The sequence below is a fragment of the Pinus tabuliformis genome, chromosome 9 (assembly GCF_031772625.1).
Source record: "Pinus tabuliformis cultivar Carrire ecotype Pingquan chromosome 9, CPIR1, whole genome shotgun sequence".
NCBI lineage: Eukaryota > Viridiplantae > Streptophyta > Pinopsida > Pinales > Pinaceae > Pinus > Pinus tabuliformis.
In genome coordinates this window covers 446,082,430-446,226,608 of record NC_142307.1, presented here as the reverse complement: position 1 = coordinate 446,226,608, position 144,179 = coordinate 446,082,430, and positions in this window count along the sequence as shown.

The window sequence follows — 144,179 nt, the reverse complement described above, 5'->3', positions numbered from 1 at the left end:
TGGAGGGTCAGCATGTTCCAAATTTTCACCTTCAAGATGCCCTGTTATGCCACTTGGGTAACCTGTGTATTCCTTCAAGCGAGCATGCCAAGATGATTTGCAAATCAGACTACAGTCAGGCTGTTGGGCATTTTGGGCTCGAGAAAATGGTGGCAATACTGCAGAAGTATTTCTATTGGTTGAATCTTTGATAAGATGTCAAGAAGTACAACAAATCATGCACTTCCTGCGTCATTTCCAAATCGACCATCAAGAAGTAAGGCCTCTATACCTCGCTGCCTACCCCTAGTCAACCTTGGGAATCCATTTCCATGGATTACATGTTAGGCATTCCTTCCACTGAGCATGAAAACGACTGTGCTTTCGTGGTCGTTGAAAGGTTCTTAAAGATGGCCATTATGGCACCCTCTAAGAAGAATACCACAACAGAAGCCACTACTAAACTGTTCTTTGAACGAGTGTGGGTAAGCTTTGGGATCCCACACTCTATCATCTCAGATCAGGATAGCAGGTTCCTCAACACATTTTGGTCTAGTCTCTGGTCGATGCTGGACACCAAACTCACTAAATCCATATCCTTCCATCGTCAAACTGATGGCCACACAGAGGTTGTCAATAGGATGATTGTACCCATTTTGCGCATGTACAACTTGACAAAGCATCCATGAACATGGGACAAGAGCCTCCCCTGTGTTCAATATAGCTACAACCGAGCTCTCCATAGCTCAACTAGCCACAGGCCTTTTCAGGTGGGCTTGGGATTCCAACCACTATGTCCCATTTATGTGGCCATGCCATTTGCAGCTACTCACGCAGATTCGGCTGATGTCCAATCTGAAACAGATAAGGCAAACAACTTCATCTTAATAACATCCAACATATTCTCCAGTAGGTCCATGACGTTCTAGAGAAATCAAATGCCATGTATAAGCAGCGACATGATCAACATCGGGTTCCACACAAGTTTCAGGTGGGTGAGAAAGTCTAGTTGCATTTACAAAAGGAGTGCCTTACTAGAGCCTATCGAAAACTCAGAGCACTCTGATATTCTCCTTACAACTTTACTAAGGCTATGGAAGACAATTAATTTGAGTTCAGCATTCCCCCATTCCTTCGCCTGCACCCAGTGTTCAATGTGGACTGCCTTCGGCCATACTTTCCACCATTACTAGACACATCTGACATTGCAGAATAACTCACACCCACAGAGTTGAATCCAGATTGCATGGAACAAGCTGCAACTGATCAGATCATGGACAAATAGATCAGGAACACTTGCCAGTAGAATATCCAACTGTATCGTGTTGTCAAAGTAAGCCAACTCCTTCACCAGCGAAAGTGGCTCACCATGGACCAAGTTCAGAGGAAGTTTCCCCATCTCATGGAGGATCTCAATGCAATGGGGACCATTGCTTCCTAAGGGGGGAGGAATGACCCATGTGGATATTGGTGGCCACCCACCAAGTCCACTTGGAGCCCCACCATTGTTTCTTTCATATTTTATGTTTCCTTAATTGTAGCACAATTTACTATTTTTAACAGTTTTTCGGATCCTAAACTTCTAGAGTCATTTTGAGGCCCTAAAGGATATTTTTTGGGAAAACTGGGAGCAACATTGGTCCATGGACCAATGTTGCTCTTCCCAAAGTTGTAGTTCTCTGATAGATCTTTCTAGCAAGATATTTTGCATGTCAAATGGAGATTGTATGCCAAAATTACGACCCCGAGAAGTTGATATACCAATTTACCCAAACGGGGCCCAGAGTTTGGTGTTTCATCTTCTAGGGTTAGGTTTTTGGATGTTTACGGTTTTCCATTGTTTCTCAACAATAAATAGGCCTTCAAGGCTCATTGTAACATAGTTTAGAGGCATGTAGCTACCACATATCTTCTCAGAGATAAGCTATCATCACCCTAGCTGGTTTCTTTCCATTTCTGCTTGTAAGCATATTTCAGTATTTTACAGTAATTAAATGAAGTATTATTTCCGCTGCATATCTGTATTGATGATTATCTTTGTAATTTCTTGCATTCTTGTTTAAAGCTATATCACCATTGATCTTGAAATTCTAAGAGGTAGATGAACACCTATAGATCTGGAGACATGCAGACATGCATGGCAAGAAATGTTTCAGCTCAAGCCAAAGAAAACTTGAGGAATGGCATGCAACATACTTGGGGATTCACTGGAAAGGATTGCATAATTTGTTTATGCATTATGGGAGACTAGCTACTGGAACTGTGAAAAAGGAAGTCCAGACTACTGGGAGGATGGATGGCTGGTGGAATTACACAAAACGCAATCTAGACTGGCCTACTAGCTCCTGGGATTGTGCAATGTGCAATTGCAGTTAGCAAGGGTTGCAGGCCTAATGACTGAATTGTGAAATTTTGTGGCCTAGCAGTCACTGCCTCTCAGAATTGTTAAATACAAGACTGGAGTATATTCAATGGGAATAAATGTGCATTTCCTAGGAGGAAGGTAGAGCATTCCCTCTCAGGATTACATAATGCTCTCTTGGTGAGGCAGAGTCTGGGCCAAGGTTGCCCAGACCCGCCGATGGATAATTAAAAGAAAATTTGAGTTTGAATGCATGGTGATATTGAGTGTACGCAGGAGTGAATAATCATGCATGCAATCAATGAATGCAAGATTCAGAAAATGAAATATCATGCATGTATGTGAAGTGATTTGCCGAATCAGTGACTGTTTGTGAAAAACAGTGTCATGCACGCGACAGTAGCGAGATGCTAACGAAAACTCAATGGTGCTAGTATAATATAATATGCATGCACACGACAAGAAGCATTCGTAGAAATCAAGAAGACAACACTCACACAAGCTAAAACACAAAAAGTGACATAAATGCTGCAACAGACAAGTTAAGTGGACTTACCCAGAAATAGTTGAGTTGGATGTGTCGAAGACTCCTCGATGTACTATGGGATGTCAGAGCTCCAAGTTCAATGTGAAGAAGTGAGCTTTGAAGTGTTGAATAAATAATTTTGAGGCTCATGATATGCACCACACAAATCTAGGAAAAAGCGACACTTGGAGGAAATATTCTAAAAGGATATTTGCATGTAACCTCCAGTTGATAAAAATAGATCCCTAAAATATAGGGATGCTTTTTGCATGTTTATTTTTTATATTTGGGGAAAAATTAGCCCATGCATGCAAGTAAAGTTTTCGCAGTCCTAGGTGGAACTGGTCAACCCGACCCGATGGCACAAGCAACATCTTACCTAACTAAGGATAAATTTTGCAAAATTTCTGGGAGGAAGCTCAGCTGGATGCTAAGAGGGATTGTGCAATTTATGGGCTGACTAGCTGACTGATACTGAGAATTATGCAATTTCTTGGTTGAGCAGTCATTATGGGCTAGGTTGCTTAGTTTTCACTGGGAAGGTTGACAGGCAGGATAGTGCAGTTTCTGAGCCCAGTAGGCTGCCACACAAGATTCCGCAGTTTCTAAGCCCAGCTGGATGCTAGACAAGATCGCACAATTTATGGAGGGAAGGTTGGTTCCCCTCTAGAATTGTGTAATTTCTTGAGGGAGCTGCTCAGACTACAACTGGACCAAGTCCAGGGAAGCTACCAGTGAAGGGAATGCAATAAGCTATCATGCACAAGCTTTCATGCTTCTAGAAAACCACTGAAGTTCATGTAGTTGACAGTGCAAGACATGTTGCTCAGGATGGTTGGTAGGGAGGCTCCAAAAGGAAGCTAAGGAGAAATTTTGGAGGGTGTTAGTGGCCGCTACAACAATAACCAAACATATTCATGAAACTATTTCATAAATATTCTACATAATTGTATCTATCTAATGAGTCATTCCGGGCCTCATTTGGACAAGTAAAAATAAACTTATGAGCTTCCAAACTTGAGGAGTCAAAACTATCATATTTCGGGAAAAAATTATCCCTTGTTCGAAAATAGAAAATTTTAATTAAATTCTAATCCTAAATAAAATTATAAATTATTTCTTAATGAATATTATTTTTTATTGTTAAGCTTGGAAAGTCCTCCTTTATCTATTAATTTATAAGCAAATTTACACCACATAGATTGGCTATGTGGCCTCGACTTGCCTATTGGGAAACCAAGTCTATTGGCCACCTATCCACATTGTATGCCATCCAAAAATAGAAAATTTCCAGTCTTGATATCCAAGCTCTATATTTCTTTGTTTCATGAACAGAAACGAAATTTCTATCTTTACATATACTTGCATAATGAGAAGTAAAATCTATCTACATACAAAACAAAACTAAGTAAGGAGGATTAACTAGCCATTTTGTTCCTTTGAGGTCGATTCCATAAGGGTAGGGTCTTTGGCATTTGATCAAGGCATCTTAAACAATTCAAGGATACATTTAATATGCCTCGCTGTTATGTCCAACTGAATATCTTTCTTGTGGAGATGAAATTGAATTCTCTGGAATTCTTGTTTGTAGCTGAGCCTACCTTGACGTGAAACAACCATACCCACTGAGATTTGCTTCATAGATTTTCCCAGAAGGACTTTCATCAAGCAATAGAGGTATAAGGTTTGTTTGAATTATGTTATCCTGCCTCTGATGTTTTCCGGGTCTGGGACAATGGAATTTGAATCTTCCATGTCGTCCTCATTCTTGTTGCCCTGCCTAATTTTCTCTTTCCATTCCTCTAAAAATTTCCGAATGGCTTCATTAGTACCTTCACAGTATGCCTCAACAACTTCATTGATAAGTTTCTCGACCAATTTTCTCCCCTTATGATGCTTGGACATGCTCATGTCCTTTTCATTTCTGGGCGCCTGGGCTTCTCTACCATTGCCATGACATTTTGCATTTTGATCGATGGTGGAGATGCTCAAAACCTATTCAGAGCAGAAATTCGTTAACCACAAATAATTCAACATAGTATGGCAACGTTCTAGTCCCTAAGTTGAGTTACCAGTTCACTGCTACCCTTTCCATTTTATTTCAATACCAAGAGCTTCGTGGTCAGAGGTCCTATCCCCATGAGGGGCTGACCTCCAGCCACCAACACTAAGCCTACGTCTCCAAACCCATCTCCTCAAGACCGTGGGTGGGTTATCTTCCCCTTGCCATGACCAAGCTAGTGAGTTCTACCACTTACCAGCACTAGGCCAACCATGGTTATGAAACCCTTCGTCCTATGCCCAAGAAAAGTGTGCATAACCTCTCGCATTTTTTTTCCGGAGTTCCCACTCGAGAGTCCTAGAAGTTCCTTCTCCACAGGAATTTCTAACTATATCCCAGTAATCTCATTACCTTTGGTAGCAAGGAACCCCTCCTAGATAGCAGCTTAAATGATCGCCACTTCCCTCAATGACTGGCTCATAGCTTCTACCCAAATGACCCTTAAATACATCCCCACTCAGCCCTTGTCCCATAGTTCCCAGGGACCCCATGTGAGACAACAAAAGTTAAAAATAGTGGAAGCATCAAGTGATACTTGACAAGAGCAAAGCAATGAAATGGAACCCAGTCATTACAACCAGGTGCCACCGCTAATTCCACCACCAATTCTCGCCTTCCCAATTAACATTCTTAATTTTTACCCTCTCCCACCAATAGAAACCTAGCCAGGTCAACATCGCAATGGAATAAATGAGATGGAAAGAATACCCATTAAGATTTGTAGACCATCTACGAGCTTGAGGCTCAGGATGGCTTCGCCTGACCCTTCGAGAGCACTAGATCCCTCGTCTACGAACAAACACACCAAAAATACCCATATGTCTATCCTCTGCTCTATTAAGACCTGCCCCTTTACAACATTCGCTCCCACCTTTCCGACCACCCTTGTATGTAATCATGCCATGGGCCAATGCACCCATTGCCTCAAGTGTGTGGGGGGCGGTGGTATAGTCCTCCTGGTTACTCTTCATTACTCCCCACCTGTTGTCTCAACCACCGGCTCGTACCCATATCGGGGTTTAATTAATATTAATTTAATTATAGTTACAAAATTAAGTTAAATTAATAATAAACTAAGTATCTAGAAAAAATGATTAAATTCAAAATTTAATTGAATTAGAAATTAATTAAGATTATCATTAAATTCTACTAAAATTATAATTAAAATATATTATTTAATTAAAAACGCATATTGAAAAATGTCACGTGGGGCTTTTAGATCCATGAATTGATAAAAAATAATGGATGATGGGCCTTTTAAAGAAGTCAAGGACCACGTAATGTGAAAGAGGTGCATAGGAGGTCTAAGGAGAACTTTGATAAAAATAAAATAACATCACACATATGTTAGATATCAAATATCAGGAGCTTTGAAATGAGACGTTTCGACACTATATAAAAATGTCGATGTCCAATATTCTGATATCAAAACTATTAAATATCAAAATTTCTTGTATCGAGACTTTTAAAGTATTGGAACGTTAAAATATTTTTATATCTGGAAACTTTTATCGGGATTTTTATTGGGATTCGATTTTTATCGGCATTTTTTCATCAGGATCTTTTATATCATGATGATTTTTATATCGATATTTGTTTTATCGAGACATTTTATATTGAGATTTCTATTGAAGAGAGTAAGTGAGGTGAAGTGGGGCCCACTTAGAGTGGAACTCATCCATTATAACTACAGTCACTTGGTAATTAAAAATACGACAAAATAAACTACAACCACTCTGCAATTTTGAGATTTTGGGTCTCGTAATTTCTTTCAAAATTGGGAATTTGAATAAATTACCCAGAACTCGAAAAAACATAGTTCTAATTGTTCTATAATTTGGTTGTGGTGATTTTGTAGTACTATTAGTGAAAAATGAAATAATTACTAAAAATCAACTAGGAATTAATATTTACAATCAATTACTAATTTATTTACAAAAGTAAAATAATATATATTTTGTACATCTTTTAGCCCAGATGATGAAAATTATCGAAGTTCATATGAACACCATTTGCAAATCGTGTAACCAAATGAGATGAAACAAGTACTGATGGATAGTTAGCAAAAATTAAAACTCAATGAAGAAATCAAAATACAAATCCTATGAAAATGAAAAATTGGCAAAATTGTAAGGCACTTAACCAAAAGAAAATATTAAAAAGGAGATTTATTCAAATATTTATGGAAAGGGTCCCCATTATTTGAATAAATAAGTCAAAAGTTGGGGTGTTGAGTTTTCCTTATAACAAGAGCTTATACTTCATAATATTCTCCCTACCTTAAAACAAATGTTATATGAATAATAAATTGAAAAATGTTTATATGCTAGATGATCATCCCATTCATAGCATATTTAGAGTCAATGAAGACAATTTGGTGCTACATGTCAGCTAGAAAACGAAAAAAAAAATTATATAGTAAACAACTTGTAATATGCTCACTATATGATAATTTTTCTTTGTTGTTCATAGTCCCTAGGGATGAGTGACTGCTAGATCAAGGGGATATTTGAATTAGTAGGATCTCGCTAAAATGATTCCTTCATGTCGACTCAAGCATGGATCCTAACCCCGGGTGTTGAGAGAATTGAAGCAATGACCTCTCAATAGTAGAGGTTCTTTAAATATGGGGACTCGACCAAACGAGCTAAACCTTGGGGCTAATATGTTGACTATATGATATTAAAAATGGTTCTATATTAAATTTTTTTTTATAAGCTGTCTTATTGTCCACTTAATAGGAACAAAAAAATATCTCAATTCATAGAATTTTCTTGGATTATGAAGAACAAACAAACTATTATATTCCTTAGAACAATCCTTTCCATGTTGTTTTCTACAAATTATCAATAGAACTTTCCTTACTTGTGTATGTTAATAGAAGTTAAAAATTGGTTTCAACACCATGTATTTGTACTTTGTACATGGAACAACTTTTGACATAATATTAAACAATTTTTTCATTGAAAATCATATGAATAGTAATTGGAATGTATATGATTGCACATCTAATTTAGATGTATATGCACATAACTTAACTATGATTTGGAAAGGAGATACGATTTTATTACTTTACAATTAAATTAAATTCATATATATATATATATATGCTAAAAATGAAGTGTGGGCCATAAATCACCATGGATATTCCACTAGATAGTTCATCACAACATATATAATAAAAGTATTTTGGAATATGGAATCCATACTAACAAAATGTTTGTTTAAAATAACATAGACCTATTCTTTCTCATAACCATAAAGTGGAATAAACAATAGACACAATTATATTCGATAATGGAAACCAAAATAAACTCAAATACAAATTATCTGTAGTATGTTTCAATATCCATAGCACACCACACCCATCTCCTTACCACCTTGATTAGGTATAGCAAGATGGACATTGTAAGTACTTAATAAAAACTTTGTAGTAACAATAATGAGAGGAAATTTTTAATTCATTATCAAATTATGTATATGTTATCATTTCTTCCCTCTTTATAACAATAAACACTAGTATAAAATAGTGAAATTACTGACTAGGTGACTAAAAAATCTAGACATCACAACTTTTCCAAGTGAAATTCTATGAAAAATTAGCAATATTAAGACACCCAAATAAAAATGACTAACATAAATGACTAATTTAGTTCCAAGTTAAAATATACGACTAGATAATAAGTAATACTACTAAAAATGACTAACATCAATGACGAATTTACTATAGGAACAAAAATATGACTACCTAACAAAAACTATAATAATATGAATTACTCATTTATGTCTGTCATTTTAATTGCGTCACTTCAACGATCTAAACTTACAGGTCATAGGGGATTCAAAGGTTGTTTTAGATTGGATGAAAGGTTATACTTCCTTGTACAACTCGTTATTGGATCAAAGGATGATTATAATTATGGAGCTTATTAGAGTCTATATGGTGATACCATTTGATCACATTCACAGGGAATTAAATTCAAAGGTTGACAAATTATTGAAAAGGGGATTGGGCCAACACCTCCTTTTGCAACACGACATGACCACTTATATATGTTGCAACAACCTTGAAAACTTACTGAGTTGGTTGCACATATATTTCATATTTCTTCTTCCTCTTGTAAAGTGCTAGTGCTAAGGAGAGGGTCTGAACTTTGATCAAAGAATGCTCACTTAGTACCACTACCAAATTTCCTTCATGCACCTCTTCAAATTTCTTAAGTTTGATTCACAACTTCTCATGGTGCTTAAATTACTTTTCTAAACCTCTAATTGAGACTACAACCCTCCAACACATCTAACTATTCAAACTCTTCAACCTCTGTTAGAGTCTTCATAGGCATGCACTCATACCTGAAGTAGAACCTAATGTTAGTAGCATCTCGAATGTGCATGCTCATTCCCTATTTTCAATAATTAAAATCAAATGTTCATGTATTAAGGAAAAACACCTACTTTTCTTATAACAACCTAAACTATGCGACTGGCCTAGAGAGAACTCCATTATCTCAAGATGCATAGGGTCTTACAACCCCATTAGCACAACATGTTGAATATATTTAACCTACAGAAATATGTGTGTTCTACTCCTTCCAAATTTGACATATGAGTTTTAATAATCTAACACTTTTTTTTAACTATTAAATCCATTTATAATATACTCTATTTTATTTTTACCTACTTAATATGCAAGAACACCTAAATGTTTTCAATATTGTACTAGGTTAAAAGACCTTGTTTCCTTCCAACATCTCACATTTTCCCTACATAAACTTTAATAAATAAATTATTACATAAAATCATAACCTTAAAATTAAATAATTTTTATTTTTATTATTATAATAAATACCACCTAATATCTCAACCAAAAACATGTAAAATCCTATTAGTTTCTCAAATATAACTAAAATATGTAGAAGTCCAAATAAAATATTTGATCTATTTTTTGAACATTTTTAAATTTAACGCTTTTTAACAATTTAAACTTTATTTTTTCTTTACAATACCCCTGCCAACCACAAACTTTTCACTGTTTGGGAAAATGGCATCCAACAAACTTTTCATAATGCAGGAAAATGACATCTGAGAGAGTTGTTAATTATGGTTTTAATACTAGTGGACCCAATATAGAATCTTCGGTCCATTGATGACAGCAGAACCAATATCAAATGCTACAATCTAATCTTCGATCCATTGATCACGTAGATGTAATATCAAATAAATCGAATCTTCATTGACATGAAGTGATTCTGGTGGAGGATACTGAGGACCATATTTTCTCATACTTTACTTTAGCATCTAGACATAGCTATAGAGGTATCTCTATCTGCTAGTATCACATATCTCTCTTCTCCATCTAATGGTTGCAGGTAAACATTGTTGACCTTTTTTCTAAACTACCATCTGAGTGAAACTACCATCAGAGCAAGAAATTACAACGGAACTTGTGTAGAGGAGCGCTATTTTTGGCCTTGAAAACTGGTGATGGAGTTCGGTCCAAGAACGATACGAGCATGTTTATTGTATGTAGTTTGATCCAAAGTTCAGGTGACATGATCGACTCTCAGAGACTCTCAATTCTATCTTCCAACTTACAAAGAATTTGTTTAGTGCCAAATAAATAAACTTCCATAGCTCTATAAGGAAATAAGGCAACTCTGCAGGGTTTTATAGAGCTATGAACCATTATAATTCAAAAACTCGGAGACATGTATTCTTGTTGTCATTGGCCATATCTATCTTCCTGAAGGAGGTTTCCTCTTCTCGATATATTCAAAACATGGTGAGTCATTCCTATATTTAAGTTCATCTTTAAAATCATGAGACTACCAGTCTGGTACAAATTAGAGTTTGATTTATACTGTAAAAAGTATCCCATTCTCACTTCGAGACATGAAGCTACAGATAAATACCAAATATCACTTTTGTACATTCCATTGCAAGCCCAATATGACACTCCAAACTATTTTTCTATGGAAACCAAATCCAAAAAACATAAATTGCCATCAAGTTGTGATCCCATATGGGTTGAGGCATCCTCTCTCCAACAAAACCCTCAATCTTGTTGAATCCATTTCCAACATCTTCCTAAAAGATTTAAGGTATATTGTCCCCTGCCTTCGTAATAAGTTGAGGGTGCTTTAAATTGAGATGTTGTCAATGGAGGTTGCTAAAGTGATGCCTTAGGTGAGTCGAGCCTTTGGTGCAACGAAAGTTAAGGAAACACATGTGAGGATTTCCCTTTTGGTTGGGCTCCATTACTCTTCATTTGGAAGGGCCTTCATACCATTCCCAATATTTCCAAAGATGATATGGAATATTTTATATCGATGCTAAGTGTATGCTGATTAGATTTAAACAATCTTATTCAACATTTACCATTGCATGATGCTCATTTTTGGTTACTTGAATATAACTCCCTTCTTGATTTCAAGTCTAAGAGGTATCTAGTAATGGCTATGCTCTAGAACCATAAGAAGAACATGATGAACAACATAAAATTGTAGTTCATAAATCTCAACTTCATGTGCATTCATTTGAGCCACTTGCTTATGAAGAAGTCGATATTTTATAGGGAGGAATTCTTGTAGAGTTTGGAACTGGTCTAGGAGTTTTTCACGAGGGGTTTTCATTTATATGCAGAGAATTTTTTCATCCTACAAATGCTCTATTTCTATGTTGCCCCAAATGATCATTGAATATTGTTTCCCAACCCTTATGAGTGGGAAATTTATTATTCTGTTTTTATTTAACCCACTCAATTTTGTTATGTATTGTTATACAAGCCGTTTGAAAGATGATGTAGAATCTCCGTTTCAATTCTGTGGACTCTGTAAAAGTGTTAGGTAGATATTGAGGTTAGTAAATTTTAGTGCAATATGTAGACATGAAGGCATTCACATCGAATATGTGGCTTTGGAAGCATTGTTGTCCTTGAACAAGTTGTCCTCAATTATTAGGTGAATATCGACCTTTGGAAAATTTTAGTCCATGGCATAGTTTGGAAAGCATTCATATCCTTTAACAAGATATACTCTAATATCATTTAATGTTTCTTTTTCTTCTTGTTTCTGATAAAATTGTTTGATAGATATGTTCCACTCTCTGATATAGGCTTATTAATGAAGAAGTTTGCAATTTTCAGGTCATTTGACAATGTATTCTTTGTGATCGAAAATTCATGTTTCAAGATGCGTGTCAAATACAAATAAGTTATTCATAAATGTGCTCTTCTCTAGAGGTTGACCTATACTCTCAACACATCCTAAATTTGAAACTAATCTCTAGTCCACTTGATTACATTAGAAAATTACTAATAGTAGATGATTACAGTATTGCATTGAAATTTGCATTCACATGAACTTCAAACACAAACACAATTTAATTGTTATAACATAAAAACAAATGGATTAATGGATAAACCCTCATACTTCTCTTCATTGTGGGTCATGAGGAAGCACAAAATAATTTCCAAGACATTTGTGTGATTCTCTACTTTCTTATAAAATTACGGCATTATTGCCACCAATCTTCTTTCATTTCAGATTTAAGCGAATGACCAAGAAATCCTCTATTGGGATGCTAATTTTGGTTCGATTTATACCCAATTAGGCTCCTCTCTGGATTGGATTTTCAATTTACGAATCTTGTATTTGTGTCACAAACTCTGGTCTTGTTTCTATGAAATTGATCTTGTTTCTATAATGAGTTTGTAAGATAGAGGATTCCTCAAAATGGGGTGTCAAGGATGTTGATCATTCATGGTGTTTTGGATGAATTTTTTAAATTTCATTCAAGATTTCATTGGAGCATTGATGATTTCGTATGCAGTATGGATTCTAACGACTAGAATTCTCATGTTCATCCTCTGAGTATAACTGCACCAAAAAAGGTTTGTTGGTATAATTTACCAGAAAAATTAATGTCCTTTCATTCTTTTGTGGGGCAAAAACTTGATGTTCCATTTTCAAATCCTAAAACAATCTCGAGAGAAGATCAAATTTAGTTTCAAAAATTTATACAACACTTTTTATATAGTGGCTATAGTGGATCTAAATGCTTTAAGCCTTCTAAATCCTTGGTAAGTCGTTTGTTTGTTTATTTGTTGTTTCATTTTAAATTTTGTTTCAAAAATACCTTGGTAAGATAGGTGTCCATGTTTTTGAAAAAATACTAAGTGAAGGTTTCAAATTAGTGGTGCTATTATGTGTTCATTCCTACATGTTTCATTTTCCCTTACATTGAATGCAAGCCATTAAGAGTGTTACTCATTAGGTATGGAGACCTCAGTTCAATATTGTTACAATTTTCTAGTGTCTGAGGTGTCATATATTTGTTATTTTTTTTAATTTCTCTGACAAAGCTTAGGTCTTAAGAATAAATCCGTGCTTATCTTAGTCATCTATATTCCAATTTTCGCTTGGAATGTCCTCACTAGCACCTTAAAAATTTATAATCATCACATAATATCTATTTATTATGTCACTGATATCAGTTCTGGTGAACTAGGGAACCTTGAATTTTCTTTTCTTAGAAGGAACTAATTGTGGTGCTTGAATGAGGGGGAGGGGATGGTTTGGACTATAAAAATGATACCAGTCTTGGAGAATTGGGGCACTCTCCAAGTTACTTTCTTAGGAGGCTCTAGCTATGCTTCTTCAAAGAGTGGGAGGGGGATTGTTTGAATTCAAAAAAAGAAATAGTAGTCCTAGTGAACTTGGGTACTATCCAAGCTAATTTTATTGAAAGGATCCAACTATGTTTCTTGAAAGACTGACCAAGGGGGGATGGTTTGATTCATCTTGGTTTGAATCAAAAGGAAAATTGATTCTGATTCAACAAGTCTCCTGATTCACAAACAACTTCCAACTTAATATTGATTTCCTATAAGTAACCTTCAAGGTGAGACTTCATTTTTATAGATTTAGTATTTATATCAAGATTGCTATGAGTCTCAGATGGCAGTGTTTGCACAAGTTTATGCCGAGCTCCACCAGCTGAAGCTACTAGCTATTAGAATGCATGTTGTCTAGCCATAAATTCATCCACGTGAATAGATGGTGGCCTACCACCAATAGACCCTCCACATTGAACATTAACAACATTTTAGGAACTCGATTCATGCACAATAAGGAACTTGTTTTGGCTCCTATGATTAAGGCACAAATCAAGGAACCCTTTTCTTGCTAATATTTCCAACACTCCCTCTTAGTGAGGAAGGTGTTCCTGGAAGAACCTCATCCACCTGGATTTGTCTTCAACTATACCAAGTTCTCTGTTGTTGTAGTTATTCCCTGTGAAATAGGAAAATCCCCTTCTTTCTTATGTGGTACCTTCTTTCAAGACTTACTCTTTCCCACCATCATTTGTGAGTCCACCGCTATAGTCATAGATTCCATTCACCCTGTGTATCCCTGCGGCTTCTTCTTCATTTTCAGAGGCTCAAATCTCTTCATTACTTCCTCAACCAAATCCTCTACCCACTTGGCTCAAACTCTCCCAATATTGGAAGTCTCTGACTAAGTGATTTCCTCCACTCACCCTGGGATATGGTCCTCATCATCATCATCCTACTGGTCATCCCAATTTCCAACTAGCTTAGACTGAAATTGAGATATTGGTCAAGGCTCCATCTTGAGGGCTCTATCCTGCTCTTGCTCAACCATCACTTCTCTGCTCTATGCACTAACAACCTTGTTGCTCAAGGATTAACTTGTCTCTACTTAAACCTTGTAGAAATTCTTCACCCCCAAACCTATCTGCTTCTTACATTCAAAAGCTAAGTGGTGGAGGTATGCCTCACCTTTGTTGAAGATGACATCATACACCTTATTCTCAAGGGTGGCTACCAAAACAAAACTTTTCCTCAATCCTGGAACATAAGGAACATCTTTGAGGTGAACGGAGTTACCTGACTCCCTCTGAAAGCTGATAGTACCAACTCCTCTAGTTGCATATTGACCATCATCACCTAGCTCAATCTAAACTTGTATGTCCTTCTCCTTTAGGTGGATGAAACTCTTCCTATTCCCAATCATGTGGAAGGAAGCCCCTGAATCAATATACCTCATATTCCAATATGTTGATCTTTCCATGCAATCCATCAATGAGATATCCTTATTGAACTCGACATAAAAGTCATGTGCCTTTGTTGATGCAACAACATGATCCTTCTCGACCCCCTTATTATTACCAGCGCACTTAGTAGCATAATGCACAAACTCATGGCAATAGAAGTACTTGATATTATAAAGATCCTTCTTCTTTTCCTTCTGATTGGACCCAAACTCTCCTTGGCGTTTCACTCTCTTAGCCTTGCTACCTTTGCCTGCTAGAGCACAGTTCTCCTCATCCTCTATCATAACTGATATCCCTTCTATGTTTCCTCTTCGGATCTCTTCCTGTATGCATCCAGTCAGAAACCTTTCACACTTTAGGAAGTTTTCCATCCCACTAACAACATCCTAGAACCCTTTCGATGACTTGTGAAGTCCAAGAAAGGTAAAACCAAAAATACCATGATCAAATACAATCTCAACCCACCCACCTAGTTCATCTCATACCTGAGTGAACCTTTTCAAATATGGGATGCTAGGATCATCCTTTCTCATATGGATACTTCTAAACTTCTCCTTAAGAGTAATATCCTTGGTATCACTGGTACTCTGATACAACCTCAGGATTGTATTGTCCATCTCATATGATGTATTCTTCTCATGGATATGACACACTATTTGATCATTGACCCCTTATAGAATGATCCTCTTTGATTTGATATCATTCTTATTATGTCAGGCCAATTGTTGGGGCTCTTTAGGTGCTACTATATCATGCTTGATGTACTCTCCCACCTCGTTATCTTCTAGTACTATCATGGTACTCTCTTTCCAATCTATGAATTTTGATTCTCCCTCTATATAGTGATGTTACTCCAACCCTTGGTAAGATATATTTCTTCCCCTAAGAGATCTCTAAAAAAGTGTCCCACTAATAATCTTGTAGTCCTTCACAACAAGTTGTACTTAGTGCTCAAATAATTTAGCCTCTCCAATTAGTCTTGTAGTCCTTCACAAGGATTGAACTTAGGGATTCTTCTGGCAGCCCTCTAATAGTCTTCCAACCTGTACATGAGCTACCCACTTCTATCCAAACACGACCTCTACCAACCTAACATCAACGCAATACTTGAAAGGAGGAATATCATACTTGAAGGATCAACTTATTTCTCGATTCTGCCAGACCTATACTTGTACATGTGTCAACAACCTTTGGCCCTAGTTAGGGCTATTGTAGCGGCTGCTACAACCCTCCTCTTACGCTGCTATTTCTTTCAAAACCTATGTCAATCCTTCTTATATCACCCTTTCCACTTGAGTTGTTCTTGTGTTCTACTCGACCCCTGTAGCAACTTGTTTTGAGGCATTATGACCCTCCCAAATATTTGTTACCTGATATCGGTCTATTTCCAAGAGATAGAGCTATTCCAGCCTATTCTGAAGAGAATATGACCACTAATATTGCACAAAAAAACTTCTAGACTTAAACCCTGTCACACAACCACCACCTACCCAATCTTGATTGTCTTGAAACACAAGAATAAATACTATCTCAGCATCCTTTTACTTCATGCCAATACCTAAGGGACTCAGCTACTACAAACCTCCTTTTCCTTCTGTCATGCACTTGTGATGATTTTAAATTTGTTCCAATAGCTTTGATACCATGTATAATTTCCATGAAATTCTATTTTGCTGATGAAAATAATTTGAAAAACATTTTATTTTCTTACGAACACAAAATTTCTCTACTCAATTTGTAGTAGAATTAGGAACAAAAATAAAACATGGTCACACAATTCAAGACACAATTTTTTTTGCTAGGGAACCCAATTGGGAAAAAACATCTACTTGATGATAATTTTATTGATAACATGAACTGAGTAATTGATCTCTTACAAAATAGAGTTTTTTCAATCTAAAAGACACATGTATTTGTTGCTTGATCTAAACTTGAAACCCTTGCAAGATTGTTGATCTCTACCGCCCTCTACCAACTTGTTTACAAGCTTATCTTGCACACTCTTCCTCTCACGAGCTCCACACACAAACCTATGCTTCCTATTTCTTAGTCTCATGAACTCATGCTCACCAAAACAATGATTAAACTTGTGCCTTCATTCCTTCTATTAAAGGCAATTCAAATGGTTAAAATTAGTGAGTTTTCTATTTAAGGAATGCTTTTGTGATTGATTGTGTTGACACCTAATCTTTGGGATTAGGGAATTTGTGTAAAATAGTGTAAATAGAAAATAAGGAGAATAGGAAATGAAGAGACACTGGGAGATGAAGCCCAAGAGTCTCTCCCTCCATGTATATATTCATGATCAGTCTTAATGCAATACACAATAATCCATTTGAGGAGTTACCTCCTGGCCTGACATGGTATCAGAGCTAACTCCATTTTAGCTTTTCTTCCCTTGTAACTCCCTCCTGTTCTGCCTATTTTTTAGAACTGACACCTCTTCCATTGCTCCATTCTTTACATCTTGTATGCATTTGAATGTGTTTGTATGCATTTGGTTGCTCCTATACACCTACGCTGCCCCGATTATTTCTCATACAACCCAATTATTTTCTGTGTTTTAGAATTCATATGCAAATAATTTTTATACAGGGTTAAAACCTACAATTGGTATCGGAGTTGTTTTGGCTTCAAGTCGACGCCTTTTCTGTTGAGGGGTTTCGCTCGGGCCCATGGTTGACTCTGTTCAGTGGGAGATCTATGGGATTCATTCTAGTGGTGAAAGAAGATGGTGAGCAGTGGAAAGATAGAGATCGAGAAATTTAATGGTCAGAGTTTTGAGTTGTGGAAACTCAACATGCAGGATCTGTTGGTGGATAAAGATCAATGAATCGTGGTAGATCTGGGTACTAAACTAACGGGAGTGTCCAATGAAGAATGGAAGAAGTTGGATCAGAAGGCAAAGAGAACAATATGATTGTGTGTCACGGATTTAGTATTGTTGATTGTATCAGGGGAAGCTATGGCGAAGGCTTTTTGGGACAAGTTAGGGGCTTTGTACAAATTTATGTCTCTCATGAATAAACTGTTCACGTGGAAAATTTTTTATAACTTGAGGATGAAAGATGGAGACTTGATGAACGAGCATCTAAATTCATTTAATATTGTGGTAATTGAGTTATCATCTGTTGATATTAAAATTTTAGATTAAGATAACTGCATGTGTTTGTTGTGTTCTCTACCAGATTTGTGGGATAGTATAGTTATTGGAATAGGTAGCAATGCAACTGTCGTGCAGTTTGATGAAATAGTCTCATCCTTGCTAACAAAGGAGATGAGAAGGAGAAATATGGAGAGTCAGAAGGGTGATGCCTTTTCTATATGAGGATGGTCCCAGAACGGAAACAAAAATAAGTCATCAAGTGGGAGATCTAAATCTCTAGGAAAACCTATAAAGGTGGTTTGCTGGAAATGTGGAAAGGAGGGGCACTACAAAAGGGACTGTAATTCTAAAGCTCCTGGCAAAGGAAAGGGATCTAATGATGCTCCTTCTGCATCAGTGAAAACCACCTTAGATGAAGGTGGCGATGTGTACATGGCTTCTTCAAGTACAGATGTAGATCATGATGCATGGTTAATTGACTCAGGTGCATCCTTTCACTTCACTCCCCATAGAGAGTGGTTCTGCGAGTATGAGAAATATGATGGTGGTGATGTATTCTTGGGGGATGACAGGAAGGCTAGAATTGTTGGTCGCGGAAATGTAAAGTTTAAGTTGCAAGGTGGAATTGTTAGAACACTTCTGGGTGTTCTGCATATTCCTACATTAGCCAGAAACCTGATTTCCATAAGAAAGATGGATGATGCAGGTTTAAAAACAGTGTTCAAGAAGGATACCTGTAGGATGGGTCGAGGAGCACTGGTATTGATGGGGGGAGTTCAGACTGGAACTCTGTATAAGATGCAAGGTAGCATTGTTGTTGATGGGTGCAACAATTTTGTGGTTCCTGAAAGTGGAGCAGAAAATCTAGTGGTCTCTGGAGAGAAGACCATGTTGTGGCATCAAAGGGTTGGGCATATTGGAGAGAAGGGCCTTCGAATACTTCATGGTAAAGGTATGGGAGAAGGTATGTGTAATAGCTCTCTGGATTTTGATTTTTGTGAAAATTGTGTATATGAGAAGCATAATCGGGTGAGTTCCCCTCTGGTGGTAAGAGGGCAAAACAAATCTTATAGATTGTGCATAGTGATGTATTTCGATCTGTGAAGGTTCCATCATTGGGTAAGTCTGTGTACTATGTATCATTTATATATGAATTCTCAAGGAATACGTGGATATATTTACTTAATAAGAAATATGAAGTCTTTGACAAGCTTAAAGAATTTAAGGCTCTCGTGGAAAACCAGAGAGAGAAGAAGATAAAGGTGTTGAGGACAGATTATGGTGGAGAGTTTTGCAACAAGGAATTTGAAGAATTTTGTAAGAAGTGTGGTATAGCATGGAATAATAATACTCCATACACATCTGAGCAAAATGGAGTTGCAGAAAGAATGAAAAAGACATTGATGGAAAGGGCAATAAGCACGCTCAGTGGTGTCGGGTTAGGACATGAATTCTGGGGAGAGGCGGTGGAGATAACATGTTACGTACTCAACAGATCACCTTCATCAGTGATTGAGGATAAGACTCCACAAGAGGTATGGATTGGTAGGAAACCCTCTCTTTCACATCTGAGGGTATTTGAATGTGATGCATATGTACATTTTCCAAAGGAGAAAAGAACAAAGTTGGATAGTAAATCTGAAAAGTACATCTTTATGGGTATAAGGATGGTTTAAATGGTTATAAGCTTTGGAACCCAGTAACAAGGAAGGTTGTGTACAGCTGAGATGTGGTGTTTAGAGAGGTGAAGTATGTTATTAAATATGAAGTCCAACCAAAGGAACTTGAGAAGATAGAGTTTGAGCTTAAGGAAGGAGAATTCGACTCTACAGTAGAAGAGGAATCAAAAGATGAAGAGCCACAAAGTCCGAGTGTGAGAAGATTAGTTCAAGAAAGAAGGAAGCTAGAAAGGTATAGTCCATCTGCTTTCTGTTCAAATTTTACTTTATATATCACTGATGATGATCCCAGAACTGTGAAGGAAGTAATAGATTGAGAGGACGACAAAGTCTGGAAAGAGGCCATGGTTGATGAAGTGGAACCTTTGTAGAAAATGAGGCTTGGGATATGGTGGAGTTGCCAGTTGGAAGTAAATCCATTGACAACAAATGTGTTATCAAGAAGAAGATAAATGCAGAAGGGAAGGTGGAGAAATATAAAGCTCGGTTGGTAGCGAAAGGTTATTCCCAGGTGCCGGGAATTGATTTTGGTGATATTGTTTCTCCTGTTGCCAGGGTAGCTTCTATTAGATTACATTTATCTATTGCTTCTGCTTTTGATTTTGAGGTAGAATACGTGGATGTGAAGACAACATTTCTTCATGAGGATCTAGAAGAGGAGATCTACATGAAGCAATCTAAAGGCTTTGTGGTGAAGCGTAAGAAAGAACTGGTATACAAGTTAAAGAAGTCTTTGGATGGGTTAAAACAGTCACCAAGGATGTGGTATCATAAATTTGATATATTTGTACGGGGACTTCACTTCAACACAAGAAAATCATATCACTATGTGTATTTTAAATTAATTGGTGATTGTGTTATTTATCTGGTCTTGTATGTGGATGATATGTTTCTGGTTGGAAATGACAATGAAATTATCCATGATTTGAAGACTCAATTGTCCTCCAAATTCGACATGAAAGATCTTGGTGCTGCAAACAATATTTTGGGCATGGAAATTAAAAGAGATCGGGAAAAGAGGAAGCTATGGTTAAACCAAAGGAAGTATGACGAGACAATATGTTAGGCCCCTATACTACTAGTGTAACCCCCTATTGTTATTAGTACAACCCCTGTATTATATTGTTGTACCTATGTAGTCCCCATATTGTTATTATTGTGCCCCATAGAAGCCCACTATTGTTATTATTGTGCCCTTACATTATTATTTTTATGTCAGCTTTGATTATATTATGACCCCTTAGACTCCTATATATAGAAAGGAGTTCTTGTCATTTGTATTATCCAAGAATTGTTCTTTTGTGTAATGTAAAGGAGGTTTTCCCTTCAATGAGACTGAATTCTAAGGTGTTCAACTATCTCTTCTATTTATTTGTGAGCTAGTTTCATAACATTTGGTAGCAGAGTTTTGGATTCTACGGTTTTGCTACTCCAAATAGGTCATCATGGCATTTTCACTATAACTTTTTTCTGCGATGTTTCAGAAGCGAACAATAAAACCCATTTGAGACAAAATCACGCTGAACCTCGGGTCCGTATTTCAAAGCTTTTTGCGCTGTATTTGTGGACATATGATCTGAGGAATTTGGTCTTTTCGCAGACTCCTGAATTACATTCCAAACAGGTGACCTGGGGAAAATCATCATAACTTTCTCTCTGAGCATCGGATTGAAATTTTGTAAGAAGATGCAGAAAGAGGATAGATTGTAGTTTCTTGTATATATTTTTTCAGAGCCAAAGGTTGAAACAGTGACACGTGGCACATCATACAAGTTCGCTCTACTAAACTAGTCTATAATCAGGTCACTGTGGGAGATTTTGCATAACTCTTCCTTGGAGAATCCAATTTGGATCAGACTGGTGGCTTTCGAAAGAGGACGTAGAGGGCTACTATATGTCACAATTTCAGTACTTAAAGATCTGAAAGTACATAGTTACAGTCGTTTCAAGATCCAGCTCCTAAAATCAATAAAAAGAAAGATGAGGAAGTTTGATGGCAAGGATCTGGTAAATTGGATACTTCAGATGGAGCAATATTTTGATCTACATGGTGTACCACTATTTCAAAAGGTATGTATTGCATCTTCATATTTAGAACCAGATCAATTTTTATGGTATAAAGGGCTTTGTTCTCGTAAACAACTTGTTACATGGTCACGGAGGAAATGATAGCACATTATGAGGATACAAAGAGCAACACCTTCTTTAGTCTACCCCTCACAACTATAAATATGGAAGTGTTGTTTCTCCTAGCCTTCCACAACCTATAAGGGTTACACCACAACAATTTGAAGAAAAAAGAGAAAAGGGCTTTGTTGCAATTGTGATAGCAAATGCACTAAAGGTCATAAGTGTGCTGAGAAGAAATTATTTTACATAGAGTATGAAGAGGAGGAAGAAAATGATCAAGAAACATCAAAACAAGAGGATATATGCTAGCACCCAACCCCAGAGAAAGAAGAAATGAATCAGACCATATCTTGTAAAGCACTGGCAATAATTACCACTCCTCAAACTCTCAAGATAGAAGGACGTATGAAGAAGAAAAAGGTGCAAGAAGTGAAATATCACATCGAGAAAGAAGAAATGAATCCAGCTATATCTTGTAATTCATTGGTTAGAATTACCACTCCTCAAATTATCAAGATAGAAGGGAATATCAAAAAGAAAAATGTTCAAGAAGTGAAAGATCACATCGAGCATCAAGAAATGAATCCAACCATATCTTGTAAAGGATTGGAAGAAATTACCACTCCTCAAACTCTAAAGATAGAAGGACATATCAAGAAGAAAAAGGTTCAAGTAGTGAAACATCACATCGAGAATCAACAACAAGTTCTCCAACTTTTAAAGAATAATGCCACTTTGGTTAAAAATCGAATGAAACAATAGGTAGATTAACATCATAGTGAAAAATGTTTTGATGTAGGTGATTGGGTATTTTTACTGCTACATCTCAAGCAGACTATTTATGAGAAGGAAATGTTTGCAATACTATATGCACTTAAGAGATGGCGACCTTACCAAATGGGAAGACACTTCAAGGTAAGAATAGATCATGATAGTCTTAAATACTTTTTAGAACAACTATTATCTTTAGAAGAACAAAAAAGGTGGGTCACAAATATGTTGTGTTATGACTTTGACATCATCTATAGAAAAGGGAAGCAAAATTTTGTTGCAGATGCACTCTCAAGAAAGGATGAGGATGTGGAAGCATTATTTTGTGTTATTTCTATTATCCAACCAGATTGGATAAATGAAGCAAGGGATGAATGGAAGAAGGACAAAGAAGTATGGCCACTCATTCAAAAGTTGCAGAATATTTCAATTCAAACAATGTTGCCAGAACATGAAGAGGAAGGAAACATCAAATGGAACCTGGAGTAGTCAGAGAAACAAGAACCTGATAGCTATGAAATTGATCAATTTCAGAGTATCTCATCAAGTGGAAGAACTTACTTGCCGAATATTTCACATGGGAGGACAAGAATTTTATAAAGAAGCATCAAGAACTACTCAAGCATTGAGGACAACACTTTTTGAAGGAGAGGGGCATGTTAGACCTCTATACTACTAGTGTAACCCCTTATTGTTATTATTACAACCCCCTTATTATATTGTTGTACCCATGTAGTCCCCATATTGTTATTATTGTGCCCCATATAAGCCCACTATTGTTATTATTATGTCCTTACATGTTATTTTTATGTTGGATCTAGTTATATTATGACCCCTTAGACTCCTATATATAGAAAGGAGGTCTTGTCATTTGTATCATCCAAGAATTGTTATTTTGTGTAATGTAAAGGAGGTTTCCCCCTTGAAGACGCTAAATTCTAAGGCGTTTAACTATATTTTCTATTTTTTGTGAGCTGGTTTCATAACAAAATATTGCAAAGGTTTGATATGTAGGATAGTAAACCGGTGAAGGTTCCTATTCTTGTACGTGCAAATTTATCTGTTGAATAGTGTCCCAATACATAAGAAGAGGAAGAGGACATGTCCCGTGTTCCATATGAAAGTGTAGTCTGTAGCCTTATGTATGTGATGGTCTGTAATAGACCAGAAGTTGCACATGCAGTGGGAGTATTGAGCAGGTTTATGTCAAAACCTATTAGGAAACTAGCTCACAAAAAGATAAAAAGATAGATAAATGCCTTAGAATTCATCCTCTTCAAGGGGGCAACCTCCTTTACATTACACAAATGAACAGTTCTTGGATGATACAAATGAAAAAACCTCCTTTCTATATATAGGAGTCTAATGGGTCACAATATAACAAAGCCAACCTAACAATAATAATATAAAGGCACAAAAATAACAATAGTGGGATTCTATGGGGCACAATAATAACAATATGGGAACAATAGGGGAATCACTAGTATTATAGGGACCTAACATGCCCCTCTCAAAAAGGTGTTGTCCTCAATGCTTGAGTAGTTCTGGGTGCGTCTATAGAAAATTCACATCCTCCCATCTAGAATCTTCAACTAGTAAGTTCTTCCACTTGATGAGATACTATGAAATTGATCAATTTCAGAGCTGTCGAGTTCTTGTTTCTTTGACTGCTTCAGGTTCCAATATGATTTTTCCTTCCTCATCAAGTTCTGGAAATATTGTTTGAACTAGAATCTTGTCACCTATAACCTTCTTTAAGCATGAAACATGGAAAACTAGGTGCACTCAGGAAGCTGCAGGAAGTTCCAATTTGTATGCCATAGTACCTATCTTTTGCAACACCTTGTATGAACCATAATACTTTGGTGATAATTTATTATTCTTCTGATATTGTTTGAGGAACATTTGTTTATATGGTTGTAGTTGTAGTAATACCCAATCACCTACATCAAAACTTCTTTCGATGTGATGTTGATCTGCCTATTGTTTCATTCTATTCTGCACCAAGGTAAGGTTGTCCTTTAAGAGTTGGAGAACTTGTTGTTGATGCTCGATGTGATCTTCCACTGCTAGAACCTTAGAATTTTCTCTTAAATATCATGTGATGGATGGTGGATGATATCCATAAAGTTCCATAAATGGGGTCATTTTTGTTGCATTATGGAAGGAAGTGTTATACCATCATTCAGCCAAAGGCAACCAATTGACCCATTGTGTCGGTTTATCATATACAAAGAAACAAAGATATCCTTCCAAACATTTGTTTACTATCTCAGTTTTCCCATCAGATTGAGGATTATAAGATGAGCTATGGGCTAACTTTTTTCCCAAGACAAGAAAATAATTTTGTCCAAAAATTTCCAGTGAAAATGGGATCCTAGTCACTTACAATAATCTTTGGATTTCCATGTAGCTTTTGAATTATTTCCATAAATGAAGTAGAAACTATACTCACTTTAAATGGATGAGATAATTCACAAAAGTGTGCATACTTAGTAAGTCTATCAATTACCACCATGATAACACTTTTTCCTTTGGACTTGGGTAAACCTATGATAAAATCCATTGAAACCTCCTCCCAACATTGCCTTGAAATGGATAAGGGTTTTAATAGTCCTAGCATCTTAATTGTTTCAAATTTATTTTGTTGGCAAACCAAACATTCAGCCTCAAACTTTTTAATATCCGATTGAAGGCGATCCCAAAAAAATCCTTCTTAACCCTGTGATAGGTTTTTAGAAATCGTGAGTGCCCTCCTAAGGGAGAGGTGTGCAATTCCGTCAGAATCGTTTGTTTGAGTTGGAAATTATTACATAGGTATAACCAATCCTTGTACCAAACGATTCATTTTTCCTGCTAAATGTATCAGATGTATTGGGATCTTGTCGTATCATTTGAATGAGTGCCCACACTTCCTCGCCATTCTTCCATTCATCCCTTGCTTCGTTTATCCAATTTGGTTGGATAATAGAAATAACGCAAAGAAAGGCTTCCACATCCTCATCTTTTCTTAAGAGTGCATCTACCACAACATTTTTCTTCCCTCTTTTGTAGATGATTTCAAAGTCATAGCCCAACATCTTTGTGACCTAGTTTTGCTGCTCTTCTGAAGATAATATTTGTTCCAAAAAGTATTTAAGACTATCATGATCTGTTTTTACCTTGAAGTGTCTTCCCATTAGGTAGGGTCGTCATTTCTTAAGTGCATGTAGTATTGCCAACATTTCCTTGTCATAAATAGCTTTGTGTGAATACTTTCCTCTGATTGTATGACTTTCGAAAGCAATGGGTCTTTCTTCTTGTATTAAAATAGCACCAATTCCATTTCCTGAGGCATCACATTCCACAATAAAGGTTTTTGTAAAGTCCAGTGTATCTAAGACTGGTGCTTGGCACATTGCCTCTTTAATATGTTCAAAGGCCATTGTTGCTTCTAGAGTCAATGAGAATGCATCTTTCTTTAATAATGTTGTTAGAGGTGCCGCTATTCTCCCATATTTCTTAACAAACTTGTGATAATACCCTATCAACCAGAGAAATCCTCGTAGATGCTTTATGGATGTGGGGATTTTATATTCCTTAATGGTTTTAATTTTGCTAGGGTCTACCTTAACACCTTCATGAGGTACAATATGACCCATATATTCCACCTCTTGTACTCCAAAGAAACATTTGGAAATTTTTGCATATAATTGTTTCTCCAATAGTTTGAGCACCATGTCAACATGTTTGACATGGTCCTTCCAAGACTTGTTATAGATTAGTATATCATCAAAAAATACTTACACAAATTTTCTAAGGAATGGTTTGAAAATGGAATTCATCAAACCCTGAAATGTAGAAGGTGCATTAGTAAGGCCAAAAGGCATGACCAAAAATTCATAATGACCCTCATGAGTTATAAATGCTATTTTTGGAATTTATTCGGTCTTCATTCTGATTTGATGATATCCTGAATGAAGATCCAACTTGGTGAAATAGATTGATCCATGCAATTCATCCAATCATTCATCATTGACAGGAATGGGAAATTTATCTTTAATAGTGAGCTTGTTGAGCTCCCTATAATCTGGACACATACACCATGATCCATCCTTCTTATGAACCAATACTACTGGAGTAGAGAATGAACTTTGACTAGGTTGAATTATACTAGCCTCTAGCATTTCTGTAACCATACGTTCAATTTCACTCTTTTGGAAATAGGGATATTTGTAAGGCTTGATGTTTGGAGGAGCACTTCTTGGAATCAAATTGATAGCATGATCATGATCATGAATATGTGGGAGGCCTTTGGGAAGTTCAAATACCTTGGAATGATTGTCCAAGACTTTTTGGAGATCTGGAGAAATGGATGATTTCGATGTGGGAAACTCTAGTGAACATAATTGTGCAAATATGCATCGTTGTTCTTTCTTTAGAAGCTTTGTAATTCCATTAGAGCTGATTATCTTTCCGGGTTTCCTTGTGATACCCCTTAATTAAATTTCCTTTCCTTCTCAAGACAATTTCATGAAAATTTCTTGAAAATTAAAAGTTGTTGTACCCAAGGATTGTAGCCATTGGACTCCTAGTACAACATCAGCACCACCCATCAGAATGTAAAGCATTGGGCTATTCAATACATATCCTCCCATGGATAGCTTGATATCATGGAACTTTCCTAAGGAATTTATGGTTCCTCCACTTGCAAACATTAGTTGACACTCTGGTGCCAGATATAGGAAGAAATTAAATTATTTAGCTATCTTATAATGAATAAAATTATGGGTACTTTCCAAATCAGTCATCACTATTACCTTTTTCTTCTTGATATGTCGTTCTATCTTGATAGTTTGAGGAGTGGTAATTCTAGCCAATGCATTACAAGATATGGTTGGATTCATTTCTTATTTTTCTAGGGTTTTTTCCTGGTGTATATCCTCTTCTTTTGACGTTTTTTGTTCCTTTTCTTCCTCCTTTTAACAATCTATGTAAAATAATTTCTTCTCGGCACACTTATAACCTTTAGTGTATTTGTTATCACAACAGTAACAAAGCCCTTTTGCTATTTTCGCTTCCAATTGTTGTGGTGTCAACCTTGTAGATTGTGGATGGCTAGGGGCAACAACACTTCCATCTTTATGATTGTGAGTGCTAGGCTTCCTTGTTGCCATAATTTTGATTTCAATTTTTATTTCCAACCTGAATGCCTTCTCCAATGAATCTGGTTCCCAAAGGCAAACCTCATGTTGGATGTCATCTCTTAAAGTCCCTATGAACATATCAATCCTTTGCTCCTCTAGAATATCTTTAACCCTTATATTCAATTTTTGGAAGTCCTCAATGTGCTCCATCATTGAACCCTTTTGTTCGAGATTCATAAATTGGCTAAAAAAAGTGTTTCTTTTTGTATCCTCATAATGTGCTATAATTTCATACATAAAAGTAGCCCAAGTGACAATTTGTTTATGAGAGAAAATTCCTCGATACCATACAAACTGATTTGGTTCCAAATATAAAGTTTCAATGCATACCTTTTGTGTGTTTTGCACATTATGGATATCGAAAAATTGCTCTATCTGTAGTATCCATGTTCCGGGATCCTTGCCATCAAACTATATCATATCGATCTTTGGAACATGGTGGTTCTTCAATCCAACGTTAGAGTCTATGAAATCGTGATTAACATTTATTTTGTTCTCATCATGAGTTTACTTTACTACCCTTTCACCATTAGTAAGAATTTCTTGTAGAAACTTTGTCAAATCTGTCTTCAAATCTTGCATGCCTGTCTTCAAATCTGTCTTGAAATCGTCCATCCTAGTTTCCACGCTATCCATCTTAGCTTCCACATCGTCCATCTTAGCTTCCATGCCATTCATCTTAGCTTTCATGCCATTCATATTAGCTTCTACGCATTTCTTTAAACCATCCATTTTAGCTTCAACGTCATTCTGGAAACCATACAACGTATTTTCTATTACCTTTTGTGTTAGTGAAATTTGTTGCACTTGGTTTCATAATATTGATACATCATGTTGCATTTGTTCCTATTCTTCATGATTCATGCTAGAGCTTTCAGGTTGCTTACTAGTTGTTTCCATTTTATTTCTTTAGAGCATCAATTACTGATAATAATGATTCACTATGCCCTTTGAATTCCTCCATACTAATTTTTCAAACCAAGCTTATGAAAAAATTTAAAAAATACATATATTTTTTCACTTGTAGGAGCTCGATATTGAATTTGATGTACCTCTGTAATTTTGGATCTCCCAATTCAAAAATTATGATTTGCAGTAGCCTTCTGCATCCTCTTTCTAATGCCACCAGACTTATCCAAATTGGATTATCCAAGGAAGAGTTATGCCAAATCTCCCACGGTGACTTGATTATAGACTAGTTCAGTAGAGTGAACTTGTATGACGTGGTACATGTCACTATTTTGACCTTTGGTTCCAAAAAAATATACACAAGAAACTAAAGTCTGTCCTCTTTTTGTAACTTCTTATGAAATTTCAATCTGATGCTCATAGAGACAGTTAGGATGATATTCCCACAGTGACCTGTTTGGAATGTAATTCAGGGGTTTGCAAAAACCCTAACTTCCTCAAACTATTTCTCCTAAAATATAGTGAGACAGGATCTGAAATTCGGAGCCCATGTTTAGACCAATTTCTTCTTCAATGGATTTTTGTTTTATCTTCTGAAACTTTGTAGCAAAAGAGTTATAGAGAAAATCCCATGATGACTTGTTTTAGCTTAAATTCTAGAGCTTGCAAAAACCATAACTTCCTCCGATCATATCTCTGAAAATGTAGCGAGAAAAGCTCTAAAATTTGGACCCACGGTTCAACATAATTTTATCTCGAATGGGTTTTTTTTCACTCCTGAAACATCGCAGGAAAATTTTTATAGTGAAAATGCCACGATGACCTATTTGGAGTAGCGAAACCCTAGAATCCAAAGCTCTGATACCAAATGTTAGGAAACCAGCTCACAAAAAGATAAAAGGATAGATCAATGCCTTCGAATTCAGCCTCTTCGAGGGGGAAACATCATTTACATTACACAAATGAACAATTATTAGATGATACAAATGACAAAACCTACTTTCTATATATAGGAGCCTAAGGGGTCACAATATAACCAACTCGACCTAACAATAATAATATAAAGTAACAAAAATAACTATAGTGGGATTCTATGGGGCACAATAATAGCAATATGGGGAAAATAGGGGCACAACAATAACAATAAGGGATACAATGACAATAGTAATGGGGGAATCACTAGTATTATAGGGACCTAACAAAACCAGGGATGGAGCATTGGACAACAGTGAAGTGGGTTTTCAAGTTTTTGCATGGCACTATTGATTATGGCTTCTGCTACCAAGGAAGACCAAGATTGGACAAAGTGTTGGACATTCGTGGCTTTGTTGATGCAGACTAGGATGGATATCTGGATCACAGAAGATCTAGAGTTGGGTATGTGTTTAACCTATTTGGAGGTGCAGTCAGTTGGATGAGTAAAAAAAAAATCTATAGTGGCACTATCAACTACAGAGGCAGAATACATGGTAGCTACTCGTGCAAGCAAGGAAGCAGTTTGGTTGCAGAGATTATGTTCAAGTATGGGGTTAGAAAAGGGAGGTATAAGGAGAGACTGTGATAGCCAAAGTGCAATTATCTTGGCAAAGAACCCTGCTTATCGTTCAAAGAATAAAGAACATTTATGTTTAGTATCACTTTGTGAGGGATATAATAGAAGACAAAAAGGTGTTGTTGGTAAAGGTGGACAATTTGAAGAATACTACAGATGCATTGAAAAAATATGTGAGACCTGAGAAGTTATCTTGGTGTAGAGAAACAATGGGCATTGCAGGGCTAGATAAATGACTAAGCTCTCCTATCACCCCATGTGGAAACAAAACAAAAAGTTGGAGAATGTTGGGTTTTGTTATATTTTTTCCACGACTAGCCCACATAGTTAACCCAGGGGTAAAACGGGGGGTGGAGCCCCTCTTTTGTTGTACCAATTGCACACTAGGGGGGTCACAGGGGATTTGATGGGGGTGCGTAGCCCCCTTGTACGAGGTATGGGGCAATGCCACGGGAAAATCGTTTTTGGGCCCTATATTAGGTTGGGCTGACCTACATATGGTTTTGTGCATGGTTTTTCACACATGGTTTTGGACGCGATGGTTTTCGGTCCATGGTTTTGGACGCAATGGTTTTCGGTGCATGGTGTCGGATGCTCTAGCATGTATAAATATGTATTTTAACATTGAAATTAAAATAATGGAAAATCAAGCTGGTAGTCTCGGTTTTGGGATCCAGGGGAAAATCTCTATATATATGTGTTTTATGTGTTATGCTCTCACATTGTTTATTTTCTGTGTTTAAGATTTTGTAGGTAGGTATTTTTTGTACGGGGTTAAAACCTACATATCAATGGACAATATTCATTAGAATACTTTGATATTTCTAGCAAGGCGAGGGGTTGGATGTGTCTTTTTATGTAGACTTTGTTGCCAACACTTCAGTTGGGCAAAGCTGGTCTAGATCCAAGTTGGGCCGACACGTCCTCTATATGATAATAAGAATGTTAATTCTATACTAAATGGGGTTGAAATAATGAAGATAAATAGTCCTACTGGATGTTTGGACAGGAACTATTCTGTTCATGGCAATAGTCCTATGAACTCTAAAGGAAAAAATGGGAATATGGGTCCTATTATTGGATAAATTGGTGGAGATTTTCTTACATGTAGAGTACTACCATTAGGGTATTGCATCTATATCCACCCAAAATCGACGTGAAATAACTCGCCTCCAACCTGGTTGCCTCTTCCTTTGCATGGTGGGAATTTAGAAACTATGGCTAGAAATGTTTCCCCAAGTTTCGACAAGAGTGGTACTGGTAATTATGTTTCATCTACGCTTTCAAGTATGGGCCAGTTCTTTACATTTGCAGAGATACAATAATCCACAAATAACTTTGATGAAAATTTTATACTCAGCATCAATTTTTTTTGTAAAGTTTATAAAGGTGAAAGAGAAGATGGGATGAAAGTTGCAGTTCAATGAGATTATCCCAAATCTGAGCAGGGTCTCACATAATTCCAAATAGAAATTGATATGTTTTCTAAATTTCAACACCGCCATCTTGTTTCTCTAATGGGATACTACAAGGAACACTGTGAAATTATTTTGGTTTATGAGCACATGACCAATGGGCCTTTGAGGAGTCATTTTCAAGGGATGGATCTTCCATCTTTGTCCTAGAAACAAAGGCTTGAACTATGTATAGGGGTGGCAAGAGGCCTCCATTACTTTCATACTGGGGTAGCACAGGGGATTATTCACCATGATGTGAAAACAAAAAATATTTTGCTGGATGAGAATCTTCTTGCTGACGTGGAAACTTTTGGCCTATCAGAAAGTAGACATACATTAAACCAAACACATGTGAGAACTATTGTAAAAGGAATTTTTGGATATCTTGATCTCGAGTATCTCCAAAGGAAGCAACTCACTGGGAATTTTGTTGTCTATTCTTTTGGTTTGCTTGTCATGGAGGTTTTCTATTAAAGGCCTATGAGAAATCATTCTCTTCCAAGAGAGAAATTCAACGTTACAGTGTGGGAAATGCACTAGAATAAAAGAGGAATGCTTGACCAGATCATTGATCGTCATCTTGTGGATACAATAAATCATGGTTCCTTGGAAAAGTTTGGAATGAAAGTAGATAAGTGTTTGGTAGAGTAAGGTATTGATAGGCCTATTATGGGGGATGTGTTATGGAACTTGGATTATGCATTTAAACGATCTGTTATAGTGAGGAATTATCTCCTTACCCAGTATGCAATCCTTCCATTTGGTGATAGACTATAGAATTCAATAGAATCACAGTCATACGATTAACAATTTTTGGCAACATCATTGAAGGTTTTTGAGTGCTATGTAACGGGGTGACTAAACTAGGTTAGAATTGTTCCCAATGCATTCTTAGAAGAAATTGTTTGGGTTTCACATGGTTGTTATAGATCCGACAAGTACAAATTTCGATGTGGAGCACAATTTGTCTTTCATTTCTTCAAATAATTATTTTTATATTTGATTTCATTTGAGAACTATGTTTGATGCTACTCAAAATTTGGTTTGGAAAAGGTGACATGAAAGGTGACCGACATGAATTTATCGTAGAAGTTTTCCCATGCCAAGAAAATTGTGTGGCTTGAGAATGTTGGTTGGAGTAGGTTGTGATTGATCTGTATCTTCTCTGGGTTGATGAGAATTCTTATTTCCTAAACAATGTATCCAAGGTAATGAATTCCCTTTATTGAGAAGAAACATTTTTCCAAATTGCTGGAGTTTGAGTTGCCACGAAGTTGATGGGATTTTCACTATATATTGAAGGTGATAATCCCATGTTTTTTTGAAGATTTCCATTGACATAACCAATGATGAATGTTGTTTCCAACTATTCATATAAACCATGATTTTCCTTGAATGTAGTTTTCCAAAAATATAAGGGTTAACCAGAGCCTAATGATACCCAAACTTTAGATCAAATTTGGTGAAGTACATTGTGCTATTCAGCAAACACCAAAGGTAATGTCTACAACGAAATAACAGTTCTTTAATTTGATTTTCTTCAAGGTGCAATGGTCATGCAAAGGAAACATATATTGTCTTTCTATTCCATGAGCACAATGGGGCTTCTATAGGGTGAACTTCTCCAAATGATGTATGCTTTCTGTATATGTGCCTAGAATTGGCACTTAATATTTGTGTTTTTGATGATGCATTTGCAATATATTGGTAAATTTGGAAATGGAGCTCTAGGGATATATCAATTGAATGTGGGACGTGTTATTCTAGAGGAAAATTGATAGGGACCTTATTAGTGTATTCCTCTAAAGTCACATTGTGCTACTTCTAGTGCATAGATTAGGTGACAAAGGATAGTTGGGTCTATGTCATGGTCTTTGTCTGACTTGTGGGAAGATAATGAACAAGTTGAGCTTTTCCAAATGATAGCCTAACTTGCATCATTGCTTAGAATAAATTAAATATACTTCAACATTTGAGATTACCTTGGCATCTCTATAAAGTTGATTCACATTGTTTATGATGATTCTTTGAGGTCACAGCTTGTACTTCTAGGGTTCTTTGACATGAAGAGTTTTCCATGAAAAAAACCATAGATATCTAGTGGGGTTACATCATACGGGGACTTTATCCTTCCATGCCTTGGTGTTACACAAAAATAGGTATTGTTATGTCATCAATAGTTCCTTACATGGGTTCAACAAACCAACAGTGTATGATTGCAGGTGCAATGTTGTCGCTAGGTTGAGTCACTTGAAAGTGGCCATATAAATCATAATATTTAGATATCCATTATCCATGATTCCATGGTGGATTGCAGAGCATTTTTGTGTAGTGAAAATCATGATTGGAACAAGCATTGTTTTTCTTTCTCCATGTCAGTGATATTGGTTGTGCTTGGACTTATTTATGTAACCAATTTTATTTTTCCTAACCCTAAATCTATCAAACACAATGAGTGATAAAATAAATCGCAGTGAAAAAAAATTGAATAAAGGTTTGTATCTTGAGGGATTCGATTCCTCTCAAATTTTGCTAGACCCTACATAAGATGGATCTGGAATGTTTATTTATTAGTTTATAAAGGGGACTGAAATGATGCATCACTTCTATTAGGAAAGAGGAATTTTGGGTACTAGCTCTTTTATTAGAGTTTTTATTTTTTTACTTTTGTAATGATTTATGGGAAATGTATGATGATGTTAGCATTTCTCATGAGACACATCTACTATATATTGGGTTGTAAAATGAACCTCTTGGTGTAATGAGAACTAAGACATTCGAATATTAATGCTTATTATAACATGCTTTCCTTTGTCTTGTGTTGGAAAATTCGGTTAGTTCTATGCTAGAAGTGATTTCGATGCATGACACTCATCATTTGAGTCCATTCTTGACTTTACAATGAACACCATTTACTAGACTACTTTTTCTATTGTTGGCATTGATTGCAATGTTATCCTTCGTTTTGATTGGTTGTGGTTGTTGGCCTTGTGCAACTTATCATAATTGTGTGATTGATTCTTTAGCACAAAATTTCACCTATTTTTGTATTCCTTTTTTGTGTTAGTTACTCGGTGGTATCTTACCACAGTTCAATGAGATAATCCTAGATATGAGAAAGGTCTCACATAATTCCAAACATAAATTGATATGTCGTCTAAATTTTGACACCGCCATCTTTTTTCTATGATTGGATACTAAGAGGAACATTGTGAAATGACTCTGGTTTATAAATACATGGCCAATGGGCCTCTTAGGAATAATTTGCATGGGACATATCTTACAACTTTGTCCTAGAAATAGAGGCTTGAAATATGTATAGGGGTGGAAAGAGGCCTCCATTACCTTCACATCGGGGCAAGACAAGGGATTATTCACAATGATGTGAAGGCAACAAATATTTTTCTAGATGAGAATATTCTAGCTAAGGTGGCAAGTTTTCGTTTGCCAAAACTAGATATACATTAGAGCAGAAACATGTGAGCATTGTTGTAAAAGGTAGTTTTGGATACCTTTATCTCAAGTATTTCTGAAGGTAGCGACTCACTCAGAAGTTTTATGTCTATTATTTTGGTGTAGTGCTCATGGAAGTTTCCTTTTCAAGGCTTGCAATAAATCCTGCTCTTCCAAGAGAGTAAGTCAGCATTCCATAGTGGGAAATCCATTTGTAGAAAATAGGAATTCTTGACCATATCATTGATCCTCATCTTATGGATACAATAAATCATGGCTCCTTGTGAATGTTTCCAGAGACAAGAGAGAAGTGTTTGGTCAAGCAAGGTATTGATAGGCTTGTTATGGGGGATGTGATATCGAACTTGGAGTATGCCTCCGAATGATTCGTTAAAGTGAAGAATTGCCTCCTTACCTAGTATGAAATCCTTCCATTTGGTGATAGACTATAGAATTCAATAGAATCACAATCATAATGTTAAAAATTGTGGGAAACATCATTGAGGGTTTTTTAGCGTTGTGTAATGGGGTAACTAAACTAGATTAAATTTTTTTCCATTGCATGCTTAGAAGAAATTATTTGGGTTTCAAATGGATGTTGTAGATCAAGCAAGTATAAAATTAGGCACGGAGCACACTTTTTCTTTGAGTTCTTCTAATGCCTACTATTATGTTTGATTCCACTTGAGAACTATGTTTGATGCTACTCGAAATTTGGTTTGGAAAAGGTGACACGAAAGGAAGCCAAGATGAATTTATTGTAGATTTTTTCCCATGCCAAGAATTTTTTTTGGCTTAAGAATGCTTGTTTGGGTGGGTATTAATTGATCTATATCTTCTCTGGGCTGATGCGAACGCTTGTTTCCTCAACAATGTATCCAAGGTAGTGAATTCCATTTATTAAGAAGAAATATTTTTCCAAATTGGTGGAGTTTGAGTTTTCATAAATTTTATGAGATTTGCACAATAATTTGTAGGTGGTCATCCCATGTTTTGTTGAATATTGTCATTGAGGTAACCCATCATTAATGTCATTGCTAGTCATTCATATAGACCACCGTTTTCCCGGAATGTATTTTTCCAAACATCTATAGGTCAACCAGAGCCTAATGATACCCAAACTTTAGATCATTTATAGTGAAGTAATTTTTGCTTCTTGACCAAACCCAAAGGTAATGTGTGTAGTAGAATAACATCTCTCTACATTGATTTTCTTCAAGGTGCAATGACCATGCAAAGGAACCATGGATTTTCTTTATGTGCCATGACAATAATGGGGCTTCTATAGGGTCAATTGTTCAAGATGATGTATCCTTTCTGTATCTATGCCTAGATTTGGCACTTGATCTTCGTGTTTTCTACGATGCATTTGCAATATATTGGTCAAATTGGAAATCGATATATAGGGATATATCAATTGAATGTGTGACATGTTATTCTATAAGAACACTGATAGCATCCTTGTTAGTGTATTCCTTTAAAGTCACATTGCGTTGCTTCTACTACATATATTACGTGAAAGAGGACAGTTGGGTATGTGTCATGGTGTTTGTGTGACTTTTGGGAAGATAATCAAGAAGTTTAACTTCTAAAAATGATAGCTTAATTTGAGCCATTATTTAGAATAAATTAAAGATACTTCAACATTTGAGATTACCTTGGGATCTATGTAGAGTTTATTCATAATATTTAGGATGATGCTTTGCGGTCACAGCTTGTACCTTCTAGGGTGCTTTGACACAAAGATTTTTCCATGCAACAAATCATAGATATCCAGTGGGTTAACATCATAGGGGACTTTATCCTTGAATGCCTTGATGTTACATTAATATATGCATTACTATGGCATCAATAGTTCCAAGGAAATTTTTAAGGATGGAAAATTTTCTTGAAGTTTAAAACATTGGCGAATCTCACTAATCCCTAATATGCAAATTATAAATCTTTATTGATATATTTGTAAAATTATTCAAATTTATAATTATTTTATATATAGTCTCTATATAATGTTGGCGATTTTTAAGGTAAAATAATTTTATATTCTAAAATTTGGGCGAATCGTCTTTTATAAAATTGGAAATTGGCGAATCTTTTTTGTGGAAAAATCATGGAAAATTAGCCCATTGGGTGAACATTAGCCCCTAAAATTTTCCATGAATAGTTCCTTACATGGACTCAACAAACTAGTGGTGTATGATTGAGGGTGCAGTGCTATCACTAGGTTGAGTCACTTAAAAATGGTGATAAAAATCATAATCTTTGAACATACATTATCAATGATTCCATGATGGATTGCAGAGCATGTTAATGTACTGAAAATATGACTCGAATAAGAATTTTTTTCATTCTTTATGTTAGAGAGATTGGCTTTCCCTGGACTTATTTATTTAACCAATAAAATTGCTGCCAAACCTAAATCTATCAAACACCATGAGTGATCAAATAAATCGAGGTGAAAAAAATTGAATAAAGGTTTGTATCTTGAGGGATTTCATTCCTCTCGACTTTGGCTAGACCCTCTATGATGCAGGGAAGTGTTCCCTCTGCAGACATAAGCAACCCCTCTAGCCCTAGAGTGGGTCTAGTTGCAACAAAGACGAAACAACAATTTATCCCCTTAAATAGACATCGTTGGAGGGTTATCTCAAACTAGTGGATGATGAAGTTCTGTTGCGCTTCTCCAACTTCCATTTCCTTCTCCTTAATGAGAAATCAACCTGAAACAACACAAGACAATGACCAAGCATGTAATCGGGAAACAACAATGATCTATTTACTCATAAAGTCAAGAAATCATGAGATATCAAGTAAATTACATACAAGACATAGGAAATCATCATTGATTGTATTAATAATAAATCAAGAGCAAATCCTACAGCCAAGTCTTGATGTCGCAAGCCTTTTCGGAGGGTCCAACCAGTATGTTTCTTCAAACATTCACTCCCAAGGATGGGTCTCCCAACTAAAAAATATCTCTCTCTTACTCATAAGCTTTAATACAAAGTTAAGGGAACTCCACAACCTATTACAAACTATAAGAAATCCCACACGTGTCACTCTCACACCAAAGCTATCTATCAAATTCAAAAGCACTAGCACTATTCAACCAAAAGAACTAGCAGATCATAACAAAGGTGAGTGCTTTTATAGGAGAGGGAGTCTCCATGAAATGAGGGAGAGGGAGATTAACGTCAAGGAAGGTAGAACAAAATATAGAACTACCATTCCAGATGGGGAAGGAAAACCCAAATTGACCCAACAACTAGGTCTAGAGACATCCAGAAGGCTGACTGTTGGAATGAATTTGCCCAATCTGGATCGTCACTGGTCGTAAACTAAGTATCGAGGATGGCATCGCTAGGAGGCAATCCACATAGACCCATTTTCACAATATATAGCTTATAGCCTTGCACTGGGCCTAGAAATCTGACTGTCATGGGAAACAGATGTACACCTATGACGGAGTTGCAATGAGACCATTTAGGACATGGTATCGTCACGTATATTAAGGATTTACTCACGACAAGGTAGAAACTTAGGGAATGAGGGTAAACTTGCAGCATCAGAAAGCATTTTCTTAATCTTCTTACATTGGTGGGAAGATGGACATGTCCATTTGACACATGACACAACAAAGGGTCTGAGATGAGGACAGTGACAAATTACTATGTAACAGATGCCCCCTAAAGCATGAAGCCTGAGAGAGTGGGATGGGTGAAATGCCTTACGAAACTATCTGAACTGGAATACCACCTCGAAGATCCTGTAGGAGTAAGTACAACTAATATCTCTAATAGTGAAATACAAATAGTCTAGACATGGGTGCAGCCATCCAAAGGACATATGAAACTAGGTCTGTGGTGTGGAGGCAGCCATCCAGTTGACAAGACCATGATAATGATAAAGTTATGGTTGCAGCCATCCATGAAGACTCCGGCATGGTAACATCCACCCATCAAAGAGTCATATATGTAACCACGAACCAATCCATGCAGCCCGAACATACGTAATCTTAGGTCAGGGTCCTGAAACCCAACTGATCATAGTACAAATTCTACCATGCGAATAGATGTGCTGAGGTCGAGCATGATAGAAAGTCGCTTGATTACCAATTATTGATGAAAACCGTTAACAAGCATGAGAGAAACCACCAATAATGCTAATGTCTCTCAAGGTACTGCCCAGTACAATCCACAAAGTGTGAAAAATGAGCTGAAGTCGAACACCCGTGGAATCACCTAATTGAAGACCAATAATGAAAGTTTGTCGTCAGGTGTGAAGAACTTGCCACTGAGGCATGCAAGTTACAAGGTACCGAAAGCGGTCTCTAGATCGATCTCCTGGATAATGAGCTGGTGTCGACGGGAGATGATCCATCACAGGAGGGCCATAATGTTTCCCCCATCAATGACATGAGATAAGGAGCAAGTGGTAGATGGTGAAACAAAGTATCAGAGGAGGAGGAAAGTACGTAAACTGCAGAAGGATTATACTCTTGAACATATTGGCGACATGACACGAGAATGTGGCAGCATTTTGGTAGCAAGGGATCAGAGGCTTGACGGAGACAACATAGATTAGATGGAATGAGGCAAAATGACAACCCAAAACCCTGGAAGGCCAAGTGACAACGTGTGGATATCTCAACCCAACAAGAAGCAAAACTGTCGATGTTCAAGAGTGACTAGCTACCATAGGTAGCCAATGATGACTTCCAAATTATTCCCCCACCATTGCTGGTGAGTACCCCAATCAATTTTGAAAACAAGATTGAAGGGGATGGCATATGCTTGTAATATAAGTTTGACCTTCGGACGAATCCAACCTAGTGATAATTTAACGAGCCCTAGGGAGGAGAAGCTTGAGTCTCTTCATGACGACCAGTCCAATGTAGTTAGGATTTAACGAGCCTAACATAGGGAAAATTTGGAGTCTCTTTCATGTTTAGAGAGTTTGAAAATGACACGGGAAAGTAAACTCTAGGGGCATCATTTTTTGTAAATTTGTGTCCCTCGAGTCAGAAAAAGTATAAAATAATACTAGAGAACCGCTTGACCATCACGACCAAGGAGTACTTTTCGTAATTAGTGGCCTCGATCTGAAAAAGTAGAAAATTGATTGAAGACATGATGTTTCGTAACCAATATCGAACTTGAAATGACAAAGTTCGGCAATCTTTTCACATTTATACGGTCAGAAAAGAGCTCAAAGTGGACCGCCTTTTATTTCGTTTAATGAGTTGAAAGGAAAGACTCAACAATCTTTTTGTCTTTTAATTCGGAAAAGAGATTAAAAAGGAATTTTTGAGAAATACAGACCAAGTGTATATGGATCATGACACGTACCAGCCATCCCTATTTCTGCACAAAAACATCACACCATAAGATCCATTCGACATAAATACATTATATATGTGGAAATTTGGTTAAAAAACTCAAAACCCTAATCAAAACTCCAAATTAAATGAAAAAACCCTAAACCCTATAGTGTAAAACTTCAAGTTTTGGAAAAACACTATAAAAGGGAAAGTATGGTAATTTCATTTTTACATTTACCTTGTGGGTTTTTACCTTTGGTGTTTTGGTGTGCAAACTTGAGGGAAGTTTCGAGCTTAGTTCTGGCACCAACGATCCACGATTTCGCCCAAGACGTTTACCAAGTAAGTAATATTTCCTTTGCGCTACATTTCAGTGGTTTTTTTGTTCAATTTTGTGTTGGGTATGCAGTTTTGGGTGGATTTTAAAATCCAAACCTGCCTCTTGATCATCGCGGAAGATCCGCTTGAGTTAGCGACGGTCAAGCGTGATAACATGTACCACCATCGGGATCGACACAAGAGATAGATGTACTCTCGCAACGATCATGGGAAAAATGAACCGTTGACCTCATGCCGTCGTTTCTATTTGAAAAATAGCTGCGACAGCACCGTAAAGTTTGAATTTTTTATATTTTATGCATTTAAGCTTATGAAAAGGATTCTAATCATTTTTTCCTTTGACAGAGGGCAACATGGATTTTGTGTGGCAGGAAAGAACTCATGATATCAATGACAAACAAGCATTTAATGATCCTGGGTGTAAAAGAGCCTTACTTGCATGTGGATTGTTGAAATTCTTCCTCACTCCACATCTTCGAGCACAACCTGATTTGCTAGAGCTGTTAATCCGCTCTTGGAACCTGACAGATGGGAAGTTCATCATCTTGGGCAAAGATATCGAATTTGATGCTATGGATATATATTTTTTGACTAGGTTGTCTTGTTGCGGTAAGAGGCCGATCCTAGAGGGTCAATGGGTCGCCGACGAGACATTAGACATGTTGATAGCACGGGTGTGCCCAGGGGCATGCAAATCAACCACTAGCAGGAAATTATAGATCCCGACAATGGAAGACTTGACTCTTCGCTCGGTATTATTTATGGTGACAAGAACAGTGAGCTCTCAAGCCTAACACGAGGCAACAAAGACTCACCTCCAGTTAGCTCTTGATTTCCTTAACCCCACCATGTACAACTAGGCCGAAGCAGTGGCCGCTAACATGAAGAGGCAGCTCACAAAGTACTATCGAGGGGAGATGAAGTAGTTTGGATACGGGTCTATCTTGATCCTACTCATGTTGGAGTGGGTGGCGTCTCTCCAACTGCATGACATGGACTTATACAGGCTTGGGCCACGGGAGACCCACATCACCCACTGGGCACGTGTTATGCAGCGAGGGGGTGGCGGTTGATCGGTATCATGGAGGATGTTGTTCTAAGAGTGGCTAGACTGCGAAACGGTCTTTGTTGATGATTGGCCATATGTAGGCACGGACTTCTGCGGAGACCCTGACATGTTGCTTCTTGCTGGCGAGCAGTGGGATGATGGAGGTAAAACACTTGATCGAAACAACACACTATTTTTGTGTGTTTTTTTTTATGATTTTTTTGGATTTTATCATGCATATGTCTTAATGATGTCTCTTATGTTACTTGTAGATGTGGGACCAGAGAGGCCTGTAGGACTAGCTCCTGAGGCACGGAGGGATCCGTAGGGCAATAGAGAGTTGGCCCTAGTTCCCCGAGGTGGCAATGCAGTGGAGGAGATAGCCCGTAACCTTGAGGGCCTGACTGATGGGATCCCGGATTACGAGGGGATCGAAGAGGTTTCATTAGAGTACCAGAGACACACAATCAGAGTGATACATAGGGTGCATAGGCTCTTGAGATGAGTTGTGTGAGCAGTGGTCTACTATAGAGAGCATAACCCACTATAATAGATACCTAGGTTTTACGTTCTGCTAATTTTTGAGAGACATGTGTCTCGGATGTATTGGACACAAACTCTATTTTTGACATACACACTTATTTTTTGAGCGCTTTGGTGTGCCACATGATATATATATATATATATATATATATATATATATACACACACACACACACACATATATATATGTACATATATATACTATCTTATGGTTCATTATTCTGTCTAAATGCTTCTATACAATGTTTGACTACATGTTGTGTAAATGTTTGTCTAATACATGATTTACTAACGCAGCAGTTAACGTGTTTAATCTTCTTGGAATATGTTGATATGTAATAAAATCAAAATTTCTTTCCAATAATTTAACACATAAATACAACCTTAAAATCCGATGATCTCTGATGGAATAACATTGGTTAAGTTGGTGGACAACAAGTTGAGAATCGAGTTTCACAACCAATGTAGGAATATCGAGGTTAATATCCTTGATCAGTAATTCAATTACAACGCTATATTCAGCGACATTGTTTGTGGTGCAACCTAGACAAACACCTTGAAGGTTTACTAACTCACCGCAAGGATCGTAGGTCACCCACGCCATAGAGGAAAGGTTCCAGGTACTATGGCAGGCACCATCAGCAAAAGCAACGTAAGGTGTGAGAGACATCTACAAAGAAGTAAAAAGAAACAATCAGTGGCAATTACGCCTACACACTAAGCCATACAAGCAAACACACACTGAAACAACACATGCTGTGAACACATGTATGTACAAGTCAGATGCACAAAATTCATGCATAATATTTCTTCAGATAAAGCCCATTTCGGGGCTTATCTAGAGGATTCCCTTCATAATCAATCAGCTCATAGGCCCCTTTTTGCAAAACACGCTTGACAATGTAAGGCCCATGCCACATAGGCTCGAATTTGCCTACCCTAGCTTATCATTCGCTTGATCATAGAGCAGGACTAAGTCTCCTTCAATGAAAGAATGAGGATGAACAACTTGGTCGAAGTGAGTTTTCACTCTCTTCTTCTGTGCTTCAATGACTAGAGAGGCTAGTCAACAAGTCTCGTCCAACCGCTCTAGGTAAAGAAGATGATCTTCTACCGGAGTAGTGTTTGGGAGCAATTCAACAACTAATTTAAGTGAATGTATCTCACATTCAATTGGAAAGGTAGCCTCTAGACCATAAACCAATTGGAATGGGGTGAATTCAGTGGCATCCTTCACTGAAGTTTGGTAGGCCCATAAGGCAGAAAACAACATGAGATGCCAGTTGGACTTGTGCATGCCAATGGTGCATTGAAGCATTGTGACCAAAACTTTGTTGACAACTTCTACTTGGCCATTAGCCTGAGGATGATACGACATCAAACTATCATGCCGCAATCCCAGCTAGGTTGTTAACTTAGTCATCATATGATTACGGAAATGGGAACCGTGATCAGGGATGATCTCCTAAGGGACTCCAAAGTGCGAAATGACATGATTGAATAAAAAATTGTGCCGTTTTCTTACCGTCATTAGATAGCGTAGGCATGAACTCGGCACATTTTTTGAAATAATCAACAACAACGATGATATACCCATGCCCCCCGACTGAGCAAGGTTTACAGGTCATATAATCAATGCCCCATTTGGAAATAGGGCTGATGGTAATGACAGGGCACAAAGGAGTGGGAGGCGCATGTACCTTCCATTAGTAGATTTGGCACGCATGATAAGAGCAAACGGTGAGAATGCAATCCTTGAAAATAGATAGCCAAAAATAACAAGCACAGAGGATATTCTGAGTAGTAGCATACCGAGACATATGACCACCATAGGCGCCAGAGTGGTAGTCACTCAAGACTTGTTCAACTTCCTCGAACATCAGACAACAGTGGAGAACAGAGTCAGCACCGACTCAGTACAAGGTGTCCCCAATAATGCTATAGGGTTGATAATGATGGTGAATATGTCACCGAGCATCTTTAGACAAATCAAGATGAGAGGAGGATGTCTGAAGGTAGATAATAATATCCCCGTACCATGGATCGAGGGTACTAATCAAGAATAGAGACTCATCCAGAATATGGTCCTCTGATCGAGAGGGTGAGGTAGCAGATGGCAAGGAGCAGAGAAGCTCAGCAAAGACGAGGGATTTCTTAGACTTGGTTGTAGTAAACTCGAAGTTAGACTCTTGAAGGATGACAATCCACTTTGAGTACTTGCCCCCCAGTAACTGACTTGACAAGATGTACGTCATTCAGTTGCGGTCAGAAATCACCGTCGTGGTGCACAACAATATATAGTGGCGGAAACGTTGGATGGCATGAACAACAACCAATGCCAACTTCTCGAGATAGTCATATCGAGTTTCCATGTCAAGGAGATTGCAGCTAAGATAATAGACAACATGCTCAGTACCATCATCATTGTCTTGGACTAGAACCATGCCAATGGTGCTATCGGCAGCGGCTAAATAAAGAGTATAGTCACGGTGATAATTAGGCGAACGTAATAATAGAGCAGAAACAAGGAGTGCCTTGATCTACTTGAATGACTCTTATGCAATGACATCCCAGACAAAAGGGGTATCCCATTTTAATAACCGTGTATAGCCTTTGGCCACTTCAGCATAGTTCGAAATAAAACAATGTAAAATTTTTTCTTTACCTTGCAGGCTCTGCAATTGCTGCAAAGAAGTAGGGGGAGGAAGATTCAAGATGGCTTCAACCTTAAGGGGATCCAAGCAGATGCCTTCTTTGGAGAGGACAAACCAAAGAAGTCTGCCGGATTCAATGCAGAAGACACATTTATGCAGATTGAGACGAATACGATAGTGTTGACAGCGAAGAAAGATTTTGCAAAGGTGTTTTGGATGGTCTTGGTTCGTTCCTGAGTGAGCTAGAAGGTCATCTAGGTAAGGCTGTACAATGTGTCGAATATCATGAAATGCATAGGACATTGCACGTTGGAAGGTAGCACCACCATTTTTTAGACCGAAAGGGAGTTTTTTTATAGGCAAAAGTACCCCACGGGCAGATAAAGGGGGTCTTGTGTTGATCTACAAGCAATATATTGATCTAGTTGTAACTAGAGAAGCCATCCACAAATGAATAAATGTCACTCCCAACACACTCATCAATGAGCTGGTCAATGACAGGTGTGGGGTAGTTATCTTTGGGACAGGCATGATTAATTTCATGATAATGAACACATACCCTAACAATGTCCTGGTTTTTGATCACAGGGACGATATTAGAAACCTAATCTATGAGTGGGATAGGGTAAATAAACCGAGATTTAAGAAGCTTTTCGACTTCCTCTTTGATAGCTGCAGCCTTTCCGAGGTGCACGGGGCATAGACGCCGTCAAACAATTTTAGCACCTAGTTACGTAGGTATCTCATGCGCCACGATGCTAGGCTCGATGTCAGTCACCTCTTCATACGACCAAGAAAAAACATCACAAAATTCTCAAAAAAGATCAGTATAAAGTTGAATCTCCTCCGGAGTACAGATTACTCCGATGTGAATATGCTCGACAACCCCTAGGTTAATAGAGATGTTGATAGGTTGAGTTTGCATAATGTTCCCCATATTGCCTTGAGAAAAAACTTGATGGACTTGGATAGGTGTTTGAAGGGGTTGGAAGGGGACACAGGAAGCAAACTACTCAAGGCAAGTAAGCATAGTCCCATGGGTAGGGAGAAACGAGGAACGATGGTGATGATCAAACCAAGGAGGTTCCTCAAAAGACATAGTCTCAATGATCGCTTCATCAAAAGGAAATACTTCCTGTAAGGGATCTGAATAAGCGCCATCTCCAAGCCAAGGGGATTGAACATACGAGTCGAGGGCCCTACTCGAAGGAGCAGGTTCAGGAAATGAGGCCAATGCAGAAACAATTTCGATGTAGTTGAGCTCGGTAGGACTCAACGACATGACATCGCCCTAAGATTCTATCTGATCATCGAGAGAAAGAACCCAAGGATTAGAATGAACGAAAATCATATTGATGGGAGCGATGTTGGGAGGTGGGAGTGAAAAAACACCCATGAGGGCAGGATCTTTAAGAAGTGCAGCACCCACACTCTCATATGGAATGGAGGTATTCTCCATGAAAGGCACGTTGCTATCGGAAGAAGAGGAAGAGAAGAAGGATAGTTGGTCTACCATGACAATATTCCCTTGATGGGGAAAATGAAGGACCCGAAATAGAGATGAAGCCATGACTCGCATGGCATATGTCCAACTTCATCCAAAGAGGAGGTTGTAAGTCAAATTGGCATCAACAACTTCAACGTCAACTTCAATTGTCTTCCCTTCAAGGGTAATAGGCAGGTGTGGGAGTATACCATAAGGATTGTAATCTATCCTATTGAAGGCTTCCAAGGTATTGGGAGATTGGCTTAGGGTTAGAGAATCGATAGCCTTCCAACAAGTAATGGACATGATGCAAGTAGAAGCGCCTTCATTAATAACAGTACGGTGAATAGTCTTAGAATTGATGATGACTTGAATAAGGAAGGAGATTTGGTGAGGAAATCTCGGTACCTGATTTTCCAGATCAAAAGTGATCAGATCCAAGTTAGTTGGGTCAATGCCACCGATGGCCAATAACAATGACTTCCTCTTGGAGGGACAGCTCTGGAGGACCTCTAAAGCGGACATAGCTGAAGGAGGTTGGGCTAAGTCCTCAACGATGCTATAATGGTGGGCAGCATGAGCATTGGGGTTGTAGGAGGTTGAAGGACCGACTCAGTACTAGGTCTCTTGATATGGAGCGGACCCGAACTGGATGGAGGAGAACTTGAGGGGACCTCAATTTCCTTCCCAGTGGGTGGAGGATACTCGTTTGACCATGTATTGATATGGATGGGAATTTTCCCAGCCATAAAAACTTGAGAGCCGAAGGGTGAAGAGGATTGAGATGGATCATCCACCATTTGAGTCTGCTGTGAGGGAAAAGGCTCTTTGAGCACAACAGGACTCCCAAGGGCACCTTTTAACAAACGACTAACTTCAGACCACCTTGGGCAATCTTTAGTATAGTGATCCTCGTCACAAATAATACAAGGATAATTAGGTTTGCACTTGGCACCTTCCTTAGCCAGAGGCTCAGGGGGATCCTGCTTTCGTTGATCGGCTTTATTCTTTCCTTTTCCCTTCTTCTTACCTTTCAAAGTTTTCTCCGCCGTGGTGGACTGAACGGTGTTAGCCTTGGAAGTTTTACCAGAATTAGATGAAGCCTGAGATGCATTTTCATTTGGAGCATTAGATTTTTGCTTCGCAGGGTTCGCAGAAGATTTTCTAGAGGATGCATTAAAGGAACCGATGACACCATCAATAGATGGCGTTGATGGGGCTTGGGATTTTCCGGGTCACGGGGCATCTGGTAAATAATCATATAGCGTACCAGGCTGGGAGTAAACCAAGTCAAGGTACTGAGCACACACAATGGCCTACTCTTCAGTTATACATGCCCCCATAGCAATGTCCCAGGCTATCGAACCGATGAATGAAGTTGTAAACCAGTTGATCAGAAGCTGGTCAGGGATCTAGAACTTAATTAAAGAAAGACGCCATCTCGTTTCATGGATGTGATCAGAGATATGCATAGCCGTGTTCTATTTCAGGGATGTCAGGAGGTGTGTGCCTGTTTCATATTGAATCGGCAACTGAAAATGAGTTAAAAATGCTATAGCAAGCGAGTTAAAGTCCTAAAAAGTTCTGCGAGCTAACTCAATATACCATTTTGCGGCAGAGCCAGTGAGAGTCTATTGGAATAGGTGGAGCCGGATTGAATCATCAAGCCATAAATTCGATGAACACCATAGGTGATAGGTCATGACATGAGCTTGGGGATCTTCTCCAGCCTTACCGTCAAATTTGGGACAATCATCGGGAATCTTAGTTGGAACCAGTGGCCAATACGGATTATGAAGAATAGGATAATTTGTCACTTTGGACACATCCGGTAATTCCAACGTCACCAAAAAGGGTAATTGATGGTTGAAGGACATCTGAGGCCGTGGGTAAGAAACAATGCCAGAGTTCCATCCAGTTCCCAATTTCCCCCATTGATTTGGTTCAGACGAACTTGGCCCGTAAGGGTTTTGTCTGTAGGGATTTTGTCCATACGGGTTATAATTGTAACTCGATGGTTGACCCTAGATTTGAGCCCCTATGTTCCACTGATTACCAACCTAACCCAGAGGAGCAATGTATGGTTGCTAAAAATTCTGATAAGGGTTAACCTGCGGTTGTTGATAATTTTGGTATGGGGCAAAGTGGGTTTGCCCTTGGGGCTGCTAGAAACCATAAGGCGGCTCGGCTCCAAACTAAGCGTGGGGCCCAGGCTGCATTTGATGAGTAGGTTGGGTTTAGGGCCCAACTTGGGTTTGAAGGTCAGATTGGGTCTGGAGCACGGGCTGGGGCTAAAAACTAGGTGGAGCTTGAGAAGCAACGAGCAATTGAGTGCCCGGTTGAGCAGGCCTAGACAGATGTACTTGGGAGAACTGAGGCTGAGCCATCTAGCTAGAAGGTTGACCTGGTTGAGATTGAGGTTGACCCGTTTGCCTAGAAGGTTGAGCTTGCTGGGTATTGGGTTGACCTTCCACAACCGAAGGTTGCCCTGACTGACCAGATGGTTGAGCAGACTGAACGATTGGTTGGCCTTGTTGGATTTGAGGCTGACCAATTTGTCTAGAAGGTTGACCAGGCTAGACAGTGGGCTGGCCTTGCTGAATGTGTGATCCAGGTGGATATTGGTGGCCGCCTGCCAAGTCCACCTGGATCCCCACCATTGTTTCTCTCAGCATTTTCAGTTTCCTTAATTGTAGCACAACTTACTATTTTTAGCAGTTTTTCGGGTCGTGAACTTCCGGAGCTGTTTTGAGGCCCTAATCGACATCTTTTGGGAAATATGCAACACATGTTGCCTCCTAAAGTGGTAGTGCTCAGATAGATCTTTCTAACGAGCTATTGTACGCATCAAATGGAGATCGTATGCCAAAGTTATGACCCCGGGAAGTTGGTGTACCAATTTACCCAAACGGGGCCCACAGTTTGGCATTTCATCTTCTAGGGTTAGGTTTTGGAATGTTAAGGGTTTTCCATTGTTTCTCAACAATAAATAGGCCTTCGAGCCTCATTGTAACACAGTTCAGAGGCATGTAGGCACCACATCTCTTCTCAGAGATAAGCTACCGTCGCCCTAGCTAGTTTATTTCCATTACTGTTTGTAAGCATATTTCAGTATTTTACATTAATGAAATGAAACATTATTTCCGCTGCATATCTATGTTTATGGTTATCTCTGTAATTTGTTGCGTTCCTGTTTAATTCCGGATCAGTGGTATCAGAGCGATCTGCTTTTTCTCGGTTTTTCTTTGCATGTCCCCAACAAGGTTGGGATATAAGGAGTTAGGGCTTGAAGTGGTCGAACATTTACAAGACCATCCTCGCAAATCCCGATGGCCTCCCATGGCGGATGAGAAGAAAGACGAGGGGGCAGGAGATCCTATCAAAATCTTGTTCGAAGAAGCCCTTGAGCGACAACGGAACGCGATGATGGACAGCTTTGCCCAGATCCTTCAGCGGCTACCAAGAACTGATGCATCGGCTTCTAGCAGCTACTAGGGAAATACCATGCCCTTTAAGGTACAAGTTAATTTTGAAATCCCCATATTCGAAGGTTAGATAGACGCAAATGCCATAGATAAATGGTTAAATATGCTAGAGGGTTATTTTTCTGTTCATGAATTTTCGAGTCGGGAAAAGATTGTTTTCGCTCTTCTCAAAGCAGCCCCCCACGTCAAGGACTACTGGGAAACCTACTGCGAGCAGAAGGATGAAAGTACTGGCTCACTATTTTCAGCCGCACCCACCTGGAATTCATTCCGGGATGCCATCAAGGAGTAGTACTACCCTGTTGGAAGCTATGAGGATGAATACATAAAGTGGACCACGCTGTGGCAGGGAAGGGACCAAGACGTGCCGGAGTTCACCAATCTTTTCCATACCCTTCGCACAAAGTTGGGTATCAAGGATTCAGAGCATCATTTGATACTCAAATACCACAACTGCCTGCACAAGTACATCCAGGAAGAAATATAATTCCTGAACATCTCCTCGCTCGGCACAGCATACCAATATGCCGTCAAGGTCGAGCAGAAGTTTAAACAAAAGAGGCGAGACTTTGGATTTGAGAATCCAAAGCAGGGCAAAGGTGCCCCTAAACCACAGAACAAAGGACAAAGCCAAGGTGGGGCAACCCAAGACAACCCGCCGAAGCTGCAAGCAAAGAACAGTGCCGCGAAGCTGAAAAAGGATACGGGAAAATGGTGTGAGTTCCATAAGAGCTCCACTCACAACACAAGTGAGTGTCGGGCCAAGCAGTCACTGGTGGCTGAGCTAAAGGTTTCAGAATCAGATGCATGTTCTGACTCTGAGTTAGAACCTGACAATGGGAATGACAAAGGGAAGAAGATCATTGATGCGGATCCCAACACCACTGTTGCTACCGCTAAGATCCAAAAAAATGAACCCGAAGATCCAGAGGAGGAGGAGCGTCTCTTCCACTCCCAGATGTGGGTAAAGGGCTCCCCGCTACAGTTCATTGTTGATAGCGGGATCGAAAAGAACCTCGTTTCGGCAGAGGTCGTGGAGCGGTTGGGCTTACATACCACAGCACATCCACAACCGTACACCATCAGGTGGCTTCACCAGGGACGAGATCTTCGCGTGAGCCAGTAGTGTCGCCTTCCATACAACAGCATGCCCTTCACGGATGAGGTATTGTGTGACATTGCTCCCCTTGAAGTTTGTGATGTATTATTAGGACAACCATACTTGTGGAAGCGACATGTTGTGTATGAATCAAGGCCCCGTGCTGTTATTATTACATTGGGAAATAAGTTGTAAAGGATACCAGCGGTAGCACCGCCTACCACCATCTCTTTGATTACTGCAAAACAATGCAGTAAGCTCATTTCCAAAACCGAGAAATTTGTTTTCCTGATGATACGCTCTCAAGGAAAGAAGAATACGGTGGCCGCGGCCTCCAAACAGGGCCCCTCTGCACGACAACTACAGATGGACAAGGTCGTGGAGGAGTACGAGGACATCTTCACCTCCCCCGTAGGGGTTGCTCTGCACTGTCAAGTCAAGCACTCCATCGATCTGACCCTAGGTGCGCGGCTACCAAATGGACCAATTTATCGACGCTCCGTTCTGGAGAACGATGAAATCAAGAGGCAAATTCAGGAGCTCCTGTAGAAAGGTCACATCCGTTTGAGTTCATCGCCTTCTGGGAGCCCAATCGTGTTGGTACAGAAGAAGGATGGGACGTGGAGACTCTGTATTGACTATCGGGCGCTAAACAAGATCACTGTCCGTAATAGGTACCCGATTCCACGGATTGATGACCTCCTAGACCAACTAAAGGGGGCGAAATATTTCAACAAGATCGATCTGAAGTCACGATATCACCAGGTACCAATCGAACCCTCTGATGTGTGGAAGACTGCCTTCAAATCCAAGGAGGGTCTTTTCAAATGGTTGGCTATGCCTTTCGGATTGATGAATGCTCCTGCAAGCTTCATGAGGCTAATGGATGACATCTTGTGGCCATTCACCAACTCATTTGTAGTAGTATACTTGGATGACATTCTGATCTTCAACCAGAGTTGGGAAGAGCACCTCCACCACATCCGACAGGTTCTCCAAACACTACGGCAACACAAGCTATGTGCCAATTTGGAGAAATGCACTTTTGGCATGACCCAGATTCAGTATCTGGGATACATCATTGATGAACAGGGGGTGCATTTGGATCCAGCCAAGATCCAAGTCATTCGGGATTGGCCATCTCCAACCACTCTAACAGAGCTCCGCAGCTTTCTAGGTCTTGCCAACTTCTACCGCAGGTTCGTGTTGGGGTTTTCTCATATTACTTGGCCCTTGAGTCAAGTCACCAAGGGCGGAGCGAAAGAAAAATTCTTTTGGTCTGAATCTCAACAGAAGGCATTCATAGAGTTGAAGGGTCACCTCTGCACGGCACCAGTGCTCACATTACCAGATTTACAACAACCATTTGAGGTCGAGACAAATGCCTCTTACTATGCTATTGGGGCAGTCCTTACTCGACATGGACATCCAGTGGCATATCACAGTGAAACACTTGCAGACACAGTCTGGAAGTACCCCACTTATGATAAAGAGATGTATTCCATTGTGCAGGCCTGGCAACAATGGAAGCATTACATTTTAGGGAAGGAAACGGTCATCCACATAGACCACCGACCCCTACAGTTCATACATACACAATGGAAATTGCAGAATGATCGCCATCATAAGTGGTCTACATACCTACAACAGTTCCACTTGAATATCAAGTATAAGAAGGGAAGCACCAATAATGTTGCATATTGCCTCAGTCGACCACCGATCATGGCGTTAACCACTGTGCTCAACTCTTGTGGGCATGAGACTTCTGATTGGCCACTTCTCTACAAAAGCGACCCAGAATTCGGCCACACATACCAGACACTCTTGGAGGGTAGGCATGTTCCAGATTTTCACCTCCAGGATTCCCTATTATGCCACCTGGGTCACCTTTGTGTTCCTTCAAGCGAGCGTGCCAAGATGATTTGGGAATCACACTACAGTCGAGCTGCTGGGAATTTCGGGGTCGAGAAAACAGCGGAAGTACTGCAAAATTATTTCTATTGGCCGAATCTTCGACAGGATGTTGGGAAGTACATCAGATCATGTACTTCCTGTGCCATTGCCAAACCGACCATCAAGAAGCACGGCCTCTATACCCTGTTGCCTACCCCTAGTCGACCTTGGGAATCCATCTCCATGGATTACATGTCAGGCCTTCCTTCAACCAAGCATGGAAATGACTGTGTTTTTGTGGTCGTTGACACGTTCTCAGAGATGGCCATTATGGCGGCCTGCAAGAAGAATATCACAACAGAAGCCACTACTAAACTCTTCTTTGAACGAGTGTGGGTGCACTTTCGGATCCCACAGTCTATCATCTTAGATCGGGACAGTCGGTTCCTCAGCACATTTTGGTCCAATCTCTGGTCAATGTTGGACACCAAACTCATGAAGTCCACAACTTTCCATCCTCAAACTGGTGGCCAGACTGAGGTTGTCAATAGGATGATTTTGCACATTCTGCGCATGTATAACTCAAAGAATCCACGCACATGGGACGAGAGCCTCCCCTATGTTCAGCACAGCTACAACCGAGCTCTTCACAGCTCCACTGGCCATAGCCCTTTTTAGGTGGGTTTGGGATTCCAGCCACTATGCCCCATTGATGTGGCCATGCCACTTGCAGCTACTCACATAAATTCAGCTCATGTCGAGTCCGAAACAGATAAGGCCACCAGCTTCATTTAGCACATCCAATATATTTTCCAGCAGGTCCATGACATTCTCGAGAAATCAAATGCCAAGTACAAGCAGTGACATGATCAACATCGGGTGCCACACAAGTTTCAGGTGGGCGACAAAGTCTGGTTGCATTTGCAAAAGGAATGCCTTACTGGAGCCTATCAGAAACTAAGACCACTCCGATATGGTCCTTACACCATTACTAAGGTTGTTGGAGACAATGCATTTGAGCTCAGCATTCCCCCATTCCTTGGCCTGCACCCAGTGTTCAATGTGGACCGCCTTCGGCCATACTTTCCACCATTGCTAGACACATCCGACATTGCAGAATAGCTCACACCCACAGAATTAAATCCAGATTGCATGGAACAAGCTGCAACTGATCGGATCATGGACACAGAGATCAAGAACACTTGCCAACATAACATCCAACTGTATCGAGTTGTCAAAGCATGCCAACTCCTTCACTAGGGCAAGTGGCTCACCAGGGAGCAAGTTCAGCAAAATTTTCCTCATCTCATGGTGGAACTCAACGCAATGGGGACCATTGCTTCCTAAGGGGGAGGAATGATCCAGGTGGATATTGGTGGCCACCTGCAAAGTCCACCTGGACCCCCACCATTGTTTCTCTCAGCATTTTTAGTTTCCTTACTTGTAGCACAACTTCCTATTTTTAGCAGTTTTTCGGGTCCTGAACTTCCGGAGCCGTTTTGAGGCCCTAAACGACGTTTTTTGGAAAATCTGGGGCAACATGGGTGCATGGAAGGATGTTGCCACCCAAAGTGGTAGTGCTCGGATAGATCTTTCTAACAAGCTATTGTACACATCAAACGAAGATCGTATGCCAAAGTTACGACCCCGGGAAGTTGGTGAACCAATTTACCCAAACGGGGCCCACAGTTTGGCGTTTCGTCATCTAGGGTTAGGTTTTGTAATGTTAAGGGTTTTCCATTGTTTCTCAACAACAAATAGGCCTTCGAGCCTCATTGTAACACAGTTCAGAGGCATGTAGCCACCACATCTCTTCTCAGAGATAAGCTACCATCACCCTAGCTAGTTTATTTCCATTACTGTTTGTAAGCATATTTAAGTATTTTACATTAATGAAATGAAGCGTTATTTCCGCTACATATCTATTTTTATGGTTATCTCTGTAATTTGTTGCATTCCTGTTTAAGTCCGGATCAATGTCAGGCTGACCGACTTGTCCAGAAGGGTAGCCTTGCTAGGTACCAGGTTGGCCTTGTTTGATGTAAGGTTGTCCTGAATTACGAGAAGGTTGCTCGAAGTATCTGAAAGATGAACCACTGAAGGCCGAAGGTTGTCCCTGGAAGGGTTGTCCTTGTGGGCCGACAGGTTTCCCTAGATAAGGTTGTCCATAATACGGTTGTCTATGAGGTGGCTGCCTATAAGAGCTCTGACCTTGATAGGGTGGTCCTTGAAAATTTGAACGTTTTGCTTGGCCACCATGATAAGTGGTGGTACCCCAAGCAAGAGATAACAAAACCGAGACCTCAACTGTAGTTTGAGATCGGATAGGTCCGGGGTGATAAATATGAGTTCCTAGTGAATCATAATAATGAAATTGATTTTGTGGATTTGGATTCTGAAGAGCTTGGAAATATTGATCATATGTCCCCCCTACTGGAATGGAACCAGAAGAAGGTGGGGCACTCAGGGTAGTATTAACAACTCCAGATGTGGATGTCGAGGGACCACTATTTGTGGGACCAGCTGAAGTTCCGGCAATAGTGCTCACAACTGAAGATCTAGTGAAGACACTGACAACGGGGGTTGAAGAAGCCACACAAATGGTTAGAATAGTTCGAACATATGTGATAGTCACATTGTAAATTTGGGGTGAAAAAGGCTCTAAAGTCGGAGTGACGGTACGAGACCACATGGAACTCATAAGGGGAGATCTAGAACCCATGATATCCACCAAAGAATTATAGCATAAAGGCAACGTGATACCAAGAGGGGTGACATGGAAGGGTGAAGTTTCCGTAGGTATAGGGATTGTGCCACTTGCCATAAAGGTCTCTTCACCCGGGACGGGATTTGTCTCATCCATGTTGGAGGAAGACATCAGGACTGAAACACCAGATGGAGTAACGAGAAAGTCTTATTAGGAAGGCTCCCAAATGGGGTTCCAATGAATATCTTAAGAATCATCCTCTAGAGTGCGAGAGTTAATCAGTTGGATACTCAGAATGATAGGGAGAGTATCACTAACAACCGGTACCTTAGAAGCGATAGAAGATGGAGATCCTTGGCCACTCAGAATGGGAGACGGGATCAGTGATTCCACCAGGATGATTTAACTCAAAAACCCTAGGGAAAACTAACGAGTAAGGAAAATAATCCTATGCAAACTAGAACGCAAAAAAGATCTAACAAGTTAAATGTGAACGTGGCCGAATAAATTTTAAGACACAGAAATAGAACTTGACCTTTTCATCTTTAGAGAGTCGAGAAAAGGACGAAAATATGACTCTTGTGACCTTTGAATATTTAATGAGCCTAAAAGGACAAGTGCTCAGATGGACCTTTTCTTTTAAGGAGTCTGAAAAGGAATGAAAGTGACTACTCTGGAGAGCTAGGCAAAAGGTTTACCAAAAAACTCATAAAATTGCATATACACCTTGGTGATCATATGAAAACCAAGGACTTTCCATACGATAGTCAATCTTCTTGAATGCTATGTTTGGTGTGTTACGATTTGCAAGGTGGCAAACACGACTTCCTAAGGATATAGGATGATAACCTAGTGGGGTCTCCCAACATATACTCGACTGTACAGGGAGCGCAAATCCGTACTAGCAACTATTGAGTCACAGAAGGAGGAATCACCAAACCTTAAGTGAAAGAAATAGTGACTAGGTTTAATGATGCTAGAGCACGTCTCTAGCCTAGACCTCTAAATCATGTGCGTTATGTTCCAATGCGTTGTTAGGTTCATTAAGTTCATTTTAGAGTTGATCTTGAATTATGTTTCAATTTCCAAGCCTTACCATATGTATATCAAAACCTAGGATGCAGCTAGAATGAGTAAAGCATCTTCCACTTCGATGAACACCTACTTACATAAAGGTAGAGAGATCATTCCCAGACCAAGGCAAAACCGAGATCAGAAAATGCAATCACTAAGAGAATCAATGCATAAACACATCAATTCCTATAGTGCATCGATGCTACTAATGACAGTTTTAAAGCTTGCCTTCCAATTTCTCAAACATGAAAACTTGAAATGCAAATGTACTTTCACTTTTGTATATCAAATGAATGCAATCTTTTGATTTTGATAGCTTTGAATTCTAAAGAAACAACCAAGAAAATGTGAACTGATTGATCCAAACAATTGTAATCTATGTCTAGTAATGAAAAATTGAATCAATATAAAAATTGGTTCATTAATTGACACTAAGCATCAACCAGCAAGAAACATGCAATGGAAAAAATCTCAAGCAAACCAACAAGATAGCTGGGGATGAACCTTGGACAGATAAGAAACCAAGAAAAATAATTCAAAACCTGAAAAAGCTAGGCTACAAAGCCAAAAATACAAGATTCACTCAATGAAGCCAAAGAGCAAGTACCTTAACTAAAAGTAATTAAAACAAACTAATAGGCAAGAGAAAGACAACAGGGGATTAATGAGACTGGTAAATTTAGGAGGTAGAATTGAAAAAACAATTCTACAGGAATCGTCGCAGGCACAACACTAACAACTAGGGACGATCAACCACTAGCCATAGCAACAGAGCGATGTCGTCATGAGAGTACACATCTCTTCCGCGACGAGCCGATTTCAAGAATCGTCGCCACTGTACGACAGGATTCAGTGACGCACAGAACTTTAAAACAAGGACAGGGCGACGTCGGCATGAATGTTAAGCTTTTTCCAGTGATGAACTTAAAAACAATGAAAGATGAATGAGAACTCCCAAACAAAGACCAGTCTATCCTTACAAACAATAAAGGGATTTCATAGATTGACCCAGGTAACCCAAAAGACTGACAGTTTAACCCCAAAATTCAAGAGATACTAAATCAAAATCAAACAAAAGCAAACAAGAGAAAAACATACGAAGGACTCCCCATAGGAGTCACAACTTGTGATGCAAGAAAGTGTTCCCTCTGCGGACAGATGCAACCCCTCTAGCCCTAGAGTTGGTCTAGTCACAACAAAGACAAAACAATAATTGATCCCCTTAAATAAACATCGTTGGAGGCCTACCTCAAACTGGTGGTTGATGAAGTTCCATTGTGTTGCTCGAGCTTCCGTTTCCTTCTTCTTAATGAGCAATCAACATGAAACAACACAAGACAACGACAAAGCATGTAATTGGGAAACAACAATGATCTATTTACTCATAAAGTCAAGAAATCATGAGCTATCAAGTAAATTACATACAAAACATAGGAAATCATCAATGATTGTATTAATAATAAATCAAGAGCAAAGCTTACAACCAAGTCTTGACGTCGCAAACCTTCTCGGAGGGTCCAACCAGTATGTTTCTTCAAACATTCACTCCCAAGGATGGGTTTCCTAGCTAAACAATATCTCTCTCACACTCATAAGCTTTAATACAAAGTTAACGCCACTCCACAACCTATTACAAGTTATAAGCAATCCCACACTTATCACACTCACACCAAAGCTATCTATCGAACTCAAAAGCACTAGCACCACTGTCCAACCAAAAGAACTAGTAGATCATAGCAAAGGTGAGTGCTTTTATATGAGTGGGAGTCTCCATGAAATGAGGGAGATGGAGCTTATCCTCAAGGAAGGTAGCGCAAAAGATGGAACTACCATTCTAGAGGGGGAAGGGCAACCCAAACTAACCCAACAACCAGGTCTAGAGACATCCAAAAGGTCGACTGTTGGAACAAATTCACCCAATCTGGATCGTTGATAGTCGTAAACTAAGTCTCTGCGACGACATCACTAGGAGGCAATGCATGCAAACCCATTGTCGCAATATATAGCTCATAGCCTCGCACCGGGCATAAAAATTTGACCGTTGCGGGAAACAGATGTACACTTGCGATGGAGTTGCGATCAGACCGCTTATGACAGAGGATCATTGCGTATATTAAGGATTTACTTGCAACGAGGCAGAAACCTAGGGAATGAGGGTCAACTTGCAGCATCAGAGAGCATTTTCTTGATCTTCTTACATTGGTGGGAAGATATGAACATGTTTATTTGACACATGACATAGCAGAGGGACTGAGATGAGGTTAGTGACAAATTACTATGTAACACCCTCTTTAAGATGGATGTGGAATTTTTATTTATTATTTTATAAAGGGGACTCAAACCATTCATCACTTTTATTAGGAAAGAGGAATTCTCAATACTATAACTTTCAGTAGAGTTGTTATTATTTTTGTTTCTTGAAAATGATTTATGGGAAATGTATGATGATTTTTTCCAATGATACACATCTACTATATAGTGGGTTGTAGAATGTAGCTCTTGGTATAATGAGAACTAAGACATTGGAAGATTCACGGTTACAACAACATGCTTTCCTTTTTCTTGTGTTGGACAATTTTGTTGAATGTGTCCTAGAAGGGTTTTGCATGCATGAAACTCATCATGTGAGTCCATTGTTAACTTTAGAAAGAACGTAATTTACTAAACTACTTTTGCTATTGTTGGCATTGCCTGCAGTGTGATCCTTGGTTTTTATTGGTTGTGGTTGGTGTCCTTGTGCAACTTATCATAATTGTGTGCTTGCTAGTTTAGCACAAGATTGCACCTGTTATTGTATTCCATTTTTTTATCCGTTACTAGGTGGTCTCTTACCACTATTATTAGCACAAAATCATCGTTTTTCTTTTCCAGAAAACAGTATGCATCCCACGATAGTTCTTATTGAAGTCATTGAGCTTGATTTAAGTGTAGTGATGTGATCGATTCCAATACTTGGGGATTTGATTGAACTTGATCTCCTAGTTGTCCAAATAATCCATTACATCATGGAACTTGTTTATTTAGTCTTATGTAGACTAGTCATTGCAATGGTGTAGTGGTTACCATTGGGTATATTGAGACTTGTTGTGGTAAAGAGAATTGTATTCCTACTATTTGATACGAGACCCCCACCAACCAAATGTGGTTGTTTCTTGTTTGAATGTAGCAAAGGCAATATTCTTTGTGTCATTGAAGTGGTTGACTACAAATAAGGTATTGACCTTCTACAATATTCCATCCAATGCTTCAACATTGATGTTCACTTCAGACTACAAGATTTTGATTCTCATTTGAAATTTGAAGGTAGTGCGTTCAACAAACAGACCAGATCCAATGTTCACAAATGTAGCAATTATTATCTACAGTTTAACTATGTCAAGAATTTAGGAAATTTCTCATACATTTCTTCATGGAGGCATGAATGAAAATGATAAGACTATTGGGTTTGATATTTCCTACCATTGAATATTGTGTGGAGTGTGGAGAGGAGGATTGAATTTGTGCTTAATGTACATGGATCTCATCCATGTGGGCATTCAATGGAAAGCACCATTGGTGCTTCATACATTTCTACTATGGTTCAAAGATGATTGTACCTTTTAGAGACTTTTTTGAGCTCCGATAATAGGATCAATGTTCAGTGGAAATTGAGCCCTTGTAGGAAAAGAGGGAACTTTGAATTTGAGAAGATCATGGTCCTACGAAAAAATGTTAGATTTGCAGAAGTGGCTAAAATTCCTTAGGAATAGAATAAAACTTCACATTGTAATATAATGAAATAGACAATTGTTAGGGAGCAACACATTTGTTGTGTGCACAATGAAATAACAATGTGTAATGTAGTAATCTCAATAAACAAATTAATCGGATAATTTTGCAGAACATAAACAATAAATCAGAGGATAATGCAGAAACATTTAGAAAGTTGAGTCTTAGAGGGTAAACTAGAGAGAATCATGAACATCCCATGATGGGCATTGCCCTAGTGACAAGATGTAGGTCGAATTTGTACAATACTATTGCTAGCTCAAGGAATAAAATCTTGTTAGGATATTCCGACACATAGGATATAGTTAAGTTCAACTTGGTCTAGTATAGAGTTAGGTTAGAGTTAGGTAAAGTGTGTTTCTTTACCGTTGTACATTTTGTAACTTACAATCCGACGGTCATGATATGTAGTGATCCGACGGTTCACTCTCACCTCGGTATTACCGACACTTGATCCGTGGCTTGACACCCGATTGGTCCATGAGTTCTATTTAAAGCGCATGGAGGGTCATTGTTCAAGAAATCCGTGCATGAGAGAAGCTTATGAAAATTTTCATTCTTTGATTAATAAATTGTCTGTACCCACGTTGGGACAGGCCGTGGACTGTTTCCCTCCTTGCACTCTGAGGGTTTTAACCACGTCAAAAATACTGGTGTATTGATTTGAGATCTGGTTGTGAGCGGTGTCCTTTTGGTATTCTTTCTGAGGAACTTACCCTGTAAATTCCTACATGGTATCAGAGCTATTTGAGGGCCGCGTCCGTTGGTGATCCAAATCTGAAGCCGGTAGAACTGCATGCGGCTGTCGTTTCCTAGATCTGCTGTTTCTGACTGCTTTCGGGCCGAGAGGACTGCTCTGTTGCGTTCGGAGCATCTGTTTCAGTGAGGAACCCCTTTCGTTTCACGCGAAAAGGTTTCCGGTAGCCCTAGCTGCGTCATTTTTCAGATCGGGAGGTATACAGTGTTTTTTTGCAGTTTACTGTCATTTTCTCTCTGCTTATTTCGGTTTCGGTTTATTTAGCCTTTTTTTTCCCGGATCTATACCTTTCATTTCTGCGTATGCTCTTTGCCCTGCGACTCTGTGCGATCTGGGCAAATCAGAAACAGAAAGAAAGGATTTTTCTCATGCGTATGCTCTTTTCCCTGCACCTTAGTGTGATCTTGGAAAATCAGAAACATTGAGAAAAATATTTAGTTTTTCGGTTAAAAGCTAACTTTGAGTTTTTTTTAAAATTCTAGTTTTTTGGCTAAAGCTAACTTTGAGCCGTAAGGTTCGTTTTTCTTTGCATATTCGTGTTGGGTTTTGTGTTTTGTGTTTTGTAGGGGAAAAGAGCCTTCCCAAGGCAAGCACGCAAATCGAGGCCCCCCCCCCTCTCTCTCTCTCTCTCTCTCTCTCTCTCTCAAATATTTTGTATAGATCAATTGGTTCAAAGACTTTTTAAGAGAGTAGAGGTCTTGGGTTCAAGTCTCCATTTTGTGGGGGCGGATTTTTTCATTCCCGCACATTCGCGCACTTTGCCGGCAACGTCAACAATTTTTTTTCAAAAAGCCATAACTTCTTCATCCGGAAGCCTTTTTCAGAGCCGTTTTTTTTAAAACCGCCTATTTTTTCGAGATCTATTTATTGGACCACTTACTTTCAGCATCTTCAGCTTCAGTTTTTTTTCAAAAAATGGAAAGTCCATGCCAAGTCATTCTTGACAGCACTAACTACTTCCAATGGGTAGCCTACATGGGAGATTTACTTAGAAGTAAAGGTCTCTTCAGAATAGCCACAGACCAAGAGAAGAAACCCAAAGATGAAGACAAGGCCGAAAAATGGGAAAATAGACAAGATCAAGCACGTGGTTTGATAGGAATGTCTGTTTCTCCTGATCTTAGATTCCACATTGCAGAAATTGAAACTCCTCATGAAGCATTAGAAAAACTTGCTAAAGTTTTTGGGATTAAAAATGAAATTAGAGCCCATCAACTTGAGAATGAGTTGCTTACTTTGGATCCTAATAATTTTTCTTGCATTGAAGATTTCTTGTCCAAATTCAAGACCCTTAGATATCTCTTGGAAGGTGTTAAAGTTAAGAAAGAAGATGGTAACCTTATTTATTCCATCCTTACTAAGTTGGGACCAGCCTACTCTGTATTTGTTTCCACTTTCCATTCTACAAGGGAAGCTTTCATTTGTCAAGGCAAAGACTACAAACCCCCTTCCTTTGACTCCTTTTGTGATTCCTTAATAAGAGAACAAGAAAAACTCTTACACCTTGGTCTTCTTAATCTTGGAAACTCTTCCTCGAAAGCGTTAGCCGCCCAGCAGCAACCAAATTCAAAGAATCCTAAGAAGTCTTATCCTCAAAGGAATGGTCCTAAACCAACTCAGCCTCAAGATGAAAGATCATTTCAGCAAAATGACAAGACCAATAAAAACAAATGGAAGAGGACTGACAGACATTGTAACTTTTGTAATCGAGATGGCCACTTAGAATCTAAATGCTTTAAGAAGATGGAAGCCTTGGAAGCCGCAATGAAGAAACATAACATCCATCTGGAGCCTACTTCAACTTCAACTTCCGGAACGGCACTTTCTGCATGTCATCGTCAATCATCTCAGTCTGGTTATGCATTAAATGTATCTTCTTCTTCTTCTCATTCTCATGAGTGGCTCATTGATTCTGGAGCCTCTTGTCACATGGCCAAAAACCAAGCCATGTTTTCTTCTTTAAATGATTGTAACACCAAAAATATATATGTTGGTGATGATAGATCTCTTAATGTTGTAGGGACTGGAACTGTTCATCTAGACAATGGTCAGTTCAATGATGTATTATGTGTTCCAAACTTATCCTGCAACCTTCTATCTGTCTATCAGATAACTCATTCAGGTGAAGGTAAAATTGTTGAATTTTCACCTCATGATGTTGTAATCAAGGATCTAAAAGATCCTAAACAGATTCTAGCTACTGGTCTTGCTGATGATTCCAAAAGGTTGTATAAGTTTCACAACTTTGGGTCATCCCATCTTCCCTCAGTATTTGTTGCTCATAATGATGAAGTGAGCAAACTTTGGCATGAGCGGTTTGGTCACTTAAACTATCGCTCCCTTCAGCATCTATGTAAAGAAAATATGGTGACAGGTCTTCCTATGGTATCTTGCAAAGATGGTGTTTGTTCCGGATGTGTACTCGGAAAACATCATCGGGACAGTTTTGACAAACGTGCCTCTTGGCACGCCTCAGCCCCTTTACAGCTTGTGCACAGTGATTTATGTGGTCCTCTTCCTGTTGCTTCATTCTCTGGCTGCAAGTACTTCTTAACTTTCATTGATGATTTCTCTAGACGCACTTGGGTATACTTCTTAAAACTCAAGAGCGAAGTATTTAGCACTTTTTTGGCCTTCAAAGCATTTGTTGAAAAACAATCTGGACATCAAATTCTTAAGCTAAGAACTGATAATGGTGGAGAATATGTTAAAAACGCATTCATCAACTTTTGCACCGAAAATGGAATTCAAATGCAACATACTGTTCCATACACTCCACAACAAAATGGTGTAGCTGAAAGGAAAAATCGCACCTTAAAGGAAATGGCTAATTGTATGCTGCAATCTAAAGGACTCAGTCTTAGTTTTTGGGCCGAAGCAATTAATTGTGCAAATTATATAATCAATCGCACTCCTACTAAGGTTCTAGAGAATATCACTCCAGAAGAAGCTTGGAGTTCCATTAAACCAGATGTAAGTCACTTTCGTGTGTTTGGAAGTGAAGCATGGGCCCATATTCCAGATGAAAAGCATAAAGCTTTAGAACCTAAGAGTGAGAAATGTACTTTTGTTGGATATTCTGAAGATGTAAAAGGTTATAGACTTATTCCATTTAAGTCCAAAAATGTTATCATTAGAAGAGATGTAAAATTTGATGAAAATAAATCGGCCTGCGAGCCTAGTCCGGCGGATGTGCCACCTCTTCCTATCTCTTCTATCTTTGAAAACATTTCTTCTTCTGATGATGAAAGCGAGGATGATAATCCTCCCCCACCTTCTCAGGATCCTCAACTTCCAAGATGGGTCCGTGCTACTCGGGATGCAGCAGGTGATCTTGCCGGTGATCCTACAGATCAGCGACGTACACGTTCTCAGTTTGAAAGAGCCTCTTCTTTACTGGCTCAAGCTCCAGTAAATCATGATCCTGACACTTTTGCAGAAGCTTCAGGCCATCCACATTGGGAAGCAGCTATGAATGAAGAATATCATTCATTGATGACAAATGATACATGGGATCTTGTTCCTCTACCAAAGGGACGCAAACTTGTTAGATGCAAATGGGTTTACAGAACCAAGTATGGACCAGATGGGAAAGTTGATAAACATAAAGCTCGTCTAGTTGCTAAGGGCTTTTCACAGGTTGAAGGCATTGACTACACTGAAACCTTCTCTCCAGTTGCCAAAATGAACTCTATCCGCCTTGTTCTTTCCCTTGCTGCCTCTTTAAAATGGGAAGTCCATCAAATGGATGTTAAATCTGCCTTCTTGCATGGGGACTTGCAGGAAGAAATCTATATGGAACAACCCATTGGCTTCATACAAACAGACTCCAGCCTCGTTTGTCGACTTAAGAAATCCCTTTATGGCCTCAAGCAAGCTCCTCGGGCTTGGTATGCCAAAATGGATAGCTTTCTTTTAGAATCTGGCTTTTCTAGGTGTCATTCTGACAATACTGTCTACACCAAGAAAGTGGGCAACTCTCTTATCATCCTTGTTCTTTATGTTGATGATCTTATTCTTACTGGTAGTGATCCCAACCTTATAAACCATGTGAAGTCCAGCCTTAAAAAGAAATTTGAAATGACAGACTTAGGACACTTACACTATTTTCTCGGTCTTCAAGTCTTGCAATCCCAAGAAGGTATTTTCCTTTCCCAGTCCAAGTATGCTTGTGATATTCTTCGTCATTTTCACATGGAAGACTGTAAGCCAGCCCCTTCTCCCTTTCAGTCTGGAGTCAAACTTTCAGTCTCTTGTACTTCTCCTGAAGTTGATGCTACCTTATACCGTCAACTTGTCGGAAAACTCTTGTATTTAACCCATACTCGTCCTGATCTTTCCTTTGCTGTTGGCCTTGTTGCTCGTTTTATGCAAAACCCCCGTGAAAGTCATTGGAAAGCAGCTAAAAGAATACTTCGTTATGTTCGAGGTACAGTACAGTTTGGGATTCATTACAGTGCCAAAGCAGCTCCTCTGTTAGTTGGTTTCACTGATTCTGATTGGGCTGGTGACCTTGATGATCGGAAGTCTACTGCCGGTTATGTCTTCACTCTTGGTTCAGGACCTATTACATGGGCTTGTAAGAAACAGGCTGCCATTTCTCTTTCGTCAGCAGAAGCAGAGTATCGTGGTGCCGTGGAAGCTAGTAAGGAAGCCTTGTGGCTTCGTCAGATCCTATCAGAGTTTGGCTTTGAGCAGCAGCATCCAACCACACTTTGGTGTGATAATCAAAGTGCCATTCAGCTATGCAAAGATCCAGTCCAGCATCAGCGCAGCAAACACATTGAACTACACATGCACTTCATCAGAAAGCTCATTCATGACCATGTTCTTGAAGTGCAATATTGTCCAACAGATGATCAGGTTGCAGACATCTTCACAAAGGCTCTCACAGAGGCGAAGTTCACTAAACTTCGATATATGCTTGGAGTTCAGGAAGTTGTCACTAAGGGGGGATAGGCTCTAGTGCCTCCTTCCTTCTCCTATTGTGTCATATTTGTAAATCCTTCAATCCTATCCCAAGTTGTTCTTAAGGGGGGATGTTAGGATATTCCGACACATAGGATATAGTTAAGTTCAACTTGGTCTAGTATAGAGTTAGGTTAGAGTTAGGTAAAGTGTGTTTCTTTACCGTTGTACATTTTGTAACTTACAATCCGACGGTCACGATATGTAGTGATCCGACGGTTCACTCTCACCTCGGTATTACCGACACTTGATCCGTGGCTTGACACCCGATTGGTCCATGAGTTCTATTTAAAGCGCATGGAGGGTCATTGTTCGAGAAATCCGTGCATGAGAGAAGCTTATGAAAATTTTCATTCTTTGATTAATAAATTGTCTGTACCCACGTTGGGACAGGCCGTGGACTGTTTCCCTCCTTGCACTCTGAGGGTTTTAACCACGTCAAAAATACTGGTGTATTGATTTGAGATCTGGTTGTGAGCGGTGTCCTTTTGGTATTCTTTCTGAGGAACTTACCCTGTAAATTCCTACAAATCTAGCAGCAGCTATAGAGTTGTGAAATAGTCATGTGTCAGATCCTTGTGATGAGAGATTGTAGTAAAGCTATGCTTAGCCAACTACTAAAGAGAATTCTAAGAGAGAAACAGTGATATGATTCATATTTATACAGTTCAAGTGATCATTGATTAATGTTGTACCAAAATCATTAAAGGTGGATCGCAATGGTTGGCCCTAGGCATTGTATGTAAGGTTGGTCTTGGGCATTGTATATGAGGTTGAATGGTGCCTCGCTCCTTGTTTTGAGGTCTACTATAGTAGCTCTTGATTGAGTCCAAGTTGATCAATGGCTTCGGCATGGATCTGATGTGGACCTAGTTAGACTTGGTCACCAATAGTGGCATCTGTGTGGTATTACTATGTTGTGTGATGGCACTTCCAGGCATGTAGTCATTTTTTCATGGTTGCACGGGGATTTTGGCATGGGACTTTGGTCCTGACTCCTTGGAATAATTATTTTTTGGCGTAGGAAAAAAATCTTGGGCACTTTCACTGAAATTGCCTGGGCTCTGATACATGATTGACATAATTGAGCTGGAGATGGATCATATTTATTTCTGTCTGCTTCACTATTGATTTGTTTTATCTCAAGTGGTTCTTATCTTTGAACTGATCTTGTTGACACTTGGAGTCATAAGACATGTAGTATTTTAGGTGCCCTTATGAAACTATACTACTCTTTCCATTTCCATTGCAACTACATGTTGAATTGGAATCTCACTTCTTGTGTTGCAGGACTAAACTCCTGCAGGTTTTGATAATCTTATCAAAATTTTCATTATGGAACAATTTTTTGTCTTGGTTGATGTCTGGAATATGCTTTACATCAATAATATTTTCCAAATTGAAGTGAGAAGATTTTAAAATGTTTCATCATTAGAAGTTCACATATGAGGTTGTACACGTGTGTTTTGGATTCAAGTAATCCAAAATGTCATGCTAATGATCCAGTTGAGATTAATACTAATCTCACTACACAACTTCGTGTTCACTTCACTGAAACAAATACTTTTGATAATATTATAATTGATAAGGCTAGTGAAAAGGGAAGCGACCAAGAATCAGAAGATGCAACAACATGTGTAATTTTCTCGCAGTTGGTGAATCCTCAGGGAAGGTGAAGGCATGATAAATTATTTTGAGGACATGTTGAATGAAGGTTGTTTATTGCACTAGCTAAACTACCCAGTCAACCCTCAGAGACGTTGACTTGTTGTTTCGGCATTTAATGGAATAATTTCCTCTTAATTTTCTACATTTCTATAGACATATTTACTTACTGTTCTATATGTCCAGGTTCAAGTGAGATACCATTAATTATATTTTGTTTTCATATATATTTCATATTTCTTCCATTAGCGTGAAACCCCTTTTTGTATTAGACACGTGAAATCATTCTAACATATTGTTATTTGTTAAAGGAAAGCTATTCATTCAGAACGTTTATTAGGGTGAATCGTTATGTCTCTCGATTCCATCCAAACAATGATCTACTCCACTCTTGTGATGGAGAAAATGAAATGTGTTATTGTAGTGTTAATCATGTCATTTGCACAAAAAATTTTAAGGTGGAAAATTTATAGAGTATATGTTTTTTAGATTTTCATAACTCATAGCGATGAATGCACTACTCCAGATGAAACATTGTACACATTAAATTCTTCAAGAATTATTCTTTATTTCACTTACTTGACAAGGTGGTATGAGTCAAGTGCATTTTTAAATAGGAGTTGGTAGACTTCTTGTAGCCCATACAGAAAATAGGAGTTGGTATATTTCTTGCAACCCTTGTAGAAAATAGGAGTTGGTAGACTTCTTGAAACCGCTGTAGACTTCTTACTTCACAAGTTGGTATTAGTCAAGTGTTATTTCAAACAGGTGTTAGCAGACTTCTTATAGTAGCTATAAGCAATCCTGTGTCAATTTTTGATGTCTAGCCTCAACACAATTTTCATTATTTACATGTATGTTTTGTGTTATCTTGCATTCAGATTTAGTATTTTGTTATGCACACCAAACTTCTAAGTAATATTGGATGAAGATTCTATGTTTCTTAGTTAAATTGGTTTACATAGAGTATCTACAGTTTCCACTATCTTCTAATTTTTTAAATATATTCTAGACATATCTTCAATGGTTCTAAACATTGATCATATTTAGATAAAAAGAGATTTGGAAAAGATTATTATCTTTAATATATTTATTATTTCTAAGGCATACAAAACTCATGCACTCAGTTTTTGGGGACACAAGTGGAGAATATTTTGCGGTTGTAAGAGAAGATTTTGTTAGTGTATGGTCTTTTCATTATGGAAAAGAAGGTGAATGTGTGCATGAACTGAGATGTAGTGGAAATATATTCCATTCATGTGTCTTTCATCAAATCTATCCAAAAAATTTGATAGTTGGATGTCAAGTATTATGTTTCCTTTAAAAATTAAAAGATGGTTCAATTATCCCCTCTCAAATAACACCCATTGAGCAACTTGAAAGATAGCTTTTCTTAAAATATTAGAAACACATTTGATATATTGTTGCATATTTCTAATGATCAAGGGACTTGCATGATAGGTTTTCTTGAGATCTTAGCGGCATAATTGATATATTGTTGCAAATTTCTCATACTGTTGTCTTCTTAAACTTTGAAGATGAACAATTCATCCTTTCACTAAATGATGCTTGGCTTTTTCATTTTCTCTTTTGTTTTTGTGACATAATGGGATTATAATTTTTTTTTCCTCCAAATGTTATCATTTCTCTTGTCTAAGTACACTAGTTTCTAGATGATAGTCGTGTAGCACTTTCTATTGCATTCATTGGTTGGGATACTTTGGTACCTTCTTGGTGCATGCAAGCATTTGATTTTTTTTTTTATTTAAATTTTTTATAATAGATTTGGGAGTATGATTGCCATTATAAGTTGATTTCATCCAAGCATTTACTCAATGGGAATTCTCTCTTAAATATTGGTGGCTTCCAAATTTTGTGTTTGTTAGGTAAAATCATTTTATCATATTATATTTGCTACAACCAAGATATTCATGAAGAACATTTACTCGTCATTTAGGAATTATTATGTCTCTTTAGTTCGATCAAAACAATGATTTTCTCTACTCTTGCGATGGAGAAAATGATACGCATTATTGTAGCATTAATAAACGCATTTGCATGAGAACTTTCAAGGTGGACAATTTATAAAGTATAAGATTTTTAACTGTGCAATTAATCACGACGAATGCACTATGCTAGATAAGATGTTGTACACATTAGATTATGAAAGAATTATTCTTGATTTCACTTACTTCCTAGGGTAGTATGTCAACTAAGATTTCAAATAGGATTTGGCAGACTTCTTGCAGCTACTGCAAAAAATGTTGTATACAATTTTGATCTTGAGATTGAGCCCAATTTGCATTCTTTACAGGCATGTTTTGTGTTATATTGCATTCAAATTCATTGTTTTGTTATCCACATTAAACTTATAAGAAATATTGGATAAAGGTTATGAGTATTTTGTTTCTCTCAATTTTGTTGAAATTAATTTACTTAAGGTATCTATAGTTTCCATATGTGATGCCTGTATCTTCTAATTTTTTAAATATTTTCTAGAAATATCTTCAACGGTTGTAAACATTTATCAGATTTAAATAAATAAAGACTTGTAAATGATTAGTATATTTAATATATTTATTATTTCAGAAGCATACAAGGCTTGTGCACTTAGTTTGCTCGGATGAAAGTGGAGAATATTGTGTTGTTGTAAGTGAATATTTTCTTAGGGTATGGTATTTTCGTTCTAGAAAACAAGGTGAATGTATACATGAAATAAGTTGTGGTTGAAATAAATTCAATTCATGTGTATTCCATACAAGCTATTCAAATTTTTTGGTAATTATATGTTATCAAGTCAGTCACATTCAACATTGACTTCAAAACTATTACTTATTTAATATGTATTTTTTTCCTTGTAAGAGTTGTTAACTTTTGGTAATTGGATGCTATCAAGTTAGTCACATTTGATATTTGACTTCGAAATTATTACTTATTTAATATGCACTCTTTCCTTGTAAGAGTTGGTAATAATAGACATTATTATTCAGATATGTGATATTCTCATCTTTATTATGTTTGATTGCAGTCATTGGAGCAATGGGATATGGCAGAAAAATTGAGTATGACCCTTCTTACACGTGATACCCAAATAAGAATTGAAGAAAAAGGAGAATAATAACACTAGAGCGAAAAATGAAAAGAGAGAGGAAGAAGAGAACCTGTCTAGTGATACCCTTAAAGACAATATCCCACATACAGAGTGATGGTCAAGCCTTTAGAGTTGGTGAAGTCACCTACAATGCCTTGGAAACACAATTGTTGGACAGCTAATCTTCTATGGGTTAGTGTGGATGCCAAATAGACTAAGGAAGTCCAAGATACCTTGGAATACGAAGCCAAGAGTCACACAATGTACTATAAATGCATATCATTTGTTAATAATAAATGAACTCTCATGCTTATCTTTCATATTATGTTGTTGCCCATGTGTGTGTTTAACATTGTAACAGAGCTGCAGGCAAATCTCTGCCCTGCTCAAATTTAAGCCACTAGTTGTGCCCTCTCTATGCATGTCAATTCTACATTCCTGTGGATAGAAGTGTTATTATTGTGTGCATGCTGCAAATGCTCTGGCTGACCTTTCTCAACTAGATTTGTGTGGGGTTCTCTATCCAGTGTCTCAAAAAAGAAACGCACATGTACTCCTACCTATGTTCTACCTATTTTGTAGAATTCACACCTCTACTCTCACATGGTATAATATAATACATTGCCCATCCTCCAATTCAGTTTCCCATATAATACGCTGCCCATCTAACATAATTCAGTTTCCCATAATACGTTGCTCCTTGCTCTAATACGCAGCCAGCTCTCATATAATCTGTGGTGTCAGTTGCCTGAAGCCTACTCCAACTCTCCATACAGTGTCATATACGTTTTATTCTATCTAAATAGTCCACTTTCCAAACTATTATGCTCAGTGATATCGCTGGTCTCACTTGCTGGAATGGAATTGCTAGTGGCTACGGTGGTGATGGAGGCTCTTATGGTTCTTGGAGGAGATAACCATGGTGTTTAGAGCTTTATTTTCTTTGATTTTTATATTTTTTTGTGGCTCATTGGAAAATTGGTAGCGTGTTTGGTGTGTTGAATGGGTATTGTTTGCCACCTATAGAGATCGTCAATGTGAATAAGTGTTTATAGGTGCCTCTAGTGTAATTTGTAAAAGAATAACAACTCATTGTGGATTCAGGGGAGGGAACGCTATAGAATTTATTGAAGGAGTTAAGTGGAAACAATTTAGATTGGTTTGTATGTAAGGCCTGTATCAGAGTGTGAGCAAGGGTCTACATCGCTCGGTGCAAGTGTGTGCATAGCCCGCTGTAAGAAAAGGTGTGGCTGCTGGGATACGAGCCCAAGTCTCTCACTGCTCAACCCTTGGCCCTCCACACTGCGTTGCTGCTCCAATTGATACGATGTGGGTTGGTCAACTTATCTCTCTGATCAAATTCCAGCAACTTATGAGCTGGTTTCTCCAAATTTGCCATATATAAAAGTTATAAAAGATCTAACTGATGAAGTATTTCTTCTCACGTGGAAGGTGTCATGGTATTACGAAAATATTAACAGTTAGTTTCTATCACTGCCCTTGCACTCTGATCATCAAATTTCTTCGTGGTTTCCGACTCTTCCCAAGCGCTGCTCCCATAATCGACATTCACGACTGTATGTAGAGAACTAGCCATTGAAAACACCGAGACCAGCAGGAGCAACAACGACGCCACAATTGGCAATGTTCCAGATTGTTCCACTGTGAAATCAAGATCAAGAACTCGAACTCCATATGTTGTTGACTTCGTGGAAGTATGAATCTTGAGAAGAATTCGTTGAGCGGGCATGGTGGGGTTTTCCATTCCACTTCCTACAAGGCATCCACTAGGCTTGAATTCGTTGAGATGGATCTATTGTGGCTACATGGGTGACACCTCTGTAATGTTTACTGTAACGCTTTCCCTTCTACCGACTCTCTATGTTCCTCTTCTTACTTTTCTGCAAGCGCAATGTGTTGCTTAAAGATTTAACATTTTAAGCTTATTTACAATAGGTTTAGACTGTCCCTCCTGGTTCAGTCCCTGTAACAACAACTGAAGGAGAAGAGCTGAGGAAATAGATTGGGGTTGCTTCATATATAGAGTGCAACTCAAAGACCCAACAGAATATTAAATTTGTGTTTGATGTGACAATAAAGGTTGTAATTCAATTACCAAAGCAGAAAGAAAAGAAGAGGAGAAAGACACACAAGAATTGCTCAATATTGAGCATTCTCTGTGGCAAGAACTTTTCTTGCATCGAATAGCAGAGAATTTTCCATACCAACAAAGTTTTATTTGAAAAACAGTATTTTTGGGTATTGTTAAGTTCAACCACATGGATATAGACAGATGGAAGACATCATCTATTTTTGCGAGGTAAGGCCAATTGGGATGTAGGACGTTGTAATTTTTTGTTGAGGAGAAGTTTGGGCCTAGTGGATAATAGAATTCAGAATTAATAAGTTTGATGACTCTGCTGGTTTCTTTTCCCAACGGGTCACATTAGGCAAGAAATGGAGCATTGAATTTATAACTACTGACGGTAATACAAAACCACCTATCCATCGATGTTAAATTTATCCCATGGATAAATTATGGTTTGGTTATGGTGGGTATGAAAACCTTCATGCTCCTTATATGGCATTGATTAATTTATGTTATTTCATATGTGTTGAGTGTGAAGCATGTATGGTAATATATAATGGAATGTGAAGCTTATATATGTTGAGGGATAAGTTGCCATTGCTTATGTAATGGAACAAATGGTGTTGGTTGAAATCTTGACATGAAACCAAACACAACTGAAATTGAGAGCCATCACTATTTTTGAAGACAACTCCAATCTCTTGTAAAATCCAATTGTATTGACATCATATTGCTAGTGAGTATTGATTATTCTTTAGAAGTTCACAGTTTTGTTTAGTTTTAAGTGTAATTTTGACAATGAATAAAATAGCCAGAATTGGTTAAGTATTGGAGTTCTTAAAAACTTTGATACATAATAAGCAAAGCTTCTCTTATTGACATTAGAACCTGTTTGCATAATGTACAAGAGAATATTGAGCTTTTGCAATTTAATACAAAGCTACAGCATGAAGAATTACATGAGTGGAGTCATCATTCTGAACTTGTTTCTGTTCAGAAGATTGAAACAGACTCCCATAAATAGCAAGACAATAATGTTATAGTTCATTCAGATTTAGTACCCAATAAAGCAATAATTGTACATGCAGATGCAGAAGTTCAGTCTACACTTTCCAAGCCCATCATGAGACCTTGGGAACAACTTGTCCACAACAAGCACAAAACTAGCCTTAGATATGATAAGGAGGTTTCCTTTCATATTCCAGATTACTCAAAGCCCATCCAATTTCAAAGTGCTGGATTTATTCACAACAGTTCATCTTCACTTGCTCCTCATGACAGTTAACCTTCAACTGTTTCAGATTCTAGTTCTCTTCCACAACAGCCACAACAGATTGTGAAATGCCAACACTCTACCTGAGTTGGCCATTTGAAATATCACTATTTTGATCTTCATCCATGTAAGAACTATCATAAAACTAGTGATTCTTCAAACAGATACTTCAGAAACAAACCTCCTGCAAGAACAAAGATTCATCTTGGATGGATTGCTTCTTGGCAATGGGCATCAATAGCGAAGAAGATATTTCAGTCATATGTCAGAACTTATTCAAGAGTATTGAACAATCTTGGATTTGAGTTTTCTCCATCATCTCACCTTGTATCGGATAGGGGGAAAATGATGGTCATCTACAAGCTTCAAAGCCACATCAAGCGAGCCTGAGCCATAACATGATACACTAGCTTCATAGTTGTAGCGAGAGACAAAGATTCCCTTAAACGTGACTTTAGTCAATGATGCCCCTTCAAAGAATTGGGGACACTTCGTCTAGCAGAAGACTTCAACTTCTTGCCAGTTTTGGAAGAGTTCCACGAATTACATTAAGCATTATAGAGTTTTTGGTCATCCTTAAACCATCATAGGTTGATACTTCCATTTTCATGTTGAAGTTCTCCCTTTTATGCGGGGTGAGACCTCCCTTTCATGGTTGAAGGTTTCCCTCTTCAAAACAATAGGAACACTTCCTTTAGCAGAATACTTCAGCTTCTTGCGAGTTTTGGAAGATTTCTAGGAATTGCACTAAGCATTCCAGTGTTGGTGGTCATCCTTAAACCACCACCCTTCATACCAACATTTCAGAGAGGAGATTCAGCTAGTGCTCCCATGCATTTTTTGCACATTTCGTATTACAAATCTCTTCTTGGACTTATACATAACCCTTCGGATTAAGGGGGGGATGTTGGACACCTAATCCTCTATGGGTTAGTGTGGAAGCCAAATAGACTAAGGAATTCCAAGAGACCTTGGAATATGAAACCAAGAGTCACACAATGTACTATAAATGCATATCATTTGTTAATAATAAATGAACTCTCATGTTTATCTTTCATATTATGTTGTTGCCCGTGTGTGCTTAACAACAATGATAATGTTTTGAGGTAATAAAACAATATTTCATGTGTATAAAATTGTAGTCCAACCAATGTTTAGTTGGAAACTCATATTTTAATACTTGGCATCTCATATAATATAATTTATGTGGTTGAAGTTATTTATAGTTGTATTTCGTCTTATTTAGTATTGTAAATAACATATGTAACTTTGAGTTTTAGTATTAGAGGAACATGCACTTTGTATGACATTTCTTTTAATTTTAGTCACAAAATCATACAAATTAATTTATTTTGATTAATAATGAACATATAAAATCAATCTAGAACTACTAAATTAGTAATTTATATTCATTAATGATGAACAAAAATAAAATGAATATACAACAACTAAATTAGCCATTTATAATGATTATTAATGAATGTAAATGAAGTGAATATAAACTACCAAATCAATCATTTATATAATGAATATGAAACTACTAAAAAAAAAAAATGATTAGTATAAATGATAAATTTGTAATTACAAATGATGACTAAATTTTGCATATATACTATTATTAGCTAATTTACACAAATTTAGTCATATTTCTTTGGTTACTAATTAGTTTAAAATGATGACTAAAATTTATATATATATTACTATTAGTACTAATTTACAGTATCTTATAACATGACCAATATTTTGGTAATATTTCTTTGGTCATTAATTTTTTTCCTAGGGTGATTATGTAGTAGTATATTTTGTTTTGTATTTATGACTAAATATACTACTAGATGTTAAATTTGAGATGACCAATTAATGAATAACTTAAATATGACTAAAAGTTGGTTGTTTTATAAGATACTGTAAATTAGGCACTATTGTTCAGCAAATAAAAAACAATTGTGTATATGCAAACTTGAGTCATATTTTAAGTAATTAATTAACCATTTTGTACTTGTGAAATCTCCCCATTATTCTATAGGCCAACTAGTCAAGTTAGATAAATGTAATATTCTCACTATTTCACCTTGCACCAAGCAATATTCTCCATTTACGCCATCATGATGGATCGATAATGAGAGATACCATCAAATATCATTGGTTGGTTCATGATTTTCAAAATTCAAACCAATGCTTCTCAAGAAAACATTGTATATCTTATGTTTAACCATTATTCATCCCCAAATAAGTGACTGAATGCTAATAGAAGGAAATAAACAAGTTGCAAGGAAGAAGATGACTCTCACACTAACTTTACTCGACTTATTTTACGTTGGTCAAATGTTTTATAAAACATAGTCAAGAATATCTACTCAAAGAAACTATAGATTTAGATTAAGTAATTGATATGGGGAACAAATTTACCCCTTTATGACTTGGCTACACAAGGGTCTATAGTTGACTACCTATCAGAGAAAGAATGGATAAGGTTTAGTTTCTGTTGTTCAGCCACTCCAACGTCCTTTGTTTCATTAAATGAAGCCAGAATGTTTATTCTTGTATTTTCCATCTAACAAAAAAAAATAATAGGTATTTTCCATCTAACAAAAAAAAATAATAGTGTTAAGTAATAATAGATAAACTTAACACTATGGGATGGATATAAATAATTCAAAATTAAATCAAAAGCAAAATCTGTACTAATGTTAATAGAATCATATTCCAAATGGAACTCTACGTTTAGCTTTACCCAACATAAGATAGGACATGTGTGTTACCCAACTTAAGATAGGACATGTGTGTGGGGTTATTTATTTTAACAAGTAGCAAGTTATAGAGTTACTTCTACCAAGAGTGGCATGAGAAAGATACTTCAAAATATAATTTCTGTAAACACTTTGTTATGTTGCTTTTTTCTTGTTGAACTCAAGCATTTTTCTACCAAAATTGTGAATGTGAAAATTTATTTTTTAACCAGTAAAATATATAGGTGTGTGTAATATGGAAGGCATGGAATCCCTATCCAAACACTTTAAGTAATAAACTACATAAGCCTGTTATAGAAACCAATCCTTTATGTCATTCATGTAGAATTTTGATTGCTTTCAAACATTCTTCTTCCATTGGATGAGGTCATTTTGAGAGAAACGAGGAGGGAAGTAAAAGATGCCAGGTAGGTGTGAGCCATGTGTATCAAGGCCAATTTTCCAAATTCTATGAGATGGTTAGAATATGGTAAAAAATCAAAAGAAATTTTTTAGATCCCATAGAGCTAGTGCAAAAGGGATTGAGGAAGTAGCTAGAGTTTATATGTCTAGATTAGTTTAGGAAGCAATGAGGGAATCTCAAGCTAAATAGGATAGAGAGAGAGATAGAGAGAGTCTTGGAATGGTTATGGTATCCTAAATGAGAAAGGAAAAAGTCCCTTATGTTTGCAAAATCATAGATGTTGAGTTCATATATTGTTAAGGCCTCCATAAAGAAATAATGAAAATAAAAAAACTAATTGTCAATATGTAATGTTACCATATCAATCAATAGATGCACTAATGATGTATTTCTCAACCAAGTAATAAAATACATAATAGGAGAGACTTTCTAGGATGTGAATTTCTTTACACTCTCTTCTATTTATATTTATAGTGATTTTACAGAATTAGAAGTGGTTAATTTTGATTTTTTTATAGAAACTCATTAAAATAAAAATAAAACAAAAAAATATTAAATAAATATCATAGCTTTAATATTTACAATTACTATCGTTAATAAATTCTCAAGAGGATTTAGGAGCCATATCCTCCATTTTGGAGGGCATAAAATCAAGCTTTCTAAAGGTATTAAATTCTCCACAGTATGTCAATGCTCTTCTAATTGTCTTTCTAATAATAATAATGTGAGATATAATCCCAATAAAATGTATTGCGATAGATTATAGAAAACATTAATGCATAAGCTATTCATTAACTACATTAATTACATGTATACATAATACTATTATCCTCATAATTATGCAACTCATAAATTGTGGTTCAATATTGTTTCATCAACTAATATGTACTACATCACAATCTTTTATTTCCAGCTTACATTTAAAAAGAGAACTCACTAAGGCGAAAACTAGAAACTATACCTCAAAATCGTTGATCACACACATTTGAAAGAATGGAAATTTTGAGTGGTGGTGACAGGGGTTTTATGAACTTTGTCAACGAGAGATAAGTTACTATATCAGAGCTCTTCAAATAGCCATAGATATTTGATGTGGTCACTCTCAACATATTTTAAGGTTCCATTAGCCTTTGGATTTCTCTTCTTGTAAAAAAGAAAACTAGGGGAGAACTAATCCTAACCTATACTACCTAGGTAAAGCTTAAATTACTGTTAATGTAATTAAAGATATTGATTAATAAAGGACAACATACAATGTACAAGATAACTAATATACTAAATTTAAATTAACAATTATACACATAAAATTACCATATACACTATATAGAAATTAGGTAATACAATAAAATATTTACAAATAATAAAAATATTATGATACAACAAAGGAAAAGACCACAAAAGAATGCATCTAGTTCAAAAGAATGCACTATGGGTATCTTTACCAGAAATATTAATGAAATAAAATCTAATTTTAATTTTTATATGTAATTATAAATTAAAATTGAATCTAATTCTTCAGGCATATAAATAAAAGGTAGGTAACGACACATATGCAAGTTCCTTTTTATTTTAAACGAATGTAGATCAACTTGTGCTTGGTTTATTAAATTTCATCACGAAAGGTTAAATATCTATGCAAGTTCCTTTTTATTTTAAACGAATGTAGATCAACTTGTGCTTGGTTTATTAAATTTCATCCAGAAAGGTTAAATATCTAACTAATGTATTTAATTCCTAATCCTTGGTCAAGAGATATATGTGGGATAACTTAACAATCTATTTAAATTAATAAAAATTCAATCATTCATTTATGAATCAAACCAATAATATAATAATAAAATTAATAATACAGATAAAAATTTCTAAAAAACATATTAACTCAATTCATACACGAGAGATTACATTCCTCTATAACCTAAATTTCCAGAATAAACCATAGCAATCTAGATCATATTAACCTATGGATAAAATATCAATCTCACTACACAAGTCACAGGAGAATGACATTGATGGAGAAAAAATAAATACAGATTGAACTAATATAAATCAGAAAATAAACGAAATAAAATGCTAGTTATTTCATCGATGCCAATCACAGAGACAATAGATTATTATCCTCTGAATATTGAGAATTAAAATTACAAAAAACCTAGAAGGAGATTAAAACAAAATTACTATGTAAGATAAAAAGAAGAAATAAGTATATTCAACTAGATAAAACCAATTCCAAAACTTGTAATAATACTTCAATTATTATGCACTCACCATAAACCTCAACAACATTTCTTTTCTTCAAATCTGAATCCCCCCTTTACTTTCAAAAAGAGATTTTTATATAGTAATACGTCTAATAACCATCATGTCTAAATTCGAACTATATATCTAAACTATTTTTATTTTAAGAACATACATATTGTTCATTTGACCTATTGGGCATATCTCAACTGATAAAAAACAATAAATAGAGGACCTAACAAGAATCCCTCACTAGATCTGCAGTAGATACATGTTTATCCATAACAAACTATTCGGTGGAAATTGAGAGTAGTATTTCGACCAATACGAAAACATGTTAGAAATTGAAAAGACAAAATTAACCATCGATATTCTCATTAAAAAGGGGTTGTTGTAGAATATTAGATTCTGTAATAGCCTTTTAATTTTAAAAATGAAAATCATATCAAAGGCATAACGTGAAATATAAATAAACAATAAAAACCTTATTTATTTAACATGGTTCGAATCATCTAGATTGAGAGATATTATGACTTTGACCCTAGATGACTTAACAATAATACGTGTGTTAGAAAAATTTGATTTTATTTCTAGACTAAACATTTTATGTTGCTTTTCTTTTCCCCAGCTTGCCTTGATGCTCCGAGTTGTTCATTTTGATGCAATAACTTGTTCATACGCCTGCTCAAATGAGGCACGATGAATAAAAAATGTTGTTGCTGATAAATATTTGATATATTTTCATTTGAACAGACATCATCCAAAAATCCTTTTCTAGGATTATAATCAACATCATGAGAAGTATTACTAATGTTAGGAGAATCAAAACTATATAACTTGGGGTTTGGCCTTTATATCTACAAGCTTCGTATTGACAAACACTTCTTTGACTAGGGATTTCTTTCACATATTGTGTCTCATTCTAGATATTTTTCTTTCTGCCTATTTAAATTTGACTTTGGACTCAAAATTTCGATCAAACTAACCATCTAGTTATGCATCTGTAGGTTCTATGCGAGGGTTACGGTCCAAGAAATTTGGCTGCTCGTCCCATTTCTTAGAACATACTTTCAATTGTGTATGATGAATCAAGGTGCCTTTAACCTTACTCCTGGTAATGTGAACTAGTGGAGAATCAGGGTTTCCAACCCTATCATTTTCAGAAAAATCCAATTGTTCCTCATAAATAGACTGATCAGGCTAATTTTTCTCAGTGACAACAAAGCCAAATGAAGCAGAGTTAGAAGACTGCCAATTTTGTGAAACCATGAGTGACACACTAGGTCGGTTAGGAACGAGGGTTTCTTGGTAACCATTCCGAAGAATGAAGGTTTCCTATTCATGGTCGGCATTAGATAAATGATGTTTCACTTAAATACGTATGATAATATGGTGAAAAAATTACCTGGCAAGGTGTGGACACTCTCAATGGTATGCCTTTACCATCTTGGCTAGGTTCTTATACAGGAAATAGGGAAAATTAAGGTTATAACCAGTGAAAACCATCAAAAAATGAATTTGGTATAAAAATACCAGAGCGTAATGACCCTCAGACGATATATTCCAATGCAGCAAATACAACAAATCCCTGTTTGAGATAGGATACATGCATACCTTTTACATCATAGACATAATCCATGTGGGCTGGAAATTTATGCCACGGGATGTCACGAACAAGGAATTTCATAGACCATCGTTCACAGTTTGTTGGGAGATAGGTTCCTTCAGCTATAGAATCAACATTGACCACGATTTCCATATCACCAATTTTTATTTTTCTCTTATTGAAGGTGGAAGCCAAAGCTTTCACCACTCCTCCGTTAAACCCTTGAAAGAGTTGGATAATCTGGAAGAGAGACATACATTCATCATAGGCCCCGACAAGATCACTTCCCACCAGCTCAGTTATAATTACTGGTGGCATATCTAAAACCCTAGCTAGCGGGACCGAAGGAAATACAGGAGGAAAAACCTATGGCATCGTTCATTTACTATGTGTCCATTGTTTATAGAATGAACCATATAATAATCATTATGATTGGAGGGTATCACGTCATGGGGATTCCAATTATGATAATATGAACTAGTGTCACGAACTGTGACTTCCATATCAAGTATAGAGTACTGTGTTATCAGAAACAAATCCCACTCAATCATTTTGGCAGTATCATTCATCATTTCAGGCATGAAAATTCGGTAAACTTACATTATCAGAATTAAAGTATACACAAATCCATATTTTATACCATTAAATGTAAAATAATCAAACAGAAATCGCCAGTGCAATATCGCCAATGGTTTGTCAATCCCAAATTTGTAATATGATCAATTTTTTGCATGGTGAAAGAAACTTTTGAATCAAAAATATTATATGATAATAACGTGACCGACGACATTATTCCTTGTATCAAAATAATACCAACAAAATTACATGTGCATTGACAAAATTCATCGCAAAGGAACACCATAATATATAAGAATACAACCCTTAATAGATGAATATTGTTACCAAGAAAAAATCTAATGAAATTTCACGTTTTCAACTAAAATGCAACAGGATCAATATGAATATATGTACACAAAACAAAAACTAGACTTTGATAATGGATATTGCTACGTTATTAAGATGTGTAACCACATAGGATAATATAAAAACATTGGTTACATTATTGCTACAAAATCAAGATAAATAACCAAAATGAACCGATGAAAAAAGAAGCATAGGATTTTGGTTAGGGTAATGTTACAATCCCACACAAAAGGTCTTATTAAAGTCCATATTAGGATTAATTCTTCCAACATTAAATATAAAAAATCAAAATAAAAATGAAAATAGAAATATAAGGGCTCGTATCATTTTGAAAATGAGAAGGAAGTTAGTTGGGCTACCAATAATTTGCAACTAGCTGGATGAACCAATTATCTCTATAATCAGGTTTTTTACAAAAATAAATGCCAAAATATATAAAAATTGTTGTTGTATCCCTACTTGAGTACAATTAATCTGTTCATAAATACGTGTCCAAAATTTAAATAGAAAATATAAAATTTATAAATAAAAATCCAAATAAATATTAAGAGAATCCAATAACCAACATAGTGTAAAGATAGAGTGGATAAACCAACATAGTGTAAAGATGGAATGGATAAGTAAGTGACAAATTTTTGTCTTTAATACCATGGGCATTGCCTCTACTTGTAGCAAGTGTTCCTAGCCTCCACGCTGGTGCCACTTTAATCTACTTTAGATGCTAATGTCCCATTTGGTTGATTATAGGTTCATGGTCAAGGATTCAAATTATTAGTTGTTGGGGAAGAAAACCTAGAAACCCCTTAAACCCATGGATGACATCTATATGAAATCTCATATGTTAGAGATAGAGCCATTGCTTCCATCAGCTTTCATAGCCTCATTAGGGACTTCCTTTTCCCTAATTTTATATGAGTTCTTTTATCCCAATAAAACAAAATAAAAATAAGTTAAAACCACACATAATTCTATGTCCATCCAAATTACGATTAGAAAGTCTGAATATCTCCTTAAGAGGCGGAATGGCATGAAAAGTGTGAAAATGACCAACTTTATATTGACCACACTCTTTTCACTCAAATTCTACTCATAATGGAATGGGTCCTCTTGATAGAGAAGGATTAATTAAAGTAGTTTTTTGGATACTAATTAAATTAGACAAGTGTTTTGCACAACACATTCAGTTGGTACTACAAAAAAAAGCTAGATAATTAAAGCACCAACATATAAAATCAATTTAAAATTTATCCAAGAAATAATATTTACAGAGAGGTGGAATCCACTGAGAGACTGAGGAAAAATAGTTGTTGAAAATTTGACCATTGATCACAAATGGGTCTAACTGACCTTCCCAAGTTTGCACATGAAATAAACTAGGATCAATTTTTTCTATAACATTGATGGTCCTAGCCACAACCTATGAAACTTGGAATGTTCCCCTTTTTACTCATGGGATTTATTCCATTTTAAAACCAAGTCTCCTACATCATAATTTTTTTCAGAAGAGGCTAAGCTATCAAACCAACATTTTATAGTACACTTATGTTGATGCATTTTATGTTTTTAATATTCTCTTTCTTCTTCTAATTTCCGCAAGCAATCTATCATATTGTGCATGGTACAAGACTTCAATTCATGTGTTGGAAATACTAAGATGAGGGTGAACCACTATTTCTTGTAACTTATTAATATTTTTACAGCATTTATTAATCTTCAGCATCAAATTCAAATCATAAACCAACAATAGATAGTAGAAAGCAAAATTTTAGGTGGAAACATTGTAGGAGAAAAAAATTGAATAGTTCCCTAATGATTTGTGTTTACATTAATGCTTGAGCTCCAACTAAAATTGGAAGACCAAATTCCCTAGCACTTTATATTAGCATTCAATTTCTAGCTCCAACTAGAAGGATGCTCCAACAACCTCGTTTTATCAACTTATACTAAGAGGATGCTCAAACACCCTTGCAAGCTCCAACATTCCCTTCCAACAGCCTACAATTGAAGTGTTTTCATGCCACAACCTAAAGGTGACTTAAAACACCCAACCACCATGAAAATGATAATGATTTTTAACAACTATTGTGGGCTCCTGTATCACGGACAATGACCCATTTATAATGAGTATATTTTTGAATTTTTTTTGTGCGTTCTCCTAATATGGACAATGAGGACAATGACACACTTACAAATAATACTAATATATCAATGAAACCCTTATAGTCAACCTTCATAAACCCTTACTATAGAAACCCTACTAAATAGTGACAAAACCCTTACTAGTAGACATGAACCAAATGTCTCTTTTTTCCATATTATTTAACATAATAATGTTGTTGGAGTGTTACACAAATGTACCTTTACTTGGAGATATTTGACTTAGTACCTTTTGATGTAGACAATGATGAAGATACTTATGAAATTAATCCTAAAATTCATAATGAACCATTGTGGGATGTCAAAACCTTTTTAGACACCTCTTTGATACAAGTGTTCAACTATTATCTTATTTCTTGGTAAAATTAATGTCGTTGTACCTCCTTATTTTCAATAACAATATAAGCTAGGCACATTTAATGGATTGTATTGAAACGAGGACTACCATTTATCCATATTTCCTTGATGACAAAAAATGAATCACTAGTATATATTGCACCTCTATTCTATTTAACCTAAAAACCCTCGTTTTTTCATGGCATCAATGCATAGGGTTGCTTATAGCCACCAACATATTCTTCAACAACATATCCTCAACATTTTGTCTTGTTCAAGGTGATGAAAAATATGTCTTTAAAACAATACCACTATGTTGTTGCTACAAAAACCAATAATTAAAAACATACATTTTATTTTTCAAGTGCACTTGATTGACCAACTTTCATGCAAGGTTCTTGACACATTAGCAGTTCATATAACCTCACTGTCACTATAATTCAAACTTATGCTCGAATTTATAGTAGGGTCACCTCAATTATTGAGTGAATTCAAACTAAGTGTGCTTTGTTCAAGGATATTTAAATTTACAATGTTTGATGCACAACCAATTAGTTATGATGAATATTATACAAAAGTGAGGACATTACTAAAATTCAAGTTATGTGCACAATAACTATGGTAAATGTACCTCATCTTACCTTAAAATGATTCTTCAAAGGGTCAAAATCCAAGAGGTGAGTGTTTGTACGTACACCTTTAATTTAACTGACCTCCTTTTCATTTTAACGTGATGCTCAAGCCCAAATAATTTAAAATTCCACAATGTTTGTCAAGAACAATAGTAGAGAACAAACAATTGTTGAAGGAAGTAGATCAAGAGGTTGAGAGCCCGTATAATATCACATTACTTTAAGCCCAAGTCTTGTTCTTCAAGAATGAATACTTTTGAGGCGGTGTAACTGTTAGCGCTTGAAATTTCACCTCAGGCTGAGAAAGGTAAACCTCAAGGCAACATCAAACCATTTAGCCTCGTAGCTAGCCCTACGAGGCAGGAGAAGGCTCTCTCCGGTCTATCTCGTAAAATCTTCAATAGATGAGATGACCAATAAGGTAACACTGATATTAGGCTAGTAAACTGATCAAAGAGTTTGGTTTTGGTTTTTTGGGGTTTTTGGTGGCAAATTGAGGAGAGGGCAATTTTGGGTGCGGGGATTGGACACAGTTTCTGCAGGGGGTTCCTTGGGGCGAGGTAGGAGACAGTGTTGATGCCTTTAACTGAAGTGGATGGTCAGGAAAGAAAGATGAAGAGATAAAGAGAGCAAAAAATAACTTTTAATTCTCTTTAGACAGTAGAAAACATTGAAATTAAACAAACTTAAAAGCAGAGCATGGGAGGCATGAATTCTTACTTTAACACTTCATTTGTTTAATGTGCAGAAGTAAAAGAAAGGAAATGAATCACATAACAAGCTTACAAGTACATTGAGAAACACACCATCAACACGAGTCCACAAGAATCCCAAAGAGGACTGCAAAACCCTCGTCTTCCTTAGCCAAAAATTGCAGAGATAGAGTGAATAATACAATGATAGCTTCTCCCTCAAGAGTCCAACCATGAAAATGAGCAAAAAAGTACATAATATAGATGATCTAACCTCTTTCCCTACCTCCATGGGTCGAGCTCACTATCCTAGGAGCTGTTTCAACCACTTCTAAAGTAAGCACTACAAATTAGGCAGTCAAAACAACTTGCCTCTATAAACTTGGAAACCAATTCATTCACTTAACATTTACCCTTTTCATGAATGAATGTTCTAGAAGTGTTACATAAGAGTAAAAGTGTCTAAAAAGTACAATAATTACATCAAAGAGAATCACATTTCATCCCAAAAAGTCAAACTGAGTCAAATCTGCGTTTTCTGGGTTGTACAGTGCATTTGTGGACAAAACTGCCTAACAGGTCGCGCGCCCGTGCCTCACGGGTCGCGCGCCTTTGGAACCATGTTTGGGGCACTTGCAGGTGGACAAATTGAGCAAAAGTGGGCTTGTTGGAAAGGTCTGTGAGTCTACTTTCCAACCCAACTGGAATTTCTGAATTTGGAGTTTATTTGCCCTGTCAAAACTCAAATCTCCGAAGACTGCTTTCTGCAATTCAAAAAAGTGGCAGAAAGTCAATTTTTGCTAGTTTTTTTACTTTCTCGAGGCCCAAAACTTCACCAAATCTCAAGTCCATCCATGAGCATATGTAACTTTGCATGCAAAATGTGGAAATGCTGAGTTTTGGTCAAAAGGAGTTGCCCTGATGAAGGGTCGCGCGGGGGGTGAGACCCGTTAAAGGGAGAAACCTGCAAATTGCCAAAAAATGCCAAAATTCACCCAAAATTCTCAAAATTTCTTGAGATTTGTGTTGTGGCTAGGCTATTGAGTGCCTTGATCCTTGAGTGAAGCCTCAGCCAAGATACGTAGGGGATTAGGCCTCTTTCTTCGTTTTAGTGCTTGTGTCAACCGCCTTTGAAACATCTTCATTTTTTCCTTGCACACATGCATCCTTGCCCAGTAGTGGTTCTTCATGTTCCTCAACAATTTCTTCTCTTGGTTGGCCTTAGCCAACAACCTCTCCAAGTGTGCATTTACCTGGATGAGCATGGACTCTCGGTTAGTGGGCAATGGGTCACCGGGTCTTCTTCGGTTCAAGATTCGGTCACTACGAATCCTCCATAGCTCATCAAGTGCCTTCTCCTCCTCCAACTGTTTGTTGCACTGCTCCAGGTATGTAATGGTCCATTGTGCACCCTCTAATCTCCTCTGTAAGGCATCATTTTCAGCTTTGAGATGCTGAATGACCTCCTTTGCCTCTTGGCTCGGAGAAATGGCCTCAAGATCAACAAGCTCAATATTTGGAACTCCTGATGGCCCCTCATCAATATTGGGGCTGCTTGCCCCTCTGTGCTGCCTGTGCTGCTGAAGAGAGTGAGGCCACTTCCACCTGATGTGGAGATAACACTCGCTGAGTTGATGATGAAGGCGAGACCCCTTCCACCTGCTGTGGAGATAGTACTCGCCTAGCTGCTGCAAATAAGGCCCTCGAGCCTTTCTGATAGGTGACCAGAGGTGAGGAGATGACATGTCTAGTGACAGGGATTTCATGCTGCTATGATGGTCCTCCGTCTTCATGAATAATCTCAGGATGTGGCGAGGGTGGTGCTGTGAAAAACTCACGAGAGATGAACTCCTCCCATGAGATGCCCTGCTGAGTCAACTGATGCAATACTACTAGCTGAATCAAACCATAATGATAAAGGCTCCTGTACTGTTGTGCCGGGCTCTTCCTCTGTAACATGGGCACCATCCTCTGAATGTTCTGATAGAAGAAAACAGGGATGTTCATCATCCTCACTCGGGTGAAGTGCATCAAGAGGCGAATATGATATGAATATACCTGTGAAAATCTGCCCTCACAAGTAAAATAATGCATGATGAGCCTCATCATGGGAGCATACTCGCTCCTGAGAAACCTGAATGGAAACACACCTGCCAAATGTCTCATGAATGGTGGCCGGACAAAAGGCTCAAAGTGAACATTATCCAGTACCTTGCGTTTATTCCACACCTCCCCAACATTAGGTATCTGAGTGGCATGTGAGATCACCTCGGGTGTCAACGTAAAATCCACCCGTGCAAGGTTGACATGTCCGTCATGCAAGTGTAAAACAAAAAGGTGAGCCAACTCTCTGTGGTGCTGAATCTGAGAGATCCTCTCACAAAACTCATAGCAAGACATATACTCAAAACATGTGACTGCCATAGGACAGGCCTGTAACTCTGCTAAAGAGGTGGGCTCCTCTCGCTTATGATGTCCACCCTTTCCACCTTTATGAGGCCTCCTCTGTACCTCAATCTCTGAAGCTGATGACTGGTCATCACTTTGCTCATAAGTTTCGGTTTCTCACATTGTGTAAGGAGCAAAGTGGACAAAATGTACTGCTGCTTCTGCTTTATAAAATGCTGATTTGTATGTTGTTTCAAGGGGACAAGGAACATGAGGGAAATGTTAGGGGAGGGGCATTTTTACAAGGAAAATGGGAAAACAATGTATACAACAGGGAATTTAGGGAAATACACTGTAAACATCATTGCATATACATCATCAAATTTCATATGTTTACATGGGCATAAGGAGAAGTAGGGTTAGGATTTCATTAAATGCTGATTTGTATGTTGTTTCAAGGGGACAAGGAACATGAGGGAAATGTTAGGGGAGGGGTATTTTTACAAGGAAAATGGGAAAAAAATGTATACAACAGGGAATTTAGGGAAATACACTGTAAACATCATTGCATATACATCATCAAATTTCATATGTTTACATGGGCAAAAGTAGAAGTAGGGTTAGGATTTCACTTTTATTTTTAAAGGGAAAAGGGGATAGGGTTCATTTGCTTTAAAAATTTAGAAGGGAAATGGACATAGAAATATAGGGAAAATGAAATGGGAATGAGGAAAATAATTACAAGGGAAAAACCATGAAACAGCACTAAACCCTAGCATTCTTTTGCAATGTAACATACAGCCATATGGAGGTCTTGCTCTTGAACATTTTGATCATTAAAAACACATTCATAATATCCATCAACCATAACCAGCAATCATTCCAAGCTTAGAGAACCTACCTCAAGCGATTTGATGGCTTGGAGGGCGTTTGAGCAAATTTGAAATAGGTTTGAAGGGAGACAGCTTGACGGGTCGCGCACCTCGCCCAACGGGTCGCGCGGGCCTGACGGGTCGCGCCCGTTGAAAATTTACACTGCAGGGAACCCTCTAACGGGTCGCGCGCACCTGACGGGTCGCGCGCCTAGCCTGACGGGTCGCGCGCCTGTCACTTGCCCGAACTTGCTCTGCTTTCGCTCCTTTCACTCTATCACTCACTCAAACTTCTCTTGCAAGTATTTTGGATGCACAATGAGAGTGAAAGGAGGGAGATTGAGCTTTTATAAGTTTCATTTGAAAAAATTTCATGCTCAAACCCACTTTCTAATGTTTCTCTTTGACACTTTATAAAATTGACTTTTTGGTTTCCTTTGTCCTGAAATTGACTCATTTAGTGCTTTGACTTGATTCTTTTTGCAGGTAGATCATCTGAGGGATCTTGGCAAGGGGACCAGGGTTGCATACTGTCCACTGAAGTCTTTTGAAATTTCATCACTTTTTACAAACATTTGAAAAATGACCTTGGCTTTAAAAACAGAGTTTTTAAATCCAAGGTGAAAATTAACTGTACAAGACTAAAAATCTCGAATAAACATCTTTACAATCATCCCTCTGGCTTGCTGAGCACTTATTGACCTTCAAAACATGACCTTGTAGACATTTTTGACCAAAACCCTAGACCTAGGAAATTGACCTCAAGACAAGACAAGACAAGCTTAAAAGAGCTTAATGACTGAAATGACCTGAGCCAGCAATGCCAAGAGGGGTATAAACACACCAGCTCCTCCATCAGGTTTTTGGCATGCCTAATGGGATGCAAAAAATTGACACTGATGAGACACCTACTAATGCAAATGCAAAGAGCTTTGATCGCTCATGGAGGGCAACAAGACCGACTCTAACAGTAACCTTATCAAACATCAAAGGTATATGCTTAGAAAGGTTGCAAACAACTTGAAGCGGATGCTTAAACATACGAAAAAAACAAAGGACCTTCTTCATTGGTTCTAATACAAATCATCACAATTTATGCATAGAAGTAGTGGGTTATGGACTACCTAGAAATAATCAATGAAACCATGGCTCACACTTCAAGGAAAGGCTTAGAGACTTCACAACCAATCCCAAAAGAGTACAAAACCTTGCTACTAAGAGATGAAAATTATTTTGGGCCTATCATTGGATTGGCTTCCTATCGACATGGAAAAACATTTCATATCACAATCACAAAGAGTGTGCATTCAATTGAATTTAATTGGAGGTGGCATGTAGCTCCTTTTTATAGATTTTGAAGGGTTCATAAAGGCAAGATGAATGTTATTTTTGAGGGGTATTTTTACTTTAAAGTTAAAAGTTTGGAGGAAATACCCCTTTGTGTAATTTTATAATTTGAACTCCAATTTCCCTTTATATCCAAAACCCTCACATACCCTCGATTTTAAAAACAAATATTCACATTTAACTTTTTTCCACAATAAATAATATGTTAAGTTTTAGTGAGGAACCTCATGGCATGAGCATTTGTCTTCACCAAGGAAAAGGTGCCACATCATCACTCTTTTGAGTTTTTTTCCCACATGTTGGTGGCTTCAACTTCAAACAAGGATATCTGTCAAATCATGAGGGATTTGAAGGCGTGCTACATACCACAAGAATCAACTTGATGAGGATAATCCGACAAGGATGATCCATACTATAAAAAAACTATGATTCTACATGTAATTTTAGTCAAAAAAAGATGGGACATCTTCTGATGTTGTTTGGGTTAACATTAATGACAACCACATTAAAAACATATCCCCATTTTTCATTGATGGAAAACATGTACTCCCCTTACGATCCGTGTGCCCCCTGACTCCATGCCTATGATATTCCTTACCTATTTTCTCTCCCTATTTGACATCAATGGCAAAGGGTGACTCCGCCTGTTACACACTATTTTATCACGCCTCCTGCACTTCCATGTGTCATACCTTGAAGTGCCTAAAACTTGGCAATCATGCAATGTACCCATCCTGATTTGCAGTCTAGATCCTCCCTGAAACACTAAGGGAAACATGCCTTAAGCCTTCCCTGAATAAGTAAGCTCTAAAACCCTCGTTTCAAGACTAGCACAACTGTGACACTGGAAACTATTGCTGATGACAAGCTGCACTATATTGGCCTTGTGCTGTGAGCACACTTTTTACTTCAATAATTGCATTGCTCCTTAAAAGGAAAATTTTCCTAAATAGGACAAGAATCTTCATGATCTAGAGGCTTCGAGAACAATGAGCTGGAGGTTGTTTGGTGTGGATGTGGTCAACTTATCCTAATATTTCACGTTGATCTTATCCCTATGAGCTACCTACTTGAGATGAGGGACTTCTCCTATATTTCGAGAGATCCTAACTCCCCTTCCTTTCCTATATATTCATCCTCTCCCATTCCCAAATGGTTGGTTTTTTATTATTTGCACCGTTATGCTGAGATAGTGCCTACATGCTATTGATTTGCCTTGGAGAATGAGTGCTTGGAGAGCATGAGCTCGGACTTGGAAATTCACTCAAGAAGATGTTATGGACATCAAGGCTTGGTTTTATGCTTCATATTTTATTTCAGTAATATATGTAACTTCTAATTCACTTTCCATAAGTGTTTGTGTTAATGCATCAATTATCTGAATGCTCCTTGGTCTGTTAAGTAGATTACTTTCGATTATGCTTTTTGCACTTGTATGCTTTGTTTTGGCATCGATCTCTTGTGTAGGTACTTGAATGTTGTGAGAAGTGGAGCCAAGCCTGAGGAGTGAGTGATTTGATATGTTCATCAAAGGAGTGCATTATAGCATCACAACTAGGTGGGTAATCTTCCTCGTCTCTCATTTCGATTGTAATTTAGGAAAGTGTATTGTAGATTGTCACGTAGGTTGCTAGTCCCACTCATTGGGATAGAGGGATTGTCTTTGTCTCAAGAGAGGATTTACCTAGAAAAAAAAATGGTGACACCATTTTGGAAGCTATAACCTTTCCACCCATTTCTTCAAACCGATCCTTTGATTAGTTTGACCAACTATCGAGTTCTCAGTTAGATTCTGTCAATATATCTTTGCACAATCATTGATTCCTCCCTTGTAGTGCTAAGTTTTGATTTTTTTTTTGCAATATTTTTTCTTTTTTCCATATTCCTCTCTTAATGCGACTTTTATCACTGATAGTCATGATAGTAGCACTTATTTTTACATGTATAGTCACGCTGAAAACCGTATATTCGATTGTTTTCTTGTGCTGAAAAATCAACATGGTTTTTACTATATAAAGTAGTGTTGATGACCCTCATGAGCGTGGGTTTTGATATGAAAGGTATTGTGGAATATCATGTTTTTAGTTTATGTTCCCACATAGAAGAAATATGTTAACATTTTGACAAAGGCATTTCCAAGATGTAAATTCTAGTTTCACATAAACAAGATAGAGGTAGTGGATAATCCCTTTCTTGTTGAGAGGGAGTGTTGAGAATTGGAGACAAGAAATTCCAATTTGATTTATCCTTGAATTAAGCTACCAATTAAAACATAATTCTCCTCTCATAGCAATTTGAAAATAATTAATTAAGTTCAATTAACTTAATTAATTTAGAAAATTCGAATTGGAATTCTTTTAGAAGACATGTATATGTTCTCCATCACTTATAAGAGTTAAGGAAGAGTTATGAACGAGTTGTAATTATTTAACTCAATTTATTGAGTTAATTCCACTTAAATTAGTTCCAATGAGTTTCAGGAACTAATAGGGAGTAAATATATAGTTGGGACACTAGTGACCTAATTAGTGCTACTCTAGTCAACTAAAGATTCCACAATCAGAAACTCATGCATGTTGATTATGAGAATGTCCCAGTTGAGACTAGAGCACAGGGACAATGTACTAATTGTTTTGGGTTTTTCTAATTTGCACTGATAGTGCATGCATTCAAGAACTAATCCTTCACGGATTGTGCTGTTTTTAGAGGCTTTATTTTCCTTTAAATACAAGTTATCCTTCATAGGAATTACACATTGGAATAGAGACTTCGAGGGCTTGTGAATTGGCTAAGATTTGGCCTTGATCTTTCTTATGAGTTGGAGATTTAATCTGTTGAGTGTTGGTATTGTCCTAGAGATAACGCGCGTTGTAATTTCATCTTGGTTTTCTGGATTAATACAAAACATATAGTGGGGTTTTGAGCTGTGGCTTTCCCTGGATATTTATTGTACTATGTTCCTTTGATTCTCTTCCTATATTCATTATTGTTTTCTTGATGTTTATGGTCTTCCACTGTAACGAGTCGAAGTATATTCTTGTCTCTTATTTTAGTAGATTACATGATCTTGTGAATCTACAGGGTTTTCGACATGGTATCGGAGCAAGAATGTTTTTTAGGCCGAGAGTTTGTAGAGAATATATGATCATTTTTGTACAACATTTTCAGAAATAGATTACATATTTCGATTCCTTGGGAAAATATACCCAGATTATAAAAAAAATAAAAAAAAAATCGGTTGAATCGGAGTTTGGATCAAGGAGATATCGTTGATTTAAAATCAGCTCTCTAGAGGAGATTTCGAATTTTTGAGTTTCTGGGTTACAGGTGAAAGTTGAATTTGCATACATACTTCAGGATTGGTAGATGGCATTTCATGGGCTGAGACTTGACTATGCCTTGGAAGGAAGATCGAATTTTATACCTTGGAGGGACAGGATGGAGGTTGTGCTAGAAGATAATGGCTTGAAGGAATTCATTGATCAAGAAGTTTGCAAGCTAGCACCTACAGATGCACAAAACTTCGATGAATGGAAGAAGTGTGTGGAAAAGGCAAGGCGGATAATCCTTGAGAGAGTTCGAGACCACATTATCTCGAGTATGCAAGGAAAGAAAACTTTTCATGCTATGCGGAAAACACTGACGGGCTTGTATCGGAATAGCAGTGGTAAAAGGAGGTTGGCATTGAAGGATAAACTTCGTAAAATCAATATGCAGAAAGGTGAGATGGTTCCAAAGTACTTGACCAAGTTCACTCAATGTCGGCATGAACTTAGAAGGGTTGGAATCATAGTTTTCGAGGAGGATATGGTGAGCCTTGTTCTTCTTGGACTCGCAAAGAGTTGGCATAGTTATGAGGACTATGTCAATGTTCAGGAGAAGCTACCAGATTGGTAATGACTATGGTGAGACTTCATGCAAGAAAAGATCAGGAGGAACACGAGGGATGCCTCTTCATCAAAGACTAATGTTGAAGAGAATTGTGCCTTAACAATGAAGGCAAGGAGAGGAGAGGTAAAATTTCTCATTCTAAATCAGATTCTTATCATGGAGGTAAGAAGAAGGACATGACGAAAGTTAAATGCTTTCTTTGTCACAAGAAGGGTCACGTTGCAACAAATTGTCCATTGAGAAAGTCCAAGGAGAAGTCCTCAGGAGGAACCGTAGGTGAGTCTTTTGCCTCCCAATTCAAATTGGACTTTTCCCTCATTGCATTCTTGGTGTCATCAATGATGGAAAGTGTTTGGTAGTTATACAGTGGAGCTTCTTTCCACATGAATAGTGACAAAGAGTTATTTAGCGAACTAGAGGATAAAGATCTCAAGATGCATATCGAGATGGGTGATGAAGGTAAGCATAGTGTTACTGGTATTATCACTATAACCTTTAATAGGGAGCATGGGGCTCCTCTCACCTTGAATAATGTTATGCATGTACCCGATCTAATGAAGAAGTTGGTATATGTTTCCGTGATTGAGGATAGAGGCTATGATGTGATCTTTTTGAAAGGAAAGGAATTCCTTCGACACATAGCCACGGGTCAGGTAAAGAATATAGGGATTCAAGTTCAGAACCTCTATAACATAGAGGTATAGGATTGTGCTACTATGAGTTGAAAAGAGGAAAATATGTTGAGCCGAGATATCGACGAGTTGTGGCACAGATGATTGGGCCACTTGCATCATGGGGTGTTATAGACATTTTTGTGCCTTATAGCTATAAGCATGAAATGTCCATAAACCAAGGGATCCTATGTCCCTAAAATTGTTTTTCCATCTCCTAAAGAAACAAGGTCAACAAATTACAGCTTCTCCCAGAAGTTCTCCACCAGAAACTGCTCAAAACTAGTCAAATCAGGATCATTTCAGCTGCTCAACTAGCTAACTGCATTGCAAAGCACCCAAATACACTGGCTAGGTGCGTTGCAATGCACTTGAATGCACTACCAGGGTGCGTTGAGCGGGAAATGACAAGTGACAGAGTCATTCCACGAGGTGGAGAGACAATGGAAGCTTCCAGAATCTTCTCCAATGACACTTGCCTCACTGAATTCGACCAGTGATGAGTAAGAGGCTCTCAGTCTCCAAGTGGAAGCAAGAACTGACAGAGAGAGGCCACTAATCAATTCATGAGCTGACTCATCCTCTTTGCATACATCTATATATGGATCCCTCACCAAGAGATCCGGAGGCTGGGAATTTTGTACATTGCAGAGAATTGCTGTTGGTTTTGAGATAGATATCAGAGTATTCGGTGATTTATGCTTTGTGGGAGGTGAAGAGGGGATTCTATGCTGGGAGGTTGATGCTGGATCAGGAATCATCGGTTGTAACGCCTCCTGGATCTTCTTGTTTTATCAATAAAACTATTTGACTTTCTCCTACATGCTTGTATATCACTGATGTTTGTTATATTTGTATGTTTAGCTTAAATCTGATCTTAGGCTTTTTATGAACATAAATCCATGTCTTTGTGTAGTTTCCTTCTTCTGTGATCTTGCAGGAACTTGGTGACGCTGGGCGAGTAAGGGTGTAGGTAGCTGGAAGCTATCAAAGAGAAGAGAGATTGGATCAAAGGACTAGCGCAAGACACAGGTTGGTTCATCCTATTCCTCTTCGTTTATAGTTCATAAAGGAGAATACAAGAGTAGTTTTCCCTGTTTGTTTCTGAGGTCTCTGTCACAACCGAGTTGGATAGGGTCGTTATGAATAGACACTTTTCCCGACAGTTGCTAGGGGGCAAATATTCAAAATGGATAGCAATCCTTCAAGAGTTTGATTTGGAATTTGTGAAATCCAAGTCAAAGAAAGCTCTCGTTTTCGCAGAATTATTATGCGATCTCCCATCGTTGTCCAACGATGAAACATCCGAAGAGTCAATCATGGATGAAAGTTTGTTTCTGATATCTACAAGCAATGAATGGTATGGGGATATAATCATTTATCTCCAAACCCAAAAATTCAGGCCAAATACCTCACACTCTGAACAAAATCGTATTCGATACCAAGCAAAAGACTACATGATCGTCGGTGATACACTTTACCATCGTGGTATTGATACAGTTTTGAGGAGGTGCCTCACCCATGAGGAAGCCGAAAAAGCCCTGAATGAGTGTCATTCAGGAGCGTGTGGGGGGCATCAATCTGGATATGCTACAACACAAAAAATCTTACGAGCAGGATACTTCTGGCCAACAATGTTCAAAGATTGCATAACCGCAGTCAGAAGTTGCCATGCTTGTCAAATTTTTGATAGCAAAACGAGAAGACCACCCGCACCTTTACAGCCAATAGTTGTTGTTGGGCCATTCGCCAAATGGGGCATCGATTTCATGACATGTAACCCCACCTCGACCGGGGGGCATGGGTATATTATAGTCGCAGTTGACTATTTTACCAAATGGGCCGAGGCGATGCCTACATTAGATAATACTAGTGAAACAACTGCCCTTTTCTTTTTCAATCATGTAGTCGCCAGATTCGGCGTGCCACAGGCTATAGTCACAGATCATGGATCGCATTTTCGCAATCACATGATGGTTGAATTAGCTGCCAAACTAGGGCTATCTCACGACAGCTCTACTCCATATTATCCGCAGGCCAACGGACAAGTTGAAGCGATCAACAAGGTCCTGAAGCGCATGCTGCAAAGGATGATCGGAGTTCATAAAAGAAGATGGCACCTAATCCTGTACTCAGCTTTGTGGGCTTACCGAACATCGGTAAGAAATGCAACCGGGTTCATAGCCTTCCAACTAGTATATGGCCTGGAAGCAGTCTTACCAGTCCAGTGTTAAATCTCGTCTCTCAAACTCGCAATCGATCTCCTCCCCAGAACTTCAGAAGAAGAAGCTCTTTTCTTGGAATTAATCCAATTGGATGAAACTCGTCATGATGCCGCGTTGGCTAATGAAGCCCATAAGAAACGAGTCAATGCGCAGTTCAACAAAAATGTCAAACCCTGTGTCTTCTCGGAAGGTGACTTGGTCCTGCTTTACGACCAAGAATCCGATAAATTGGGAGGAGGTAAATTTAACTCTTTATGGATGGGCCCCTATATTGTTAAACAAGTGTTAGCGAAAGGAGCCTACGAGTTGATGGATTACGATGGGATTCCACTGGCGCAACCTCGTAATGGGTTGTACCTCAAGCATTACTACACCTAGTAGTAACCAATATGCTTTTGTTATATTTTTGTTTTCGCTAAGAGTGTTTGTTTTGGTCGAGTAATCCACCTTTTTACATTTATTGCAGATGTCAAACCCATTGGAACCATGTTTTGGATATGCTGACAGAGCAAGTCATAGTTCGCGGAACCTGTCCTCCGCAGCTTGGGCCATTTTTGATCCAAGCTGTGAGTTAGTAAGTTTCAGAGGTGTATGTATTGGTCGATCAACGAACAATATCGATGAATATAGCGCGTTGATATAACTTCTCTCTGATGCCATCACTCATGGTATACGCCGACTAATCGTCATGCTAGACTCACAACTCATAATACTACAGCTCAATGGCATATATTCCGTCTGAAACCCAGTTATTTATCGCATGTTCCTAAGGGTTAAGATTTTGGAAAGACAATTTGATCTTATTCAATACCAACATATTTCTAGAAACTTAAACACATTAACCGACTCATTAGCAAACTATGTGTTAGATAGACATTTGCAACATTTATAAAAAGAAACACATCATCAATGTTTTACATGTGGATCACATAACTCAACCAAAATAAAACTCCGAAAATCAAAAATACATATATAGTTGTTTATGGTTTACATATAATGTGCTGTAACCAAGACAAAATTGGTCACACGACCCAAAAACTCAAAATGCTAGGGGACACCCTAGTCTAATGATTCTTGTGATAGCAAGTCAGAGCCTGTGCGATCATGCATAAGAGATGAGTCCATCGTCTGGGCACACCAGTAGTATGTCGCTGTGATTGCAAAGGTAGCTCATCGATTGTCACATCTGGAATACCAAGAGTAAGGCTCTCAACCTGCTCCTGCATAGCTGTAAGAGTCTCGGCCACATCGAGGTCGCGAAGAATAACCCTTCCCGCAGCCTCTCCTACTGGGGCAATAGCTGGTACTCTCAGGCGAAATACTGGACGAACAGGACCAACATCTGCATGTACACATGAGTTTGATTAGAGTCTTGATAGAACAAAGCACAAGGACATTATAAACAAAAACAGTAAACAACAATATGGTCAGAGATTTTACCAATAGCACCCCACTTCTCGCCATCCGACAGTACCAAATCCGGATCACCCCGGAAGTCCATGCCAGCATATGGATACTTGGAATAAACCATCTCCTGACGATCAAGCCACCTGAAGAAGGTATCAGAAAATGAAATCTGAGATTGACCAGCATGCCTAGACATATGGTCAACCCATCTCTGCATACGTGGTTCAGTAGGAGAAGGTAAATCGAGTGCAATGTACTGCGGCTGCATCAGTGGTATCTTCTCCAAGGCAAAGGCGGTCAAAATAGAACCAAACCCAAAGTTCTTCAACTTCCCGTTCTTTATCTTGTTCAACTGTTCTTTCATTACAAGAAGTACTGCGTCACACCAGTTGAACACCTTCGGTTGGAGCCATTCCAAGGCATGTTGCATATAGGATCTGTTGGCTACATGAAGAGATGCGCTACCAGCCATCCTACCAAAAGTAAATAGGATAGTCCTAAGGGACCTATCAGTGACATCACGGATGACGATCTTGCCGTCTTTACTCGGCTGAGATCCTTCCCTGCAATACTAGTGGACATAATCTCTCACAGAGTCGCCTCCTCGGTCCGAACCTGACAAAGAGATGGGGGCACCCCACCTCGACAAGCCAGTCAAGAAATAGATGTCTACTGCAGTCAAGGGGATAGATTTTCCCCTAATCTGGAAAACCTGGTTGATAGGATCCCAAGAGTCAAGCAAATACTTCAGCAAGTTAATCTGCTGTCTCATGCTAGATATGTGGAAGAACTTCAGCAAGCCACAATTCAGCAGCGCGTTCACTGTAACAGGATCATGCAGGACAATCATGTCCTCTTCTTCATGTTCTCGTTCTCACCATGTAAGGGTCATTTTGCTCCAATATCTCTGCAAAAAGAAACAAGAGAGGAGATTAGATCCTGATTTTGATGAGAAACAGGCAAAAATTCCACCAAAAACTGTGCAACAAATCCTCTTTCTGCGCCCAACGCACCTGCAGCAGTGTTACAGGTGCGTTGAAGGTCAAACTGCCTTCATACAGGCCAACATTCAACGCAGGTTTCGATGTGCTCAAGGTGCGTTGATGGCAGAACGAACCCATCAAACCCCAGGGACTCAGAAAAGCAGGGAATAAAGCACAGAATGCAAAAAGGAAACCATGAAATGAAAGAGCTCAGGTTTAGCTCCTACCTAGTCCAGACAACATCGAGAATTGTCCACAGAATCTCCCGAAATCAGCTGATGAAAATCGAGGGGGAAAACACCTCCAAAGCTCCAACAAACCAAGTTCAAATGAAATGGTAAAATGAGAGGTAAAAAACACTTTTTAATTACGTTTACGTAGTTCGAAGTAAAGTATTATCATTTTAATCTCGTTTTCAAAGCAAATATTGTTCATTTCTAACTAGTTTGATGAAGCAGTTGAAAAATATAGTACTATCGTTGGAAGGACAAATCTATCTATGGTAAAAATCAAAACAAGACCACTTAATCGAGCAGTTTTAGCACATATTTCAAGCTCGTTAAAAAATAAACATAAAACCGAGCAAATGTTTCCACCCGTGTTTAAGCTCGTTAAAAAATGAACTATCCCCCGGTAAATAACCACCGTGAATGAAGCATTTTTAGCCATTAAAGCCTTGGTCGTGTTTGCACCGTCACCTCCACTTTTCCATTGGCTGATTATTCACCTCCATTTGATTGTTTACCCATTTTGAGGAACAGCTACGAAGAGTGATTTCACTAGCCATCCTTGTGACACTGCCATGATTGGAAAATTCCAAACCTTACCTCGAATCAGCTGCTACCCATTTTATCACTCGTTCCTCAAAAGACGAGTCTTCTTTAAGCTCTTTTCATCTGACTCGTAAAATATGAAAAGATTGCCGAGTTTTGGCCTTCCAGCTTGTTAAAGCAACCAAAAGTGCTATCCCTCCTCTAGATTTTAATCTTTTTGGACCTGAGGGATTATTGCACAAAAAGATCGAGTGCTTGTTTTGTTCAGCTCGTTAAAACTATCGAAATCTCATCCCTTCTGTTTGGTTTTATACTTTTTCAGACTTAAGGGATTATATGACGAAAAAGGAACTTTGGAGTTACCTTTACGTAACTTTTCAGACTCTCTAAAAATGAAAAGGACCGAGTTATCTTTGTCGTTAGACTCGTTAAAAGTATTAATAGCAACAAACTTGTCTTTAGGCAAGAACGAGTTTCATTATCGCTAGGCTCGTTAAAACACAGCGATGGGTTTGCCCGAAGGGAAAATTATAGAACAAGCATATGTTATCCTCCTCAAGCTTGAAAAAAATAAAGAGGTATTGGTCAGCAATGACTGGGGAAAAATTGGGAAGAAAACGCAAAGAAACTTTATTGGTAGCAAGTCGCTCTTGAACATGACACTTCCACTCTGTGCCTGAGTCGGGTTGGGTTGTTTCATTCACCGGTCACATCACCATGGTCACACCACACCATCCACATTTGCGGTAAATGATACCAATCCATCACATAAGTGTCGCCGACATGTTCAAGAGAAGTAATCCAGAGAAGTCACCCGTGTCCCATTCACTACCATACATTATACTTCATTCTTTCATGACCACCACCCTGAACCATATATCATCAGATCGTTTTCACCTCCATCAAAATCATTTGCTCTGTTCCGTGTCATTGATGTGGGATTCATTAAGGCCCTCCTATGACGGATCGCTTCTTGTCGACATCAGCTCATTATCCAAGAAGTTGATCTAGGAACACCCCATTCAGTACTTTGAAGCTTGCATGCCTCAATGGCAAGTTTCTCACTTCCGGTGACAGGTATACATCAATGACCTTCGACCGAAAGATTTTGCGTGGTGTTCGACGCCAAGTCCTTTATTCACACCACGTGAATTGTACTGCAGTACCTTGAGGGTCATTATCATTATCGGTGATTCCTCTCGCGCTTGTTAACAGTTTACATCATTGACTGGTAATCAAGCGATGTCTTTCCATGTTCGACTTCAAAACATTTCTCACATGGATCGACTTGTACTTCGAGTGAATATCGGACGAGATTGAAGACCCCAGATCTAGTTTCATCCATCCGGGCTGCGAGATATATTCAGGAAAAATAAAGACATTGAAATGTACAACATTGCAGCATAGATAATCATCCTACCAAAAGGATGATGACTTCATCAGAATCATCAGTCTACCATCAGACAATTGTCTGTCCTATGTACATGAAAATGAATTTATAAAGCTGAGCATGGGAATGCCCGCCTCAGCTAGATCATGAAAATAGTATGAAGATAATGTATTGTATTGTATCTTATTACAGGTCTCCTCCCTAGCATTAGAAGAACTTCGGGTCCTCCTAATAAAGCATTTCACCCGATAAACTGCCTCATACTTTAGGGGGCAACTTTTATAGACATTTTTGTGCCTTACAGCTATAAGCATGAAATTTCCATAAACCAACGGATCCTAAGTCCCTAAAATTGTTGTTCCAGCTCCTAAAGAAACAAGGTCAACAAATTACAGCTTCTCCCAGAAGTTCTCCACCAGAAATTTCTCAAAGCTAGTCAAATCAAGATCATTTCAGCTGCTCCACTAGCTAACTGCATTGCAAAGCACCCAAATACACTGGCTAGGTGTGTTGCAATGCACTTGAATGCACTACCAGGGTGCGTTGAGCGGGAAATGACAAATGGCAGAGTCATTCCACGAGGTGGAGAGACAATGGAAGCTTCCAGAATCTTCTCCAATGACACTTGCCTCACTGAATTCGACCAGTGATGAGTAAGAGGCTCTCAGTCTCCAAGTGGAAGGAAGAACTGACAGAGAGAGGCCACTAATAAATTCATGAGCTGACTCATCCTCTTTGCATACATCTATATATGGATCCCTCACCAAGAGATCCGGGGGCTGGAATTTTGTACATTGCAGAGAATTGTTGTTGGTTTTGAGATAGATATTAGAGTATTGGGTGATTTATGCTTTGTGGGAGGTGAAGAGGGGATTCTATGCTCGGAGGTTGATGCCGGATCAGGAATCATCGGTTGTAACTCCTCCTGGATCTTCTTGTTTTATCAATAAAACTATTTAAGTTTCTCCTACATGCTTGTATATCACTGATGTTTGTTATATTTGTACGTTTAGCTTAAATCTGATCCTAAGCTTTTTATGAACGTAAATTCATGTCTTTGTGTAGTTTCCTTCTTTTGTGATCTTGCAGGAACTTGGTGACGCTGGGCGAGTAAGGGAGCAGGTAGCTGGAAGCTGTCAAAGAGAAGAGAGATTGGATCAAAGGACTAGCGCAAGACACAGGTTGGTTCATCCTATTCCTCTCCGTTTATAGTTCATAAAGGAGAATACAAGAGTATTTTTCCCTGTTTGTTTCTGAGGTCTCTGTCACAACCGAGTGGGATAGGGTCATTCTAAATAGACACTTTTCCCGATAACATGGGGCTTTGAAGATATTGTAGTAAATCTCTACTTGTCTTCCCAAAGGTACGCTTGAGAAAGTTGATACATGCAAGGGTTGTACTTTGGGAAAATACACCAAGTCTTCCTTTGGAGAGAGAGATATTCAAGCAGAGTCTATTCTAGAGAGAGTCCATTCAGATGTGTGTGGACCATTCTCGATAAAATCCACGGCTAAACATAGGTATTATGTTATATTTATAGATGACTATTCTCATAAATGCTGGATATTTTTCATGTAGAGAAGGGATCATACATTCAAAAAGTTTTGTGAATTGAAAGCATTGGTTGAGAAAGAGTCACGCTAGAAGGTTAAAGCTATATGGAGTGGTAATGATGGAGAATATGTCTCCAATGAGTTTAAGATATTCCGTGCAATGGAAGGGATTAAACAAGAGTTGACATCACCTAATAACCCTCAACAGAATGGGGTCTCTGAGAGGAAAAACAGGAGCATAGTAGGGGCAGCAAGGCCAATGGTGCATGATCAGGGCCTACCACTACACTTGTGGGCTGAGGCATGCAACACAATAGTTTATGTTCATGACTGCAACCCACATTGGATACTTGAGATGAAGACAACAGAGGAGGCTTATTCTAGTAAGAGGCCAGATGTTGGTCACTTCAGGATTTTTGGGTCGTCAATTTATTGCCATGTGACCAAAGATGCATGGAAGATCTTTGTGGGGTACACTTATACTCCCCATAACTATCGGTTGTACATGAAAATGAGTCGGATGACAGTGGTTCGCAAGGATGTTAAGTTTGATGAGGAGAAGGCCATGTGAGTATCCCTTGAGAGGGAGCTTGAGCTACATGCGAAGGAGTAATTTTTAGGTCCTAAGATGTAGGAGCTTGAGATGCATGTGGAGCAACCACATGCAAAGTTTTTGGGAGTGGATACATCCACTCAGGAAGAGTATTCCAAACAGGGAATAAAGCACACTAGAGAGGCTGACAAATTGTTGGATGATGCATGAGAGAATGTGGGAGCACCCTATTCTCAATGTAGATAGAGGAGGTCACCAGAGAGGTACACTATATACATGGCATTTATGGGTGCATATGTTGTGACAGAGCCATCATCCTTTTAGGAAGCAGTGTAGCTTCTGTTTTTGGTTGATGCGATGGTGGAGGAGTATGACTCCATAGTTCGGAACAGTGTTTGGGATGTGGTCCGAAGACTAGAGGACAAGTTAGTTGTCAGCTCCTGTTGGATTTTCAAGGTAAAACAAGCTACAAGTGGTAGTGTGGAGAAACATAAGGCCAGATATGTGGCCCATGGCTTTTCACAGGTAGAGGGGATTGACTATGATGAGAACTTTGCTCCTTTTGCAAGGTATTCATCTATCAGATATATTTTTGCTCTATCTGTACACATGGGTTGGATTATCCATCAGATAGATGTGAAGACTATCTTCCTCAATGGCATGATTGAGGAAGAGGTGTACATAGAGAAGCCTAAATTTTTGAAACCTTGGACTGTGAGTTACATGTGTGCCAACTCAAGAGAGTGTTGTGGGGGATGAAGTAAGCACTTCGTGCTTGGTATACTAGGATAGATAGATACTTCATTGGGTTAGGATTCATGAAGAGTGAAGCACATGTGAACGTGTATGACATAGTGGTGGAAGGGAAGCTCTTGATCATTGTACTTTATGTATATGATCTCATAATGACAGGTGATGAGAAGCTCATCAAATCTTGCAAGGAACACCTTGCAAGAGAGTTTGAGATGAAGGAAATGGGGCTCATGCATTACTTTCTTGGCATGGAGGTATGGTAGGGAGATGGGGAGTTGTTTGTTTCTCAAGGAAAGTATGCCAATGAGATACTTGGAGATTTCGCATGGAGAGTAGTAAACCCATGGAGACTCCTTTATCTGGTAACGAGAGGAATGAGGATGTTACCTTTGGGGAAGTGGTGGAAGTTACTGTTTATAGGCAGCTTGGGGGTTCACTAATGTATTTGGTGAACACATGACCATATATGTGTTATGCAGTTAACTAGCTTAGTCAAGTGATGGTTAGACCTACCAAGTTGTACTGGAAGGTGACAAACCATGTATTGAGATAAGTCAGAGGCACTACTCACTTTGGGTTGTGGTACAGATAGATAGAGGGATTCAATCTTGAAGGTTTCACTGATGCATATTTGTTATAGACATTTTTGTGCCTTGCATCACTGAGAATGAAATGTCAATAATCAAGGGATCCAAAGCCCCTAAACATGTTGTTCCTACCCCTACAGGAACAAGGCTAGCAAACCACAACACTTAACAAAAGTTCTCCACCTGAAAACGCTCAAAAACAAGGCAATTCTGGATCATGTCAACTGCTCCACTGAGCATCTGCGTTTAATGTCAACTGCTCCACTCTCTACCTGCGTTGAATGTCAACTGCAAAGAAGGCTACCTGCGCTGAGCGAGTTTGGACAAGTGGCAAAGTCATTCCTCAAGGTGTCAATGCCCAGGAAGCTTCCAAAATGACACTTGGATCAGGGAATTCGACTGGTGATGAGTAAGAGGTTCCAAATCTCCAAGTGGAAGCAAGAACCTCCAAGTGGACTCAAGAATTGAAGTGGGAGAGGACACTAGTCAGCTTCATACCAGCCTCAAGCTGACTCATCCTCTCTCCAAAACTCCTATATATAGATCTCTCTCCATGAGGTCAAGGGAGGGCTGAAATTTGGTATTTGCAAAGAATTGTTGTTGGTTTGTGGCTGGAACATTGGGTGTGTTATGCTTTGAAGGGAGCTGAAGAAGGAATTCCATTCTGCTGGGAAGGAGATGCTGGGTTGGAGCCCTATGGGTTGTATCTCTTCCTGAACCCTGTTACTTTCAATAAAGCTATCTTGATTCTTTCCTATATGCTGGTGTATTTTGTATGATTGCATTAGTATATTTGATTTACTTCTAATCCTGAATCATTTATGAATATGTATATTTGCCTTTGTATTGTGTTCTTCTCTTGTTGCAAGTAGCTGTTCTCTTGATCAAGCGAGGAGGCAAATAGCTGTGGACACACAAAGAGAAGAGGATCTAGTTCGAGGGACAACCAGAAGATAACGGTAAGTCTGCCAATCTCCTCTCTTTCATATTTCATAAAGGAAGAAATCATGATAGTTGTACTCGTTTGTTGCTAAGGCACTGTCACACCTTAGGTGGATAGGATCGTCCTAAATAGGCATTTTTCCCCACAACAATATTGGGCGGGGAGTCCATCTCACAGGAAGCGCACATCAGGAGGGATTTTCAATATTGGGTCAACTGTAGTTTCTTGGTACACCAGGAAATAGAGATTCGTTGCACTTAGTTCGGTAAAGGCAGAGTACATGGCTACAATTCAAGCAACATGTGAGGCTATCTAGATGAGGAAGATCTTGGTTGGTTTATTTGGTGAGCAGATGGATCCAACAATGATTTATTGTGATAATAAGAGTTTTATCAAACTCTTTGAAAAAACAACTTTTCATGATTAGTCCAATCATATAGATATCCGGTATCATCATCTTAGAGATTGTGTATTGAGGAGGGTCATGTTGTTAGATTACATTCCCATAGAGGAGAAAGATGTTGACATCTTGACAAAGTCATTGCCAATATATAAATTCTAGTTTCATAGAGACAACATCAGGGTAGTGGATAATCCCTTTCTTGTTGAGAGGGAGTGTTGAGAAATCCCAACAATAAATTCTATTTTAATTTGTCCTTGAATTAAACCGTGAATTAAAATAGAATTCTTTTCTCATAGAATTTTGAAAATAATTAATTAATTTTAATTAACTTAATTAATTTAGGAAATTTGAATTGGAAGTATTTTAGAAGACATGTAGATGTTCTCCCTAACCTATAGGAGTTAAGGAAGAGTTATGAATGAGTTGTAATTAGTTAAATGATTTTATTGAGTTAAGTATAGTGAAATTTGTTCCAATGAGTTTCAGGAACTAAAAGTGAGTGCAGGGATAGTGTACTAATTGTTTTATATTTTTCTAGTTCCACTCATAGTGCATGCAGTCATGAACTAATCCTTGAGGGATTGCGCTATTTTTAGAGGCTTTATTTCCCTTTAAATAAAAGCTATCCTTCATAGGAATTACACATTGGAATAGAGACTTGGAGAGCTTGTGAATTTGATAAGCTTTGGCCTTGATCTTTCTTATGATTTGGAGATTGAATTTGATGAGAGTTGGGATTGTTCTAGAGAGAACAAAAATTGTAATTTCATCTTGATTTTCGAGATTAATACAAAACAGATAGTGGGGTTTTGAGTTGTGGCTTTCAATAGATATTTACTGTGTTATGTGCCTTTGATTATCTTCCTCTATTGATTATTTCTTGCTCAATGTTTATGGGCTTATATTGTAAAGAGTAGAAGTGGATTCTTGTCTGTTGTTTTAGTAGATTACATGAGCTTGTGAATCTATAGGTTTTTCTACATATTGGAACACTCTCACCAAATGGTTATGCATTAGACAACGTTAACATAGACTTATGCTCCCCGTACCATTGAGTATATATTTGGAGACCACACTAGGTTGTTATCCTTTATTCACAAGTAATCAATTCAGCCGCCTTGTAGACATGATACATCAAACACAACATTCAGGGAGATTGGCCACCATACGTTAAGTCCTTGGTTTCAACTAAGGTGTATATAGCAGAGGAAGTTTTACAATAATTATAGAAATACAAGAAACAATTTTTGAGCGAGAGGGTAAATTATGAATTATATCGGTAGATAGGTATGGTAAGTTAACAACTATAAGATCAATGATTAATCACTTTGACTCATCCTTTCTGAAAGAGAAATAGAAAGTTTTCCCTTTTCACCACTCTCTTATAAAGGGGATAACTTAAAAGATAGATCAAGTATAAAAAAATACCATAAATTAGAGACAAATTTTGAGATAAAGAAATTACAGCGAGTACAAATTTTAGTTAAACTACAAAGAACACCGGAAACAAAAGAAATATGTATACATCTCGATAAATATAAACAGTTCGATGAACATGTACTTTGTTTAATTGAGAATAAGCATTTAAGTTGATTTGAAATTAAACAGGAATGAATCAAATTACAGATATAACCATAAATACAAAAAAAATGTAGAAGTAAAACTTCATTTCATTAATATCATAATACGGAAATATGCTTACAAAAATAATGGAAATAAACTAGCTCAGGTGGTGGTAAATTATCTCTGAGAAGAGATGTGGCAGCTACATGCCTCTTAACTATGCTACAATGATGCTCTGAGGACTATTTATTATTGAGAAACAATAGAAAATGCTAAACATTTAGAAACCTAACCTTGGGAGATGAAGCACCAAAATTGTGGGCCCCGTTTGGGTAAATTGGTACATCAATTTCCCAGCGTCCTAACTTTGGCTTACTTCTTTGTTTGTGTGTCATAATACCTTGTTTTGAATATCTCAAAGAGCAAGTCAAACTATGGGGGCTCATTGCAATCTCTCAATTTTCCATAAAAAACATCATTTAGGGCACTGAAATGGCTCTCAAAGTTTAGGACCCTAAAAGCTACCAAAAATAGTAAAATGTGCTACAATTAGGGAAATTGAAAAACTAAAAGAGAGAGGGTTGGGGGTCCAAGTTGAATAGGAGGGTGGCCACAAATATCCGCCTCGATCAGTCCTCCACCTTTAGGAAGCAATGGTCCCCATTACATTAAGTGCCTCCATGAGATGGGGAAACTTTTGTTGAACTTGGTCTCTGTGGGCCACTTTCCTTGGTGTAGGTGTTGGCCAGCTTTGATAACCCGATATAGTTCGATCTTCTACTAGCGAGTGTTCTTGATATGTGTATCCATGATCCGATCAGTTGTGAAATGTTCCATGCGGTCTCGCTTTAGCTGTGTTAGCGTGAGTTGTTATGAAATGTCAAATGTTTCTAACAATGGTGGAAAGTATGGCCGAAGGCAGTCTACATACAACATTTGGTGCAAACAGAGGAACAATGGAATGTTGAGCTCGAAGTAATTCTGCCATACAACCTTAAAAATGGTGTATGGCCCATATCAGATCGGGAAAAGGTTGTGATGGGGTCCAATGAGGTGCTCCATCCACAAATGTAGGTAAAATTTGTCGCCTAGTTGGAACTTCTACGACACCCGATGTTGATCATGGTGTTTCTTGTATGTAGCATTAGCTTTATCAAACATATCATGGACATGTTGGAAAATGTATTGAATACGTTCAATGAATTTTTTATCCCTATCGGCTTCAGATTAGACATGAGCCAAATATGCCTAAGTAGTTGCAAATGGTATGGCCACATCAATGGGACATAATGGTTGAAATCCCATCCCTTCATGGAAGGGGTTGTGGCCCATTGAGTTGTGGAGAGCTTTGTTGTAGCTTTGCTAGACATAGGGGAGGCTTCCATCCCATGTGCATGGATGCTTCGAGTTTTACATGTGCAAAATCTATATGATCATTTTGTTAACCACTTACGTTTGGTCATCTCTTTTGGGATGGAAAGTTGTGGACTTAATGATTTTGGTATCCAAAATTGACTAGAGACTTGACAAAAACTCACTTAGGAATATTTTTTTCTGATCAAAGATAATGGACCATGCGATCCCAGATATGTACCCACACTCGGTTAGAGATGAGCTTAGAAGTGGCCTCTACTGTGATACTCTTCTTGTAGGTCACCATAATGGACATCTTAGAGAATCTATCGACGACCAAGAAAATGTAGTCATTGTCATGCTTAGTAGAAGGAAGTCCTCACATGTAATCCATGGAGATGGATTCTCAAGGTTAAATAGGAGTAGGAAAAGGAGTATATAGGCCTTGCTTCTTCATGATTGGTTTGCAAATGGCACAAGTAGTGTAGGATTTAATGTACCTCCCAACATCGCGACAAAGGTTCGACCAATAAGTATACTTCTGTGCTACTGCCACTATTTTCTCTACTTTGAAATTTCTTGCGACCTCACTTTAGTGTGCCTCCCAAATTACCTTGGCATGCTCACTTGAAGCAACATAGATGTGTCAGAGGTGGCATAATAGTGCATCTTGGAGGTCAAAATTTGGAACTTACTTGCCTTCGAGGAGTGTCTCGTATGTGTTGTCGAATTCTAGATTTCTCTCATAAAGATGCAACCATCCCAAAGTCTCGTGCCTATAGGAGTTGAGTAGAGTGATCAGCGTCATGAGAGGTGGTCGACTAAGGTAGTCTGCAACATTATTGATGTTTTATTTCTCGTACTTAATTTTCAAATGGAATTGTTGTAGGTATGTTGAACAATTTTGATGGTGATCATTTTGCAACTTCCCTTCTGTCTATATGCACTGTAGGGGTCAGTGGTCTATGTGGATTACCATTTCCTTCTCCGTAATGTAATGGCTCCGTTGACGACAGACCTGCACAATAGAATACATTTCTTTATCGTAAGTGGGATACTTTCAAATTGTGTCTCAAAGTATCTCACTTTTGTAAGCTAGTGGATGCCCCTAGAGAGCAAGAACTACACCACTAGCATAGTTAGAGGCATATGTCTCAATTCAAATGGTTGACGCAAGTCTTGTAATGTGAGCACTCGTGTAGAGAAGAGGTGATGTTTGAACTAAACAAACACCTTCTGTTGGGTTTTTGACCAAAAAACATTGCTTTCTCTCCACCATTGGTGAGTTGCCTTAAAGGCTGGGTGATATGAGAGAACCCCAACATGAATATGCAATAGAAATTAGCAAGACCCACAAATCTATAGAGCTTTGTTAGAGCGTTTTGGGCTGGCCAATCCTAGATGACTTGTATCTTGGTTGGGTCCACATGAAGACTCTTCTCATCAGTGATGTAACTGAGATATTGAACCTCATTCATTCCAAAATTGAATTTCTCCATTTTGGCACACAGCTTTTCCTTTCGTAGGGTTCGAAGGACCTATCGAATATGATGGAGGTGCTCTTCCCAACTCTATCTCAAGATCAGGATGTCATCTAAATAAACCACCATGAATGCAATGGTGAAGGGTCACAAGATATCTTCCATAAACCTCATGAAGGTTGCAAGACCATTCATCAACCTGAAAGGCATGACCAACCATTCAAAAAATCCCTCCTTGGATTTGAAGGGAGTCTCCCACACATCAGAGGGTTCGATAAGCACCTCGTGATAGCCGTACTTGAATTCAATTGTTCTTAAATATTTAGGCCCCTTGTGCTGGTCCAGAAAGTCATCAATGAGTGGGATTGGGTACCTGTTCCAGATAGTAATCTTCTTCAGCGCCCGAGAGTCAATACATAGTCTTCAAGTCCTATCCTACTTTTGTACCAAAAAAATTAGGCTCCCATAGGGTGATGAACATGGGTTGATGTCCCCTTTCTACAATAGCTCCTGAACCTGCCTCTTGATCTCATCGTTCTCCAGAATAGAGCATTGATAGATTGGTCCATTAGGTAGCCATGGTAATATCAATGGAGTGCTTGACCTAATAGCGCATACGTACCCATGTAGGTGAAGTGAAGATGTCTCTATACTCCTCCATGACCTTGTCAATTCGCTGATGTTGTGCGGAGGAGCCCTGTCTAGAAGCCATGGCCATAAGCTTATTCTTTCCCTAAGGGAAAATAATAAGGAAAACAAATTTCCTGGTCTCGGAAATGATCTTACTCCATTTCTTTCCATTGATCAAAGAGATGTCGGTAGGCAGGCATACTTGTGGTACCTTGTACAACTTATTTCCCAAAGTAATAATAATAGAGCGAGGTCTAGACTCATATACAATTTGTCACTTCCACAAATATGGTTTTCCTAATAATATATTATGAAATTCAAGAGGAGAAACATCACACAGTACCTCATCCATGAATGGCTTGATGTTGTAGGAAAGGCAACATTGTTGGCTAACGCGAGGATCTCGTCCGTGGTGAAGCCACCGGATGGTGTACGACTGTGGACTTCTATCATCTATAGTGTGAGCTGCTTCACGGCCTCTGGTGAAATAAGGTTATTTTAGCTCCCACTGTCAATAATGAACTGTACGAGAGAACCTTTCGTCCACATCTATGAGTGAAAGACACATTCCCCCTCCTCTACATCTTTAGTCTCATTCTTTTGGATTTTGGTGGTTGACAAGGTGGCACTAGGATTCGCATCAATGATTTGCTTCCCTTTTTCATTCCCCTTGTCACGTTCTTATCTGGAATCGAAACATGTGTTTGATTGAGAAACCTTCTGCTTGGCCACCAGTTACTATCTTGCTCAACACTCACTTGCGTTGTGAGTGGAGGTCTTATGGAACTCCCACATTTTCCTGTGTCCTTCTTTGTCTTCGTGGTCTTGTTCTTTTCTTTTGGCTTTGGCAGGTTGTCCTCTATTGCCCCGCCTTGGCATTACCCTTTTCTCTCTCGTTTGGAGGTGCCTTTTCCTTACCTCGGATTAGCAGATCCAAAATGTCGCTTCTTCTCTTTAAACTTCTCCTCAATCCTGACAGCATATCGATATGTCGTGTCGAGCGAGGAGATGTCTAGGAACTCCATCTCATCGTAGATGTAATTGTGTAGAAAGCCGCAGTACTTGAAAACCAAATTCTACTCAGAATATTTTATACCCAACATAGTGTGGAGGGTATGGAAAATATTTTTGAACTCTCGCACATCTTGGTCCCTCCCTTGTTGTAGCGTGGTCCACTTTATGTATTTATCTTCCTAACTCATGATAGGGTAATATTATTCCTTGATGGCATCTGAGAAAGAATCCCAAGTGGGTGCAATTGAAAACAATGAGGATTCCCTCTCGTGTTTTTTTCATAGTAGGTTTCCCACTAGTTCTTGATGTGTGACGTAGCTTTGAGAAGTGAAAAAGTAATCATTTCCTGATTAGAAAAGTCATGAACTAAAAAATATCCTTCCAACAAATTTAACCATTTATATATGGCATTTGCATCTATTTGGCCCTCAAATATAGGAATATCGAAGTTAACTTGTACCTTAAAAGGAGTGGTGCCTCCAAAGTGGCTACTCCATGAAGATGTATCACCTATGGGTAGTTGTCTAAGGATGTGGGCAAGGTTATCCATCATCGCGTTCCTATGTCGCTCGAGGGATTCCTCCAAAATATATTTTGAAAGGATGTCCTACTTGCTCATATTTCTTTTCTTCCATCGTTGTAGGTCGTTAAGGTTTGTGAGGCTCGATTTTCAAAGGTTCAACAAGATGGATCCCTAACGCCTTATACCTTGACCGTGTTGGGGACATGCAAAGAGAAATAGAGAAAGAGTAGAATCGTCTCATACCACTCATCCGAACTTAAACAAGAACGTAACAAATTATAGATATAACGATAAATATAAAAATGCAGTAGAAATCACACTTAATTTCATTAATATTAGAATACTAAAATATGCTTACAAATAGAATAGAAATGAATTAGCTCAAGCAATGGTAGTTTATCTCTCAGAAGATATGTGGGAGCTACATGCGTGTGAATTGTCTTACAATCAAGTTGTAAGGCCTGTTTATTATTGAGAAATAATGGAAAATCCTAAACAACCATAAAGCTAATCCTAGGAGATGAAGTGCCAAAAGTGTGCGCCAAGTTTGGGTAAATTGGTACATTTCTTGGAGTCGTAACTTTGGCATATGATCTTTGTTTGGCTATCATAATAACTCATTTCGAAGATCTGAAAAGAATATGTTGAAAAAAATAAGAACATTCATTGGTGAAATTTCTAGTCTCTCCATTTCCCCTAAAAACATTATTTAGGGCGTCAAATAGGCTACTAAAATTCAAGAATTAAAAAACTAGTGAAAATAGTAAAATGTGCTACAATTAAGGAAACTAAAAAACTAAAAGAGAGTGCTTTGGGCTTCCAAGTGGAATATGAAGGTGGCCACCAATATCCAAGTGGATCACAAGTAGCCCAAAATAAAATCACCAAATAGAGACTACAATTATAGTGTCAAAACTAAATTAGTTTAGACATAAAATGAGATAACATAAAGTGGGGGTAATTCCACCGTGAAGGCAGAATCTCAGTGCTTGGCCATGAGAGCTTCCAGCCATGAGAGCTTCCAATGAAATCTTTGGAACAAATTACAGGTAACTAAATTAGAAATATCATATCATTCCTCAACACAATCTCTGTTGAAACGATTTCAGGGATTTCCACGGACCTCGATCCAGCATACGGATGAAGACAATCATTAGAGGAAAAAAATCCTTGCGGGTGATACAGTCAAAACTTAGCCAGAGAAGCCATGAGTACGTATGAAAGGGTAACAAATAGACCTGACATTAGCAACTATGGAACCCGTCGGATTTGACAACAGTAGAAAAAGCACCAAAGAAGAACAATGACTTACCTAGCTAAATGGGAAAAAAACCGAGGAACACACTTCTGGAACCTATCTCAAATCGCGAATGAAAGTAACAGGCAACAATGACCAGCGTAAACATGTGGATAAGAAAATGTCATTAAATAAGAAAAAAAGACCCCAAGTTACGGGGGACACCTCCTTTGAAAAGTGCAAACCAGAGCACTGGTGGTTGAACACCGCTAGTACAATGTCGAAGGGAAAACACTGCAGCAGGGTACCCCTAAACTCTGAGACCTCATTCAAGAAAACCATTTCGTCCTTTTTAAACTCTGCACAGTAAAAAGGGTACTCAAAATACCGGGGTTGCAACCTTTGAAAAGGATTACTGAGGATAAGGGACTGGGCATGGTTGGAAGGTCTTTCCAGAAATACACCCCTCATTATGTAATACCACATAGGAAGGAATGGAGGTAGTCCAAGAGAATGCCACACCTGTAAAATTATGACAAAATTAGAAAACATAACCAGTGAAAACTAACTTCGAGAGTCACTGTTATATTACATCACTGCCTATAGAAAAAAGGTTCATGAAATTAGAGTCAATGGTTAGAAACTACATGTAACCAGAGGGACATGTCAAATGTGAGCGTCTCTAGAGGTCACTGAGACCTCCAACTCCACAGGAACCAAACAGAGCGACTCAACTAAAATTCTAGGCGTTGGACGTGGCAGTGAACGCGGCAAAATGAAATTTAGTCAACGGAAATATAATTTAGGGTTTGAAGGAGATAACCCCTACCGTAGATCTTCCCTCCTACAATAGCAATCGTGGAACGGTGCTTGAGAGCCTTCAACACATCACGTGAATAGGGCAAACGTGGTATAAACGAAAAGGTGAACTCTAGTCTACAAGCATGATCGCACAAAGGCTCATAAATGAGAAATAAGTATGTAGCATATAAACCATCAAATTCAAACACAATAATCAACCCTCAAATCAAAGTAACAACAAGACTAAGACATTAACCGACTATCATGACTATGGTGTTATACATTATGGTTAAAACCTTTAACATTATAATGTAGCGCTGACATCCGTATATAAATGCCAATCAAATCATAATAGTTCTGGCCACGGATATGAGATGAGATGAGGCACTATTAACCTATCTAAATTGCATGAAAATCTTTTATGAATATTCTTGGTTATAACTAAATACTATAGGGATATATGAAATCATTCAAGCTACGCACAAATGCCAACCATATGAAAATATTAATAAGTGTTGAGGTGAGAGTTTTATTGTAATAACAATGGTACGTTAACTACCCAAACTTATTTTGTACATGACTGGTTACAATGGAAGTTTGATCAGTAGAATTAGGCATAATTAGATATGATTTAAAGGAAAAAAAAATGTTGGATAGAGGGAGTTGTGATAGGATCAAATTCTAGGGAAATAGGAGGATCTAGAAGAGAAGAGGTAATAGATATGAGTATGGGTAACTTATTTTGTACATGACTAGTTACAATGGAAGTTTGATCAGTAGAATTATGCATAACTAGATAGGATTTAAAGGAAAAAAATGTTGGATTGAGGAAATTGTGAAAGGATCAAATTCTAGCAAAATAGGAGGATCTAGAAGAGAAGAGGTAATAGATATGATTATGGATAATGGATCTCAGCAAGAGCCAAACATAATTCAAACACCAAAAATGTCAAGACAGACAATTGTGATGATTGATTCAAATACTACCACAGATAAGGAGGTGCATTTCATCTTGAGAATTCTATTTCATAAAGACAGTTCCTTCTCTACAAAGAGAAATTCACAAGGGAGCAACATAGATGGCTCTCTCCCTAAATTTCCCATGGTACTTTATCAATATCTTGTTATTTTTATTTCAAATATAGTAAAAACATTGAATTTTCAGAAATTTCATCAAGTATATGCAATTGGTAGTTCTAGTAGTTTTGGTAACAACAATGAGTTGTATTCTTTAACATATTCACAACATGGTTCAATTGGTTTTATTTCAGTTATGCTTCGTCATTCTTCCATGATTGGAACATGGTGGGATAGTTTACTAGGTTATCTTGAGCTTTCAAGATGAGGATATCAAGATGCAGAGTAACACTAGTATATGTGTGAAGCAATTGGAAGGATAGACAAAGACCAGATGATTAAAAAATTGTTGAGTTCCACACCACCTTGAGGGACATATCTCTCCTATTTGTGGTTGGAGAGAGGACAAATGAGTAGCAGAATGAGATGATAGGAGAAGGATTGAATTCTAGAAAAATAGGATGAGCATGAGATAATATATCTATGTAGGGATAGTGGAACCCAGCAAGAGTCAAATGGAATTTGAACACCATAAATGCCAAGACAGACGATTGTGATGATTGATTCAAATATTCCCATGGATGAGGAGATGCATTTAGGCATAATAAGGCTATTTCATGAGGATGATTCCTGCTCTGTAAAGAGCATTGTGTAAGGCAGTAGCATAGTTGGATCTCTCTCATACCTTCCCCTCATACTTTATCAAAATATTATTAGTATTATTTTAAGTTAGTAAACAATTGAGGTTTCAGAAAGTTTATAAGTTTTATGTAGCTAGTAGTTCAAATATTTCGGTCAAAACAGTCTACCTATTCACAACTTGGTTCAAGAGGTTTTATTTTAGTTTCACCTAGGCATACTTCAATGGCGAGAAATGTGGTGGGAACATTTACTAGCATCTTGAGTTTTCAAGCTCAGGAGATCAATATTAGTCTATTCTGAAACTTATAAGAATTCCAATATTAGTTTTTATAAAAATATAATGGTTTTCTAATGAAAAACCACCAATTTTTTTTTGTTTTATACAATCTATTTTTGACATTATTATCAGTTTTAGAATCTGGTTTTTCTCAACAATCATAGAATCTAGAATGGAAACCCTACAACAATGAAGATATGATGAATATTTGATTGCATTTTGGTTTAAAGTAGCTTTAACATTGGAATAATAATTTAAATTTGATTTTAATTAACATACATAAAAACTATTAACATTAAAGTCAAATTAAGGTAGGATATTTATTTTCTAACAAAAAGAAATATTATGTTGTTTTGATAAGGGTTATATATTTTATGCAAAATTGTTGATTAACCTTTCTTATGTTAAAATTTAATAATGGTAACATCAATAAAATCATTTCTTCTTCTCACATGTCTAGACTATTTTAAATAGTAATATTAATAAGTATCTATATGCTTATACCATTCTAATACTAATATTGATATTTTTTTTAAGTAAAATGTTATATTCTTTTTGTTTTTGTAGAATGATATATTCTATTTGTTTTTATTGTTTCATTCAAATGACTTTATTTTCTTCAAATATCAACATCACACATACAAATATTTGTATATATTATTGAGTTACATAAAATCCATATTTGATTTTAAAAATAATATAGTACTAACAATTCTATAGATAATTATACCACCATTTATATAAATTCCATATTCAATTCTAATACTTGTTTCCACTGAATTTCCTTTTATACTCTCTGTTATAAGACAAGAAAATAATAAACTCAAAATTTTATTGAAAATCTTAAGATTTGTTAGACGCCTTTGTGTTAAAAATTATTTTTATTGAGAAGTAGGGAGCTTGCCATGAAAACCCTAATCCCTTTCACCTTAGCTCTTTTCTTGATAATTTTTTTCTTCAAAACTATATTATTTACCAGAAATCCCCTCTATGTAGTGTTACTGGTTAGACTGTGATTTTCTTTCCTTATAATGTCGAAGGTTTGTTAAAGGTTGTTACTACTTTTCTGGGCAACGAGAATCTAGAATTGCATGTAGAATTCGATGTTATGATGATAATTTGTATTCTGTTTATGCACAGTAGAGTTCGGAAATATGAATTGCGTACAAGGAATAGGCCAGCATTCGAATTTATAATCAGTACGATTTTTCTCTTTTCTATGATTAAGATTCAGTCAGGAATACATTTCTTTTAAAGGCTACATAACTGTGGTCAGCACATGCATCTGTAGCAAAGTATGCCAAAAGTTTTAGGTGTAGGAAATGTAGTGCTCTGTGAGCTAGTACTTATAGAAGAATATTAAAATTTTAAGTGATGTTCCCTACTAATTGTAAAAGTCTAGTATAATTGGGCAGTAGCTGTAAGGTGACTATAGAAATGGATAAAGTAACTAAAAAATATCATACAAGTCCATTAGCTGTTAAAGAGAGATAGAGATAAATCCTTATCCACCATAGTCAGCCAACTAAAATTACATTGAATAATAATAAGAGTAATTAAGTAGTAACTAGTTTTTGGTGGGCTCAGAGTTACGATACCTTTAAAGCAGCATAGAGACGAGAATTTACAATAATTATAGAAATCCAAGAAAAAATTTATGAACTAGAGGGTAAATTACGAATTATATCGGTAGATAGGTATGGTAAGTTAACAACTAGAACAATGATTAATCGCTTTGACTCATCCTGTATGAAAATGTAATAAAGAGTTTTCCTTTTTCACCACTTGTCGGTACTGTAGAAAAATCAAAATTTGTGGGTATGCAAAAGAGAAAGTCACGAAGCAGTGAACCAAAATGCCATATAAAGTTAATTGTTTAGAGAACACTATCATTATAAAGAGGATAACTTAATAAATAGCTCAAGTATAACAGAGTGACTTAAATTAGAGATAAAGAAATTACAACAAGTACCAATTTTTAGTTAAACTACGAAGAACATGGGAAACAAAAGAAATATGTCTACAACTCCATAAATATACACATTCGATGAATAGGTACTCTGTACAATTGGGAATAATAATTCGAGTTGATCCAAAACTAAACAGTACTCTGTCTAATTGAGAATAATAATTCAAGTTGATCCAAAATTAAACACTAACACAAAGAATTACATATATAACCATAAATATAGGAATGTAGTTGAAATAACATTTCATGTTGAAATAACATTTCATTTCATTAATATTAGAATATTGAAATATGCTTACAATCACAATGGTATGAAAAGAAATGTGGTAGGTAACTATGTTACAATGAGACTCTCATGCCTATTTACTATTGAGAAACAAGGGAAAACCATAAACATGGAGAAACGTAACCCTAGGAGATGAAGCACCAAAATTGCGCAATAGTGAATAGGATGGAGGTGCTCTTCCCAAATGTGGTTGAATATCAAGATGTTATCTAAATACAACACCATGAATGCATTGGTGAAGGGTTGTAATATGTCCTCCATCAATGTCATGAAGGTTGTGGGGGTGAGCCTGAAAGGCATGACTAACCATTCGAAAAGGCCCTCCTTGGATTTGAAGGCAGCGTTCCATACATCAAAGGGTTTGATAAGGACTTGTTGATAATGAGACTTCAAGTCAATATTGTTGAAATATTTATCCCCCTTGAGCTAGTCGAGAAAATCATCTATATGTGGGATTGGGTACATATTCCAGTTAGTGATCTTGTTCACCACCGGATAGTGAATATACACTCTCCACATCCTATCCTTCTTTTATACCAATAAAATTAGGCTCCCACAAGGTAACGAGATTGGCCTCATGTTCGCTTTCTGCAACAGCCTCTTGATGTCATCATTCTCTAGAATAGAGCATCGATAGATCAGTCCATGAGGTAGTGGTGTGCCCGAGGTCACATAGATGGAGTGCTTGACCTAAAATTGCATAGGTACCCCTGTAGGTGAGGCAAAAATGTCCCTATGCTCCTCCATGACCTTCTCAATTTGTTTTTTTTTTTGCGGAGAAGCCCTATCTTGAAGGCATGGTGAGAACCTTCTTCTTGCTCTGAGGGTGAATCATAAGGAGAAAAAAAAATACTGCTATTGGAAATGATCTTTCTACATTTCTTTGTAGTGAGCAAAGAGGTGGGGTTAGGGAGGGCTACCTCTAGTATCTCGTACAACTTATTTCCGAAAGTAATAATCATAGAGCGAGGTCTAGACTCATATACAACATGTCACTTACACAAGTATGGTTGTCCTAATAATACATTACAAAATTAAAGAAGAGAAACATCACACAATACCTATCTATGGAGGGCTTGTTGCTCTACGAGTGTGTAGGTTTTTCCCTACATCCAATCTCAAGCTATTACTTCAAATGTGAAACTAAATTCAAGGGACACTTTTTGTATTCATGTCAAATCCATTGATCTTAGTTGTACACTTGTTGCCAAAATTCAAGATCAAAAAGGAACGCCCACTTGTTTTATGTTACTTTTGTATAGAGGCAACAACCTTTAGGAACAAAATTCACTAAGATATTATGGCTAGCCAAGGACACTTCAATATTTTTAGTTTCAAGTTGAAACGGTGAATCCAAAGGCTCAAGTTATTCCTATGCCTCCAAGTTAAATTCTTCAAGGTTACCCTCAAACCAAGGATTGGACAGTCGACTCCCAAAGAAATTGGAGGGTCAGCCTTCATTGTTGATCAAACATAAAATATACCACTATTAAAGTGGATCATCTTAATTCCCATTATTCTTACATGGATTATATGATCCACATGGCCTATGAAATCTAAAATATAGGAATGTGTGGATCAAACTTAGCCCTCATGGATTATTTGATGCTTAGCATTATGTGTCGATTTAATGGATTATGGCATATGAAATCTACAATAGGGGAATGGGGGCATGAGACCTCACCCCCAAATACCTATACATTTTTATGCTCAAGGTGTTTTTTGTGGTGTATGTTAAATCTTAAGGATTATTTAAAGGTTTTAATGAAGGAACTTGGTATTTTGGGCCATGCTTGGATTTTTTAATAATTTTTTTTTAGATTTTTAAGTCTCTTTCTCTCCCAACCATGATCATTCCAATTTGGGTCTCACTCCTAAGTTTTCCCCTTCATTTACTATGATTAGACATCATAAGTGATATGGGAATCTCACTTGGTTGTTTCATTAAAGTAGACACAAAAAAACTTGAGAAGGGTATTGGGACCTGTTGTGGTGACCAACAACCACCCTCTTTGTTTGGTATTAGCAATAACACCAAGCAAATGGGGACCCTTAATAAAAATCCAAAAAAAAAACATTTTATCAAATTTTTTGTATTTTAACTCCCTAAAGATGTATCGCATCGCGAGAAGAGAGTGAAACGTTTTCCTATGTGCATAATAAGCTGCGAAGAAGCGCCGACGCGAAATTCATTGCATCGCATATATTGTGAAGCGCTCTTAAATGAAAAACTTAAGGAATCGCCAACGGCCGATATGCGACGTTGCATATCGCAACATCGCATAAGCAGCACACAATCATTGGATGACTAAGCGCGATTTGCGATTCGCGATCTGCGATATTGCGATCTGCGATGTTGTGATCTGCGATGAATGCGACCATCAATTCCTATGATGACACATCTTGATGACGCGATCCTCGATACTGCGATGCGAGTCGCAGAAATCACCCACCGCAAAAATATTTGCTCGACACAGTATTCAAAGAAAGTTGTCTGTAGACCAAAATTGGGCGTGCGCCTTAAAAGAAATTAATGATTGTACGCCAAAGTATCCAAGAAGGATTTGTGTTGTATTTTTCAAAGAGTCAGTTCATTATGGGTGTCATGATTATGCATTCATTAGAGCTTAAAGCTTCATGTCAATCTTTTCATCATTACTCTTTTCCTTTGCGTAAACTGTAAGACAGCAACTAACATAAAGCAATGTGCAGGAAACATCTAAGGAAAAGGGGAAAGCGTCAATACTCGGAGAACAGAGAAGAGATGCCTTCGCAAACGGATGTCGCATGCAACAGGACCACAGATTCCAGAGTATCACTCAACAGATACTGATGTCAATAGGCCATCCAAAACTCAGAGTCAAAGGCGCAAAAAAGCAGCATGTTTACAAAAGATCTTGAAGCTTAGACTCGGTAAAGCAAAAAGAAAAAGGCACTAAAGAGGGAAAACGCACCAGAAAAGCCTGGAACAAAGAAGGGAAGCAGTTTTCAATACAGAAAATTGTTTAGAGAGCAAAGTTCCTAACTTATTCAGTCATTCGCAAGGCCGGAAACCGAAATAGCAACAACACAATCAGTTTGAGAGAAATTTGGGTTATTACCAAGTATACACACAGTGAATATACCAAGCCAGAGGAAGATTTTCGAAAATATCTTCTAGTTTGCCAGAAAGCGGTGCGAGCTCTTGTTATTTCTATTTTCGTAGCTCAAACGAAAAGAAAAGACGACCAGTTGACTCTTCCCACGTGAATGTTTCATTTCTTACAACACTGAGGAGCAAATACAGAAACGGTTAGAAATTAGATTCAATTTTTAGAAATAAATTTGCTTTAGTAGAAGGGCGGTCATTTGAAACCGTGTCCTAAATTTATGTAATTAAGATTAATTAGTTAGCAGTATTTAAACCCTTCTCACGCATTTGGAGAAGGGTCTGGAAATTTGTCAAAAAACGTGTCCTCAGAACATGCACTTTTGCACCCTCAGAGGGGGTTTTTGATGAATGGATGGATTGAGATTTACCAATGTTTGCATTTGATGTCTGCTACTGATGTTGCACTTTTGTACTCTTAGTAGATGTTAGAACAAATAGAGATAAATCGTTGTTGCTTGAAGCTTAAGAGTGGAACGAGTCATAAATGGTACTTTTATCTCTTGACCAATTTTTGCTTATATTCTTAAAGTGATATATAGTTTTCAGTTGTTTATATGTTAATGCATGAATGTGTGGGTTACCATTTGGCACTTCTGTATGGTGGAGTCATTTATTTGTGTTTGATATATGAATAACTTATTATGCGATATGCTGTTCACAACTGTTTTGCTTAACTTTTTATGCAGAGTGGTTTATGTTAATTCATTTCTATTCTTATGATAGCTGAATGATCTTTATTACCAGTTATTGTTCAAAATCTCTTTCGATCGCATAATAGAAGAAATACACTCCGGGTTAGCGTAGATTAGATGTGTTGTTTCTCATTAGATTACAATACCATAGAGTTAGTTTAGAAGTTTGAATTAAATTAGCTTTAAATACTCCTAGATCAGCATCATCCAACTCTACACACACACACACCCCTTAGATTGGGAAATTGGTCCCATTATCCCCAGTTGGACCCGCTATACCAAACGGATAAGGAGCTGCCAACCAACGTCCGGACTGGGTGGGTATCTCCCTTGTTGCCGACCCGATTTTCGGGGCTTCAACATATTTGGCGCTAGAAGGAGGGCCTGAACTATGAATGGCACCTAAATCAAAATCTAAATACCATTCTGAGAGTAAATCGCCCTCATCAACTCCCCCGACTTCCACAGTACGTTTAAATCCAGAGTCAGAAGTCGCTCGAGTATCAACCGCTGCTACATACCCTAATATTTCAGTCCAATTTACCATTGAACCCCGTGAAGTTCAAACTCTGATTCGCAAACTCCAGGGATTTTCTATTTTTACTCAGAGGTCTGATAAATCTCAAAGCAGTGTGACTTCGTAGTACAATCCTGCTCATCCCCTGACCAAATTAAAGAGTGAAAAATTTGGCATCCAGCCAACTAAATTCCCTCTCCCCACCAGGAAAAGAGCAAGAAAAACACCACCAGAGTCTGACAGTGAGACTCTTTCATCTACGTCGTCCATTTCAACTCCCTCACCGCGAAGTTAGCCACCCACATCTTCATTCCAAACCACTCATCCATCTTCCACAACCCCTCCTCTTCAATCATCAAAGATCATAATATCTTCATCTTCCCAGCATCAGGGATCATCCTCTGCACTTTCATTTACTAGCAGCTCAATGATGGCCCAGTCTCCATGGAACAATCCTAGGGCAGTTTTAATGCCTCCACCCCTGAGCCAAATACCGACCCATCCTGAGAAATGGCTACCCAAATCCATTCCATAAGCAGGCATGCTAGCTGAAGAGCATATTAATAATTTCATGCTTTCTGTTAATCTCAACAGAGTTACCAACGAGGATGTTGTCGTCCGGCTTTTTCCCTATACAATGCAAGGAACAGCCGAGTCATGGTACTTTTCATTACCTTTCGGGTCTATCACAAGTTGGGACATTTTTCAATGTCAATTCCTTACCAAGTTTGGTGATGAAAGATCAACGGCGACGTTAATCAATGACCTATCCAATCTTAAAGCCGAGGCTAGAGAACCCATCAAAGATTTCAATTTACGGTTCAATAAAATCCTCAACAAAATTCCCGTTGCTTCCCAGCCCAGCGAAGAAGTGAGATGTGAATGGTATATTACGGCCTTACCATCAAACTTGGCAATCTTCGTGGATAGGGAAAATAAGAAAACCTTAGTTGAAAACTTGACATAGGCGATAGCAGTAGAGAAACGCATAGTAGCCTTGGAAAAAAGATCTGCGATAGAGGAACACAAATCTAAGAAAGTCTCCTTCAAGGAAGACCCCAAGAAGAAACAAATGAAAGACCCTTTCGATTTGGAAGGATTACAAAAAGTGTTAAAAACCATGTCCAATGAGATGATTGACATAAAAAAACAAGTAGCAGAAGCTTCTTCAAAAAAGCCCTACAGATCTTTTAAAAGAAATCCTTCAATGGATGTGAAACCACCCAACGGTATATCAAACGTCGAATCCGAAGAAGAAGAAGAAGAAGAGAATACCACTGGAGGGCAGACCGATGACGAAGAAGTTGTGGAACTACAAGGAATGTGGGATTTCATCCTCCCGCAAGAAGAAGATGAAGAAGCATTTCTGGTTAGCACACAAAGCAAAAATCAACTTGATCCTCCCCAAACTACCCCTAAGCAGAATGGCGCAAGCCCTGCAGCAAAAGATAAAGTCGCAACAAAGAAAACGACCGCTAAAGCGACTCAATCTAACCGAGTCCAATAAGATCAAACACCTCCATCAAGAACACTTATTGTGTTGGATGAAATGGAGTACAATATTATTGATGACATGAAAAAGACTAGGGCTAATATCACTCTTTATGAGTTGAGAAAATTGAAACATCAACAGAAGATAATGATGAAAGAATTACATGTCGTGCCTACTACATCTTTGCCTACAGCTGTAGCTTCCCACAACATGGGAAGACCTACAACTAACACGATCAATAAGGTTCACCCAAATAACATCGCCTTGATTGGAGGAAGATGAAGGTCTCACACTCCCCCTTTTCTTCTCACTTATGAAATTTTCAATAAAAACGTGCACAATTGTTTGGTAGATTCCAGTGCTTCAACGAACATTTTACCCAGATCAATATGTGCCAAGTTGAATGTTCAACCACAAAAATCCGCAGTGTGCATAGTTCAGCTTGATCGATCTCAAGTCGAAGTGACTGGTGAACTTAATCAAGTGACCATAAGATTGTCGTCTAACCCGAAGGTATGTCAGGTTATTGACATTCTAGTAGCTGATATCCCAAAATTCTATGGCTTGATTCTTAGCAGGGATTGGTCCGAAAAAATCCATGGATACTTCTCAACTGACTGGTCACACATGTGGTTACCCTACACTGGTAAACCGAGTCAAATAAAGGTTGAACGAGAGTTACACCAGAAGTACATAGTAACGGAATTGGAGGGAGAAAATAAAGCAATAGCATACAACAGCAGTATCATAGGAAATTACTCGGTAGATTCTTTCCTCGGCAATTTCAATGCTCATAGCTCACCTTACTTAGAAAATTCAGTTTTATCCCAAGTCAAAAAATTTCCCAAACTGATAATTCAAAGTGTGTTAATTTTTTAGATAACCCTGTAAATACATCTTTGTTTTGGAAATTATATTTTTATGGCTCTAAATCTAACGAGGGAGCAGGAGCAGGATGCGTTCTGATTAGCCCAGACGGAAATAAGACCATGCTTACGTGCAGACTTGAATTCGATTGCACAAACAATACAGCGGAATATGAGGCCTTGCTGCAAGGCCTATACAAAGCAATCGGGTTGAACGTTAAGTACCTTCGAGTCTTTGGAGACTCTGAGATTGTCGTCAAACAAGTACGTAACACCATACATTGCCTATCAAGTCATTTGAAGCACTATCAATCTTTAGTACAAGATCTGACTGCACATTTCATAGCATTCAATATTTTGTCAATCCCAAGACTCCAAAATGCGAGCGCAGACTTGTTAGCTAACGTAGCCTCTAGACTTATTCCCTCTCAAGATTCTAGTCCAGATAGATTCTCAATAGAATTAATCCTTAGACCATCCATCCCTGACAACATTACAAACTAGAGAGTATTCAATGACGATCGTGACATTGTAAATTTCCTCACTTCTGAAGGATCCTACTCCAATCAAATAATAGACGAAGACCATCATGATCGACAAATACAACAAAATAGCACTGATAATGCTATACCTAAATCGGTGGTCAAGTTAGAAGATTTATATGATTTGAAAAGTCGGTTTAAAAGGTCTACCAATTCTAAGCTCTACAGTTCGACTCTGAACTACAAATTAGTAAACCGAGGAACCGATGATAAACCACAAAACGTCAATGTAGGCCACAGCCTAGGCCCTGAAGAAAAATTAGCGTATATCCGTCTTTTGAGACAATACAAATTTTTTTTTGCCTGGAATTAAGATGAGATGAAGACTTACGACACTTCTATCATTCAACATACTATCCCTATGATTGACAATGAAAAACCTATCCAACAGAAACTTAGAAAAATCCATCCCAATTTAGAAAATCAGATAAAAACTCAGCTAAATAAGGTATTGAGAGCCAGAATAATTTTCCCCATCAAACATTCCAAATGGGTTTCCAATATGGTACCCGTTAGAAAGAAAAACGAAGATATTAGAATCTGTATCGATTTTCGGAATCTCAACAAAGCCTGTCAAAAAGACAATTTTCCCCTCCCACCTATGGAGCAGATATTACAGGCAGTAGGAGGCTCAGAATTAATGTCTTTTTTGGATGGATTTTCAGGATACAATCAAGTGCTGGTACATCCCGATGATCACTTAAAAACCACATTCCGAACTAAATGGGGCACATACGCATATCGGAAGATGCCATTTGGTTTGATCAATGCCGGCGCTACATTTCAGAGAGCCATGGACATCACATTCAAAGGTTTAGTCAATAAATCTGTAGTGATTTACCTGGATGATATAACAGTCTACTCCAAGAAGCGAAGCAACCATCTCAAAGACTTGAAACAAATCTTTCAACGATGTTTAAGGTATGGGATTTCACTTAACCCAAAGAAATATTTTTTCGCATTAAGTGAAGGAAAACTTCTAGGATTCATAGTGTCAAAATCTGGTATTCACATTGAACCTGACAGAATCAAAGAAATTTCTGAAATATCCATGCCTCATAACAAAAACGTCATGCAATCTTTCCTTGGTCAAATCAATTTTGTGAAGAGATTTGTCCCAGATTTTTCACGTATTGTTTCTCCTTTGCAAAAGATGATTAAAAGGAATTCAAATTTTAAATGGGGTCAAGATGAGCATGAAGCATTCAACTTGATCAAACAAGCTATCATTAACGCTCCATCTTTAGCAACCCCGAATTTTTCAGAATCTTTTATCTTATACACATTTGCCTCAGAGAAATCTTATGTCGCGATTCTAACTCAAGCAAATCAAGAGAAAGCGGAAGCTCCAATCGCATTTTTTAGCTCGAATTTACAAGGTGCTGAACTCAACTATTCAGACGTGGAGAAACAGGCATATGTTGTTTTCAAAGCGATCAAATATTTCAGACCTTTCTTACTTAAAGCCCATACTAAGGTCATAGTACCGTTTCCAGTGGTAAGAAAACTTCTAATACAGAAGGATGTGGGCGAAAAAAGAGAAAATTGGATCACCGCTTTACAAGAATACGATCTTGAGATCAAACCAGAAAACATTGTAAGAGGTCAGGGCTTCTGCAAAATGTTGGCTAGAGCATCGCAAATTCCTGAGAATTCATCTGAAGAGGTACATACGTATGAGGTAAGCCTAAACGATGCAGAATCATTATATGCTGACACCATTTATTATCTTAAGAACGGGTATGCCCCATCACACCTGGATCACACCAAGAAAAGAGCTCTGAGATTGAAAGCTAAACAATACCAGCTCATAAATGATGTTCTGTTTAAAAGGAATTATGATTCTGTGCTTCTTAGGTGTCTTGAGAAAACTGAAGCCGAAAAGGTTTTGCAGGAACTCCACGATGGACCAGCGGACACTATGCTGGAGATGCTACTGCACATAAAATCTTACGTGCAGGATATTATTGGCCCACGTTGTTCAAAGACTCACACAGTTACGTGAGGAAATGCCAAGTCTGTCAGACTGCTGCAGGGAAACAAAAGAAACCATCCATGCCACTACAGCGGGTAAACATCGAGCAACCATTCATTCAGTGGGGCTTGGACATAATAGGTGAGATCGTTCCTCACTCTTCTAAGCAGCATAGGTACATCATCACGGCAATAGATTATTTTACTAAATGGATAGAAGCAGTTCCTCTCAAGACAGCTAATTTTGAAAACATTATGGAATTCATAGATCAATTTATAATCACTAGGTTTGGATTGCCAACGGCCTTAATGTTTAATAATGCCTCATACTTTTCTGGAAATACAATGACTGCGTTTGCACTTAAAAGAGGGTCCAAACTGAAATATTTGGCCAACTACTATCCGCAAGGTAATGGATTGGTTGAATCAACAAACAAAAACCTGATCAGGATTATTAAAAGAATAGTCGACCAAAACCAAAAGAATTGGCACAAAGCATTGGTAAATGCTTTATGGGAAGATAGAATAACGAAGAAAGCTTCAATCGACACTTCTCCCTTTAATTTAGTTTATGGGAAAGAAGTGGTTCTTCCAACTCACTTAGTCATCCCCTCTTTTTCTTTAGTAAAACACATCGATGAGGTATCTACCTCCTCCATACAAATAAGACAAATGGAAATAATTAAATTAGAAGAACGACGAGAAAAAGCTAAGAAAACCCATGCTCATTACCAAGCACTGATAAAATCCTCTTTTGACTCAAGCATAATGACCAGAAAGAATTTTCAGATGGGAGATTTAGTTTTGAAATGGGATAAGGCTCATGAAGAAAAGGGCAAACATATGAAATTTCAGAAAATGTGGCTTGATCCTTTTCAGATTGTAGAAGTCATAGGCCCATCAACATTTGTGTTGCAGGATTTAGCAGGTAGAAGAGATTCTTTGCATGTTAATGGACATATCCTTAAAATATATTTTCCATAGAAGATCACTCTTCTATTTTTGTAGGATAGTTTTAGTTTTTATTTGTTTTTTGTCTTTCTTATAAATAAAACCAGTTGTAGATGGTTACTAAAAGGGTTCATGAAAAAGACACCAATTCTCTATCAGATTTTGAGCTTTTCGCTTGTACAAGTAGCAAATTTTTTTGAAAAATTAAATCTTTATTATTGATAGGTAGAGTTAACTTTAGCCTAAATATGATACTAGTTTCAACTTCAAAAATTTGATGAAAGCAAGCTTTGGTAAAAAATTGTTTTATATCAGCACAATGAAAGGTATCAATAATAAAATAAATATTCTCTGTAAAACTGCTGTTTTCAAACTCTATTATTGTCGTCCAGAGCTTTCTTAAGGAAAAACAATGACTTCCTCCCTGTTAAAGGAAATCGCAGCATTCAGAGGAACAATCCGAGAAAACACTGTATCTCAAAGAATAAGAGGTCTCATCATGAGCCGGCTTATCATAATCACAGATATTATAACTTGCTGACTTTGCCAATACTGTCAACCAAAATAGGGCAACGACTCAAGATTGTTGCAATCAAAAGACAAGGGGTCTCATCACGAGCCAGCTTGTTCAGCAAAAGTGTAAATCAAGTGAATGACTGTGTCATAATTTGGCCACCAAACCAAGACATTGTTCTTTAGAGAATAAAAAAGGAAAAAGTGTCATAAAGGGTTGTAAATAGCCTCAAGCAGGATAAAGGATCGTTGATGGGTAACAGGTAACCCTGTCGAGGCTATGGACGCTTGCGGGCAACGGAGGCTCTACCTACGACAAATGAGAATATTTTAAAAGCCAGCATGCAGAGAAGACCTTATTTTATCTTTAAAAGACCAAGTAATGTCTGGTGTGAATACAAGAACTAAGCCTGAGGAAACAAACAATTGGAATATGAAAAGGTTGAGAAAAAGTATCATTGATAGGATAAGGTGTAATGTACTCTATCTTTCCATAACAAAATTTAGACATATGAAAATTTTTTTTACTTCGGAAGTTAAAATTCAATAGAAAAGCAGAGATAACTCGTTCTTCACAGTGAATCGCCATTGTTATGGTCACCAACAACCCCCCTCTTTGTTTGGTATTAGCAATAGCACCAAGAAAATGGGGACCCTTAATGAAAATCCAAAAAAAAAACATTTTATCAAAATTTTTGTATTTTAACTCTCTAAAGCTGTATCGCATCGCGAGAAGAGAGTGAAACGTTTTCCTATGCGCATAATAAGCTGCGAAGAAGCGACGCGAAATTCATCGCATCGCATATATTGTGAAGCGCTCTTAAATGAAAAACTTAAGGAATCGCCAACGGCCGATATGCGACGTCGCATATCGCAACATCGCATAAGCAGCACACAATGATTGGATGGCTAAGCGCGATTTGCGATTCGCGATCTGCGATATTGCGATCCGTGATGTTGCGATCTGCGATGAATGCGACCATCAATTCTTACGATGACACATCTTGATGACGTGATCCTTGACACTGCAATGTGAGTCGCAGAAATCACCCATCGCAAAAAAATTTCCTCGACACAGTATTCAAGGAAAGCTGTCTGTAGACCAAAATTGGGCGCGCGCCTTAAAAGAAATTAATGATTGTACGCCAAAGTATCCAAGAAGGATTTGTGTTGTGTTTTTCGAAGAGTTAGTTCATTATGGGTGTCATGATTATGCATTCATTAGAGCTTAAAGCTTTCATGTCAATCTTTTCGTCATTACTCTTTTCCTTTGCGTAAACTATAAGACAACAACTAACATAAAACAATGTGCAGGAAACATCTAACGAAAAGGGGAAAGCGTCAATACTCGGAGAACAGAGAAGAGATGCCTTCGCAAACGGATGCCGCATGCAACAGGACCACAGATTCCAGAGTATCACTCAACAGATACTGATGTCAATAGGCCATCCAAAACTCAGAGTCAAAGGCGCACAAAAGTAGCATGTTTACAAAAGATCCTGAAGCTTAGACTGGGTAAAGCAAAAAGAAAAAGGCGCTAAAGAGGGAAAACGCACCAGAAAAGCGTGGAACAAAGAACGGAAGCAGTTTTCAATATAGAAAATTGTTCAGAGAGCAAAGTCCCTAACTTATTCAGTCATTCGCAAGGTCGAAAACCGAAATAGCAACAGCACAATCAGCTTGAGAGAAATTTGGGTTATTACCAAGTATACACACAGTGAATACACCAAGCCAGAGGAAGATTTTCGAAAATATCTTCTAGTTTGCCAGAAAGCAGTGCCAGCTCTTGTTATTTCTATTTTCATAGCTCAAACGAAAAGAGAAGACGACCAGCCGACTCTTCCCAGGCGAATGTTGCATTGCTTACAGCACTGAGGAGCAAATACAGAAACGGTTAGAAATTAGATTCAATTTTTAGAAATAAATTTGCTTTAGTAGAAGGGCGGTCATTTGAAACCGTGTCCTAAATTTGTGTAATTAAGATTAATTAGTTAGCAGTATTTAAACCCTTCTTAGGCATTTGGAGAAGGGTCCGAAAATTTGTCAAAAAACTTCTCCTCAAAACATGCAGTTTTTCACCCTCGGAGGGGGTTTTTGATGAATGGATGGATCGAGATTTATGAATGTTTGCATTTGATGTCTGCTACTGATGTTGCACTTTTGTACTCTTAGTAGATGTTAGAACAAGTAGAGATAAATCATTGTTGCTTTAAGATTATGAGTGGAACCAATCATAAATGGTACTTTTATCTCTTGACCAATTTCTGCTTATATTCTTAAAGTGATATACAATTTTCAGTTGTTTATATGTTAATGCATGAATGTGTGGGTTACCATTTGACACTTCTGTACGGTGGAGTCATTTATTTGTGTTTGATATATGAATAACTTATTATGCGATATGCTGTTCACAGATATTTTGCTTAACTTTTTATGCAGAGTGGTTTACCTTAATTGATTTCTATTCTTATGATAGCTGAATGATCTTTATTACCAGTTATTGTTCGAAATCTCTTTAGATCGCATAATAGAAGAAATTCACCCCGGGTTAGTGTAGATTATATGTGTTGTTTCTCGTTAGATTACAATAGCATAGAGTTAGTTTAGAAGTTTGAATTAACTTAGCTTTAAATACTCCTAGATGAGCATCATCCAACTCTACACATACACACACCCCTTAGATTGGGAAACTGGTCCCATTATCCCCAGTCGGACCCGCTATAACAAATGGATAAGGAGCTGCCAACCAAGGTCCGGACCGGGTGGGTATCCCCCTTGTTGTCGACCCGATTTTTGGGGCTTCAATAGGACCTTCCCCTGAATAAGTATTGAAATCAATATTATCAAAGGAGTCTAGGATAAAATCTTCCTTGAGTGGAAATAAATTATAATTTAGTAGATGGTTGACTATGAAAACATTGCATTCCTATGTAGGATTTTTCAACAAAATGATCATCTCTATAATGCATGTCCATCTTCTCAAGGGCTTTCTCCTCCTCTATATTTCAGGAATAAGTCACAAGGATGACAAAGTCTCACTACTACATAAAGGGGGGTTTTAAGACAATATTTGAGGCAATTTTTTAGTAAATTGTCTTAACTTGAGACAAAAAAAAAACTTGTGTATTTCCTTAAATATTGTCTTTAAGCGGGTGTCTCAAAAATTATTGTCTTAAAGATTACTCTCTTAAAAATTATTTTCTTAAAGATTATTGTCTTGAAAAATATTGTCTTGAAGATTATTGTCTTAAAAAATTGTCTCTATAAAGACAATATATAACGCAAGCATTATTGTCTCTTAGGAAACAATTTAATTTTTGTCTCTCTTGAGACAATTTTTTTTTTTTCTCTCTAGAGACAACACTCTGATTAGAGATAATATGTCTCTAATACTAGCTATTGTCTCTCTAAGAAAATAATTTTTTATTTAAAGATCACTTTTACCTCTCTAGAGGAAATATAAAACAATGAATCTAGAAATATCTCACCATTGAAATGAATCGATATAAACAACATTTAAATAACAATAAACTTCAAAATCGTTGATCAATTCATGTTAGCGCATAGTGGAATCGAACCACCAACCTCCTGCTTATAAGGCACGCGCTCTCACATTGAGCTAGAACACTTTAAAGAATTACATAAAGAGTTATGGAAATCCTAAAAACTACATTTATAGCCATTGATTTATTTATTTTTTTAAATCTCACACATGATCTATAATATTTATAAAAACTATAATCATGAAAATCATATTTTTAACTCACTAAAACTAGCAATTGCCCCAAAAGGTGCAAACAAAGGCAGATTATATCTCTAGAAAAAAATTTCAAAATCTTATATTAGTATACTGTTAAATTTTTAGGTATACACGTTGTCTTGCTACAGTGGCATATCCATGTGTTGGGATTTCATTCCATGTTAAGACTTATTTTTCTTAATATTCTTCTCCATGCATGTATGTATGTGCTATTGTGTATATGCACCCATATAAAATTCTATAACAAAATGTCTTGATTTCCAAACATAAAACAAAGAGAGTTATGATTTTTGAATCCAAAATCGAGGATTGAGTCATTATCAAAGAAAAAAAATGAAATGGAGTGGATATATTCTCTTGCACCTTTGTAATCAGTTCTCCCTACTTAAAAGCTAATAGATCTGGAATATGTTTTTTCTTTGAATTTTAAGCTCGATAGATTCATGGCTCCATCCTAGCTCCACAATTGTTTGGGGTCTTCTATGGTTTGGGAGTTCCACACCATCCATTGTTCATGATAGTAAAGAGTACTGATGACCGAGAACATGTGATAAAAATTTCATCTATGTTGCTACTAAATTCAAATATATATAATGATAATGAAAAAAACAACAACATGTTTCTTATTAAACAAGTGGATGTTGATTACAAAAAGGAGAGGATGACATAATGGAAGACAAACTACTCTTCAGTAGCCAATGCCAAGAAACGATGGCACACACTCAAAAAAACAGAGAAGCATAACATGTGAAAAGTTGCAAACTTTCAACTATAAAGAAAAAGGTCAAAGAACTTCTTACCACAATTGCTCCAGCGGGATCTATCCACTAGAACCGAGTACTTGCAAGGATAACAACAACTAGACCAATTGTGTTGGTGATCACATCAAAGAAATGATCTTGAGTATATGCCTTCACAATCTCATTAGTAAAACTTCGACAATAGATTACGAGGAAGAACTTCACAAAGGTAACCGAAACCATAATTGCAACCACCCAATGCCATTTTTCACCATCCAAAGATAAACCATCCTCCTATGGAAATTTGGAAATAGAGTTGACAAAAGTTAATTCCTTGTATGCAAATTGGAAAATAGAAATTCTAACAAGAACAGTCTTTAGAAATGAAAATAATAAAAATACCAATGTCTGAAAATCATATGTTTAATTACATGTATTAAACATTATACACTTTCTTAAAAAAAAATCATTTAGATATTTTGATAATGTAAATAACTTCATAAAGAAATATCCCTAGAAGAAAACATGTTCACCCCAATGAACCAAAGTAAAACGAGGTATATCATTGATTGGTTTCCTATTACATAAGTCTCTAGGAAAGGAGGTGCTCAACTATGGGAATTTGTCTTGGTGACTTCTACCTTCACCTTCAATATGAGAGTGATGGAAACCTAATGGACAACCAATATGAAGTTTTAGAGAAGTGGTAGATATTGTTGAAGACAAGATCATATACTCAAGTGGATCTTCTAAAAAACCAACAAACACCACAACCCCTTTCCTAAATGGCCCATTGGGTGGGATCTAACTTGTATGTGATGTTCACATCAATATTTCTAGTAGAATTCTCAAATGTAGACTGTCAAAATTTTGTATTAAGGTGGAAGTAAAATCTAGGTAAAAATAAAATATGTTATTTCAAGTTTAAAAAGACTATTGGAGTGACAACATTGAATTACTTTATCATTGAGAATCATTAATGTTTATACCACAATGTTTCAGTGATTTAGCGTCATCTATTGTGATTCATTGCGTGTGAAAAATATATTGTTGAAATATTAGTACTAAGATATTTCTTTTATTTTCTCTCTCCACCTTTGTAGATCCTATTTTCCTACAGTTTGAAGGGCATGCCAACTAGAATAAAAATTTTGATTCATCCATCAAGTCATAATTATGATTTATGAAAGGAAAGGGGAGAAAATAAAGTAATAATAAGCTACATAGGATAGCCTGCAGGATGAGGATGTCTAAAGCGTTTATTGACATTGTAAAGTAAAATATGTTTCCTCAGGCTATATTTTCAATCCACACATCAACGATATCAAGAAGACTAGTCCTGTGATAAAGCTTGTTCGTACAAATCCATAAGTTGATCTTCTTAACTTCATAGGAATACATGGAAATTTTATTAAATTTCCACATGATTTTGATCTTTTGTGTATCTCGTTGAGGCTCTCGATATATAAACATGGTGAAACACTTCATTTTCAATGATTTGTCTTCCATGACAATGAGAGGAGATTTATTTTTCTATATAAATAGTCTCGAGGTTACTTTCTACTTTGCTTTTATATCCAACCCATAGGTGTTTGGTTCTATGAGATTAATCATCTCAAATCTATGACATTGATCACCACCTTTTTCCAAATTATCTTAGCAACTAGGGTGTTCAGTGACCAATAAACACATAGAATGGTAGATGTATTATGCAATGTTTGCTCAAATAGGTTACCATTAAGACACCTCCACTTACTAGTGCAAGGCCCCATTGCAAGGGATTCCCACCATTCAAAGTCACTGGCTTAGTTCACCTCAAAATCTCACATTCACATTTCTAATTCTTCCTTAAGAGAACAATTGCATGTGCCAAATATCTAAAGTTGTGGAGGAATTATTTGGGCAATTTCAGGGGTTGCATTTTCCTCAAGAAAGGCCTCACTATCACACATTTACAATCATGACCAGATTAGAAATTTGTTAGAGGTTATCTTCAGGCAAGAGGCAAGAGTTTCAAAAGTCTGTGGGGCCTCGAGTGACCTCGTTACCTTGATGGAGGTATCCATTTAGTTGGATGTGTGACCTGTGAAAAAACAAGGAGAACAACCAAGATTCCAAGGGGATATTTTAGTGAATATTGGAAGCTAGGCACCCTATTGTTTGTACCACTACTGCTGATTGTGTATGCCATCATTTCGTGGATTGAAACAAAGTTTCGGGCAACATATTTATTCCTATAGGATTGTAGGAACTATCTCAAAGGTGGACTAACAATTACACAGGGAAGTGGTAGAACATTGAAGGAATTATTCCAATTTTCACACAGGGGTTTGCATAAAGAACAAGACTGCTTGTTTCCTAGGAATTTCGTCATGTATTTTAGGTTCCCTTTATCTCATTTATTGTGTCTATATGGCTGAGTCAAATGAAAGATGTTTTTTTACTCAAATCAGATATCAATCTATAATGTAGCTTGAGATCAAAACACATCATATTATCATGTTTATATTCTTTATTTTCGATTTATGCATGGTTATAAAGTGAAATGCAAGCTCTGTTTTTACTCAAATCTGATATCAGTATATAATGCAACTCCACATCAACACACATCTGATTAGCATTTTTAAATTCTTAATTCCCATTTATGCATGGTATTGGTTTCTTTGAAAATGAATTACTAAAGAAACACCTACAACATATTTGTTGTGCTGTGTTGCTTCATAAACTCACCACTATGTAACTTTTCCACTGTGTAATGTTCTTAATTTGCATGGAATGGTAACCATTGAATGTGTAGTTCAAGTTTAAATCTGAAGCTTATCTTTCTATTTGGTAGAGTGTGGGAGTGCCTTATGAGTGCTATAGTAATGAATTTTAAATTAAATGAAGAAAATGAACCTAAAGCCATATCCTCCTAAACTATTTAATGAAACTCATTAAAGACAAACACAGTGAACCACAGTGAATTCAGGGGCAAAGAATTGCTTTTTCAAAAAGAGAAATATTACATTGTTGTACCTTGAAATAATAGATGCCAACATAAATATTTATATGTCCTTTCTTTCTTCTTCACCTTATGAGACTACTACACAATATTGCAGTCCACTCACCTCAATCCCTGAATTCTAATTGCAAAAATTCAGCTCTCTGTACACCACAAAATCTTATGTTTTGTAGTAGTCTAAATTATCTCAAAAGATATATATAGTTTCCAATCTTCTATAACTTGCAGTATAAGGCCTCAAAACCTCAAATCCCAACCTTAAACCCTTTTCACTGACATTGCAAATAAAAAAAACACTTTGATCTACGAGTGCCTGTCCCAGAGAGAACCAGAATGACCACTAGAAAGGTATCTGAAAGCAATTAAAAAGTTAATTTGGATGAGTCTTAGACCCCACTCAGTCCATTCATCCATCATTAATTTTCCTTTTGAACAAGAAACTTATGCACACATTTGTTGAGAATGATATGTGATTGTTTTCATCCTGAGAGAAACCATAGAGTATTATAATTCGATGAATTCAAATATCCAATAGAGTGTTATCTATCTCATTCGTGCCTACTAAATTTTGATGATTTGATATGGTCATTTTAAAAGGAATAGTTTAGAGGATTTAAGACTTAGTCCTTCTATGATCGACTGCTTATCCAAATCATTCCATGTTTTGGTGAGAAGAGCCTACTCTTCCAAATTGTGTAAGTATTTTTGTGTTTTTTCATCCAACATATGCCAACCAAACAAACTCTCAAGTCCCAACTCAAAGGTTGGTATAAGTGAAGTATGTTTAGTATATGCACACATTAATATCATCGCCATCAACCTCCCTCTATTTCAATTGTTTTCAAAAATAGGAGGCTCATTTGCTTTGAAGCATTGTTATTGTTTATCATTGGCCCTCCCTCCTCTGTTTCAGTGTTTTCAAGAGCTATGGGCCCACTTATTTTGATGCATTTTTCTGGTCCAAAATGTTTTCAAGAGCTATCGGCTAATCTTTCTTGTGTTTGGACTGGGCATTTCCAAGTTGGAGAGGAAGATTATGTGCATGTGTTGAGGTTTAATTTCTCTATGAACAAGTTGAAATATCTTATGTATATTGCAACACAACCGTACAACAGCTCTGATATAAAGGTCGAGTTGTAGCACAAGAATATAGAGGTTATAAAGGAGGATTTTCATAGGTGTTTGAGGATTGTTGGGCTGAGTTGGGGTAGCACTCTAGCTTTTATAGGAAGCCCTAGACACGGTCAAAAACCTTACAATATTTTGTGCACAATGCCGAGTATTTGAGGGCAGATGATGATTTCCTAGAGAGGTTTGTTATATGTCTTTCATGTTAATGTTTTGCTAGGGATTGTAGTTCTAGTTTTGGAAAGTTTTGGAGAAGCATAAGTACAGTGGTTAGGAGACTGTTAGTGGTTGTTTGGTTAACCCTAACTGTTGTGAACAGGTGGTATATTTTTCACAATAAGACCATTTTACATTGTATGCCCTAAGAATTGACTTTTGGAAAAGGGTAGTCAAGAGGGCTAGTTATTGGGCCCTATTTTTGTGATTGACAGTAGGCCAAATCAGAGATAAGAGGGCAACTCCAAGCCCTAAGTCTATTCATCTTTGGAGAATTAGAGAGGAAAGATGTGGATAATGGTTAAGTCCCTAAGAGTTCGCACTATTGGAGGAGGATTTTCATAGGTCTTTGAGGACTATTAGACTAAGTTGGGGAAGCATTATAGCTATTACAGAAAGCCCTAGACAGGGCCAAAAAGCTTAGAAGATATTGTGCACAGGGCAAAGTATTTGAGCACAGATTATGGTGTCCTAGAGAGGTATGTTGTGTGTCTTTCATGCTTATGTTTTGATAGGGCTTGTAGGTCTGTTTTTGTAAAGTTTTGAAGCAGCATAAGTATAATGGTTGGACTACTAGCAGTTGTTTGGGTGGCCCTAAGTGTAGTGGACAAGTGGTAGATTTTTCACAACAAGAGGGTTGTACATTTTATGCCCTAAGAATTGACTTTTGGAGGAGTAAAATGGCAATGAAGAGGGATAGTTATTGGTCCCTAGTTCTGTGATTTGAAAGTGGGCCAAATCAGAGATAAAATGGCAGCTCCAAGCCCTAAGTCTGCTCATCTTTTCATGGTTTCTTTGTGCCTACATATCAAGGATCATGTTTATCAATAAACCAAACCCATTTTATACAGAAACAAGCACCCAACAATAGATACAACATTTATTATATCTTTCTTCTAAGTAAAATATATTTCATGCAAATTCGATAACTTTGAATCAAATCAGTGATGACTTCGTTGTGAACTAAAGAATAACTGAATGACCGCTCTAGGAACTAAAGAATAACTACATGAGTGAGTCTCTAAACTCTGTAGGCAACCTATCTCACTCTGAAACTGCTATTATATCTCTATATTGGTCCCTTCGTATTCAATTCAAGCATCCAAAAGATTGAAAGATCGGGAATTCGCGCTAGAACTATTGACTGGAATATTAAGAAACCTACCCATGAAAGCTTTCAATAAGTGACTAGTAAGTGATACCTTTTCCTCTAAATATTGATTTCTTCCCAGAGTATCAGTTTCCACAATGGTCTTTCCCTACTCTTCTCACTAGGTGCCAAGAGAATGCTTACAATATTATGATAGAAACATCTCCATTCCGGCTTTAGTAAGCCATAAAGGATTAAAAAGTTATGGGGCCAAAAACCTCTGACTGATTAAAAAATTATGGGATGCCACTTTAGGTCTTCTCTTTTTGTTAGCATCAATTTTTTCCATTTTAATTTAATGGGCTTACAGACCGACTAGACATCACGATCATTTAATACAGTTAATATGCAGTGGTTTGTGAAAATTATAAAAGGAAACATAAATCCCAAATCCGAATCTCAATTCAAGACTAGTATATGAGCATTGTACATATGGATACTGTTCCACGCTTACAGTAGCACACATCCTTGAATTTCAGATTCTCCCCCGTTGGAAAAACACTAGTATTTTAGACTCTCTAGCCATTTTCATGTTTTCAAAACCCACAATTGTTGTGTCCTTGCAACACTATTGTGATTATAAAAGAAACATACTTCCTTAGGTGGCATTATTTCTCAGATATAAATAGGGTGCGGAGTATTTAGAAGAAAGATATTTCTTTGTAGGATGATTTCATAGAGATAGATAGCATGAAAACTTTTTATGCATTGAGAGCTAATATTTCTTGAGCTTCTAGGATGAAAATGACTATCTAGAGTCTATTATATTCTCTATTTCTACTTGCGGTAATAGTCTTCCTTCAAATCCCGGGTCCAAATTTTTCCACAACAAAGACTCACCGAATTATGGACAACATCATGGATTTCCCTAGAGGGCAACCCACTATACAAGCAATAGGAAAATCACAACAATAGAAACAAAATTCTTCTGTTTTATTACAGAGTCCTGAGCAAGTAGTTAAATCGGTCCATAAGTAAGTGCCCCATTTAAATTTTTTTAGTCTCCATCTATATATTTGAAAATGATGAGAATGACATCTATACTAATTGATTGTAATTGAGTATTTGAAATGCACAGTATTTCTTATAAAACTTTACTAATTTTATGCATGGGAATGGTGTGCGATGAAAAATAATCAATGATTCTAGAAGACACTTGAGCTATTTATCCTATGGAACTAGTAATCCAAAAGGTGATTGCTGGGGCTATGATCCTGTTGTGGCCAGCAACAAACCCCCCCCCCCCCCTTTTCATTTAAGTGTTGTCTAAAATACTAAATGAATGGGGACCCTTAGTTAAAATTTAGGAAAAGAAAGAGTTTCCTTTCTTCAAAATAAGGTTACCATCGTAAGCTTAGGAAGACCTTTTGAATACTTTAAAACCTAAGTTTATGATAAGAAAAATCTTTAAAAAATCGCATCATAAAATGATAGAAAAACACCTCCATTTGGGTATAATCCTGATATGTGCAAGAATTCTCGTACTAAGCAATATATCGCATCGCAATAAGGTAATGCCAATGAGAAAGACTTCAAGATTTTCCGATTTGCGATAACCCTGATCACAAGATCGCATATCGCAGGGAATGGGCTAACAAAATATGGCAAGCATAAAACTTCTGCAATCTCCGATGTTGCGATATCGCGATAAAGCGATGGTTGCGATATTAAGCCAAATCAACTCTGCGATGTTATATTTGTGGGTCGGTACGAGAGCGCGATGGTGTGATAATGCGATGTCGCGATCTGTGACGATTGCGAACCAAATCGCAAAATCACTCCATCACGAATCTTTCGGGCACACTATTCAAGAAAAACCACTTACCATAATCTGACTCAAGATCATGCACTTTTAATGATAATAAAAGAATTAGTTGTCATCTATTAAATGTAGACGCGTGCTTTTGCAAAATATTACTTCACGTAAGGTGGCATATTTGATATATCTGTTGCATTTAAGACTCTCCCATCAGCTTTCTTGATCAATCATTTCCATTTGTGAGCTGCAGGAACAAAGAACGAAGGGCGATACCAAGCCATACACAGGAAGAAATGGGAAAGAAAAATAAGGCTCAGGGCTCTGAGGTGAAGGAAATGGCACCTTTATATATAGACACATCTTGTAGCAGAGACGCAGGGATATCAACGTGGGAAAGCATGTACAGACTGCTTGAAGAAGAAAACCCCAGGATAATGAAGGTTACCACTGTCGCAGATTCACATGGATCTTCCGAAGCATCCTTAGAAGAGCTAGCGTGCTCATTCCTTCATCGGATAGCAGCAAGGCCTAAAATTCTGCCATATACGAATATGATCAAGTGGATACTTGACAATGCAAAATTGAACGACAGAAAGTTCAAGATTCAAGGACATGGGCTCATCAGGTCACTCGCTGCACAAGACTTAAAGCTCATGTATCATCTTCCTAAACCACAAGCAACTTACAATGCACAATTCATTAAAAAATTTGTGGCAGAGAACCCAAACCTATCAGAGACCACCAAAGATTGGTCCAGAAAAGATCAACCGCTCAAAAAGATAAAAACGGTATGTACAACACTGGTTCCCTCACCTCTCTGTATTGTTTTGCTGCGGCCATGCTTTGTAGATTATTCGGGATGCACAATATCAATAAGTTTTCATCTGAATGGTTACCATTGATTGATGCTACCACAAATGCCGTTATCATATATTGGGCCAAGGTCTTTTCTGATAACCTATTCACGGCTGTTATCAATTACTGGTCTAAAAGATCCATGTCTCAAAGGATCTGTCCTCCTTTTTACCTATCCGCATATGTTATGGATTCTATTTGTTATGTGTCTAAATTTCCCGCTATGGTTTGGAAATGGACAACTCAAGACCCATTACCCATCCATGTTTATCATAAAATATTATGGGATTCTTAGTTCATTCCACATTTCTACCAAATTTGTCACGGGCTTATCTTACCCATGTATAGAATGATGTATGATAAAGAACCCCCGAGGTGCTCACCTGAGGCACATATAGATATCATCCCCATCACAAGATGGTTCGGAGAATAATGGTTCAACTATATTAGAGTATTTGGAAGCACCGTCCCCCCTCATATCCTGCCTTTGTATATTCCTGACAAACTTCTGGCTAGAGAGATTGCATATCAAACTTGTTCAGAAGGCGGCCTGACTAAAGACCTAAAAGACAAAAAGAAGGCCATATGGCCTCAGTTTCCTGTAGCTTGTGGGGCCTTTTCATTGTTCGATGTAGGTCACGTGTTCACCGAAGTAGAGAATATGACGTGTCTACAATTATTTAAATCCCCGGCAAGGCCATTTGAACCAAATGAGGTTGCCCAAGATTTCACAACGACAGTCAAGATAAAAGTGTTTGTTGGAAAGAAAGATTTATTTGATGATTTATTTCAGAGTAAAAGCTCACTCCAGGAAATTTTGCGGGAAGCTCAATTGTGTTTGTCTCCAGATGACCTCCAAAGATTTATGGTATACAGGGAAAGAAGACTAGCCAGTGTTCCTCTAGAAAAGCTGTAACCACCTGCTAGAGAACCTACTCCAAGCATTAGCCTTAGTGGGAATTCACGCGCTTCCGGATCTAAATCTAATACTGAACAAGGGATGCCTGAGCATTCTAAAAGATCCGAAAACAACCAA